The 144179-nt window shown below is 44.2% G+C and overlaps 1 protein-coding gene and 1 long non-coding RNA gene across 4 annotated transcripts; one reads left to right on the top strand and one right to left on the bottom strand.

Moving 5' to 3' along the window:
• Positions 1-24974: 24974 nt before the first annotated feature.
• Positions 24975-57164, bottom strand: LOC103238069 (uncharacterized). 2 transcript variants are annotated; one of them, XR_012093902.1, is made up of 6 exons: positions 55936-57164; positions 43256-43364; positions 37287-37408; positions 28106-28428; positions 26881-26997; positions 24975-25777 (listed from the first exon to the last, which is right to left on the bottom strand). It is a non-coding gene; the product is annotated as an uncharacterized lncRNA (long non-coding RNA). The 2 variants fall into 2 exon arrangements; XR_005235184.2 differs by lacking the exon at positions 26881-26997.
• On the top strand, positions 55388-101906 carry JCAD (junctional cadherin 5 associated). 2 transcript variants are annotated; one of them, XM_073018838.1, is made up of 5 exons: positions 55419-55483; positions 61469-61585; positions 67202-67541; positions 84932-88689; positions 96750-101906. In XM_073018838.1, exons 3-5 carry the CDS (start codon positions 67261-67263, stop codon positions 96782-96784), a joined length of 4074 nt encoding a protein of 1357 aa, XP_072874939.1. In that variant the 5' UTR covers positions 55419-55483; positions 61469-61585; positions 67202-67260; the 3' UTR covers positions 96785-101906. The 2 variants fall into 2 exon arrangements, with proteins under 2 accessions (XP_008000865.3, XP_072874939.1); XM_008002674.3 differs by lacking the exon at positions 61469-61585 and having other exon boundaries at positions 55388-55483.
• Positions 101907-144179: the final 42273 nt, after the last annotated feature.

Below are 144179 nucleotides of genomic sequence, written 5' to 3'. Positions count from 1 at the left end.
TGTTAACATTTTCTTCCAATACCAGTAACTATGGTCTCCTGAACTAAAAGAACAGTTCATTTGCAGAATGAGTCATTTTTTTGAAAAACCTGCCACCACACCTCCTGGTCTTTCTTTTTTTATTGTGCTGTTTTGTGTTTTTGGTAAACATCTGTGCCTATGAAAGCTTTCAATATATCTCATTGTGGCTGGACCAGGTATTTTCTAGTTTGCCAATCTATAACTCTCCTGAGACATTATCATTTTTCCTTCACACTTGCATTTGAAGAAAATGTCCTACCTACTTGATGATAAAGCCAAATAATCAATCAATCAGTTGTCAGTCAAACATTTATTCACATGCATGCATTATATATGCTCTGCATCGAAATAGTTACCAGGGTTGGGGGAAGGCAGTTTCAAAGAAATAAATAACACCCTTGGTGTTTATCCTGTATCTCCCATCTACATTTATCAAATAGTTACAAAACATTATCAGATAGCACAAAATCAAGTGCCAAATTTCAAACTTCAGATTACAGGTGAGGTTGAAGTGGCCATACAGCTACCATTCAGGAGAGCCCACTGTGCACAGGGAACTAAGTCAACCACTTTGCAATCATCTTATTTTATTCTCTCAATAGCCCTTATTTTACATATGAGGAAAGAGAAACTTACAGAGGGGGCTAAGTGCCCAGTGTCATACTGCTGACGAGTCGTAAACACAATGCTCAAATCTTTAATGCACCCAACCTTTACGAGGTCGAGACTGGAGAATCATTTGAGGACAGGAGTTCAAGACCATCCTGGGCAACATAGCAAGATCCCATCTCTAAAAGAAATATATTTAAAAGCAAATGCACCTAAGCAGAAGTGGTCCCTGGGTGGGGTGCCAAAGGGTGTTCAAGTATTCAAAGGGCCAGAAGGAGCAGTGTGCAGATGAGGAACAGGTTGGAAGGGTCCATGGTGTCTGGGGGACAGTGCAACAGTGCATGCCCTGATCAGAGGTAAAAAGGGAAGTACTAAGAAAGAGAGGTGGAGGGGGGTGGGCCCAGAAGGCACCCTGTGAGGAGGGTGGAGCCAGGTTCTGATGAATGCTGCTCTGAGCCATCTGTCTGTTTTGTGCTTCCTTCCTCTCTGCTAGGAAGTTTCTTCTTTTTTTTTTGAGACAGAGTCTCGCTCTGTCGCCGAGACTGGAGTGCAGTAGCACGATCTTGGCTCACTGCAACCTCCACCTACTGGGTTCAAGCAATTCTCCTCCCTCAGCCTCCCAAGTAGTTGGGATTACAGATGCCCGCCACCATGCCCGGCTGACTTTTGTATTTTTAGTAGAGATGGGGTTTTACCATGTTGGCCAGACTAGTCTTGAACTCCTGACCTCAGGTGATCTGCTGCCTTCGGCCTCCCAGAGTGCTGGGATTACAGGCGTGAGCCACCACACCTGGCCCTGGGAGGCTTTTTGCCTACCTCACTGAGGTTTCATATCGTATCCTCCTGCCTCAGGTCTTTGCCCAAATCTCCGCTCATTTGTGAGGCTTTCTTTGATCCTGCTATTCAAAGAGAACCCCATGACCACCTTCATTGACTCTCCTTAAAAATTGTGACAAAATACACATAATATAGAATTTACCATTTTAACCATTTGTAAAGTGTACAGAGCAGTGATATTTCGTACTGTACATTCACGATGTCATGCAACCGTTGCCACTATCTAGTTCTAGAGCATTTCATCACCCAAAAAGGAAACCCTCTGCCCATCAAGCAGTCATGCCCCATTATCCTCTTTCCCAAGCTCCAGGGAACTCCTGAGCTGCATTTCATCTCTATGGATTTTTTATTTGTTTGTTTGTTTTTGAGATGGAGTCTCACTCTGTCACCCAGGCTGGAGTACAGTGGCACAATCTTAGCTCATTGCAACCTCTGCCTCCCAGGTTCAAGTGATTCTCCTGCCTCAGCTTCCTGAGTAGCTGGGATTACAGGCATGTGCCACCATGTCCAGGTAATTTTTTGTATTTTTAGTAGAGATGGGGTTTCATCATGTTGGCCAGGCTGGTCTCGAACTCCTGACTGCAGGTGATCCACCCATCTCGGCCTCCCAGAGTGCTGGGATTACAGGCATGAGCCACCGTGCCCAGGCTGGATATTTCATGTAAATGAAATCATACATTACGTGACTTTTTGTGTCTGGCTTATTTCACTTAGCATAATAATTTTTTTTGTCTGTCTAAATTTAATTTTTCTAAAGAGACAGGGTCTCACTGTGTTGCCGAAGCTGGAGTGCAGTGGCACAATCATAGCTCCCTGCAGGCAGCTTTGAACTCCTAGGCTCAATCGATCTTCCTGTCTCAGGCTCCTGAGTAGCTTGGATGATAGGTGCATGCTGTTGTGCCCAGCTAATTTTTTAAACATTTTTTGTAGAGACAGTGTCTTGTTTTGTTGCCCAGGCTGGTCTTGAACTCCTGGCTTCAAATGATCCTCCCACCTCAGCCTCCCAAAATGCTGGGATTATAGGTGTGAGCCACTGCACCCAGCCCAGCATCATATTCTTAATGTTCGTCCATGGGGTAGCCTGCATCAGTCCTCCATTCTGTCCTATGGCTGAATGATAGTACATTGTGTGTATGTATCACATTTTGTTTATGCTTTATCAGTTCACGGTGATTTGAGTTGTTTCCACTTTTCAGTTATTATGAATAGTGCTGCCATGAGCATGGGTGGACAAGTTTTCACTTGAACCCATATTTTCAGCTCTATGGGGGCATCTACCTGGGAGTGGAATTGCTGGATCATATGGTGAGTCTATGTTTAACTTTTTGAGGAACTGCCAAACTATTTTCCACAGCAGCTGCACTATTTCACATTCCCACCAGCACTGTAGGAAGGTTCCAATTTCTCCACATTCTTGCCAAAAGTTATTTTCCGGTTATTTTTATGATCGTCATCCTACTGGGTGTGAAGTGTGAGCTCACTGTGGATTTGAATCGCATTTCCCTCATGACTAATGACATAGAGCCTCTTTTCATTTGCTTGTTGGCCATTTGTCCAGTCATTCACTTTGTATTTCCTTTATCTGGCTTTATTTTTCTTTATACATGGCTTTATGATTTATCATGTCATGTCACATCACATTTTTACTTATTTAAATGAATAAATGAAATGTTACCTATCTCCTCCTAGGACTATGAAAGCCTCATGAAGACAGGGATTCTGTCTATTATTGTATCTCAGGACTTAAGACTGTGTTCATCACTGTGGGAACTCAGTATGTATTTGCAGAATAATTGAAGAGCAACTTATGGTTATTCCCCAGCCCTGGGCCTAAGGTCTCTCCCATCTTCAGATGGGTCAATGGTGGGACAGGATTGCTTGAGGCCAGGAGTTAGAGACCAGCCTGGACAACATAGCAAGACCCCATCTCTACAAAAAAATTTTTTTTGAAGAAAATGCACCCAAGAAGAAGTAATCCCTGGGCTGGGTCCTGAAGGGTTGTCAGGCACTCAAATGGCCAGGAGGAGCAGTGTGCAGGTGAGGAACAGGGTGGAAGGTCCAGAGTGAGTGGAGAGCCACAGCTGGTCCAAACATCAGCAGGGCATACATGAGGGGGTCCACACACCAACCAGTCCATGTATCAGGTCGGGGGCAGAGGCATACATCAGGATGTTCACCCATCAGCTGGTCTATACATCTGCTGGCCCATACATCAGTTAGTCCATATCTCAGTGGGTGCATACATCAGCTGGTCCATACATCAGTGGGTGCATACATAAGCTGGTCCATATATTGGTGGGTCACACATCAGGAGGTTCACACATCGGTGGTCCATATACCAGGGATCCATACATCGGCTGCTCCATACATCGGGGGTCCATACATCACCTGGCCCATACATCAGCTTGTTCCTATATCAGAGGGCATACATCAGGAGGTTCACACATCAGCTGGTTCATACATCAGTGCATCCATATGTCAACTGACCCATACATCAGCGGGTCCATACATCATCTGTCCTATACATCAGGGAGTCCATACATCAGCTACTCCATATATCGGGGGGCACACATCTGGAGGTTTACACATCAGCTGGTCCATACATCAGGGGTCCATACATCAACAGGTCTATACATCAGCTGGTCCATACGCCAGCTGGTCCACACATCAGCTGGTCTATACATCACCTGGCCCCTACATCAGGGAGTCTATACATCACCTAGTCCATACATCAGGGATCCTATACATCATCTGGCCCACACATCAGCTGGTCTATACATCACCTGGCCCCTACATCAGGGAGTCTATACATCATCTGGTCCATACATAAGTGAGTGCATACATCCATGGGTTTATACATCAATTGGTCCATATATTGGGGGGTCATATATCGGGAGCTTCACACATCAGTTGTCCATACATCAGGGGTCCATACATCAGCTGACCCATATATCAGGGGGTCCATACGTCAGCTGGTCCATACATGGGGGGGTGCACATATCAGCTGGTCTATATATCAACTGACCCATACATCAACTGGTCTACAGATCAGCTAGTTCATACATCAGAGGGTCCACACATCAGCTGGTCCATACATCAGGTGCTTCATACATCAGCAGGTACATACATCAAGGAGTCCATATATTAAGGAGCCCATATATCAGGGAGTCCATACCTCAGGGGGTCTATACCATATTATCTATCCTCCCCACCCCCAGCTGATGCTGCCGTGGCATAGTATCCTTCCGCCTTCTACCCACTCCTTGGATTATGGGGACAGAGGCTGGAGCAGCAAAGCAATTATTTGGATAATCAAGGTTTGAGATAGTGAGAGCCAGAACTCAGGAAGCCACAAGGAGAGCAGAGTGACAGGGACAGACAGGAGGGAGACACTGAAGGAAATAAAAAAACAAGATTAGGTGACTGGTTGGTTGAAACAACAGGGGCTTGAGCTGGAGACAGAGGGCCAAAGTTATCAGAGATAACTTCAAGTTTTGAACTTGGAAGTTTGGGGAAATGGTGGAACCATTAACTAGATAGGGACACTGGGAGTAGGAAAAAGAGAAGGTTTGCTTTGTATTTGAGAAGACAACAAGAGATCGGAGTTTACTCCCCCAGAGAGTGGGGGCAAATATGACCCTGCAGCTGACAGTGGGCTAGGACTTAGGGAGACCAGAATGGAGACCCTGGTTAGAAAGTCAAAAGTGAAGGGTCAAGGGTATCAGTGAAGTTCAGAGAACGGGCAGGGTTTCCAAAACAAAGATGAGAGGATGAGAGAGACAGAGAGAGAGAGAGAGACAGAGAGACAGAGAGATTTGGCAACTAACTTGCCAGTCCACCTTCTCTCTCTGCTCTTTCCCTCCCTGCAGTCTCCTAAACCACCATGAAACTAGTCCTACCCCAACTACCTGCTGTTCATGATGCTCTGAGTGAAAGGTCCTTAATGAACCAAGCCTAGACGTGCATTTCAGAGGGTCTGTGATGATGCCCCGGTACAGGCAGCCTCAGAAATCCACTGTGGCTTCTTTATCCCATCAAGGCCGATTGCGCTCTGCCAACCGTAGTCTCCCCGCTTGGTGGAGGAGTGTACAGAATGGCCTCAATGCACACAGACAGATTATCAAGATAACCGAGCGTGGGGGCTGGGGAGGGGCAGCCTGAGGACGAGGGGAGATGCTGGGTGCCAGGGCATGCAGTGGAGAGCAGCTCTGTGGCCCTCTGTCTCCAGCTTAAGCCCTTGTTGTTTCAACCAGCAAGTTGGGCCAAGGACTCCAAGCTCTGCCTCCTCAAGATTCAGGACAGAGAAAAGTTTACTCTTAAAATGTTCACTGTGAAACATACTTACAAAAACTTGCCAAAAGCATGTGAGAGCTACTTTTTCCTTTTTTTTTTTTTTTTTTTTTTTAATGTTGAGCACATAGAAGGGGCCCTTATACTTCAGGAGGATTTCCCTTCCATAGATGTGTAGACTGAAATGCGAGTTTACGAAGAAGGCATTTGTTACCCAGGCTGGAGAATCCTGACTTAAGGAAGAAGCATGTAGTGGCTGAAATCTCCTCCCATGGACTTAGTGAAAACTCTAGTGAGGGGATGATCACTGCCATCATTTCTTTCTGGCTTTGGACACCACGAGGGTGCTCATATGTGAGAACTAGATGTTGGGATATCTTCAATGAATGAACGATGAATGATGGGATATCTTCGCCTTATAAGCCCCTTACTTTGAGTGTGTACTATGGTTCTGTGCCTGCAGTCTTTCTGGTAAAATTCTCATCACCCCATTGCAAAGCAGTGTTCCCAAACTCAAGGCTATGCGGTATCCCTCTCCAATTCTGAGCTTGAATAAAGAGAAACCCTCGGGGAGCCAAGTACGCTTTCCTGACACCGTGACAGCCACCCCTGATAACACCGTCACTCTTTTTTTTTTTCTTAAGATGGAGTTTTGCTCTTGTCACCCAGGTTGGAGTGTAATGGCGTGATCTCAGCTCACTGCAACCTCCACCTCCCAGGTTCAAGTGATTCTCCTGCCTCAGCCTCCCAAGTAGCTGGGACTACAGGTGTGCACCACCACGCCCAGCTAATTTTGTATTTTTAGTAGAGATGGGGGTTTCACCATGTTGGCCAGGCTGGTCTCAAACTCATGACCTCAAATGATCCACCTGCTTTGGCCTCCCAAAGTCCTGGGATTACAGGAGTGAGCCACTGCACCCGGCTGCCATCATTCTTAAGATAGGGCTCCTGAACATATTTCTGGAACATAACCTACTGATTAAGGTATCCTAGACAGAAAAAGGGCATTCCAGGATAGGGGTGCATATTTTATTAGACATTACGGTCATGTTTTTAAAGTTTTCAGGTCGTTGTTCTTTAGGCAATTGAAAAGGAAATAAGTTTCATCTTCATTCTGAAATGGTGAGACTTCAGAATTGACTTCCTTGGATAATGTGTTTTCTGATTTCATTCAATCATGTGTTAATTTAGATACCTCATCATGTTACTTGAAAGGGGTCCCAATTCAGACCCCAAGAGAGGGTTCTTGGACCTCACGCAAGGAAGACTTCGGGCGATTCCATAGAGTAAAGTGAAAGCAAGTTTATTAAAGAAGTAAAGAAACAAAAGAATGGCTACTTCATAGGCAGAGCAGTGGTGTGGGCTGCTCAACTGATTGTACTTATCGTTACTTCTTGATTATTTGCTAAACAAAGGGTGGATTATTCATGAGTTTTCCAGGAAAGGGCTGGGCAGTTTCCAGAACTGAAGTTTCCTCCCCTTGTTAAACCATATAGGGCAACTTCTGGACACTGCCATTGCATCTGAAAACCGTCATGGCGCTGGTGGGAGTGTTTTCTAGCATGCTAATGCAGTATAATCAGCATATAATGAACAGCAAGGATGATGAGAGATCACTTTCATCACCATCTTGGTTTGGATGGGTTCTGGCTAGCTTCTTTACCACATGCTGTTTTATCAGCAAGGTCTTTGCGACCTGTATCATGTGACCTCCTATCTCATCCTGTGACTTAGAATGCCTAACCTACTGGAAATGCAGCCCAGTAGGTCCCAGCCTTATTTTACCCAGCCCCTATTCAAGATGGAGTCGCTGTGGTTTAAACACCTCTGACAATTAAGTGAGAATTTGTGTAAGCCCACTGAAAACTCATCAACAGTCCCATGCGGAAGGATGTGCAAGGCTCTGCCCCAATTCTCTAGTGTTAATAAAGAATCAGGTCTGCCAGGGGACAGTAAGTGACAACAGAAGAGAAATGCATAGAAAGCAGTGCTGTGAGGCCAGGCATGCAGGGCTGCCTGCACCCAGTCGTGGTCTCCCTACATTTGAGCTGGCGGCCTTCTTAGCATGCCCAGTCAGGAGGAGGATAATTGAGAAATCAAATGGGGAAATGGGCAATTTCCAAGACATTTAAGCTCAAAGAGCTACAATGGGCCAGGCATAGTGGCTCACTCCTGTAATTCCAGCACTTCAGGAGGCCGAGGTGGGCAGATCACCTGAGGTTAGGAGTTCGAGACCAGCCTGGCCAACATGGTGAAACCCTGTCTTTACTGAAAATACAAAAATTAGCTGGGCACATTAGCACGTACCTGTAATCCCAGCTACTCAGGAGGCTGAGGCAGGAGAATCACTTGAACCCAGGAGGCAGAGGTTGTGGTAAGCCAAGAGAGTGCCACTGCACTCCAGCCTGGGTGACAAAGCACTATAACATTCATCCAAATTAATCTTCTGTGCTACTGTAGGCTTCACAGTGACGAAGTTCTACAGAGACACATCTGCCTTTTTGCGTTGTCCTTTTTTTTTTTTTTTTTTTTTTTTTAAGAGACAAGGTATTGCTCTGTTGTCCCGTGCAGTCTGCAACTCCTGGGCTCAAGCAATCCTCCTGTCTTAGCCTCCCAAGTAGCAGGGACTACAGGCACACACCATCATGCCCAGATAATTTTTCATGGTTTTATTTTTTGTAGAGATGGGTTCTCGCTGTGTTGCCCAGACTGATCTTGAACTCCTGGCGTCAAGTGATCCTCCCATCTCAGCATCCCAAAGTGCTGGGATTACAGGGGTGAGCCAACGCGCCCAGCCTGCATCTCTTTAAAATGATAAATGAAGCATAATCTATAATCGTGGTTCTATTGCTCTGGAATTGTGAAGGAACAAAAATATTGGTTGGGGTCTTAGTACTGGAAGATATTTTATCCTGAAGGGAGTGCTGTATTCCTGCCTAGATGTGATCACTAGGAAATAAATGCTTGGAAGAGTTAGCAGAGTTACATTAATGCTGAGTCTTAACCAATTCAGAATATAGGATGCAAAATCACTATTTTAGATCTTCACACATAAATTGTAAAATCAGCTTTTGATGTTTTATACTTATCAAAAGCAGTCATGTCAATTAGTGTCAATGCTAATTTCTCATAGCAGGTGATAAAAAAATAACACTTTGGCATTAGGCTTTGACAAACATTATGTGAATTATTTTACAATAGCCTTATTTTTCTGATTCTTAATTTTCTGAAACTAATGTGAAAATTATGTTGCATTATTTCAGTACATGCAAACAAAAACTGAGGATTTGGACTAGAAAATAGGCAGAAAGGGCTGGGTTTGGTGGTTTACACCTGTAATCCCAGCACTTTGGGAGGCCAAGGCAGATGAATCGTCTGTGGTCAGGAGTTTGAGACCAGGCTCTCTAAAAATACAAAAATTAGCCAGGTGTGGTGGCAGGTGCCTATAATCCCAGCTAATTGGGAGGCTGAGGCAGGAGGATCACTTGAACCCAGGAAGCAGAGGTTGCAGTGAGCAAGAGAACAATACTGCATTTCAAAAAAAAAGAAAAAAAAAAAAAGAAGAAAACAGGCAGAGAGAAAGAAGCCCCTTAGGGGTTGAATGTCACAGTTGCAGGGCTGGTGACAGCACAGTCAATCTCTGCCTTTGTCTTCTTATCATCTTTTCAGATATCTGCCATTATAGGGATGTTGAAAAATTATTTTCACCTCTCTCAATGCATACCTGTCTCAAAGAAATCATTGCCAACTGGATTTAGCAATACAGGGCAGGACAGCAGTTCAGTGAAGAGGGTGCATTTAGGAATTAAAGTGACCTAGATGTTCCTACAACCTGCCTCTTTCTAGCAAGTAACTCAAGCTCTCAAACTGATTTCCTGATCTGTAAAGTAAAAATAATAAAAGCTCCTAGCCTGCAGGAATGTTGTGACAATTAAGTGAGCTAATGTATGCAAAGCTCTTAGCACATTCAATCAATGCTAACTATTATTATCACAGGTAACATGCGAACAACAGAATTGAGCTGCCGTTTTTTTCAGCCAACCCCCAAGGAGCCAACCCTCCGTTCTTCTCTCTTCTCTGAGTTTAATCATAAAACACAGTTCATTAAACAAAACAAAACAAAACAAAACTTTTGACAAGCATATATTTTTAATTTTAAAATAATTTCAACTTTCATTTCAGATTCGGGGGTACATGCACAGGTTGGTTACATGGGTATATTGTGGGATGCTGAGGTTTGGGGTATGGATGGTCCCATCACCCAAGTAGTGAGCACAGTACCCCACAGGTAGTTGTTTAACATTTGCCCTCCTCCCTCCACGCTCTAGTGGTCCCCAGTGTGTCTCTTGTTCCTATGTGTATGTCCATGAGCACTCCATGTTTAGCTCCCACTTATAAGTGAGAACATATGGTATTTGGTTTTCTGTTCTGGCATTAATTTGTTTAGGACAATGACCTTCAGCTGCATTCATGCGGTTGCAAAGGACTTGATTTCATTCCTTCTTATGGCTGCATAGTATTCCATGGTGTATATGTACCACATTTTCTTTATCAATCCACTGTTGATGGGCACCTAGGTTGATTCCATGTATAAAGTGCAGCTCTAATAAAGTTACTCTTCTGCTCAAAAACCTGCTACTGAATCAAATCCAAACTCCCTTAACACAGCATGTAAAGCACCTTGCAAAATTGCTTCACTCTTCCTCCCACCTGCAACAAACTCAGGCCTTACATTCCTGGACCTCTGAAATCATTTTCCTTTTCCTGAATGAGCCACATGCCCCCAGGCCTCTGTAAGTTAACTTCTCAGTTTCCTCTTTCTAATACCCTTTTTCCTCCCTCTCTGCCTGCAGGCTAGTTCCAAAAGGAACTATTCAAACTAGAGTTCATTTCATTTCTATGAAACGATAAGAAGGAAGTTCATTTCTATGATACTTCCTCTGTGCCTTTGCCATAGCACTTACCACTCTCCCACTGAATTGCATTTCCTGTGTTATATGGCAAACTTCTTGAAAATTTAAACTAGGTCTTGTTCATTTGGGGGCCTCGTGCAGTACTTTGCAAGCTATTTTGCACATAACCATACAGCAGAAAATGTTGGTTGAATTTAATTGAAAAATTGACTCCCTACATCCGGGCGCGGTGGCTCATGCCTGTAATCCTAGCACTTTGGGAGGCCGAGGCGGGTGGACCACCTGAGGTTAGGACTTCCAGACCAGCCTCGCTAACTGGTGAAACCCAGTTTCTACTAAAAATACAAAAAACTAGCCAGGCGTGGTGGTGCATGCCTGTAATCCCAGCTACTCAGGAGGCTGAGGCAGGAGAATCGCTTGAACCCAGGAGGCGGACGTTGCAGTGAGCCGAGATTGCATCATTGCACTCCAGCTTGGGCAACAAGAGCAAAACTCTGTCAAAAAAAAAAAAAAAAAAGAAAGACAGAAAAAGAAAAATTGACTCCCTAAATGTTTATTATCAGTAGGTTATTACAGTAGCAATAGAGAAAGGGCTTATTTGGGATCAAAAGAACTGGCTGTGAGTGTGTGTGTGTGTGTGTGTCTGTACATGTGTATTTATACAGAAATATACAGGCATTTCCTCATCTACTTTAACATTTGAACAGGTATTTTAACATTTGAACAGGTATTTTTTTTTATCTATTTTAACATTTATTTTAACATCAGTTTTAACATTAACATTTATTTTAACATTTGACATATAACATTTGAAGTTCCTTCTAACTCTACTCTAAGTGTATAATCTGCCTTTATCTCCTTACATACACCTTTAAATATTATGGGAAAAGAATAACCAGGATTGTTAGATCATATCATAATTCTACTTTCAATTTTTGAGGAACAACCATACTGTTTTTTGGTAATCCTATTTTTGGGTATATAGCTCAAAGAATTGAAGTCAAGATCTTGAAGTGATAGCTTTACTCCCATGTTCACTGAAGCTCTATTCACAATAGCTAAGATACAGAAACAACCTAAATATCCATCGGGAGATGAATGGGTAAGGAAAATGTGGTCTATGCACACAGTGGAATATTATCCAGCATTAAAAAAGGAGAAAATCTTGCCATATGCAACAATATGAACTGGGAGGATGTTATGCTAAATGAAATAAGTGATATGGTTTGGCTGTGTCCCCACCCAAATCTCGTCTGGAATTGTAGGTCCCATGATTCCCACGTGTCATGGAAGGGACCCAGTGGGAGGTAATTGAATCATGGGGGTGGGTCTTTTCCATGCTGTTCTCATGGTAGTGAATAAGTCTCATGAGATCGAATGGTTTTATAAAGGGGAGTTCCCCTGCATATGCCCTCTTGCCTGCTGCCATGTAAGACGTGACTTTGCTCTTCATTTGCCTTCTGCCATGATTATGAGGCCTCCCCAACCTTGTGGAACTGTGAGTCCATTAAACCTCTTTCCTTTATAAATTATCCAGTCTTGGGTATGTGTTTATTAGCAGTGTGAGAACAAACTAATACAATAAGCCAAGCACCAAAGGGCAAATACTGTATGATTCTGCTTACATAAGGAATCTAAAAGAGTCAGACTCATAGAAGCAGAGAGTAGAATGGTGGTTGCCAGGGTTTGGGGTAGAAAGTGGGAGGTATTGTTTAATAGGTATAAATGTTCAGTTTTGCAAGATGAGTAAGTTCTAGAGATCTGCTGTGCAACATTATGCCTAAAAGTTAATATTGTAATGTGCACTTAAAAATTTAAGAGGAGAGGCTGGGTGCAGTGGCTCACGCCTGTAATCCCAGCACTTTGGGAGGCTGAGGCAGATGAATCATCTGAGGTCAGGAGTTCAAGACCAGGCTGGCCAACATGGTGAAACCCTGTCTCTACTAAAAATACAAAAATTAGCTGGCCATGGTGGTGGTAAGCACCCACTGCGATCCCAGCTAATCGGGAGGCTGAGGCAGGAGAATTGCTTGAACCCAGGAGGTAGAGGTTGCAGTAAGCCAAGATCATGCCACTGCAATCTAGCCTGGGCGACAGAGCAAGAGTTTGTCTCAAAAAAAGAAAAAAATGTAAGAGGGTATGTTAAGATCTTATGTAAAGTGTTCTTACCATGATAAAATAATAATAAAAATCATAACCAGGATTCTTTCATCTAGAGCCACAGAAAATTGACTAGGTGGGAGGTGAGTTGTGGAGTGGTCTGAAGGGTAGAGTACCAGCTTACCTCTGGCCCTCACTGGCCTTTCTTAGACAGAGGACACACTGGCATCTGCTCATTTCTTCAGTCCCACTCCTGAGGTCAGAAGGTTGAAGCGTTCCTGTTCTTCATTGCAACACTGTACATGTATGTTAGAACCTTACCCACAGTAGACACCATGCAAATGTCTCTTGAGTGAATGAGTGGAAAATCTCCCCTTTCACTGGAACACAATAAAGTGAAGTTAAGATTTCTTAAGATGTTTCTGACAGGACTTTATACTTGAAAGACTATGAACCAAAAATAAAATTCCAAGCCCCACAACCATCTCAATGGACCCCTCCTCTCAGCCACAGGCATTCTAAAGTTAGCCTGGGCTGGGCACAGTGGCTCAGGCCTGTCATCCCAGCACTTTGGGAAGCCGAGGCAGGAGAATTGCTTGAGTCCAGGAGTTTGAGACCAGCCTGGGCAACATAGTGAGACCCTGTCTCTAAAAAAAATTAATAATAATAAAATAAATAAATAAGTTAGCCTGAAAAACTAGTTTAATGCCATGATAGGAAGGGTGAGTTGGACTTGCCTCATGATACCCTCCTCCCTTTTGGAATTACTGATAAAACAGACTCTTTTTTTGAGACCGAGTATCGCTCTGTCACCCAGGCTGGGGTGCAGTGGCGTGATCCCGGCTCACTGCAACCTCCACCTCCCAGTTTCAAGCAATTCTCCTGCTTCAGCCTCCCGAGTAGCTGGGATTACAGGTGGGCACCACCACGCCCAGCTAATTTTTTTTTGCATTTTTAGTAGAGACAGGGTTTCACCATATTGGCCAGGCTGGTCTTGAACTCCTGACCCTGTGATCCACCTGCCTTGACCTCCCAAAGTGCTGGGATTACAGGCGTGAGCCACCACACCAGGCAGAACAGAGTCTTTAAATCTGATAAGAAACATTTATAATCTATTCTCTCTGAAGCTTGCTACCTGAAGGCTTCCTCTGCGTGATAAAACCTTGATCTTCACAACTCGTTAACTTAACCCAGACATTTCTTTTAATTGATAATAACTCTTTCAACCAATCGCCAGTTAGAAAAATCTTTGAATCTGCCTATGACTTGGAAGCCCCCACTCCCAGTTATCTCACGTTTCTGACTGAACCAATGCACATCTTTACATGTGTTGACTGATGTCTCATGTCTCCCTAATGGGTATAAAACCAAGCTGCACCCTGACTACCTTGGGCACATGTTCTCAGGATCTCCCCAGGGCTGTGTCAGGGGCCACTGGTCACTCATATTAGTCCTAATTACTCTCCCTAAATCCAATCAAGTCATTATGCCTCAGGCTTTGTTTAAGAAAAATTAGCCGGACCTGGTGGTGGGTGCCTGTAATACCAGCTACTTGGGAGGCAGAGACAGGAGAATTGCTTGAACCTGGGACGCGGAGGTTGCAGTGAACCAAGATCGTGCCACTATACTCCAGCCTGGGCGACAGAGCGAGATCTGTCTCAAACAACAACTACAACAAAAACCCCAAACAAAACAAGAACAACAAAAATAATAAATCAGAATAAATAAATCATTTCAAATATTTTAGATTTTGACTCATTGTTAACAAAACAAAGTCATAATTTCCACCAAGAATTATCAACCCTTCTCTATGTTATAAATAAAGTTTTGGTGCCGCAAAATAAATAGCACTTGAATATTAAATTTTCTTTTTAATTCTCAGCAAGGCAAGCTACTTCTATAGAAGGGTGCGCCCTTACAGATAGAGCAATGGTGAGCGCACATTTGGACAGGGGAGGGGAAGGGGTTCTTATCCCTGAGCACGTGGCCCCTGCTGCTATGTCGTTCCCCTATTGGCTATGGTCAGACCGCACAGGCTAAACTAATTCCAATTGGCTAATTTAAGGAGAGTTACGGGGTGAATGGTTTGGCAGGAAAAATGGTTATGCAGGGTGGAGAATGAGTCAGGGCAGAGCAGGTAGCAGGTAATCGGAATGAGTCAGGGTGGAGCAGATAATTGAAAAAGGTTGCTTTATGAGGAAGTTAAGTTTAAAAGTAGAAGGCAAAGAATTGAACATATTGACATATTGATTCTTTGAAAAGAAATTTAGAACTCATATCTAACATCTATTTTAGTATAAATTCAGATTTTTTTCATTGTATATGGCATTTGGCATATAGATTATTTGTAGATCCTATTACTTAAAATTATATTATATATATTCATATGTTTATTATACCCCTTCCCATTAAACATAATCTCCATGAGGACAGGAATTTTTTTTTTTTCCATCTTATTATTCATTGCTATTTCCCTAGCACAGTGCCTGGGACAGAGTAAGTGCTTAATAAACACTTACTACAGAGAAGTGTTATTTATATCAAGAATTTGGTACTAAATAAAGTCTATTAGAAAGAGAAAATTATTTAACTAAGGAAGAAACTCATTCTAAAGAAAACAAAGCCTGAGGCATAATGACTTGATTGGATTTAGGGAGGGTAATTAGGACGAATGAGAGTTTTAACCCTGATTCTTTAAGAATGAGACAGAAAATGAGAATTTAGGAATAAATCCCCTGAAGGCTTTGGAAATAATTAACTGAGTTTTTTTTTGTTTGTTTGTTTTGTTTTGTTTGTTTGTTTGTTTGTTTGTTTGTTTTGAGATGGAGTCTCGCTCTGTCGCCCAGGCTGGAGTTCAGTGGCGCAATCTCAGCTCACTGCAAGCTCTGCCTCCCGGGTTCATGCCATTCTTCTGCCTCAGCCTCCTGAGTAGCTGGGACTACAGGCGCCCGCCACCACGCCCGGCTAATTTTTTGTGTTTTTAGTAGAGACAGGGTTCACCGTGTTAGCCAGGATGGAAATCTTTCTTTTGCAATGATGTTTTATGTTTCAAAGATGAGGTGTAAGATGAATTGGGATTAGGTTTACGTTTCGTTATCCCCATTTTAAAATAATTTTCTTTAAAAGAGAAAGAACAAGAAATAGAAAGATTCACAGTTTAGAGAAAGTCTATGGAAAAAATAATAGAAAAATTCTGGGTGAAGGATGAACTACAAATCTCAAAAGATAATGCAGCTATCTAAGTAATAGATACCTAAGTAATTAGTAGCAAGTATAAGGAGCTCAGAGGTTATCAGATAAACCAAGTGAAGGAAACCGAAAAAATCAAGGCAAGCACATTGCTAAGAAAAGAACCACAGATGTGATTCAGCTTGCAACATGAGCTCCAAAGGTTTAAAAAAAATCAGGAAGTTTTGGGGGGACGATATAGTAAGTGGAGCAAACAAAGGAGAAGTAGGTGGAATTTTAAGGTTGAAGATTTCATGATAATAAGTTATTGGACAGTAAGAACTTTGGAGTGGCACTCAAAGAGAATATGAGTCATCCTAGAGCTTAAAGAGATTTTTTAGGAAGATGTGAAAGTGTTAGGGATTGGAGGACACTTGTCATGTCGAAAATCTTAGAAATAAACTGGAGTTCATTCATTCTTTCATTTTGCATTTATTGAGCATGATCCAGGAACTGAGGACACAAAAGCGAATGAATCAGGCCAAACACAATCCCAGCTTTCTTGGAGTTTACAGATGAATAAACGAGTTCATCTCATAGATGCGTGTGTATATTCAAGTAGGTGTTTGTGGAGAGGAAATGCAGGGGGAAGAGTGACTAACAAAGAAACCAGGTCTAGATGTGGTGGGGATGGGTTGGGGATTCAGGGGGCCTTCCAAGGAGCACACTTGAGCTGAGATCTGAGAGTACCTAGGAACCAGCTGGGGGAGAAATGGGGGTAGCATGGAAGAAACCTTCTAGATAGAAGTCTTGCGGAGGAAGGATCACGGCACTTTCAGGAAGCAGAAGGAAGATCAGCCTAGCTAGAGAACAAAGAGTCAGGAGAAGTCATATACACTGAGGCAGGCTCTGTGGGCAAAGCTACTTTAGGCAGACCTGAGGGTCGCAGTAGTTATTTCTCCCAAGAGCAATAGGACATCACAAGGTGCTATCACGGAGGGACTGAGATGTGACTAGCAGCTGGACTCTCCAGATCACCAAAACTCACCCATTGGTGCACCAATACCGTCCATATTTTACCACCTTTGATGTTCAGAAGTGTGGATTCGGGTTGCTCTTTTCCCCCATCCCTTCCTGGAGCATCTGTTGTTGAACTCTTAACATTTCCTTGACGACTTTGAGGTAAAGGCTGCTTGTCCTTGGGCTCAGGAATCCCAGGCTGTTTTTCTCCTTTGAGTCTTGTTCCCCTTTCAAACTTTTTCACTTCTTGGGGAGGGGTGCTGCCATTGTACCTGCATCTGCGTCTCTTTTCTTTCTTTCTTTCTTTTTTTTTTTTGAGATGGAGTTTCCGTCTGTCACCCATGCTGGAGTGCAGTGGGGCGGTCTCGGCTCACTGCCACCTCCACCTCCTGGGTTCAAGCAATTCTCCTGTCTTAGCCTCTTGAGTAGCTGGGACTACAGGCCCACTACAGTGCACCACTACACCCAGCTGATTTTGTATTTTTAGTGGAGGTGGGGTTTCACCATGTTGGTCAGGCTAGTCTCGAACTCCTGACTCAGGTGATCTGCCCGCCTCAGCCTCTCAAAGTGCTGGGATTATAGGCATGAGCCACCGCACCTGGCCCTGCATCTCTTTTCTAATTGGACGCGTCTGATATGTTGTAGGATGAAAAATAGAGAACTCAGCAAATTGGATTCCTTTGAGCTTTAGGGTATGGGCTTTATGGTGCCTTGGGGGCCTTTGACATTTCCTCCTTTGTCCCACTAATACACCAGACTGCAGGGGGCTTAGAGTAAGCATCACTAGTATCTGTGCTGCTCCATACGGTGGTCACCAGCCACATGTGACTATTTAATTTTAATTATTTAAAATTAAATAAAGTTAAAATTCAGTCCTTATTTATGCTAGCTGCATGTGGCCAGTGTCCACCATATTAGACAGTGAAGATTTGGTTTGAGCATTTCTATTACTGTAGGAAGTGCCACGGCCAGTACAGTCTTAGAGTACTGTGGATAGGATGGTCTACATTATTGTCATTGATGCTCTTGAGCATCATTTGACAGCAACTCCAGGCATGCTCCAAATACAGAACTGGATGTGGCCTTTCTTATTCTGCTAAGCTTACAAAAATACATCCTGTAACTTATTCCTTTCAGAATTGTTATAATTACTGTAATGCTATTGAAGAAATGCTCAGAGATCTATTTCCAGCAGAGAAATGGACTTGAAGCTAATTAAAATTCTACATTTGCTCACTGGAAAATCTGAGCTCTTGCTGGATTCACCTTCCCACACTGTCTCCAAATAGAATACAAGTCACACACGTGTCGTGCAGCCTTAATCTATTTGAGACATTCCATGACACCACTTGAGCCTTCATCAATTTATACCTCAACCTCAGGAGAACAGGTACATTCAGGGACCTGAGATGTTGGCACAAACAGATGCTCATTAAAAAAAAAAAAAAAAAAAATCCCAGCTCATTGAACTGATGAGCTAGTTATCCTATGTTCTGAGCTCAGAATAGCAAATAAGAAGACACAGATCGAAGACACTTCAGCTGAATGTTACATAAAAGTCATGTCAAGGTGTGATGAATAATGCATTAGTGATTCCTTGATTTTCATTATGTGCTAGCTTGAGAATGTGATTCCTGCCTAGAGATTTCCATAATAATAACAATACTAATAGCATTTTTGCATTACCACTGATCCCTGTAGCAACTCTGCAAGATAGGTGGCATTTTCCACATCTTACAGATGTGGAAACTGAGGCTCAGGGAGGTGGGGTTGGTGGTGCAGCAGGAGTTGAGCTCCAAGCTGATTTGGTGGGACTGCCCATCATCAATGCTGGTCTGGAATACACGTGCCTCTGTCCCCAGCACCTGGGGCAGTGGGGCAGGTGAATCAGGAAGACACAGAGAGGCAGGGTTACAGAGAAGACCTCAATGGCCCAGGCTGATGGCATCTTTCCTGGCACCTTCTCCATACACTGGCCCCTCTGATGGCTGTGTGGATCCTGTGGACTGAACCTTGACTTTTACTGACAATAAAACAAAAAAAAGCGAAACACTGCATTTTTTTCCCAACTTGTGGTCAGTGGACTTAACATGCCACAAGATTCAAAGAGAAGTTCCCCCTTACTGAAAGACAAATGAGCAAATAGAAATGCACAAAAAACCCCTGCAAAAAGTCTCTGGGATGAATAGGAACAGCCTATCACTTACTAATGTGGTCATTTTTTTATTACCACTGCTCCAGGAGTGAAGTACTGTCTGGGCTTATAGGAGACTGTAAGGCTTCTCCTCTGGGGAATTCAGCTGCTAACCTCATCAATATCTCCTGAGCATCTCTCATGAGTCAGGCACTCAGGATTCTAAGATGAGTGAGATATAGTCCTTGACAATAAGGAGCTTGTGATCCGGCCTGGGAGATCCACAGGTGAGCAAATAATTAAAACACAGCGGGATAAATGCTCCAGTACTCAGATATATGAAATGCAAATGAGAAAAGAACAAAATGCACAATTCCAGCCCCAAATTCAAAGTCAGAGCAGGTCAAATGGGGAGGCAAGCTCAGCAATGGGATGAGATGAAAAGTGGGCTATGGGTTGTTGGGTGGAGCTGAGAAAATACCTCCAAGGCACCTGGGACACTGGTGCCCATTGTTGAGGCCATAGGGTCATTGCAAGCCTGGCCCAGGAATTAATTTAGAATAATAGGTTAAAAAGCCATGACTCATTCCCCCAGGGGTAGAATCAATTTTAATGATCAGTAAATATCTATCAACAAAACTGACAGAGAAGTGAAGAAATGGGTCAGGGATCAGAAAATAACGTCAAGAGACGAGAGCCATGAACTTGTCCATCATGGGCAAAATGGAAACTGCAAGTTCTATGCAGGAAAGAAAAATAGAGGCATGAACCAGGGAAGGACCCAGAGTTCTAGGGCACAGAGAATAAACATAAAGTTCGTCCAAGGGCCAGAGGGATGCTAAGGAAAAGGATGAGGTGACCAAAGGGACTCAGAACTACACCCTAGCTGGAGGTGCACCGGCCAAGATCCATCCTGGGCTGAAATTTGAATCACTGGGTCCAACGACCAACTCAGACAATTAATGAAACTAATTTCTGGTGAGAACTAGATGTCCTCCTTTGCACTCCCAAATGGAGGACTTGGTGTGCTTGTTTCAGAGAGAGTGTAGGAGGAGGAAAAGAAGGGAAACGACTCCACATCTCAGCAAGATCAGGGAGACAGAAATTCGGGAGGAGGTGGGGGAATGAAAATGACGGGGAACAGGTGGGCTAAATCGGTGAGGTGTGTGGGGAAGAAACTAAGTTAGGAGTGGGTGGCTGGTTTTTCCAAAGGCAAGGATGGTGTCTTAGTTGGGAGCAGTAAGAGAACTGATTTCTTTCCATAAGGCTGCCATGCAGTCCCCTCCAGACTGCATAAGGGAAAATGCAGGTAGAAGTAGCTCTTCTGCTTTCAACAAAAGGTGAATATTGTATGCACAGTGGCAGCAGCCCTATGGCACCTGGGAGGCTTTGTTCCTTTGTATTTCCCATATTTCATAATAGCCCTCTGTAAGCAGTTTTTTGTTGTTTTGTTTTTGTTGTAGTTTTTGTCTTTGTTTTGTGATGGAGTCTCTCTCTGTCACCCAGGCTGGAGTGCAATGGCATGATCTTGGTTCACCGCAACCTCCGCCTCCCGGGATCATGCAATTTTCCTGCCTCAGCCTCTGAGTAGCTGGAATGACAGGCACCCACCACTGTGCCTGGCTAATTTTTGTATTTTTTTAAGTGGAGACAGGGTTTCACCACGTTGGCCAGGTTGGTCTCGAACTCCTGACCTCAAGTGATCTGCCTGTCTTGGCCTCCCAAAGTGCTGGGATTACAGGCATGAGCAACTGTGCCGAGTCTGCAGTTGATGAACTTTCATCTTCACTTAACAAAGCAATGACAATGCAGGGAGGCAAGTTCCTAATGATTTTCCTTTATCAACCCCAAAAGAGAATCACACTCTTTTCCTTCCTGTGGCATCAACCATCTCATTGTAAGTCTTCATGAGCCGAGCAAAGTATTATGTGACAAAGACAGAATCCCATGAAGGCCCCAACCTCTTTAGAACAAGATGTGCAAGCTCTCAGGAGAGGACCCAATTAGTCCGGGCAATAGTCAGTCAGCCAATATTCTATACAAGCAAGAAGTTTAGCGTTTATTTTGAAGACTCTTGCAAAAGGACTTGGGTCTGCAAATACTTGCTGATTCTCTGAGCTAGACTCTATCCCCGGGATTCCCATGGCTTTAGTGGTGCCAACCAGAATTAAGTCCTGAGGATCAGAGTGAGGCTCTGATAATAAAAGAGAGCCACATGCAGGGGGCTAGAGCTCAGGACATGATTTGGCAGGAGCTCAGGAACAGAAGGCACCAAGCAATCCTGTAAGAGACTCATCATTGATGCAGCAAGTCAGCCAGACTCTTTCTCGGTTTGTTCTGCAGTCCTACAGGGGGCCAGCTGTGAGTCTTATGTCTGTCTCACACCCCTCCACAGGCAGCTTATGTGCCCTGAAATGCCAGTTTCAAATTATCCAAACTGATGTGGGTGCCCAGATGTGAATGCTATCTTGTAAGCAACACGAATACGTGGACACAAAAAGTTATCATAGAATGAGTATGCCATTGGGATCTACATGGAAAAACTAGGAGACTGTGGGTTTTATCAACATTTAAACCACACCCAGTGTGAATCAATTCCCTTGCTTATAGCTAGAGGTAGATTCCTTCCCTGGCATGGTCTCAGTATCTACCTCAAGAACACAGCTCTTGCCCATCTCAAAGTTGGAAAACACAGTGGTAGACTCAATATCTAGAACCTTAGTGTATCTGCAAAGTTTGAATTCTTTCCATAGTCTATTCTATTCTTTTTTTCCAATTGCTTATTGTGGTAAATCCATTATTTTAAAATTTATCCCAAAGCTCTATTTTCTGGCTAAAACTCATGGCCTACTTAGAGCATTCTGCCGTCTTTTCACTTTCAGAATAAGCATAATTTATTTAGGGATCTCTACTGCCACAGAATATTCTATTTTTCCATAAAACCCCTCCAGAGGTACCAAGCAGAAAAATAGTGAATCCTGAGTTGAAGTGGAGATGCTAAGCAGTAAGCGAGGTTCCTTCACTAGCGAAATGACTCACTCTCACCCTCAAACATTGCTCTTGTACCATTCTAGTCCATGCTCTGGTGAAAGTACAAATTATTACATGTCACAGGTTTGGGGGGCTGTTCAAAGATAGACAAAGCTGGGAACGTTAAAGCTCCTGATGCCAAGCATCCAACGTGCTGGCTGGGTGCTGTTATTCATCCTGCCCACAGGAAGGAGAAAGCTTCTTTGTGGAGGACTCTCAAGCCACTCATCGTGGGGACTTCCTGACATAAAACGCTGGGCTGGTGCTCCGTGGTGAGATTCTCTCTTGCCCACTGTTTCCTAGGTTTGGTCAACTAAGAACAACGCATTGGCCTGCCAGCTTCTGTTTGGAGGGCTTGGGAACTAGATGGGAGAGTGGGAGTGGTTGTGATGGTTTTGACAACTATAGAATTTCCCAGTTACTTTGCTTTGTCTACCAGCATAAGCCAGGAGGAGCTGGAGTTCCACGCCAACATGAGAATATTTGTCCTCAGTCCTTCCTGCCACTTTGTCACCTTCCTTGGGTCCCCATGCACAGCGACTCACCAGACAAACCCCTCCCCTTCTTCTGCTTCCTTGGCCATTCTCCTTTCTCCTTCCAGAGGAGCCCTAGTGTCGTCGATAATCTACTCTTTGCTTTTAGACCTAAAGTAGATAAACTTTAAAGAACTTGCAAAGAGTTTAAAAGTTACTTTAACTTTATATATGAATATATGGGTGTATATATATGTGTGTGTATATATATGTGTATATATGTGTGTGTGTGTATGTGTGTGTGTGTATATATATATGTATATATACACTTTTTTTTTTTTTTGCGGCGGGGGATTGAGCTCACTGCAACCTCTGCCTCCTGGATTTAAGAGATTCTCCTGCCTCAGTCTCCCAAGTAGCTGGGATTATAAGCACGTGCCACCAGGCCCACCTAATTTTTGTATTTTTAGTAGAGACGGGGTGTAACCATTTGCTCTTGAACTCCTGGCCTCAGGTGATCCACCCACCTTGGCCTCCCAAAGTGCTAGGATTACAGGAGTGAGCCACTGCACCTGGCCTAAAAAATATATATTTTAAAAACTTAGTCCAAAGTAGAAAAAATATTATAAACCACCATAAATGAAGAATTTCAACTGTTTTTAGTATTTTGCCTGTCTTATTTAAAACAATTCTCTGGCATCCAATTATTATGTCCATAGATAATTACGTAGGTATCTCTAAATAGCCAAGGACTTAAATAATTATAAAACTATTTAAAATATAGTTATTGAGGTTAAGGTGGGAGGATTGCTTAAGCCCAGGAGTTCAAGACCAGCCTGGCCAACATAGTAAGACTCTGTTAAAAACTAAAAACAAAAAACAAAGAACAGTTATTGCTATTATGAGGAAATTCAAGTCGTTGATAAAGTTATGTTTTCACATCTTCCCACCTTCCTACCTCCTACGCCCCTCCAAGAAAAATCTGACGCCAGTTCTCATGTGTTGTTATAACCTATCTTTATCCTCTCAGCCTTGTTTCTGACAAGAGCTTCCTTTAAAGACAAATTTAGGAAGAGATTCCATTATGTTATTAGAATCTCGTCCAGAATCACATCTATTTTCGAAAAATTTTTTCTTAGCTCTGTTTAGTGATCTCTTAATGATGCCAAACAACTGTCAGAAATCATATTGCAAAGCCTGTCATAAACGTACCAGTCAGTTGTCTTTAAGCTACCATGTTGCTACTCCTCCAGAGTTTTGATGATTTTATTTGGCCATGAAGATGACGACCAGCGTGTGCACCTGTGGTCTGAATAAGTCAGTGGGCCTGGAAGATTAATGAGCTTGGCCCAGGCTGGCTATGGGAGGCCCAGCCACGCACCCTGTTGTTTTCCAAGGCTTTGCCTGCATCCGGCTGGCATTTCTAATCCTGCCGTGGGGTTTGGCTCCAGTTCCCTCCCTCGCCCTCCATCTTATTTATCAATAACATGTGAATTAGAGCAGAAGCTAACGGACAGATAATGAGCTGGAAGCGACCAATCCTTCCACCTTGGGAGGACAGCTGTGTCCCAGAGGGCTGGAGGCGCCACATTCCCTACAGTCACTTGATTTTCAGTTTTTAGGGTCCTGCGTGTCGTGGTCTGATAGGACTTTTGACTGAATATGGAAAGGGATTTAGGAGTAGACAAGAATAAGAAGTAGAATGTTCACATTCTCCCCTCCTCTCCTCTCCTCTCCTCTCCTCTCCTTTCCTGAGACAGAGTCTCACTCTGTCACTAAGGCTGGAGTGCAGTGGCACAATCTCAGCTCATTGCAACCTCTGGCTCTGGGTTGATGCAATTCTCCTGCCGCAGTATTCCAAGCAGCTGGGATTACAGGCACCCGCCACCTCGCCTGGCTAATTTTTGCTTTTTTAGTAGAGACAGGGTTTCACTGTGTTGGCCATGCTGGTCTCGAACTCCTGACCTCAAGCGATCCACCCACCTCAGCCTCCCAAAGTGTTGGGATTACAGGCATGAGCCACCGCAACTGGCCTGTGCAAATAAGTTCTTCTCAAAAGTTCTGGAAGCAATCTGCAAGTAACTAAATAGTTCTCATGATGGTTTGGGAGCTTGATGTCCTCTTAGGGTATTTTTTGTGTCATTAGCTTCAGAAACAAAGGAATACAAAGAACACTATTTATCATATTGCTGGGCCCAGCAGTTGTTTGGGTAATAACCTCTAAACAGAAGATGATGGCACTTAGCTAAATAAGCACCCATCAGGTGGAGAAGAAAAATGACCACATATTCTCTAGCTGTTCATGAAGTTAATAGGGAATGTATGGACACACACATTCTTTTTGACCATTCTCACCAACATAATTGAGAACAAAACAAATCAGTCATTTTGAATTTATTTTGAAACAATCATGATTTCATGTATTGTGAATCACTTTTATACAGCAGAGCTGATGTGTATGTGTGTGTGTGTACTTTAAAAACCTTAAAATACAGAAAAGCCTTGCTGTTCATTAGATATCTGGCATCTGCTGCTCTATTCCAAGTGATTAATTCATCTGCAATGACTTCTTACCCCTTTGGATAAATCAGACAGTGTCACTGGCTACAAGAATGGTGGTGGTAACCCTGTATTCTATGAAGCAATTATCTAATGAACTCTAGATATTTTTATGTATTTCAGAAGGGACTTTTGAAAAGGTCTTCCAACACTTCCATCCCTGACAGCCATTAGTGGGGAAAAAAAAAAAAAAAAAAAAAACACGGAAGAAGCATCCACACTTCACACCCTCTATCCCTGATGTTCTGCTGGGATTTGACAGATGGAAACACAGCAGTAGTTTGCAAGTGACTGCCAAATGGGGCAGCCAGACTGAGCAGGGCGAGAAGAGGTGTTATTCAATTGCTGGAAGACAGATGCTTTTCTCCGAGCCTCTGCCTTCTCTCCAGTAGCCATTCGCTGACACTACTGTGGTGCAGTCACACTCGCCAGGTAGAAGGAGCTGGAGCCAGAGCCCCACCCTCACCACCAAGGGAAGAAAGCTCTCAGCTTCTTCATTTTGCAGAGGACGAAATCTTGATGCATAGTGGGAAAATGACTTTACTAAGGACATGGTACAGCCTCCACCTCCAGCACAGTGCTCAATCCGTCATATTTCCAATGATTCATTGCCACCATAGAACCTAAGAGGGATTTAGGATCTGTAAGTCCTTCTGTCATCAATGGTTTCTACAATTTGCACTGAAGAGGGAAAATAAAGCTCCATTTTGGTTAATGAGCATTATTTATTTGTTTTTTGAGATGGAGTCTCGCTCTGTCGCCCAGGCTGGACTGCACTGGTGCTATCTTGCCTTACTGCAACCTTCACCTCCTGGGTTCAAGGGATTCTCCTGCCTCAGCCTCCCAAGTAGCTGGGATTACAAGCATGTGCCACTACCACACCTGGCTAATTTTCGTATTTTTTTAGTAGAGATAGGGTCTCACCAAGTTGGCCAGGCTGGTCTCGAACTCCTGACCTCAGGTGATCCACCTGCCTCAGTCGCCCAAAGTGCTGGGATTACAGGTGTGAGCCACCGCGCCCCGCCAATGAGCATTATTTTTGGACTCTGCTTCTCTCCTTGGGATACAGATAAATTATCTGTCCGTTGTTTTCTTTTCTTGCCATGGACCTTATCCAGTTCCTGCCTTTGGGTTATTGTATTTCAGTATCTTATTATTTTTAAAAGAGAAAGAAACTGAAATTGAATCAGGGCCTTTATCTTGCTATCTCCGAAACTATTTGATTTAAAACCTGAACACTAAGCTGACCGATCTCTCTGCTTGCTCTAAGTAAACAAATGAATCAGGAGGCCTGCAGTGAGAACTCCTCCAGCTTTGGCTGAGACCGTCAGGCTCTGGAACAGGGGTGTGTTCTGGAACTCTTAGGGTGACTGTTTTAGCTTGAACTTCCCATGGGGAAAATGACTGCCCTGTTTTCTATTCTAATGCTAATGACCTGTCTTTGGGAGTTCGAAGCTGGATCAACCATCAAAGTAACTTCCTATTTCTAATTTTCACACTCAGCCTACTTTGCTTTTTCACCAGACCCACTCTCCACCTTCACTAATTTTAGGTAAAAATTTACAGAAGTCGGTTGGGCATGGTGACTCACGCCTGTAATCCCAGCACTTTGGGAGGCCAAGGCAGGTGGATCACGAGGTCAAGAGATCAAGACCATTCTGGCCAACATGGTGAAACCTCGTCTCTACTAAAAATACAAAAATTAGCTGGGCGTGGTGGTACGCACCTGTAGTCCCAGCTACTCTGGAGGCTGAGGAAGGAGAATGGCTTCAATCTGGGAGGCGGAGGTTGAAGTGAGCTGAGATCACGCCACTGCACTCCAGCCTGGTGACAGAGTGAGACTCTGGTTCAAAAAAAAGAATAAAAAAATTACAGAAATCCAGTAAGGTTTCAGATACCATGCTAGACCTTTTCCAATAGGAATGAAAAAGTAATACCCACCTCCCCGCCCCGCTTGTTCTCTTCCCACATTCAGAATTAGTTAAGTTGGGCAATTGTATTACAGAAAAAATGGAGAATTTTTTCTGGAGAATGATGCTTCAGTCTACTGGCCAAGTGGGCTTGTTAATACCATGCCCCTAAATGAGATATACTTTCCGTGCCATGGACAGTGTTACTGCTAAACAACCACAGGCCACCCTCCTTGAGAACCGGCCAAGAGTATGTACTAACTGGTACATTCTAAGAGATGGAGGAGTAAAGTGCTAGACGGTATTCAGCTCCTTCTCCCAGACTTTTTTAATTTTTATTTTTACTTTTATTTTTATTTTTGAGACGGAGTCTCTCTCTGTCACCCAGGCTGGAGTGCAATGGTGTGATCTCGGCTCACTATAACCTCCACCTCCCAGGTTCAAGCGATTCTCCCTCCTCAGCCTCCTGAGTAGCTGGGATTACAGGCACCCACCATCATGCCCAGCTAATTTTTGTATTTTTGTAGAGACAGCGTTTCACCACGTTGGCCACGCTAGTCTTGAACTGACCTCAGGTGATCCACCCACCTTGGCCTCCCAAAGTCCTGGGATTACAGGCGTGAGCCACTGTGCCTGGCCTCCTCCCAGACTTGACAATCAGATGCCGCTTAGCCTCTTTGCCTGGGGTAGAGTTTATAAAAAACGTGGAGAGGAGTTTGGAGCAAGACTCTATCTCACTAGCAGGAATAAGGGTTCCCCTACCACACTGTGTGCTTATTTGGGAAGAGTCAGGACTCTCCTCACCCCAAGTCTCTGGACCCTGAGTCTAGGGTTCGGTATACTATATTTATTCCACTGTAACAGGTGACAGCAGGAGCTCTTTAGCAATAAATAAAAATCTACCAACACTAAGACATCTGCTCTTCCTTTTTAAAAAAGAGAAAAATATCAGTAACCCTTTTAGAAAACTACTTCTGACTTCTCAGACTGATCTAACTTCTTTACTTATAAAAGGTAAAGGAGCATTTTCAAATCACATACCTCAGACTGGAAAGAGTTTGAATCCACAGTTTGAAAAGGCTTGGTGGACACCCCACCATTGTTTCATCCAGTGTATGTGCCCTGGGAAGTATTGCAGTTAAAAAAGCAAGGATGACTTTTGTTTGTTGGAACAAAGTATTGAACAACTTTTTTCATTAGTAGGATTGGATTTCCACCCAGGGTGGGTGGTAATTAATGATCAGGATTTGTGACATGGCTTTCAGCCTGCTGAATTCACTGCTGAAAATCCAAAGCTGAAGAAACTGGTGCACTCAAACACAGAACTTTCCATCTTCTGTCAACTGACATCATCCTGTAGGCAGCTGCAAACCAAAGGAAGTAAGCTCTCAGCTGGGTTGTCTAATGCAGCTCATTTCAAACTCAGTAGCAGTTTCTATCTTCTGCCCTGTCAGTGAATGCTCCCTTGGGGATAATGCCCTATATCGCTGACATGCTGGTTACATGAATTTGTCCACTAAGGGTGTGGAGGGGAAAAGTTCAATGTACAAAAGAGGCAGACAATGAGCAGACTTTGCTTCTAGATTTTTTTTTTAAGATAGTTAATCAATAGTGTACTCTTTGTACATGTTCCTTTTTTGAGGAAAATCCTTTCTTTAAAAAAATAAATTTTTAATGTAATTGTTTTACATTTAATTTAAAAAATTAAAATTAATTTTAATTTTTGGTGATAGTTTAATGCTGACAAAAGTCTTAATTTCCCATTTTCCAATGAGTTAACAGACATATACAGAGTTTTACAAATTTTGCCTACAACTCACCCAATTTGTCACGTAATTTTGAATTTTAACATTTCAAAAGACTTCATTAAACAAATAGACTTTCTTGGGGAAGGACTGGATTGGTGTTTGACATTGGCTAAACAAACACTCAGGGATGTCATAGATTCCCACTACGCAGATGTGTAGGGCATCATGCAGTTCATGGATTGGACATCACCTTAAACCCATGGGCACTATTACATAGAATAGGTAACTGAGTCATGGTGGATGCTAGAGATCAGGACTCTCTGCTCACTTGCAAAGTGGTTGGAGGGCCACTATTTTAGGCTCAACTCATTGCTCCCCGTCTCCACTGCCCACCCCCACACATGATTCCCAGCATACATCGTTGGTCTTGAAACCAGTTCCCACTTTTTTGGCTCTCAACTCACATTGCCCCTCTCTGGGAAGCTCTTTCTTCATCCCATCATGTAAGGGCATCTCATCCTTGTCAAGGAGCTTTTCTTGATCACACAACTTTCCTCCATCTCTGTCTTCTCAAAGCCTCTGCAAAACCTTTGCCTGTACTGCAATCTAGAATATCTTCTCTCTAGCTCGATGACAAATTTATTGGAAGCAGAAACCACGTATTTTATTTGTTACAGAATCTTTGAGCTAGAAGGAATCTTATGGTAAGAACGAACTTACCATAAGATGAATAAAAGATAAATGTAGAAATACTAGAGAAATGTAAAGACCAATTCAAGGTCACAAAATCATTTTACCTAAGCCTGCTTTTCCCCTGATGTCCCAATTTGAATCATACTGACACCCGGTGTATAAATCACACCAAAAGACAATCAAGTTACTCCTTTGAAATAGGGAAAAATATAACACCAAACCTGAGTTCATAAAGAAACCAAAAGATTAAAACAAGAAAGGTTATATAACTGAAAGAAAAGAAACTGATGAATATCAGGATACCTACTGCTCTCATATCAGGATTGTTTCTTTATTTTATTAATGTGATGGCAAACCAGTTTGAAAACAGTGACTCTATAAACAAGATGAACTTAGATCGAGTGACTATGATTATTTCCGGAGTGCAAATAATTGCCAAATGTATTCATCAGCATGTTCCAGAGAAGCAGAACCAACAGGATGTGTGTGCGTGGGTGGATGGATGGATAGATAGATAGACAGATAGACAGATAGATAGACAGAGATTTGATTTATTATAAGAAACTGCTCATGCCATTATGGAGGCTGACAAGTTGCAAGATTTTCGGGGAGAGTTGAGAATTCTAAGACCCAGGAGAGTCAATGGTATACATTCCAATCTGATGGCCAGCAGGGTTGAGACCTAGAAGAGCCAGTGTTTCACTTTGAGTCTGAAGGTGGGAAAAAGTCAACATCCCCGTTCAAAGGCAGTCAGGCAGGAGGAATTCTCCCTTATTTAGGACAAGGTCAGTCTTTTTGTTCTATTGATTCCTCCAACAGATCGACTGAGGCCCCCACCCACATTAGGGAGGGTGATTTGCTGTACTCAAGTCTATCAATTTAAATGTTCAGCTCATCGAAAAAACAGCCTCACAGGAACACACAGAAGAATGTTTGACCAAATACCTGGGCTACCCCTTGATTTAGTAAGCTGACACATAAAATTAATCATCACACTATATTTTATATCAAGTCAAATTTCTCTTTCTCACTTCTGAATAATAGTGAAGTTTTCAGATTCTATAAAATTTCTTTGCCTATTTGCATGTTTTCCTTCCTTCCTTTCTTCCTTCCTTTCTTCCTTTCCTTCCTTCTCTTTCTTTCTTTCCCTCCCTTCTTCCTTCCTCTCTTCCTTCCTTCCTTCCTTCCTTCCTTCCTTCCTCTCTCTCTTCTTTCTCCTTCCTTCCTTCCTTCCTTCCTTCTCTTCCTTCCTTCCTTCCTTCCTTTCTTCCTTTCTTTCCTTTCTTTCTCTTTCTTTCTTTTCTTTCTTTCTTTTCTTTCTCTTTCTTTCTTTCTTTCTTCTTCTTTCTTTCTTTCTTTTCTCTTTCTTTCTTCTTTTCTCTCTTCTCCCTTTCTTTCTCTCCTCTCTTTCTCTTTCTTCTTTTTTCATTCACTGTGTCACCCAGGCTGGAGTGAAGTGACAAGATCATACCTCACTGCAGCCTTGAATTCCTGGGCTCAAGGTATCCTCCCACCTCAACCTCCTCAGTTGGGACTACAGGTGTGTACCACTATGCCCAGCTATTTGTATGTTTTTGTAGAGATGGGGTCTCACTATGTTGCCCAGGCTGGTCTGCAACTCATGGGCTTAAGTGATCCTTCTGTCTTGGCCTCTCAAACTTTTGGGATTACAAGCGTAAGTATCATGCCCAGCCACCTTTTCTTTCTTATGGCTTAAACACCTATGTTTCTGACTCGTGCCTGACTTGTGCTAGTGCTGATGGACAGAAGTTTCATTTCATTTCCATGTAAAACCATGAATTGCGTTACTTAAATACAGATTTGCTTATAGGCATTTTAGCTTAAATTTAGCTGTCTCTAGACCCTGTATACTGTGGTATACAAAGAACTCTGCTGTCTCTATTGAGTAGAACAGGACATCCGCAAATATATTTGTTTGCCCTGAGAACTGTTTGTGGTCATGCAACATGTTGTTTAAAGATCTTTTATCAAAACATTTTACTTAGTAGAGCCACAAGAACAAACACATACAGAAAATCTGACACGAGTGACTATTTATAGAACCATTCCTTTAGAAAAGGACTGCTGAGCATTTGACGGAGGTGGTAGAAAGGATAAAGGAGAGGAGACTTGACTCCAGCTTCTGCTCTGACTCTAAATAGTTGTCTGACCTTGGACAAATCATTGTGTCATCTCTAGTGATTTCTCTGGCTCTAGAAAACACTACTTCTAAAAATTAGAGATTATTTTTTCCTTCTTCTCATGGTTAAGAAAAAAATGAAAGATTACACAAATGGAGATAGGAAAACTATGTGTATTTGGAAAACTCTGGAAATTTGCACCATTTAATTCCACATTTCAATTGTATCACCTTTTTTTGTTTTTGTATTTTTGTTTGTTTGTTTTTTGAGATGGAATCTTGCTCTGTCGCCAGGCTGGAGTGCAGTGGTGCAATCTCGGCTCATTGCAACCTCTGCCTCCCAGGTTCAAGTGATTCTCCTGTTCTCCTGCCTCAGCCTCTTGAGTAGCTGGGAGTACAGGCACCTGTCACCACTCTTAGCCTTTTTTTTTTTTTTTTTTTTTTTTTTTTTTTTTTTAGACAGAGTTTCGCTCTTGTTGCCCAAACTGAAGTACAATGGCGTGATCTTGGCTCACCACAACCTCCACCTCCCGGGTTCAAGCGATTCTCCTGCCTCAGCCTCCCAAGTACCTGAGATTACAGGCATGCACCACCACACCAGGCTAATTTTGTGTTTTTAGTAGAGACGGGGTTTCTCCATGTTGGTCAGGCTGGTCTCAAACTCCTGACCTCAGGTGATCCACCCACCTCAGCCTCCCAAAGTGCTGGGATGACAGGCATGAGCCACCATGCCTGGCCTAATTTTTGTATTTTTAGTAGAGAGGGGTTTCACCATGTTGGCCAGCATGGTCTTGATCTTTTGACCTAGTGATCTGCTTGCCTCGGCCTCTCAAAGTGCTGGGATTACAGGCGTGAGCCACTGTGCCCAGCCCATATCATCTTTTAAAATATACTTTCAATTAGGTTTTGTGTTGTTTGCTTACAGAATAATATGCATTTTTATTTTATTTTTTGCACTTTGTGAGTTGTCACAGTTTTCCCATGCCAATTTTTTTTTCAAAATAATCCATAACCTAAGGTATGAGATTAAGTGAGAGCTTTTCTCAGTGCTACCTGAGAACTAACTCTATTTTTCATCCTACGGGAAGCCGGATTTGACAGCTAATGGATCTGTTTTGTTCTAAAACTACCACCTGTTCCAAGGCACTTTTTAAGGTTTTAATCATCACCATTATGTGTGAGATATAAATATATATTCATAATAATTCATTTCAAAGAAAAAGGTAAAAGCACAATTACACTTAGACGTAAAAGATATATTTAAACAAATGTAACTCAGTTTAGATATCAGCAAATGAGGAAATTTAATGTACCCACTGACCCTCTAGCTATAAACACATTTGATATCTCTAAACACTAAAAGACTTCTTAGTGCAACAGAATTGTAGGCAATACTGGAGGTTATAATACTACACACAGCTTCCAAACAAGTGTCTACTAATTTCAGGAGCGCTACGCAGCAGACATGAGTGATCCCTTTAGGGGCAGCTCTCAGGTACACAGATTTCTTTTCTAGGCAGCGACATGTCGGTACTGCTGCTGGTACCTGCTAGCATTTAAATCTTGGGCTCAGGAGGCCAGGTGCAGTGGTTCAACCTGTAATCCCAGCACTTTGGGAGGCTGAGGTGAGTGGATCACTTAAGGCCAAGAGTTCGAGACCAGCCTGGCCAACATGGCGAAACCCCATCTCTACTAAAAATACAAAAATTAGCCAGGTGTGGTGGCATGTGCCTGTAGACCCAGCTACTCAGGAGATTAAGGCAAGAGAATCGCTTGAACCAGGGAGGCGGAGATTGCAGTGAGCATAGATCGTGCCACTGCACTCCAGCCTGGGTGACAGAGCAAGCCTGTCTCAAAAATAAAATGAAAATAAAATAAAAAACAAATGTTGGGCTCAGATTCAGCTCTATGCCTTCACTTACCCAACTTATTCATTCAACCCTTCCTCCAATTCTGTCATTCAATTAAGTCTTCCAAGATAAATTGACCAAAATAGTTCAAACCCGGTTTTTGCCCTTTGTAACCAAAGAAATTCCAGACTGATGTATAACATATCAAAACATAGCTGCCCTTTGTTCTACTCCTTTACCTTTCATGCTCTAGCCAATCTGTTAAAATAATCCATAGTACAAATTCACTAGGTATCAATAATGTCTTATCCCTTCCAGGTAACACAGATGCCTTTTAAGCTTAACTTCAGGAGGCATTTGCCTTCATCTGGGAAACCCCAGGTGGTCAGTAGTAAGGAGATTTGGGGCAGAGAAAAGGTATGTTCCATTGCTCTTTAGAGATTTTGGTATAAGTACACCTGATGCGAGTCTAAAATAGAGCTGCTTTGGTGAGAAGAGAGAATCTGTTTTCCTCTTTCCCTAAACTGAGAACAAGTCATGAAAGAGGCTTCGGGGGCCATCTGGGTAGCAAACATCATGGACAAGAAGATGCTGTTTGACCATAAGAGGGCAGTTCCTGGAAAGCGTGCAGTATGTGCAGGCCCGTGGTTTAATGCTGGGGGATAGCTCCCGGACTTGGGTTGAATAGGGGCACAGGAGTGGGTAATAAGGGGATCATTCCAGAGGGGAAATGGCTGGTAGAAAGACTGATGGGGCAGGGGGCCTGGCTCAGTGGCCTGCAGAGTGGTGAGGTTGGGGGCTGTCCTACTGACTGGGGGTGAGTTAATGAATCATAAGATTGGGAACTTAAATGTAGGAAGCATGTGATACAGGCATTTGAATTCGACAGTGGCTTGAACATAGATTCGTCAATGGAGAAATGTCATGATTGAAATGGGATTTATGTCAGATTGCTCTCTAGGCTGTGTAGGAAATCTAACTCTGTAGAGTAAGGCCAATGGAAGAGCCCCAGACATAAGACTAGTGCCAAAATTGCAGGAATATATTGGAAGGGATGGGTCAAGAGGATACAAATACAGGACTCAGAGATGACTCACTATTGGGGAAAGAGAGAGAAGGGCGGGATAGAAGTTGACTCAAAGTCATAAGCCTCAGGAACTGAGAGGCAAGTTCTCTCAGTGTTGCTGTTTGAATATGGGAAGGAGGGAACAGGGATTAAGAGAACTCAACACTAAATATTTAAGAAAAAAGATTCAAGTGGTGCTTTGAAACTTGGTAGTTCTTCTAAGATGAGAATTCCAAAAGGGAAAAGGAACTTTTAATTTTTTTTCCCTCACTCACTGACTATTCAACAAAACCACTGGGCAGGAAGAGAATTGGGTCTCCCTGGCCTTCCTCTAGGAAATATCTAAACTACTCAACTCAGGTAGCTCAGTAAGGAAAGTATTTTACAGGAGATTTTTTCTGCCAAGAGACTTATGTAGGTATTCTTTATCATTCTTGCTCTCTCTGTGGGAAGAGGGGTTGTTTGAAAAATTAAGTAAATGATGAATAATGATGATTAGGAACAATTGTAAAAGCAAGTAAGGCCTGACCTAAATTATTTTTATAACATATTCTCATGATCTGCAGAAACCATTCTAAGTTTTAGGCAAGGGAGAAAAATGTGAAGTCCAATTGTCTGGTTTTCCTAAGTGTGGAGTTAGGTATGAATGTATCAGACCCATCAATTATAGTTGTGATACACAGCCTCTGAAAGAAAATAAATTATCTTTCCCACTGCCCTCTATTCTTTCAGTAGGAGTAGCCATGTTGTGTGTCATGTGACCAAGCCCCCTCAGCTGATCAGAGCCTGGTGAATCAGCTGACCCAAGGGCAACCAATCCATGACCAGGAACCAGGAAGAGGTTTGCAAAGAAGGTCTGCCTAGACAGGGGCAATGGTGATTAAGTAGACCAATCAAATTATTTCTCTTGGAAATTTTTATTCTTAAAACTCAATAGAGACCATCTGAAAAAGTAACATCTCCATCACTTCAAAGTTCACTTCTACCTTTTTGATCTCTGTTGCCAATTCACCAGAAGCCCCTGTGATGATTACTATTCTTGATCTACTAACAAGTTCCCCCAGATTTCTAGGCTGGCATTACCAGCAGAGGTGGGTTTCCCTGCTGTTGGCTGGAATAGTCTCACTAAAGTCTGAGCACTAGAGCCTAGAGCCAGATTTGTGGGACACTTACCTACCTACCTTCACTACTGTTATTCCCTCCATGTCCACAAATCAAATGAAGCTCCCAGCTTCAAGGGCACACAAAGAAGACCAGTGTGGCATGTGACCTTCTTTTAGCAGCATGTACTTGGGAAGGCCAGTCACAACCTTTCTCTCCTGAATGTTGCCAGCATCAGTCCCAGAATCAGGGGCACCAACCTCCTAACTGTCATCAGAGAGATGCCTGCTGCAGCTCAGATACATCTACTTCAAAAAAGGAATGTACGATTGTCCTGTGACTTTTTATGTCAGTAGTGTAAAGGGGACCTGTTACCGTTAGCTGATCATTAGAGGAGCGACTCGTTCAAGATGCAGCTCTTTCTATCACAGGTATAATTTCATGGTCTTGTTGTCAGATCAGAACAATCATTGTTATCCTCAAAAGCAGTGAGCCCCACAATGGACGCTTTTGTCCAGCCATTCAGCCATTAGAGCAGCTACTTCAACTACCTTCACAGGCTTGATGGGTGAATTGCCTGCTTTACACTAAATGGCAGTTCTCTGATGCTGGTGTATTAAAGAAAAAGAAAGGAAGAAAGAAAAGGAAAGAAACGCTTCATCCTGCCCCAGAGAGAGTGCAAAGTGCCTTTCTTGATTCAGCCGTTTGCCTTCCTTCAATTCCAATCATTCTGTGCTGTGTGGTATGACAGTGACAAGGTGAAATCCCTGCTGAGCAGCTCTGAAATCTGTGAAGAAATAGGCTTCACACACACATTGTTTGGTTGACCAAGAGAAGCTACTGGAATTTCAGAGGAAAAGCCATACCTATCTTTAGTGACTAAATTAGAAAAAGTATGGAACGCAAATAAAAACTACAATGAGATACCACTTCATACCCATTAGGATGGCTGAGTAAAAAACAAAACAACCACAAATGTTGGCAGGGATGTGGAGAAACTGGAACCCTCCCTTCACTGCTGGTGGGAATGTGAAATGATACAGTCCTTATGGAAAACAGTTTGCCAGTTCCTCAAAAAGTTAAACGTAGAATTGGCATATGATCCAGCCATTCTACTTCTAGGTATATAGCCCAAAGAACTGAAAATAGTGACTCAAACAGATATTTGTGCACCAGTGTTCATAGCAGCATTATTCACAATGGCCAAAGGTGGAAAAAACTTTTGTCCAACAATAGATAAATGGATAAATGTCATATATGTACCATTGAAGATCATTCAGCCTTACAAAGGAGTGAATTCTGTGTGTTGCAACATCAATGAACCTTGAAAACATGCTAAGTGAAATAAGCCAGACATAAAATGAGAAATATTATATGATACCACTTGTCTGAGGTATCCAGAAGAGGTATGTTTGTAAATGGAAAATGGAGTAGAGGTTATCAGGAGCTGAAGGGAATGGGGAGTTATTATTTAATGAATACAGTTTCTGTTTGGGATGATACAAAGTTTCTGGAAATGAATAGTGGTGATGGTTGTACACCATTAATGTACTTACTGCCACTGAAATGTATACTTTAAATGGTTAAACAAAAGTACAGAAAGGTCAGGCATGGTGGTACGCACCTGTAGTCCCAGCTACTCGGGAGGCTGAGGCAGGAGAATCACTTGAACCCAGGAGGAGGAGGCTGCAGTAAGCTGAGATTGCACCAGTGAACTCCAGCCTGGGCAACAGCACGAGACTCCATCTCAAAAAGCAAACAACAAAAAAGGATAGAAAGGTCAATTCTATTTGATTCTATTTGCTCAATTCCTTGCCAAGAGCTTAGGCATCTCTGTTCCCAATACCGTCTTCTGGCCAGGGGTTTGTAAATACATTACCTTGCACCCAAGAAGACTAGACACTCGGACTCTGTGAAGCTGTTTTCGCTGATGCGGTGACCCCTGGGAGGCAGGTTTCAGTGGCCCACCCAGGCTGCCTTGCAGAGGCATTAATATACTCTACAATACCAAATGTCTTCATACGTGTTTCCAAGTTCAATCAAATATGTGTCCATTTTTCTGCCTTCCCTTCTGGGCAAGTGAGTTCTGCTGGGGAATGTGCCTTCTCCACTTGCCGAGAATTCCTTTTAAAATGAGTGAAACGTGGGCCTGAGCAATTCAGCCCTCCTGGCTGGTTTGTACCAGCTTAGAGTACGTCTTTTGTTTCTTTCTACCCTTGACAAGCATGATGGCTTTGCTTTCATGCTGACTTTCATTCCTGTGAAGTTGAAGGTAACAGGCTGTCTGCTGGTGCCATCACAGCCGAGTTTTATTTTAAACTCTAATGGATAGCAATACCATATACCCACATGTGTCCTTACATATTGTTCTAGTTGCATATAGATAATCCTTCCTAATTTCACTTACAATTTAAAAAGGGGTAGCCAAACAGCCCTGGGACACTGCCCCTTTCTGAAAAGGGAAGCCCTGTTTCTCTGTCTGGCTGAGTGTGACCCCCAGTCTTGGGGGATTAAGATACTGAAAATCTTGAGGGATAATCCTAGTTCAAAGAAACATAAAATAAGAAAAAAAAAAGACAATGAAAATCAGTTTCACCTGTGGTTTCTACAATCAGCAAACACCTGTACATTGTAACTATTTTGATCAAATAAAAACTTTGATGTTCTAAAATAACTGTCAGATTTCTGTATAGGTACTAAATGCTCAAAAAGTCCCTGTTGGCTGGGCACAGTGGCTCACGCCTGTAATCCCAGCACTTTGGAAGGCCGAGGCAGGTGGATCACCTGAGGTCAGGAGTTTGAGACCAGCCTGGCCAACATGATGAAACTCTGTCTCTACTAAAAATACAAAAACAATTAGCTGGGTGTGGTAGTGGGCGCCTGTAATCCCAGCTACTCAGGAGGCTGAGGCAGGAGAATCGCTTGAACCCAGGAGGTGGAGGTTGCAGTGAGCCTAGATCATGCCTTTGCACTCCAGCCTGGGTGACAGAGTGAGACTCTGTCTCAAAACAACAACAACAAAAAAGTCCTTGTTTGAACCATATTTGCAAGTTGGAAGTAAAACCACATATGCCTCAGGAAGCATCAGGCTAACTCCGTTTGTCATTTTAGTCTAGATGATTCAGAACAAATGACAATGCTTGGAAATAGTGCTACAATACGGTGAGGATACAGCTGTGTCAAGCAAATGGAGTAGACCCCAATGCATGGGAGCTCCTTTGCTTTTGCCCTCATTCTTCCGAGGGACTTCTTCCTCCCTTTCATGGATATCAGCAAAACAAGAACAACCCTCCCTCATTTCAAATGCATTTTTCCCCTTCCTGCTCACATCACATTTTTCTAGTGCATTGCTTCAGAATCTGACAGCGTGAATTCTGACAGGTTGGCATCTGTTGGTGTTTGATGTTTGGCATTTCTGATGTGATACTGGCTTCATTTTATACAAGAATTTGTATTCAGCGTGGATGTAGCTTCCCAGGGTGGGTTAAAAAAGGGTAGGGCTTTGGACTGAAATCTAACAGTGGGAGGAAACCTTGGGTACACTAGCTCTTTAGCTGACTGTTAGCCCATTTATTAAATAGCAATTATCCTGTATCATTGGTACCAATGTGAATATTAAATCAATTGGGCCATTCCACAGAGTTGGACTAAAGCTACATGAAATGTCACCAGACCTACAGGTTTAATGAGAAGAGCATGTTGTTCCTAAATAACCCAACTAAACACATGTTGGAAGCAACTTGTAAGCTTATATGGGATGAGCTTCCTCATAATGTCAAAGGGGAACTAGGATTGTATTGGATCCTCCATTCCTAAAGCTCATTTATTCCCTTCAGAAAGTAGGACAACTCCATACTCTTTCATTTAGATTCCAAGGCCTTTTTCTTCATAGAAGAATAAGACGTTTCCTAGAATTCTACGTATATTTCTAGATTGTGCAATCATAATTTAAACAAAATAATTAAACCCTTCAAAAACAAGTCTGGCCTGGCCTAGTGGCTCACAACTGTAATCCCAACACTTTGGGAGGCTGAGACCGGAGGATCACTTGAAACCAGGGTTGAAGATCAGCCTGGGCAACATAGTGAGACCCTGCCTATACAAAAATTTAAAAATTAGCCATATGTGGCAGCATGTGCCTGTAGTCCTAGCAACTCTGGAGGCTGAGACAAGAGGATCGCTTGAGCCCAGGAGGTTGAGGCTGTAGTGAGCTAAGATGGTGCCACCACAGTCCAGCCTGGGTAACAGAGGGAGACCTTGTCTCTTATAAAAACAAAAAACAGTAGTATAACATGGGGGATGGAAAGGAGGTATTCCTTCCTATGTCAGAAAGCAGTCCTGTGTGGGATGGTGGCCATGCCATGGGAAACACAGGCCTCATGGTCTCCTCTACCACTACCTACCTCTGAGGAGTATAACCACATCTTCCCGACCCTTTTTGAATTCTCCTTTCATCTACAGCCCTACCACACTGAAAGCACTCAATCTCCTCTGAATTCTCCTCCCATGAGGGGATCGCTGGCAGCTGGAGGTGAGCACAGCTGCAGGTCCTGTTGTCTCTGCCTAGAAGTCGTCATTGTGTGTTTAGGTGGGTGCAGAGCTGTGCACATTAGCACCAACCCTCATGACTCCCGATCTGTGAGGGGGATATTATCAGCTTGGCAACATATGGAAGCCAGGCCCGGATAGCTAGGTTGGCTGAGGATTTGAAATCACTGAATCTTTCAGTGAGTTTATAATATGGTCCCATTCCTCTCTGCTTGGCCAGTTGCCTGCTTGGCATCCTCCAATTAAACTTGGAAGAAGTGGTGAAAGGAAGTGAAGTAATGTCTTAGCCACAGGTACAATGTGTGTCAATATCCAATGGAGGAGATGTAAATGTATCCTATATGCCTCAAAGAATACTCCGAATTTACCATCAGAGGGATATTTTGTCCATAGCATTTTTGCCAAGATTTCCAACACCAAGACTACTCTTCTAAACTGTAAAAGCCAGCTTTTACTGCCCTCTTCACACACAGGTGTCACACACACATGCACATATGCACGCACATGCACTCACAGCCATATGCTCAGATTAAGCTCACATTTCCCGTTACATAAGAATCTTCTCATTAAAGTGTTATCTTGCAGTCTTGTGCTAACTGGGTTCCCTGGCAGAATGGAAGTAGCTCTAAATATCCTGCCTTTTAGGAAATCTTGACCAAACACTTTATGTATTTCAATAGTTTTAAGAAGTCTAAATGCTTTGTTTTAACCTGAAAATGCACATACTATTTGCAGTACTATTACAGAACGAAGGGAGGGAAAGAGGGAGGGGGGGAGGGAAGGAAGGAAGGAAGGAAGGAAGGAAGGAAGGAAGGAAGGAAGGAAGGGAGGGAGGGAGGGAGGGAGGGAGGGAGGGACAATCTTGCTATCCTGTCCATTGCAAATGCTAAATGGAATGGTCCTTCTAAAATTTCTTAATCACCTTCCATCTCTGTAATATTTTTCCCACAAAAAGTAAATGAATATAGAAATAGTAACCCTCCATGTTCTCAGTAAATGAGGGAACTGCTCATTAGTTCTATTTAGTCCCCAGTAATGGAAGCCACCTCCCGTTTGTAGAGTGCCATGATGTTCCAGGTGCTTTGTGTTTCTCTCATTCATTCTCACACAAACTTCATGGAGGGGGCAGCATAAGAACAGCTAATGCTTATAGAATGTTGGCTCTGTACTAAATGGTTTCACCAAATATCTAATTCTCATAACCAGACTGTGGATCATTATCATGTAAGGAACTGAGGCTGAGACATGAGGTCATTTGCTTGAAGACACACAATGAATGGCAGCATTGAGATCCAACCCAAATCTGTCTGACCCCAAAGCCTGCGTACTTCTTCCTTTTCCAGGTTATGTTACCTCCTGATAAACAGGGAAATTGGGAAGCACTTTATTGTGAATACATTCAGCTCCCCAAATGGGGCCATCAATCACTTTGTAGTTCTTGAGATCTACATGGCGAGTGACCAGGTGTTCCCAAGAGAACCTGTCCCTGTAAAGTGAATGTTAGTTAGTACTGGTCATGCCCCATGGCTCTCAAACTTTGGTGCACATTAGAATCAAAGAAATTGTGGCTGGGTGCGGTGGTTCACGCCTGTAATCCCAGCACTTCAGGAGACCGAGGTGGACACAGGAGTTCGAAATCAGCCTGGTCAATATAGGGAAACCCTGTCTCTACTAAAAATACAAAAACTAGCCAGGTGTGGTGGCAGGCACCTGTAATCTCATCTACTCGGAGGCTGAGGCAGGAGAATCTCTTGGAGGCGAAGGTTGCAGTGAGCTGAGATCGCGCCATTGCACTCCAGCCTGGTTGGCAGAGTGAGACTCTGTCTCAAAAAAAAAAACAAAACAGAAATTGTTTAAGATTTGTGGGCCCTACCTCTAGCTTCCTAACCAATAATAACAGCCAACCAGTACTTCTTTTTCTTTTCAAATGATCCATAAATTTACTGATTTATAATTTCATAGATTTAGACTATGATATTTCCAGTCTTAGTTTATTTTGTGAGTAACCATTGTCATCAGATGTCTTCTATTAAAAACTTGCAATCAGGTGTGATGAATGAGATCTTTATGGATATACAAATGCTGCAGGAAGGCATAGACTTATATTGAGATACAGTAGACGTCGTGTCTAATATAGCATAGAACATAAGATAAATCATGTAATCTGGAAAATGGGGATGTTACGTAAATACACATTACTGAAGAACAGAGAGTGTTAATTATGAACTAAAGGAATTTCATGGCCTCTCATCTTTTTCTTTCATTTCTTAGCTTCAGATGGCTTCTAATTTACATGCCTCTAATTTATATCCCTCTCCCCTCCTCCCTTCTTCCCGGCCCTGCCCTGCCCTTCCTTCTTTCCTTCCTTCCAGAATAGTATTACGAACAGCACGTGCCTTTTCAGGTTTTCTAAAAAAGCATTTAGACTTAAAACTATTGAAATACCATAAAGTGTTCCGTCAAGATTTCCTGAGGTTAGGATTATAATCTCAGGTGAACAGAGTATTGAGTGAATGGAGCTTATAATATTAACCTCTGTTCACCCGCCTTTATGAGGAAGAGGAGCATATTTTGTTTTCCGAAAGCGATAATGTATTAGTGTCAGAATTCCTTTTTATTGTGTCATATCAATGTAGTTAGTGTTTCAGATCTACACGTAACAAACTTGTCTTTTAACTTTACTTACTTATTTATTTATTTATTTATTTTTGAGACAGAACCTCACTCTGTCTCCCAGGCTGGAGTTCAGCGGCGTGATCTCGGCTCACTGCAACCTCTGCCCCCCAGGTTCAAGCAATTCTCCTGCCTCAGCCTCCAGAGTAGCTGGACTAATTTTTGTATTTTTAGTAGAGACTGGATTTCACCATGTTGTCTAGGCTGGTCGCTAACTCCTGACCTTAGCTGATCTGCCCACCTCGGCCTCCCAAAGTGCTGGGAATACAGCTGTGAGCCATGGCACCTGGCCTTAACTTTTAAGTATATTTTCTTAAACATAGTCATTAAGCCCTTAAAATTGTACATCACGTGGCTTGAAATCAGATTTACCATCCTGCAATGACTTCAGCATTAGAAGATGTTTGTCCTCACAGTCCGCAGTCTGTCACAATTTCCAGAGGTTTCCCGCGTGCTAGTGCCTCGCTGATACTACACTTCACTGGGAAGGGAGCCGGGAAAAGTAAAAACAACAATAATGATAATATTAGGACAATTTGTCATGTGAGGTCACAGCAAACAATTAGAAGAACTAGGAAATGTTCTTCTACATTTTTATTAATACTTTAGGTCGGGGCGTGGTGGTTCATGCCTGTAATTCCAGCACTTTGGGAGGCCGAGGCAAATGGATCACTTGAGGCCAGGAGTTCAAGACGAGCCTGGCCAATTACGGTGAAACCTGATCCCTACTAAAAACACAAAAATTAGCCAGACGTGGTGGCGCATGCCTGTAATCCCAGCTACTCGGGAGGCTGAGGCAGGATAATTGCGTGAACTTGGGAGGGGGAGGTTGCAGTGATCCCAGATCATGCCACTGCACTTCAGCCTGGGCGATTTTTTTGAGACTCTGTCTCAAAAAAAAAAAAAAAAAAAAAAAAAAAACTGTATTGATACTTTAATATATAAAATCCACCATAACCCCATATTTAGATGTGCCTACTGATAAACAGGCCCCCGGAAAATAAATAGGTAGTCCCTGACCCCAAATAAGGTAGTACTGCTTTAAAAAGGTATTGGTTTTGTTTCTGAATAGCGTTTGTTCCAAGATGTATAAAACTATGCCTCCGGCATATGCTGTAGCTGCAGGGAAAAAAGGTTGGGGTGGATTTAATGCTACATCTGTGACCAGTTAGTTATAGCAACCTACAGGTATTTGGTGGTTTCAACAAAAGTTCTAATACACATTCCAGGCATCCAGAACTATCTGGAAGACTGTAAAAAGATGCGGACAAATAATTCATACATCCACTAATTTGAGAAAACTAAAAAGTGCACGTAGTTCCCTGCTGACTTGAAAGTAGTGCTCAATTCATTCTTTTACAAGGAAGTTGCTGTGGGTACCCACGCAAGAATGGAGCCTCTAGGGATGGCAAGTGCAGATGACACAGGACATCCTGCTGGACCTTATCAGCACCGACTGGGAAAAATGCATTAAATTAGCAGGGCAGGGCGGGAGGGGGTCGGAGAAAGGAAACATTGCAACTGTTACCAGGGCCTCAGAGACACTGACCAATTGTTCCAGCTAGATAAGACACTGGCTTTGGACTTTCACAGTTATTTTTCAACTGTGGCTGATAAGCTGACTTTAATTTGATTTATTTTCTTTTCTCGGACTTGTATTTCATATTTATGGGTGGCCTTCCTACAAACCACTAATTATCCTCTGTAGTCGCTCTTATTTGCACGGTTTGATTGATTTGCTTTAGAAGTTTTGATTTTTGTGGGATTAAACAAAACACACAAATAGCATGCCATCTGCTTGATATACATGTCATTCAGGTCCATAAGAGGCTAACCAATGAGTTTTGGGATGGTTAGCTGGGTTTAAGTTAGAACACAGAAAAAGCAGAAATAAAACTCCCAACAGATTTAAAACAAATTGACAAAGAATTCAAGAGAGCCTAGACATTTTCTAACATTTTCTGGCCATTTTCTTTTTCTTCAGACAGGGTCTCACTCTGTTGCCCAGGTTGGAGTGCATTGGTGTAATCACAGCTCACTGCAACCTTGACATCCCAGGCTCAAGCGATCCTCCTTCCTTGGCCTCTTGAGTAGCTGGGACTACAGGTGCATGCTACCATGCCTATAGGCACATCTAAATATGGGGTTGTGGTGGATTTTATATATTAAAGAATTAATGCAGTGTTTTTGGGGGGTTTTTCTAGTTGTTGTTTATTTGAGACAGAGTCGCGCTCTGTCGCCCAGGCTGGAGTGCAGTGGTGTGATCTCAGCTCATGGCAACCTCTGACTCCCGGGTTGAAGCCATTCTCCTGCCTCAGAATTAACAGTGGCTAATTTTTTTTTTTTTTTTTTTTTTTTTTTTGTAAATTTTCTGTAGAGATGAGGGTTTTTCTATGTTGCCCAGACTGGTCTCGAACTCCTGGGCTCAAGCAATCCTCCTGCTTCATCCTCCCAAAGTGTTGGGATTACACGTATGAGCCACTGCGCCTGGCTGTTCTGGTCATTTTGCCTCATTCCTTTGGTCACTCCCAGTTCTCAGCTAATGCTTTGGCCCTCACTCTTATGGTGAAGAGTCCCCACTCAGGATTTCCACAATGTGAGCTGAAGGGACCATTTCTACTTCAGAGGTATTCAAAAATTCTATTCAACAACATGTTTCATCTACCTGTCCAAAGGTATGGTGCTAGGCTGTGGTCAACGGAGAAGTTGATTTGTGCCTGGGTCGTAGTTTATAAAAGTGACTAAGTGACATCTGAGAGGCCGATGCTATTGAAAGCAAAGATTAAAGTTACTCACAGTTGACCTATAAACAAGAGGCATCTCAGGCCATGCAAAGCCTGGGGTAAGCACCAGTACTGGTCAGGAGGCAGAAAGGAGTCAGAAGGCCTTGGCCACAGCCATTACTGGGATTTTCACAGGAAAGGCAAGGAGAGACAAGGGAAAGAGCCAGTAAATGGCCGGTTGGAATAATTCCAGTGGCTTTGGGACACTGTTATCCCTAGTTGTCTGGGACCTGGCCCTGGGTTGATTCAGGGCTGGGAAAATATTGGCTTGCGTGAAAGAGTCAGATAAGGAGGTGGTTGAGAGAGCAGGCTCTGGATCACAGGGGAGGTGTGAGTAACCTTGGCTGTTAGTTTGGTCCTATGATTAATGAAGGCCAAATAAACAAACTAAGTCTAAACTAAGAAAACACAGTTAGGGCAGGGATGAACAGTGTCTTCTAACAGGTATTCGGAATCCAGTAGCTGAACCGAGTATCATGTAAGCAAATCCAAGATATACCCTGATAAATGCAGTACTGCACCAGCAGCTTCAATGTGTAATGGGAGTTTGAGGGAGGCAGGTGACTAATGAAATGGAAAGTTTTCTTTCATGGGAGATTTACATCTTTTTTTTTCCGAGACAGAGTTTTGCTCTTTCATCTAGGCTGGAGTGAAGTGGCACAGCCTTGGCTCACTGCAACCTCTGCTTCCTGGGTTCAAGAGATTCTCCTGCCTCAGTCTCCCAAGTAGCTGGGATTATAGACACCCACCACCATGCCCGGCTAATGTTTTGTATTTTTAGTAGAGATGGGGTTTTGCCATGTTGGCCAGGCTGGTCTCGAACTCCTGACCTCAAGTGATCCACCTGCCTCAGCCTCCCAAAGTGCTAGGATTACAGGCGTGAGCCATCGTGCCCAGCCGTACATCCTCTTTTACACTTAACTAGAAGAACTACCACCATGCACTGCATAATACTTCAGCCAACCATGGACCACATCTACGGTGGTGGTCTCATAAGATTATAATAGTGTATTTTTATTGTACCTTTTCTATGTTTAGGTACACAAATAACACTGTGTTACAACTGCCTGCAATATTGAGTAGAATCACTTGCTGCATGGTTTGCAGCCTAGGAGCGTGTAGCCTAGGTATGTAGTAGGCTACACCACCTAGGTTTGTGTAAGTGCACTCTAGGATGTTTGCACAACAATAAAATCATCTACCGCCACAATTCTCAGAATGTATTCTCATCATTAAGTGTGCAGGACTGTACTTCAAAACCATATAACCCTGCTAATAAGTGCTACCCTTTTGTACATGGAAGGACGTAAGTCAAGGCCTAGCCCAGTGGCTGGTACATAAGAAACATTAAAACAAAGGTAGTTCTCAGCCAGTTGCGGTGGCTCAGGTCTGTAATCCCAGCACTTTGGGAGGCCAAAGTGGGAGGATCACCTGAGGTCAGGAGTTTGAGACCAGCCTGGCCAATATGGTGAAGCCCTGTCTCTACTGAAAATACAAAAAATTAGCTGGGTGTGGTGGCACACGCCTGTAAACCCAGCTACTAGGGAGGCTGAGGCAGGAGGATCGTGTGATCCTGGGAGGTGGAGGTTGCAGTGAGCCAAGATTGTGCCACTGCACTCCAGCCTGGGCAACAGAGCAAGACCTTGTCTCAAAAAAAAAAAAAAAAAAGTAGTTCTCATCTCTCCTTCCCACCTTGATGTCATTTTTGTATTGCTAGACATCACTGACTTAATAAAAGCCTGATACACCATTCTCTCCCCAAATGGAAGCATTCTTTTCACAATTAATGTAGTTCATAGTTATTCGCATAGTTCTTTTTTTTTTTTTTTTTTTTTTTTGAGACAGAGTCTTGCTGTTTTGCCCAGGTTGGAGTGCAGTGGCATGATCATGGCTCACTGCAGCCTTGAACTCTTAGGCCTAAGCAATCTTCCCACCTCAGCCTCCTGAGTAACCAAAACCATAGGCATGTACCACTATACCTGGCTATTTATTTTTATTTTTTAGTTTTTTGGAAACAGGGTCTCACTCCGTTGCCCAGGCTGGAGTGCAGTGATGCCATCTTGGCTCACTGCAACCTCTGCCCCCTGGATTCAAGTGATTCTTGTGCCTCAACCTCCCGAGTAGCTGGGACTACAAGCATGTATTTTTTAGTAGAGAAGGGATTTCACCATGTTGGCCAGGCTGGTCTCAGACTCCTGACCACAAGTGATCTGCCTGCCTCGGTCTCTCAAAGTGCTGCAATTACAGGTGTGAGCCACGGAGCCCAGCCTATTTCCCATTTTAAAAACAAAAAGTCATATGGGGTTAAAAAAATGCTTGGGTTAATTTTGATTCATTCTTGATTAGCAGGTGTGGAATGGTGGGAGAGGCAGCTCAGGGGGTGCCCACGTCTGGACCACTCCGGTGCTGGCCATACGCCTGTCTGCTTGAAGTCACATTGGCATCCCCCCGGTACCAGCGGGATCCCTGACAGCCACTGCCATTCCTTGGAGGGCACAATGAAATCACCTAACAACACAATCCTCAGAACATATTCTCATCATTAAGTGTGCATGCTTGTGCTTCAAAACCATACAACCCTGCTAATAAGTGCTACCCTTTTGTACATGGACGGACATAAGTCAAGGCCCACTCAAGGGGTTTCCTTACGAATTTGGCAAAAAAATTTATAAACTGCAGGCAGGGGGAAGGTTGGAATGTCTGTCTACCCTAGTAAGTAGCAGCTCTTTGCTACGGTGAGCATGACAGAGAAGTTGTTTTCCATTCATATGTGGCTTTATGTGAGAACAAGCTGACATGAGGAGAGCAATCAATTAGAAATGATTTTTCTCATGCAGTAACTATGCAGATTCAATCTCCTCACCGTGGAGGTATAGGATTGAAAAACTGTCACTCTCCTCTTGGTCCCCAGCGTTGTAGGTTTTGTTTCAGTTAGTGTCAAATCTTCTAAGCCAACAGTAAACATCGAAGGCACTTGATTCGTGAAGGACGTTGTTATGTGACTCCCCATCATCATACAATGATGTCGACGGCTGCTGTCTTTGCACTGTATACTATGTGTCAATCAATCCATTCCTCTCTTGACACACATCATTTCTATTTATTGTGCTCCATCCCTGCTTCGCACACTGTACTGTATGTGAGAATCACCTGGGCATTTCCTTAAAGTACACATTCCAGGATCTCAATGGTAGAACTTAGAAATTCTGATTGCATTGGTTTGATGAGGTCCAGGAATTTGGCCTTTAGTCAACTCTCCCTCCCCCAGTCGGTCCTGGTGTAGGTGGTCCATGGAGCAGACTTTGAGAAACAGATTTCTAGTTCTTGGTTACAAATAATTATGCAGGGCTGGGCATGGTAGCTCTTGCCTCTAATCCCACTACTTTGGGAGGCCAAGGTGGTAACTTTGCTTGAGCCCAGGAGTTCAAGACCAGACTGGGCAACACAGGGAGAGCCCATCTCTACAGAAGATACAAAAATTATCTGGGCATGGTGGTGTGTGTCTATAGTCCCAGTTACTTAGGAGGCTGAGGGAGGAAGATGGCTTGAGCCCAGGAGGTCAAGGCTGCAGTGAGCTGTGATCATACCACTTCCCTCCAGCCTCAATGACAACGTGAGAGCTCATGTCAAAAAAAATATATATATGTAGTTTAGTCTGTGAATTAATATAAAGCATAGCAATAACTACAAACAAGTTTTATTAGCACTTGTTGACATAAAATCTTTTCTAGATTTTTTTCAATTTGACATCTTTTTATTTATTTATTTCATACACATTAGATGTAGATATTTTCAGGATCCATGTAATAATTTGACAAATTCATATAATCAAATCAGGGTAATAGGGACATCCATCACTTTAAATATTTATCTTTTCTTTATGCTAAGGACATTCAAAGTATTCTCTTCCAGCTATTTTGAAATGAACAATTGGTTAATGTTAACATAGATACCTACTGATGTATCAAATGCCAGGTCTTAATTCTTCTAAGTGTGTATTTGTACCCATTAATCAGTTTCTCTTTATCCAAACCCTTCTCGGCCTCTGGTACCCAACAATCTACTCTCTATCCTCACGAGATCCTTGACAGTTTCCATGTAACCACCATTGCCCGACTTTCTAAAACAAGCCAACAAAAGAGACCTCAAGGTTTTATCGGGAATGTGGGGCTTTGGCTGGGCACGGTGGCTCACGCCTGTGATCCCAGCACCTTGGGAGGACGAGGTGGGTGGATCACGAGGTCAGGAGTTCGAGACCAGCCTGACCAATATGGTGAAACCCCATCTCTACTAAAAATACAAAAATTATCCGGGCGCGGTGGTGCGTGCCTGTAATTCCAGCTATTCAGGAGGCCGAGGCAGGAGAACTGCTTGAACCTGGGAGGTGGAGGTTGCAGTGAGCCGAAATTGCGCCACTGCACTCCAGAAGAGAATGTGGGGTTTTTTTGGTCAATGGGTACAAAGTTTCATTTAGGAGGAATAAGTTCTGGTGTTCTATCACACAGAAGGGTAACTGCAGCTAAGAAGTGTATCGTATATTTCAAAATTGCTAGAAAAGAGGATTTCGAATTTTCTCAACACAAAGAAATGGTAAATGTATAAGGTGATGGTGTATTAGTCCTTCCATTGCTTATAACAGAATACCTGCAGGTGGGTCATTTATAGAGAAAAGAAATTTCTTGCAGTTACAGAAATTTATTTCTTACAGCTGAGAAGTCCAAGGTCAAGGGGCTGCCTCAGGTAAGAGCTTTCTTGCAGGTGGGGGCTCTGCAGAGTCAACCTAACCTATAGGGCATCACATGGTGAGGGGCTGAGCGTGCTCACGTGCTAGCTCATGTTTCTCTTCTTCTTATAAAGCCATCAGTTCCCCGCCATGATAACCCATTAATCCATTAATCTATTAATCCATGAATAGATTAATCCATTCATGAAGGCAGAACCTTCATGATCCAATGATCTCTTAAAGATCCCATTTCTTGGGCCAGGTGCAGTGGCTCATGCCTGTAATCCCAGCACTTTGGGAGGCTGAGGCAGGCAGATCACGAGGTCAGGAGTTCGAGACCAGCCTGGCCAACATGGTGAAAATCCATCTCTACTAAAAATGCAAAACCTCTCTGGGCGCGATGGCGCTTGTCTGTAATCCCAGCTATTCAGGAGGCTGAGGCAGGAGAATTGTTTGAACCCTGGGCACAGAGGTTGTAGTGAGCCGAGATGGCAACACTGCACTCCAGGCTGGGCGATAGAGCAAGATTCTGTCTTGAAAAAAAAAAAAATCCCATCTCTCGACACTGCCACATTGGGGATTAAGTTTCAACATGAGTTTTGGAGGAAACAAATATTCAAACTATAGAAGATGGATATGCTAAACACCCTGATTTAACTATTACACAATGTATATAAGTATCAAAACATCACACTGTACCCCATAAATATGTACAATTATTATATGTCAATGAAGACAACAAATTAATTTTTTTAAAAAAAGAGCATTAATCTTTTAAAAAATGAGAACTGGTAGTGTCTTTACAGACTAAGAAAAACAAAATCAATATCTAAATCAGTTAAAGGAAACCTTACAGAGAAGGGCCCTAAAGTAGGGAGGGAGGAGGGTTGCTCTAGGTCCTTGAACAGGCAGTAAGTTAGAGAAACAAGATCTTGGCTTTTATTTTTTTTTCTTTCTTTAAGCAGGCTGTTAAGCATTATTTCTCTGGTTACTGCACATCTGCCCAATGACTCAATAATCCAAGTTCCTTCCTGAGTCTGTGAAATCCCTTCTCCAGGACTCAAGAAAGGCGGGGACATTGGGCATCCGGGGCTGGCTCCTGGCACATGCTCCCAGGACTGTGCCAGACTTGTAACAGTTTCATGTTAAATGCTGTTTTCAATCAGAGTTTATATTTTACATCACATAAGCGATAGGTATTTTTTTTCCTGTGTTTATATCTCCCAAGATCAAGTAGGCAGAAGCAAGAGACCCAAAATTGCAGGAAAGTGGGAGTGGGTAGGGATAACGGGCAGGAGGTTACGCTCACGTCTTGCCCACCATCCCTTGTCCATGTACTGGCGACTGGTGTGGAAACTGGTCCAGTGGATTTTCCTCACTACCTTTTATCTTTATTTTCTTCCTACATTTATAATTAATCACCTGTTCATACTTATGCATCTTTTCAACCTTACTCTCTGATATGGTTTGACTCTGTGTCCCCACCCAAATCTCACCTTGGGTTGTAATAGTCCTTATGTGTTGTGGGAGGGACCCAGTGGGAGGTAATTGAATCATGGGGGCAGGTTTTTCCCATGCTGTTCTCGTGATAGTGAATAAGTCTCATGAGATCTGATGGTTTTATAAAGGGGAGTTCTCCTGCACATGCCCTCTTGCCTGCTGCCATGTAAGACGTGTGTTTGCTTCTCTTTTGCCTTCCACCATGACTGTGATGCTCCCACCATGATTGTGATGCCTCCCCAGCCATGTGAAACTGTGAGTCCATTAAAGCTCTTTCCTTAATAAATTACCCAGTCTTGGGTATGTCTTTATTAGCAGCATGGGAACAGACGAAAACACCCTCTTTCCTGTTTGTTAATTCTATTCCCAGATCTTTAGAAAAACTTTCCACCTTTCTACTTGCCCCTCTCCCCACATCCCCAGCCTCACCACCATCTTCTCTTCCCATCTTTTCATTCTATTTCTTCATTTGAAATGGTTTTAGTCATGCCAGGAAAACATTAGAGCAGGGCTAGGGATACATCAGTACTGAGGAAAGACGGAAGCCAAACATTTTGAAATGAGGATGTTAGGATAAAGAGCAGGGTCAAGAAACCACAAGCATCTTGAAATTGTGAAGTCATCTTCTCTAGAATCTCCAGTATTTCAATCCCATTACATTCCCCTAATCGAATCTGCCTTTGCCAGCCTTTCTGCTGAAATACAATTTCTTATTAAACTTGATTTGGTTTGGTTTAGCTTAGTTCCTAGCATTGAATCAGCATTGTTTTCTGATTTACTGCAACTCTTCTCTGCTTTTTTTGCAACTCTGCGGCACTTAGGTACATTATAAAACTTCCATGGGGTTGACCCAGAAACCCAACAATATGACATTGTTCTATGGGAAAACACATCCTAATATCAATTCACTGGCTGATAAATGTTCTAGCAGGAATACTTGGCTCCCTAGGTGTCTGCACCATGCTGGGCACATAGAGGTGCTCCACCCCAGCACAAAGTTATCTCATTGAGTTGGCAAATTGAATAAGTCACTGAAGCAATCCATCACTGAATGATGCTTTTTTGACAAGAATATCACTGCTGTTAATAACTGTGACTCCCCAGAAAAAAAAAAAAAAAAGAAAAAAAAAACTTCTGCATTTCCTTTTTTATCTTTTAAATTTTGGTGAATCCTATTTCCCCAGCCTTTGTGTCTCCCTCTAGCCACAACCCACTTGTCCTTCAAAGTCTTCCCTGGTGGCTCCAACCCAAATAGCAGTAGCAGTGCAAGTGCTAATGGTAGTAGCTACTCTTTTCTCTTTCTCTCTCTTTCTTTCTTTCTTTCTTTCTTTCTTTCTTTCTTTCTTTCTTTCTTTCTTTCTTTCTTTCTTTCTTTCTTTCTTTATTCCTTCTTTCCTTCCTTCCTTCCTTCCTTCCTTCCTTCCTTCCTTCCTTCCTTCCTTCCTTCCTTCCTTCCTTCCTTCCTTTCTTGTCTTTCTCTCTTTCTTTCTTTCCTTTTTTTTTCTTGAGACAATCTCACTCTATTGCCCAGGCTGGAGTGCAGTGGTACAATCCTGGCTCACTGCAACCTCCACCTCCCAGGTTCATGTGATTCTCCTGCCTCAGCATCCCCAGTAGCTGGGATTACAGGCACCTGCCACCACTCCCAGCTAATTCTGTATTTTTAGTAGAGGTGGGGTTTCACCATCTTACCCAGGCTGGTCTTGAACTCCTGACCTCAGGTGATCTGCCTGCCTTGGCCTCCCAAAGTGCTGGGATTACAGGCGTGAGCCACCATGCCTGGCCACCATTTTCTTCACTGTTACATGTACCTGAACTAAGTGATAAGAAGGCATCATCTCATTGAATTCTCATGACTCTCCTATGAGATGCAAACCATCATTACCCCACTTTGTTAGAGAGGAAAGTGAGGCTAACAGAAGTAAAGTATCACATCTAGAAAGTAGCAGAGAAGCCAAGCCCAGGACCCGAGCTACCTGGCTCTCGAGTCCCTGATCACGCTGCCTGCTCCCATCACCACCATCTGGTTTCCTCCCATGCACTCCTCATAATGCACAATACAACACTCAATTACATTGTTCGTTATTTTCCAGCAGTAGTGTGTTTAGCTTTTATGCTCTGTTAGATTATATGTTGCTACTAACCATGAGGAACATACGATTCAAGAGAACAAAGAAACGACCTTGCTCTGGTGGTTCAGAGCAAAGGTCTTGGGCTAGATTCTGCAGCTTGCCATCTGTGCCCTTCCCTGAGCCCGTTCCTCATCTGTAAAGTGGTGCCCACATCATCAAACTGTGATGAGGATTAAAAGAAAGAATGCATAGGAAGGGCTGAGACATGGTGATAGAGCAAAAAACATTAGTTATTGGTGTTTTGACAGCAAATACAGTCCTAAAATCATGATGTGGCTAAGCAGTTTTCTGAAAACTCATTTGGCAAGGTCACCAGTCCGCTGTGCCATCATGTTTTGTCTAGGTGGACTTAACTAATATTCCCCGTCTCTCCCCAATGCATCGGCAATATTTCACATTTTTTTCTTCTGTCTGCCTTCCAAAATTATGAAAACGTTTGCCCTGAGCACACCCAGGCAGCAGTCTAATCTTTCTGCCCCTTCCCGCTGTAACAGAAACATGGAGTGGGTTTGGTGTCAGGAAATGTTCATTCTGGTCTGAACTCTCCCACTGACCTCCTCCTATCTCCCCTCGTACCCCTGCCCTGTCGGCAAATCCTACTCCTGGCATCGGTTTCCTCCTCTGCCACAGGAGAGGATGGGCCAGCTGATCTGAAGGTGGCTTCCAGCGCATTAGTTGACTCGAAGACTTTTTTTTTTAAGAAGTATATCTCAAGCTGTTGTCACCATCACTGTTTCCTTCTCTTCATAATATCAGTGTGTTATGTGGGTGCGTTTGTGTGTGTGTGTGTGTATAGCTGTACTGTGTTCCTGCGTATGTATGTATATGTGCCAGTGTGTTTGGCTGCATCTGTGTGTGACTGTGTATGGGTGTGTTTGTGTGCACCTGCGTCTGACTGTATATGAGTGTGTCTGTGTGCACTTCTCTGTGACTGTGTGTGTGTGTGCATCTGTGTGTCCTGTATCTGTGTTTGTGTGTGCCTGTTTCCTGTGAGTGTGTTTGTGTGCATCTGTGTGTGGGTGTATTTGAGTGTGTTTGCATACATCTTTGTGCGTTTGTGTGTAACTGTGAGTGTATATGAATGTTTGCTTTGTGTGTATCTGTGAGAGCGTGTGTGTCTTTGGACATTTGCACAGGGTTGACGTGGCCCAAACCCAAGTGACAAGAAAAGAGGGAAGGGTGGTCAGCCTACTTGTGCCTTCCGCGGGACCCACGCGGGCGGACCCCCGAAAGCCTAGGAAGATCCTGGCCTGGATACCGCCCTCAGCGCAGAGGAGGCAGCCCCAGGCGGTGGGCGGGGCGGACCCGGGCGGTGGGCGGGGCGGGCCCGGGCGGTGGGCGGGGCGGACGGCGGTGCTCCGGGCATGCTCGGCCTCGGCGGCTGCAGGCGGGGCGGGTCGCGCTGGTCCCCGGCCGGCCGGAGCGGCGGCGGCGGCGCGAGGCGGCATGAGGGAGCCGCTCGGTAAGTCCCAGCGTCTAACCCTCCTGGCTCCCACCGTCCATTAGGGCCGCTCCCACGGCGCTTCGCTGACCTCACCCACAGCCTCCCGTACTCCCCCCAACTTCTCAAGCTGGGACGTCGCTCCGGTCCCAGCCACCCCGGCGGTGGGGGGTGTCCGCACCCCTAGTCGCAGCCCCGCCTGGGCCCCCCGCGCGGTGCCTGGCCCCGCAGCCTCGGGGTGGAGGGCGCCTGCCAGCCCGGGAGGGGTGTCCCCTCCCCTCAGGTGCCCTGCTCTGGGCGCGGGGGTCCCGGGGCGAGCACCGCGGGCCGCGGCTGGCGTTAGCGCTGGCGTCGCCCCTCGGCGCGCGGAAGGCCTGGGGGGCCGGGGTCACTCACTTCCCTCTCGAAGTCGCCCTCCCCAGCCTGTGTCCAACCCCTCCCGCGCCCTCGCGCCCCGACCTCGCGGACCTCACCCCGGAGCTGACAGCCGCCGCGTTGGGTCCCCGAGGTCCCAGTTCCCACGCTGCCTGGGCAGTCTGGATTGCCCGGGACGGTGGGGGCTCCTGCGGCGGCCCCGCTCCCGCTCCCGCTCCGGTCTCTGCGCGGTCTGCGCTGGGGATTAGGGCGCTAATCGCGGCTGCCTCCCAGCGAGTGCGACTCCGGGCTGCGCGTGGGGTGGGAGAAGGGCAGGAGCCCTGCCTAGGAGTGCTGTAAATCCCGTTAATCAGCTCATTTATGGGATCTGGAGCCCGCCCACCCAGGGTCTCTGCGCTCAGATCTCCGCGGGCACCCTCTGCTTCCCCCATCTCCAGTCGGGGTCCGTTCACCCCCAAAACGCCAGGGTTTACCTCGATGCCCTGGCCACAGTGGGGCCCAGCACTAGCAGCTAAAAGGGCCCCTCTCGCTTCCTATCAAGAAGCGGAGCGCCTGGGATTCTTCTGGGCGTTTGTAAAGAAGCTGTGATTTCACTACTGAAGAAAAAAATAAAAATGAGAACTTTAGGCCAGCACTACCTGGGCATGCCCTGGTGTTTGGTCATCCACGCGCTTCAGGAGTGAAGGCCTTGGTGGAATTAGCTTGGGCACATCACCTCCCCACACCCACACCCACTCTCCCACCCCCGCACCCACTCCACCCGCCTCACGTGTCCTCATTCCTTCCCCAAATCCAGTAGCTTGGTCTTAGTCTTGGGGAGAGGGGTGGGGCGGTGCAGACCACACAACTCCCAGGGTTTCCTGTCCTGACAGTTTAATGTGATGTTTCTCCCACAACTTGTTTTCCTTCTCCAGCCTTTTGTCTTTTCAGATTTACAAGGAATAGACATCCCAGAGATTGAGGGCTAGGGTTGCAAAATACAGAGATTTGGGGGAAGGGGCCTGACGGGTAGGATTCAGGCAGCCAGAAATGCTCTGGCAAAAAAAGGCAGTCTGCATGGTGTAAACTGAGGGTCATGGGCTGTACAGGTAAAACTTTGGGAATGTCAGTTCATTTTAGAATTTTAAGACCACCCAGCAAAGCAAGAATGCATACAGGCTTTTTTGGAAATCATATGCAGATTCTATTTCATGGGACTTGTGTTGGTTTTCGTGTGAAATTGGGAGTTTGGTAAAGTCGTTTGGTTTTCCATAAGGTTCTGTGGATTGGGACTTAATTATTTACCTTGACATTAGGTGTCTGATTCTTAGTCACCAGCTTAACAAGCTTCCTAAAGTCTCTAAGTGTCACTCTGGGCATGCAGCATGTAGCAAACTGTTAGTCCGCCTGGAGTGGGCGAGCAAATATTTGTTGAACAGAGGCCTTTAATCTGCTGGGCCTTCCTCCTGTAAAACTTCACCCTTTGCTGCAGAGACTGGAAGGTCAGGCCCTTGGCAGGCCCAGGAGAATTAGGGGATTTGGGTGGGTGGAGAAAGCCTGTTTCAGGAAAAAAGAAGTTTGGCTTGAGCGTCCACATGCTCTGGACGACTTGACAAAGTCATCAGGGTTATCTAATAACTCATCTGAGTGGTCACAGATTCCAGAAGCCTGTGGTCTATTGTTCGGCAGCTATAAAATGTAGCAGGGTTGGAGGTATACAAGGAAAATAAATAAGGACCAGTTTTTTCACTTAAAAAAAGTAAATATGAAAAGATTCTTGTAGTCTAATTTTTAACATGCAATTTAAAAATAAATCCTAGAAATGTTATCAGTACAGAAAGCCCAGAAGTCTGTGGCTCCCCCAGGTTCTCACTGGCCAGTTTGGGAGGACAGTAAACACCAGTCATCCTTAGGAGTCCGGAGTTTTTCTTTTAATGAGCTTGGCGAAACTCCATGCTAATAAATCTGGAGAGAGTTTAGAACACAGAGCGTTGGAGTGAAACAATTGTTCTATTGTGGTTTTTATTTTGATAAGCAAAGACTCTGTCTCTGAAGTCCTCTGGGCCTGTGTCTGGACCCATTACTGCAGTTTACTTGGGTTTTTAACAGATGTTGTTTTTACCCCTTTGGATGAGAAGGGTTATCTCTCTCATTAAAACCTTGCTCTTGTACTTTGTTTCAAGGGCCTGCTGATTGAAGGAATGTTGAGGTCCACTGACTTACAAATGCCAGCAGCCCAGGGAGGGGAGAGGTTGGGCTTTGATATATTCTTTAAACACTAAATGGTGTTTAGAAAAATACAGGAACCCCTCCCCCAGATACTAAAACCTCAATTATCTTGATTTGAATTGAAGGTGTCTTGTTAAAAATTTGGATTATCTAGAACTAAATATCTTTCCCAACAACTTTCTATACATAATGCTTGGGAATAGCCTGGCTAAATAGCCTGGCAGATTTATTATCAGATCGTGAAGTATCCTTAGAGTTTTGTGCTTATTGGTTATCTTTATAGTTGACCTGTAAAGCTTGTTTTTTCTGTATGTAAATGAAAGAATTTAGATACTGTTAGGAAGAAGCACCAAGATATATTCCAAAGAAGGAAAGGGAAAAAAAAAAAAAAAAAAAAAAAAGCAACTTGTCTGTGTAGGAAGAATAGTTGGAGAAACAGAAACCAGATTGTTGCTACTGGTTATCTCTTGGCACAGTGGGGTTACTAAGAACTTTTCCTTTTTACTTAAGCACTGAATTTTGCAGTGTTTACTTTTGAAATCACTTTACATGGCTTTTGTACATAGAAAATAAATAAAAATGTAAAGATGATATGAAATAATTTAAGTCGAACATTTTGATAAAGACTTGGCTTTTTTTTTTATTTTGAAGATATTTAAAAACAAAACCAAAAGCAGGGTAAGTTTAATGGAATATTTAAGGTATCTTTACATGTGGAGCTTGACATCTATGATGATAAGGGAATAAAATTCTATCCTATGATAATGTTTTACAGCTATTTTTGCAAACAACCAAAAATTCCAAAAGATTTAAAAATCTTATCCAGTTTGAGTCCTTTCTTAATGACTTCTAATCTTTCAGAAATATTCATGAGGTACTTAGGGTCTCATAAAAAATATTGCTAGCCAAAGCAATAATTGTGTGACACAGAATTTAGAGATGAAAGAGAAGACAGGAGAGTGTATGTGTGTAAGTGCATGTGTGTGTATTCACATTAGTTGTGGAAAGAAAAGAGGAGTCAGAAGAGATAATAGGAAAAAAATTCAGTGTATAATGTTGGGGACTTTTTTCTTTTTTTTTCTCTTTTTCTGAACAAATGCCTTAATACCAATCCACCCCAGTGAGATTAACGTTCCGAGATCCTTTTGATCTTAGACCCAAGTTTTCCAACTCATTTGTTTTTTTGTCACCTTAAAGAAAGCTAAGGTTGTCCTCCTAAAATGATTACTTCACAGATTAAATATGAGTTTTTACATCTTGTGAGATTTTAACAACTTGAGTGCCTTGGCAGAGTTGGTCATCACACGTGTGGCATGGTAACAGCAGTCTGTGAGAACTTGGTGTCCCAGGACTTCAACTGGAACTGTTGCGTTATTTAATAATTAAGACTGGAAAGGGAAATAGCAATTCTATTGTTCATAGGAAAATACACAATTCTACCCTTAGGAAAAAATCTGTGGAAAGCATTAAAAACCTACGTGTCAGTTAGCAACATACTCCACTCTGGTTTGTTTTATGTCTTGGTGATTTACCTCTTGTTTAAAGAAAGTACTTTGTTATATATTAATCATAGCATTAGACCTAAAGGTTGTCAGTTGAAAAGATATTTACACTGAACTGCCAACAATTTGAAGGACCAATTACATCTTAAGTGTGGAATGTCAGTGAGTACAACTGAAAAGTTTTAGGTCTTTTAGAGGAGTAACAATGTCTAATTAAGACCTTTTTACAATGCTGGTTGTAACCTTGTATTAGATTTCTTCAGCAGCACATGTGATTTTGGCTTCCTGAAAACAGGTTAAGAGTCTCTCTGGCAGATAAGGCACATGTACCATATACTAGAGCCTTATGCAATTTACTATTCATTTATTCTTTTCTTTTCTTCAATGTTTCTTTTATTGCCATTGAGTCTTCCAATTACGTAACATATTTTTAAAGATGCATTTTCCTAATCTAGCCTAAGCAGCATTTCATTTATGAAAGTGTTTTTCTGATGATGAAATAGTTATATATAACTTAATTAAGTTATGTAATATGTTAGTAATATATTAAGTTATGAATAATGATGATTGGTGATGAAACAATATTGTTATATTAACATTATATAATAATGTATATATTATGTATGTTATATATACTTAAGTTAATATTAAGTATATGAAGTTAATATTAAGTATAGTAAGTATATGAAATTGCCAATATTTGACTATTTTTGACATGCAAAATGACAGTTTCATATGATTGGACCTAATACATTTCATGACAGAATATCATAAGATTCAGTAAAGTATAAATCAAGAAATTTTTTTAAAACTCAGAGTCCAGCCGGGCGCAGTGGCTCAGGCCTGTAATCCCAGCACTTCGGGAGGCCGAGGTGGGCAGATCACGAGGTCAGGAGATTGAGACCATCCTGGCTAACACGGTGAAACCCCGTCTCTAATAAAAATACAAAAAAATTAGCTGGGCGTGGTGGTGGGCGCCTGTAGTCCCAGCTACTTGGGAGGCTGAGGTAGGAGAGTGGCGGGAACCCAGGAGGCGGAGCTTGCAGTGAGCCGAGATCGCGTCACTGCACTCCAGCCTGGGCGACAAAGCAAGACTCCATCTCAAAAAAAAACAAAAAACAAAAACAAAAACAAACAAACTCAGAGTCCAATACCTCTGCTGATATTTGGTATGTTTCCTTTCAGTGTTTTTTCCCCTTTCAAGTACATATGTATATAAACAAATTTGGTATGACATTGAATATAGGGTTCTGTATCCTGTCTTTATTATTTAGTATGGTATCACAAGCATTTCCCTGTGCTGTTGTATACCTGAAAACTTAATTTTATGCGTGTGTATACATATTATAGTCCACCATATGGATGCACCAGAATTTTTTTTTTTTTTCCCTGAGATGGAGTCTGATTGTCACCCAGGGTGAGGTGCAATGGCACGATCTCCGCTCACTGCAAGGTCCACCTCCCAAGTTCAAGCGATTCTCCCACCTTAGCTTCCGAGTAGCTGGGACTACAGGTGCATGCCACCACAACTGACTAAGTTTTCTTGTCTTTTTAGTAGAGAAGGAGTTTAACTGCATTGACCAGGCTGGTCTCGAACTCCTGACCTTGGGTGATCTGCCCACCTCAGCCTCCCAAAGTGGTGGGATTACAAGTGTGAGCCACTGCACCTGGCCCAGAAGTTTTTTTTCTTTTTTTTTCTTTTTCTTTTTTTTTTTTTTTTTTACTAAATTAGATATGTAGTCTAATTTTGTTATTATAATTAAAACTTGGATAAACATCCTTATATAAAACTATGTGTATCTCTGATTATTTCATTAAGATGAATCCTAAGAAGTGAGATTATTTCATAGGGTTTCAGATGTTTAAAGATTTTGTTACATATTAATAATTTTTATTTCTTTTTCTTTTTTTTTTGAGACAGAGTATCTGCTCTGTCACCCAGGCTGGAGAGTAGTGGCACAATCTCCGCTCACTGCAATTTCTGCCTCAGTTTCAAAGGATCCTGCCACCTCAGCCTGCTAGGTACCTAGGACCACAGGTGAGCGCCACTATGCATGGCTAATTTTTTGTATTTTAGTAGAGATAGGGTTTCACCACGTTGGCCAGGCTGGTCTCGAACTCCTGACCTCAAGTGATACGCCTGCCTCAGCCTCCCAAAGTGCTGGGATCAAAGGTGTGGGCCAGCAAATCTGGCTAATCACTTTTAAGAAGGGAAAGACTCATTTTCATTTACATATAGCCTGCACCCACCCGCCCCCCATTTATACACACACAAACAGGAGAACCCTTGTAGCTCCTCATGCCCTTACTAACAACAAGCATTGCTTTTTAAAAGCTTTAATCTGATAAGTGAATAATGGCATTTTGGTTTAATTTGCATTTCTTTGATTACAGGTGAGGATGACCATGCTTTTCATCTTTTTAATAGTATATTTGTCTCTCTTTTTCAAGTTAATTTTTAGTGTATGTTCTAGGCCAATTTTAAAAAGGAAAAAAAGCTCTGGTTGATTTAATGAGTTCCTTAATGTTTTGTTTCCTTTCACTGTCTTGAGCGTTGTTACTGTAAATATGAGAATTAAAATGTTTATTTTTATAAATGGAAAGGAAGAAGATGGTACCTGTTAAATGGCATTCATTCGCCAGTCTCAACCTTTAGTGATGAGAGGATCCATAATTGAAATAATACCGTGTAGACCACAGCATTGCAAGGGAGGGTGCTGATGGGGTCTTATTTGTCTTTATATTCTTCAGCCCAGTGCCTGGCACTTCCAATGTAAAACAAGTGCCCTGATGAATTTACATTGGCGTAAGTGTGAAGCACCTGCACTCTGGGATGGAGAATTGCTCGATGTTTCGCTCCTGGCCTGCCTACCCCAACCCACTCCTTTCCTCAGTGGGTGGCCATTTATCTCTGCTCTTTTGGGTGGCCTCTGCATAGGTGCTAATAAGGCCAAGGTCAGAGGTTCTGTCTTCAGATGACCTATTTAGCCCTGCCTGTGTCATGGCCACAAGCTGTACTCTTTTTTCCTGGGGCAGCTGACTTTGATGCCTGCTGCTCATCACAGGCAAGAATAGGCTAGAGAAAGGGGGCTGCTCCCTAGAGCTAGAAGGACTCCAAAGAACCTCTAGTTCAGCCTTCTCATTTTACTCTTTCAGGAGAAGACTGAGACCCAAAGGGTTCTCTCCTTTCCTCCTGTGCAGTGACTCAGGCTTGATTCAGCTCACAGATAAATACCATGCACCATAGAGAAACAGACACTCATCCCAACAGCAAAGCGGGAGGTAACCCAGCCCCATGCTCAATGTCAGTGGATGGTTAACAGCAACTTCCTAATTTTATAACCCCTTCCATTTGAATAGACACCATAGAGCTAATATTTAAAGAACTTTGTAAAGGTGCCATGCAATAAGATCGCTGCACAAGTGGTCTTATTCAGGTTCTTTGGAAGGACACATAATTAATCTTTGATGAAAATCCATTTGATGATGATTTGGGGAAAAGAGAATTTTGTGAGACTAGGTTGGTTAAATCAAAATCAAATGAGCTGTCATCTTCTCAAACCAACAATTATTTCCAGTTTCTATATTTCTATTAATGGAATGATCATTATCCTCGTCACTGAGGCTAAAATCCATTGTACTTCTTCTCCTGAAAATTACTCTTATTATTCCTTTTTTTTCTTATCCCCTCTGCCAGCCCCCTGTGCATGTTACAATAGAAAGGACTTGTAACTACAGGTCCCCCATCTGTTCTCGCTCTATCCACTTTAGTCCTCTGCTTTCCTGCCAGATTTCCCTTGCCCAAACCCATGTGTGGTTTGCTGTTGTCTACTCAAATTAAGTCCAAATTCTATTAATGTTGTAGATAAGAATGGCTATTTCTATATAGGACTTTTTTTTTCTTTAAGAATTTATTTTTTTAAAGTTACTCATCTCCCACTTATTATATATGCATTTCAGTTTCATACAGCATGCTTTATGATAGCCCCATGTTATTTATGAAAAGCTCAAAACCCCAAATGATGAAAGAGGTCTGTTAGGGTCACAAGGCAATTGCATGGTGTATTCGAGAACGAATCATATTACTGAGCATTTAAACATTAACACCAGCGTTGCCATCAAGACGTTATAGTCAAGTGAGGCATCAATTCGTGTGTGTGTGTGTGCATGTGTGTGCGTGCGTGTGTATGTGCGTGTGTGTGTGGTGTGTGAGAAGAGTCATCTAGAAGAGTCATCCTGCTCCTAGAGAATAAAGGATAATTTTTTTCCTTTTAAATACATAGTTTTTAATTTTAATGCCACTATGCCTTCTATCTTTCCTTATTTATGTTTGTGGATTATTTGGTAAATTAGGAAACTTTTTTGATGTTAAGGAAGAAAATATAGATGGGTGAACCTAAATTAGTAGCCTGAACTTTGAAGCTAGACAGATCTCGTTCAAACCTTGGATCTAACACAAGCTGTGTAACCTTGGACTGTCAGCCTCAGTTTTCTTGTGAAAACGGAGAAGTTTCTGTCCACATCGAGAAGTTTGCTGGAAGCATAGAATGAATGAAAGTGTGCCAGTACAGAATCTAGCACATTACAGATGGTCATTAATAGTTGATGTTATTAGATTTCATGTGTGCTGCAATCCTGGGTTTATAGTTCAGGTTTTTCCTTGGAGTTTGTAAAGGAAGAGTTTATTGGGCTGCGGGGGAGGGAAGAATCAATTAACTACGATTGAAAGATATTCTTACTAAATATAATTACCATGCAAACACATAGCCATATTGGACCAACCTATCCAGCCCCAGGAAGAAAACGCCCCACATCTGTGTTTTGTGAGGGGTTATGTCTTCTCTGCCATTCTGACAAATGGACTGTAGCACAACCAGCTGTGTGCTGCACATGCCTGTTCCGCAGTGTGTTTGGTGGCCACTTGGAGTACAGTGCAATTTGCTTTTATTTTAAAGAGCCCAGCATAGTAAGAGAGAGAAACTGAGTGTCGTGAGACCTAATGCTAACTTTAACTGTGATGCTGACCCTGTGTGTGATGTTGAACCAGTGAGGCTGGGGACTTTGTTCTAGGCTGCCAGGATTCTGTTACTAAGCCATTAATTTCTTTCTTTCTTCCTCTCTCTCTCTTTCTTTCTTTCTTTCTTTCTTTCTTTCTTTCTTTCTTTCTTTCTTTCTTTCTTTCTTTCTTTCTTTCGACAGCATCTTGCTTTGTCACTCAAGCTGGAGTACAGTGGCATGATCTCGGCTCATGGCCATCTCCGCCTTCCAGGTTCAAGTGATTGTCTTCCTTCAGGCTCTTGAGTAACTGGGATTACTGGTGTTTGCCATCATGCCTGGCTAATTTTTGTATTTTTAGTAGAGACAGGGTCTCACCATGTTGTCCAGGCTTGTCTCAAACTCCTGGCCTCAAGTGATTCACCCACCTAGCCTCCTAAAGTGCTGGGATTATAGGCGTGAACCACTGTGCCCAGCCTCATTTCTTTACCCTTGGGATAATTCTACTCATAATGTATTTTAAATGCCAGTTCCCCTTCTCATACATATACACATGCTCTTTGCCTAATCAACTCCTAACCATTCTTCAAAACCTAGCTCAAACAGTTCCGTCTCTCATTTGTGCATTTTCTCAACAAGTATTTATTGAGCACATACTGTGTGCAAGTTGCTGGAGATAAAGTGTCAAATAAACCAAAGACCCTGCCCTAAAGCCTGACTCTGTGTTCCTGAAGCCCTTTGCTTGTGATGGGATCTCATTCCTCTATAATCCCTCACATGGTGGAACTTGCTCTGTTGAGTCGAAGAACAAACTCTTGCTTCTCGGGTCCTTCCTTGTCTGTTGAAGCAAATGACCCAAGTTGTACAACTCCCCGAAAGACATGCAGTAGGAGTGTCAGGAGTGGCAGAGTTGCTATGGAGATTTTTCTACTAGTACAGTAGCTGCCAGAGCTTGTCAGCTTCCATAAAATATAGGGACATAATGGAAAATTATCAACTTCCAAAGTTTGATACTCTCCATGCTGACAGGCGAGACTTTCCCTACTGTAATCTAGCAGGTGATGAAGAGTGAGGACAGGCACAGCAGAATTGTGCAACGGACCCAAGTAAGAGCTCCCAGTGACAGGAAGCACATGCTGCAGGCATCTTCCTTTCACCTGCACATGGACCAGCAGGCGTTTCCTGGCCATTGTTCGCCATGGCTGCAGCAACTCTATTTCCGTCCACCAGCAAAGTGGGGCTGGAGCTGGCTGAGCTTTCTGGTGGGGCTGGCTTTTGTGGCTTTTGTGTGCCTCTCACCCAGGCCAGCATTACCATCAGCCCTCGTGGAAGCAGTGGTGGGTGGATCCGGCTGACCAATCTGTCTTACGCCTTATCAAAGGGAAGACTTAGGAAGAAGGATGTTCTTATGTAGGAATAAACAGAGCGGCTCTACCTCTTTTGCTTTCAGGTAGGTTTCTGCCCATTTTCATTCTTTGTGGGCACTCTCGTTTTGTGCAGCTTACACTGGAGGAAGTTGCTGCTGTTGATTCAGGTACTATAGCAGGATTTGGGTGTGGACATCCTTGGCTGAGAGATGCAAAAACTTTTCCCCAAGATCTACTAGAAAGAAATTTGATTCATAAAAGTTTAATAAGGAGGCCGGGTGTGGTGGCTCATGCCTGTAATCCCAGCACTTTGGAAGGCAGAGGCGGGTGGATTACCTGAGTTCAGGAGTTCGAGACCAGCCTGGCCAACAGGGTGAAACCCTGTCTCTACAAAAAATACAAAAAATTAGCCAGGCGTGGTGGTGCATGCCTGTATTCCCAGCTACTTGAGAGACTGAGGCAGGAGAATTGCTTGAACCCAGGAGACAGAGGTTGCAGGGTGTCGAGATCATGCCACTGCACTCCAGCCTGGGCAACAAGAGTGAAACTCTATCTCAAAAAAAAAAACAACAACAACAACAACAACAAAAAACTTTCATAAGGAAAAGAGAACTTTGGTATTGTGTAGTGAGTTGGGTGTGTATGATTGATCAGTGTGTTGTTTGTTTTCTCATCATGAACCCCCAAAGAGTTAAAATCTATTTTTGGTTGCTAGTTAACTGCTATGGAGGGACTGCCCTGGCAGTTGCTGCTTCAATCGCTTCCGCTGAAGCGTATCATGACTGTGTTGATTAAAGATCTCACTCTCTCGTAGAGCAAAGGTATGTCTACAGGATGAAAGCAGGGGCATATCCTGAGATTAAGCTGCATATTGGTAGTTTCTCTTTTTAGAAACATGAAGAAGTCATTGCAGCTCCCAGATCTGTATTTTTTTTGTCCACACTCCTTCCGCCTGCTCTTTGTAGGTGAGTGGGACGAGGGGAAGGTGGACAGTGTTGATGTCACTGCTTAAGCACCGTGCCACATGCTCTTCTACCAGAGGCAGCCATCGAAGGGTGAGGTCCTCAGGGTTCCACGACATCCTCTAGAGCCAGAGCCACACCCACTTTCTACGTGAATAGAATGGAGAGCAGTTTCAGGCAGAGCCATCCCTGTGTCTCCTCTTTCTGTGCAGGTTCTGTGTTGTGTCCATCACCGTGGTCTGGTTTGGTGGGGGGACCACGGGATGAGGAGGTGTAAGACTGACCCCCAGGGAGACCTGGTCACAAATAGAGCTCTCTGTTGTTCTGCAGTGCTGGGTCCTGCCACCACCATGGTTCCAGCGGTTGAGCTCTGCTGAAGCCTGGGCATCATGTACAGTGTAGAAGACCTCCTGATCTCTCATGGATACAAACCGTCGAGAGACCTCCCGGCACCGCGCGAGGATAACCCCAAGGGGCGCCAGGCAGCGAGGACTGGGACACGAGCAGGCCAGGGCCTGCAGAATGGGCATGAGGATGGCCCTGCAGCCCTCGCACATCGTAAGACGTCTGCGGGGAAAGGACACGTGAGTGACTCCGAAAGCCGCCACAGCACACCGAGAGGCCCTGGGGAGCCCCAGAGCACTTCTGCTTCCAGAACCTCAGAGGCGGGGTAAGTTTCACTATGAACCCACCATTCTCTTTTGACTCAGGAGTTAGCAGTGGGTGATGTGTAGACAAACTCTTTCAACTCTATGTTTGGCCGGGGCCAATGAGGGATAAATGGTATTAGACACAAGAACACTTTTTTTTTGTTTTTTGTTTTGTTTTGTTTTGTTTTTGAGATGGAGTCTTGCTCTGTTGCCCAGGTTGGAGTGCAGTGGCACAATCTCGGCTCACTGCAACCACCTCCAGGGTTCGGGTGATTCTCCTACCTCAGCCTTCTGAGTAGCTGGGATTATAGGCATGCGCCACCACGCCTGGCTAATTTTTCTATTTTTAGTAGAGACAGGGTTTCACCATGTTAGTCAGGCTGGTCTCGAACTCCTGACCTCGTGATCTGCCCGCCTCGGCCTCCCAAAGTGCTGGGATTAGTGAGCCACCGTGCCTGGCCACTTTTTGTTTTTTTTAGAGACAAGGTCTCACTGTGTTGCCCAGGCTGGAGTGCAGTGGTGCAGTCATAACTCACTGTAGCCTTGGCCTCCTGGGCTCAAATGATTCTCCCACCTCAGCCTCTCGAATAGCTGGGCCAGGTGCACACAACCACACCTGGCTAATTTTTATGTTTTGTAGAGACAGAGTCTCACTGCGTTGCCCAGGCTCATCTCTAACTCCTGGCCTCATGCAATCCTCCCACCTCAGTCTCCCAGAGCACTGGGATTAGAGGCATGAGCCACCACGCCCAGCCCAAGATCACTTGTTTCCACTGAGATATTCAGGGTGTTCCAGCAGTACTTAGCACAGGGCTTTGCCATAATGGGCCTTCAATAAATAGCAGTGAGTAAACATGTTCTATCATGCTAAATGCCATGTGTTAGGACTCTGCTTCTTGGTTCCCTTGTAATCTCTTCATCTTGCCTCAGTTAGGAGTCATTTTAAAACTTTATAAAAGCTAGTTCACAACCATGCACCCATTCATAGTATATTTGGCTTTCTTATTGACACAATTCAACATTTTGCAGGTTACAGAGAGTTGAAAAGGGGTCTGTATTCCCCTCAGTTTGTAAGACAAAACCTTTCTTCTGGTATATGCATATCATTCCATTGGCTTCTGACCTATCTTTTCCTTGCACACACACTGGCCCTAATGTGGGATCCCATCTGAATACAGCTGCATCTGTGGGTGTTTCCTTACAACAAAAAGAGAGGGCGGGTTGGCTAGGGGAACAGGATGGTAAAAAAAAAAAAAGGAATTTCGGCAGCTTGCCACAGAGCCAGGCTGGGAGAGGAGCCCTGAAGCCCCTCCCAGGCAGTTTCCACCTGGAGGAAACCTTTGTCATCCCTTCCTAACATTGCATTTGCCTTTAGTGCTGCACTGGGACCAGGCACCGATTGGGGAGGAAGAGCTGTGAGTCTACAGAGTGTGTTATGTAACTGCATGTCAGCAGTTAGATATGGATGAAGGACATAGACAGAACCAAGGACCTTTCTTTAAGAGAAACAAACACACAAAATGGGCAAGTCTGATGGGAATGAACTCGCCTCCCATGGTTAGAGGTCACCCTTGCAGAGAAAGGACCTTCCTTGTTGGTTGACAGTTTTCAGGCAAAAATCGGAAGGATTTTGTTTTTAGAGTCAGAGCACTTAACACATTATTGGAGAAAAGCAAAGGTGAGAGCCCTCATTTTTGCCCAGCGTAGTGAAAGCAGGATTAAGTTGCCAAGTCAGATTGCGTCTCCAGCGAGGGGCCAGAGGAGTTAGCACTGATGGAGCCAGGCTCAGGGGGAAAAGTCACAATGAAGAAGGGGCTGGAAGCTGTTTCTGTTTCACCTTGCGCTTTAGAACTCACACTTCAGTCGACTACAGTCAAGGCCTTCACTTTCTTGACCACCATTTTCCAGCATGGAGCTGGAAGAGGGAGCTTATGGGTGAGTTGGCTGAGGGTTCAGATAACCTTAATGACTACCACACAAACTAGTGCTTGTTTTTTGTTTGTTTGTTTGTTTGTTTTTCATTTAGTTTTGTGCTGAGTATATCTGTATCTTCCAACCTGGATTTCAAGGTACTGAGATTGTACCTTGTCTCCTATTTCTTTTGTTTCTTGTACAGAGTCTTACAGTACTGGGCATATATGGTTATTTAATACACGCTCATGAGTTCAATTTATTCTTTCCCCCATTGTAGCAACTGTTGAAAAGCAGAACGGTCGGTTTCTAGTGAAGTAAAGACAGGGCTGTGGAATCCCCGCAGATGGACCATGTAGGTTATGTGGGGTCTCCCTCAAATTTGAGGGGCTGGATCAGAGTTGAGTCCCACGGTGGGAGGCAGGAGAACCCCTTTAGAATTCTGTGTGGGCAGTGTGGCTGCCAACCTCATCCACAACTCGCTTAGGACTTTCTAGCCCCTTGTGTGGTAACAGGTTCCTGAGGACTATGGCATAATCAGATCTGCAAGCTGCCTTTCTTTCCATCCTGAGTGAAGGGCTCAGATAAGTGGCTTTGTGTAGCCCTGGGATGTTTTCATACAGATGACAGAGTTCTCGACAGATCTGGCCTCTTGTCCATGTTGCTGAGACTGGCCGATTCACTTAGGTGATGTAGAGTAGCTTTTGGATTGAACGTTGGTCCTAGGGTAGAAACAGCAAATGCATACCTGTTTGGAAACATCCCTCCCAGTGCCCCAAGCCTCAGAGACTGGCTGCGAGGTTCCCTGGGTTGAAATGAAAGACTTTATTTTTTAGGTGCCCAATAGAGAACTGAAAATTGAAGGGAAACAGAAAGGTAGGCATGAAGGAGAATTGTTTTTCCCCATCAGAAGCAAAGTGCTTTGGAAAGAAGTAAATAGGTGTCAATAGTAAACAGCTTAAATTAAAATAATAATAATAATAAGAGAAGCCAATACTACCATGGCTTATGTGAATTCTGAATCTGATGGATAAGTGGTGCTGTCAGATCCCAGTCTTTGGTTACTCAAAAGCACAGCTGTGGTCTTGCTGCCTCCTCCATCCCACACAGTGACCTCTGCTGGGCTGGCCTCCCGGTCTAGGGGGTGCCTGGAGCCCAGGATAGCCCTGTCCAACTTGAAACCATCAGTGTGGTTGGGAAGGGTCACGAGGATTCCTCTTCTGCAGTTTCTTGGTTGAGGGCTGCCTTAAAGTGTGTCCCCACACTTTGGGCCAGTCCTCAGCACCCCACTGATGTCCTGGGAAAGATGGAGGTCAAGGTCGTTTGGAAGGCCACAGGGGCTGATTGAAAATTTGTTTTATTCTGACAGGATAGTGGCGACTAGGCATTTTGGCAAGGTTATTGTCTTATAACTGAAGAACATTGCGTTCATCCAATGTGTGCTGCTGTTAACAGGCCAGGTAATTTATGACGAATGGAAATTTATCAGTTCACTGTTCTAGAGACTGGGAAGTCCAAGGTCAAGGTGCTGGTATCTCATGAGGACCTTCTTGCTGTGTCATCTCATGGTGGAAGGTGAGAGAGTGAGAGTGAGATCAAACAAGAGAGGGCTGAACTCATCCTTTTATAAGGGCACCAGTCCCACCCAGGAGGGTGGAACTCTCATGACTTCATCTCCTCTTAAAGGCCCCGCCTCTTAATACTGTTACAATGGCAATTAAATTTCAACAGGAGTTTTAGATGGAATAAACATTTAAACCATAACAAACACAAAGTCCAGAGGATGTCACTAGCCATCGATGGCCACTCAGTGCAGCAGTGGAGGGAGCCCAGCTTGGGCCACAACTCCCTCACCCACCCCGGGCTGCCAGAAGCCTTGGGGCTGCCTCCCTGCAGCAGCGCTGGGCCTGGCTGAGCTCTCCCCAGGTAAGGCCTGTTTTCGTTTGAAAGGAGCACTTGATTCTGTGAGCTCCTGGGGTTACCATCACTGGATGGTCTTTTCTCAGTCCCTTGTCCTCCACCCTCTCCCTGGCATGCATGGACATGTGACAGCTCCCAGAGCCCAGCTGTGTCCCTTTCCTGTCTGGAGAGGCCTATAAAGACTGCATCCTGACCTGTCTACACGAGATAATGCACATAACACTGCTCTTCTGTGGACATTGTAAAGGGAGCATACATGGAAGGCAGGATTATCCATCATCTGGGGCTTAGCTGGTATATCAGCATTGTCTGGTGAGAATAGTCAGGACTGTTCCTTACCCTCTAATGATTAGTATTAGTTTAGAACAGAGTTTCTGATTTAAGGACCAGCTCTATCTAGTAAAACTTTTTTTTTGTCTTTTTCCCTTTCTACTCGAGGGACATCTAGTAAAACTTAAAAAAAAAAAAGAAAAAGAAAAAAACACAAATATGAAGCTTTGATGAGCTTTTCGAGCATTTAGGATACTTGTTTCCTAATGTGCTGAGGTGGCTGTTGCTTTGAGCTTTCACTATTAGCAGATCAAGTAGTAGTGAGCATCTAGGACAGGAGAAGAATGACAATTGTGTTGTGAAGGAAGGCAAAGGAGCATGTGAACTTGCTAAAAATCTCTTAGGTGTAAGTAGTGGAGAAGGACCAAGAGTTGGTTCTCCTTGTACATAGTTTATCTAAATTGATGAGTAGACAGTAATTGTTTTTGGAAGCTACATGTTAATGTGTTGGGCCATCGTTCGTATGACTGGTAACTTTACCAGCGTTTAAAGCACAGCAGATGGACTGTGAAGCCTGACTGTGGGACTCCTGGCTCAGGGGCCTTCCTTGCCCCTGGGCTGAAGACTTCCTAGCAGTAGAGTTTCCCTCCTTGGTAGATCCTTTGGAAGGTAGGAAGTGGAACCTACCTGAAAGGAAAGGGAGGGGTCGTTGTAAGGATTCATGGAGAGATTCAGGACCATTGACAGGAAATGGAGAAAGACTGGCTGGCCTCATTAGACGTGGAATGAGAAGGCGTCCCCCTGGACTGTGGGTTGTTCCCCTGGGGACTCATTCATCTCTGTCCCCCATTGCCACCCATCTCTGCGTCTCCAGGTACTTGTTTATGCTCCTCTTCCCTTCCCTGACAGCTTCTGCTTCCCCCTACCTCTGGCTGGCGGAGACTTAGACTCCACCCTTGCTCCTCTTGACAGCTTAGCTTCAGAACCCACTGCTGACAACTGCCCACATCTCTTAGTTGAAACTTTTGAAAAAATTGAGTTTTAGACAGCCAGTGGATGCTTGAGTCTGGGTTAGGGTGTCTGCCCGCTCCGATCAGTGGGGAGGGGCTGGACAAGGGAGTGGGAGGTCGGATGGGGAGGAGGGAATGACCAGGCATGGATGCCTGAGCTTTCCCCGCTGCAGGGGCTGTGGGTGAGGACAGTTTGCAGGCCACAGGGACTGCCTGTGTACCCCAAAACATGTTCTCTTCACAGACCATTTGACAAGTAACACTAAAGACTTTTTAAAGTCATTGACTTTTTAAGTCATTGACTCCACGGAGAGCTCATCTAGATGCTAGCCCACTCCTAAATGGTCTCAGTTAACAGAATGTAGTGATGAAACTGGCTGTAGGCTTTGCATGAAAGTCACTTACGTGGTCCAGGAAAAGACCCACAGGCCACGTCCAAAGCTTGCCTGCTGACACACACACACACACACACACACACACACACAGATTAAGAGGAAGTGGGCAAAGAGGAAAAGCTGTGTTATCTGCACATGGAGGAAACTGCATGCTTAAAATACAAGTAGCCAAAACTAAATAATACTTAACGATCATTAAAATATGTAAAAGGCTGTTATCAGGCACTCAGGGTTTCCTTAATGTGTTTCCTTTGAAATATTATAATCAGAGGAAGCTGTAAAATACTCTTAACATAGCAGAGGTTTGAAGCTGAAAGTTATACCATAATTGGCTCTTCTCTGCATAGCCCCAGGAATTCGGGTAAGATTTTTTTGTTAGTTACCCATGAGAATAACTTGTAATTATCTCCTGTCATCAGCGGCAGTCGTAACTAATGAGAGACTTAGCAACCTAGGGAGAGTCTCTGATGTGGTAGTCTGGGGCCCTCATCTTGGGAGGTTTCTATTTGATCAGTAAACATCCATTCTAGATAGTGCTACTGGATATGGTAAACAGTTCATTTTCAGGGTCTTTTAAAGCTTCTCTTAAATCATATCCTGCTTATAAGGGTTTTCCAAAAACAGAGAATGCTTCAAGTTTAACATCTGTTTCTATGTTCCTCTTTCTTTTACAAACTTATAAATCCACAAACACGATTTGCCTTTTCACCGCTTGTTTCCTATCCTAAGCATTAGCCGTTGGTATTTTGACCTTGTTATGGGGCAAAGCCTGTCTTTCTTGAGGGCTGGCATGCTCATGAACAGCAGGAAGAGGCAGGCCGCCTCTTCCCCCGCTGTCTTCTGTATGCCCTTCTCCTTGGTCTCGTTCGTAAGTGTGGAAACTTCCAGAAGGGCCTGGAAACTGGTCCTCTCCCCCGCGTGTGCCCCATGTGGCTTTTACCAGCACCAGTTTCCCCACTAAAAAGCAGGTTGTGTCCCTTGAACATGAGGCTTCTGGAAGTGCAGTGGTGTGGAGGCACAGGCTTCTGGAATGACAAGGAAGATCCAGCGGCAGCACCGCCGAGGGCCTCATGTGTCTTGGTGGTTATGCCATCCCCAAGAGGAGAGTTGTTCATGTGGAATTCTGCCTTCAGCTAGAGAACTGGATGAGTCCGAGAGCTAGGAAATGCCCCACGGAGAGACACTGAGGGTGGGAATGTGAGACGGGGTCCAAAAGAGACCCGAGTGGGTCTTCCAGTCCAGCCCCTTTGCCTCAGAGATGACTGTGCCTCTGCGTTCTTGATAAAGGACAGGGTGTGGACTGGGGGTGTCACTGGCGGGCCGCTGTGCACCAGCTGTGGGGCCTGGGGGCCTTTAGGCAGCCTCCCTAGGGTGTCATCACCAGAGACCCAGCTGCAGGGTCCTTCAGGCTCTCAGGAACCCACGCATAGTGACTGCCTTTTCTGCCTCTCATAGCCCTCATCTTGGCTTCTGAAGAACCGTGGGTCAGAGGCACCGCAAATACTCCATAAATATTTGTTGAATAAACGAATAAATAAATGAAAGCGAGAGTGGTGCTAGAAAAAGGCAAATGAGAAGCGAGGCTGGTCTTTCTCTGTGTCAGTGATGGCACTGTGGGGTTCACACTGGTGTACGTGGTAAAAATCTGACATGCCCTTTTAAAGAGAAAACATGGAAATACTGAAATAATCTGCCTTACCTATTAGATACGCATGAGAGAGAATGGATTAGAGCTTCTCTTCCTGCCTTGTTTTAATAAATGAAATACTGGTTTGTTTTACATCCATATTGTGGAAATGGGTGTAGCTTCTTCGTCAGAGACCAGCCATCCCGAGGGGGAACAGCGTCTCGTGATGACAGTCGGCTCTGTCACTCTTTCCTGGCATTGTGAAGGCCTGTTGATTACAACTTAGACAAAGACAATGCCAATCTGAAATAATCATCACCTTCAGACAGACACTTGGTTCTTCACCCTTTCCTGTGTGCCATCCGCACCCCCTTCCCCAGGAGATCAAGCGAACAGAGCTTCAAGATAAGCTGCTCCATTGAGAATGTATTTTAATTGAGTTAATACTAAATGAAACAAGGGCTTCTTACGTGTCAGGCACTGTACTAAACACTCTGAATGTATCATCTCATTTAATTCCTCCCAGAATACAAAAAGGAAGGCTTAGTCCGTCCCTGCAGTACAGATGAGACATCAGAGGCAGGGGCAGTTAAGGACGCTGCCGACAGCGTTCCGCTGGACAGCCGTGGTATTGGCCTTTAAACCCACACTGCCCCTCCAGCGCCCAGGGCAGCTGCTCACACTCTCCTGGCAATGTTCCAACACTGCTCCCTGATGGTGTGGTGAGAAGCCAGAAACCACCCCTCTGCAGGTACCCTAAGCCTGGACTATTCCATTGACCCCGGGCAGCTGTCTTTGGGTGTCAACTGCAGGTTCATCGGGCTCCCCAAGGCTGGGCCACAGACATTGTCTTCTCAGCCTGCTTTTCTCCATCTGTACCTTTTCTTCCTCAAGTTAGGGAATCCACAAGAAAGTGATGAATAACACTTTGAAGGTATTATCTCATTTCATCCCTCCCAGAAAACTCAAAAGGAAGGCTTCTGTCCCTGCAGTACAGATGAGGCATCAGAAGCCGAGGCCAGTCTGGCTACCCAGCCATCAGGTGGGAAGGGCCTCACGTTGTGGGAGGGAACAGTGTCTGCGCTGCGTGCAGTCACCGGGACTTCTCCTAGTCACTCGGGTGGGGAACCGTATCTCTAGTGCTTCCTGTCCCTGCCTGTGAAGACACCCTCAGGGGTGGCTTCCAGTAGGCCCTGGGATGGTCCAGGGTGATCACTGATGTGGAGGGACAGGGTCCTCTATCAGTGGGACCCTAGCGTGGGAGGAGCGTCAGCGTATGGCCCTGTAGGGAGTCTGCCGCTGACTAAGGGCCACCCAGTGTGGCTTCTTGCCTTTACGTTGATTAGAAGGCGTCAGTGTGTCCTTGCCATGTTAATCAGTAAAAGGAGTGGGCTCATTTGAATAGCTGGCGTGAGTCAGAGGTTAGGGGTTTGTGACCCAGCTTTTTTCCCTCAGAAGTGCAGTTGCAGGAAGGATGTTGTTCAGAGATGCCCTGACTTACAGTGAGAGGTTCTAGCACCTTCGTCAGGGACATGTTACTGCACACAGCTGGCGGCTGCCCCAGGAACCCTCACCAGCTCCACCCACCTTTTCTCCAGGGTATTGTTTTCCTTCTTCCACGTGGACCTATGCCCTTCTTCCTTCATTTGTATCCCTTTGCTCCACCCTGCTTCTCTCTTCTCTCTTTTCTTCTCTCTTTCTCTTTTCTTTTTTTTCTTTTCTTTTCTTTTTTTTTTTTTTTTTTTTTGAAGCAGGATCTCTCTCTGTCACCAGGCTGGAGTGCAGTGGTGCCATCTCAGCTCACTGTAGCCTTGACCTCCCAGGCTCAAGCAGTCCTCCACCTCATCTTGAGTAGCTAGGACTACAGGCATTCACCATCACATCTAGCTAATTTTTCTTTTTAAATTTTTTTGTAGAGACGGGGTCTCCTTATGTTTCCCAGGCTGGTCTCTAACTCCTGGGCTCAAGCGATCCTCCTACCTCAACCCCTCAAAGTGCTGGGATTATAGGCATGAACCTCCATGCCGGGTCTCTCTTTGTCTCCTCTACCTGTAGGTTGGTCAGTGGTCCACATCAACGAGGTGTCCCCTTCCATGAGCGATCTCCCAGCCCCTGATTTTGTTACGTGCATTAAAAAGATATACTACTAGAATTACCATGACAGTTTCCAAGCTGGCTCCATCCTTCACATCAGCACCAGCTGTGAATTTACTAATTTATGCAAAGGAAGCAACTACCCAAACCCCAGTCCCAGGGGCGGGGCCCGTGAACCGTGGTCTCTGACTTACCTTGCGTGTATAAAAGTTCTTGACTAGACCTTGCAAAATCAAAAGTCTGCTGAAGCCCTAACCCAAAGATGATTCAGAAACCTGCTGGCAACCACAGAAGAGCAATTTGTGTCCATTTCTAGCTATCAGAGTTTAAAAAATATTATGGTCTTGTGGCTGGCCAGGTTGGCACTGTAGTGGCGATGGCTTCCAACTTCTTTTTTTTTTTTTTTTTTTTTTTAATTTTTCCATTCTGAGCTCATCTTTGTGGAAGCCAGACCCAAGCACAGGAGTTCAAAGCCCGTGCTGTGGAGGAACTGTGACTTCAAGGGCTTCCATCCAGGTCGATATCAGTGGGTGCCTTTCCAAAATGCCTCCTACTTAATTTCCTCTGTGCACGTTGATAACTCAAGTGCCTTTGAATTGCTTTCCTGTGCCCCTTCTTCAAATGTCCAAATTTAGCATCACTTCTAAGTCCTCAAATTTATCATGCTTCCTCTTCCAGACCCATTATTTGTGTATTTTATTTTATTTTATTTTATTTTAAATAACAAAACTGTAACCTCCGGAAATAGTCTGCCAGGTACTTTATGTTTTAACTGAATCTGCACTGTCTGTCATCTGGAGTCATTCATTGTGACATCATAAAAAGCAGGCCTGACAATGCATTAGCAGTCCGACTGGGCATTTGTGGATTTTCTAGTTACAATTCTGCCAGTGCAACCTACAATTCTTGTTCAAATTGAACTTTGCTGAAGACTGATATTTATCCATTATATTTTCAGAGCAGTTTTCTCTTTTCGGACTGACCTTTAATTTTATGCTAACCTCTATACTTCAGTCTTCATCTTCTCTGGACCCCAGATTTCCCCTTTCCAAAATTAGCCCATTCGTTACCCTGTGTCAGAGGGACATTTGCGCAGGGTGGTACTGAATAGACCAAGGCATGCCGACAAATGAAATTGCAGGCCTCCAGACCCAGAGAGCTTTCAGAGCAAATTCTGGAATGGAACATGGCTGAGGCCATCACAGAAGCATGTTAGGCACCTGACACTGGGGTTGGTGAATATGAGCCACTCTAAAGAGATGCCCAAAGCCCCTTCTGCCACCCAGAAGAGAATGCTGCTCCTGGCTCTTTCAGTGAGACCTACAGCCTTGGTGCTCAGTTTCTGCATCTAGATACCAATGGCTAGATACAGATGCCTGTGGAAGGGGAGTGGGTTTTGAAGGAACAGGCTAGGCCAACATGCCATGACCAGCCACTGGTCCAGAACATGACACTAGGGTTGGAAAGCAATGGAAAGCAGTAGGCATCTGCTAGACTGCAGATTTGGGAACCAGGAAGGGATCGCTGGATAAAGGCATGGCTTTAGTGGGGCCTCCCCAGCCCCACCCCAATGACCACAGCAAAGCACGGCTGACTGGACTTTGAGGGCCCCCATGGGAGGACAAGGCTAGGATTTTGTTCATGCAGGAGGGAAGGGTAACTGTCTGTCTCACTTCCCACAGAACCCCCGGTTCATCAGGCGGGCAGCAAGCCTCTAGCTGATTTTTTAAGTTAATCCACACATCTATCCCGTGCTGCTGGGTATCAGGCCCAGTGCCAGGCTGTAGCTGCCCCAGTGATAACAAGTCAGTGTGGCTCTTGAGGACCTTGGAGGCCACTGAGAAGATGGAGAATGTAAGCCAATGGTTACAGGCATTCCAAATGTTGCTATTTTTTCTTTTCTTTTCTTTTTTTGTTTGAGACGGAGTCTTGCTCTCTACTGCCCAGGCTGGAGTGCAGTGGCACGATCTCAGCTCACTGCAACCTCTACTTCCTGGGTTCAAGCCATTCTTCTGCCTCAGTCTCCCAAGTAGCTGGGATTACAGGCGCCTGCTACCGCGCCTGACTAATTTTTTGTATTTTTAGTAGAGACAGGGTTTCATTCACCATGTTGGTCAGGCTGCTCTCGAACTGCTGACCTCAGGTGATCCGCCCACCTTAGCCTCCCAGAGTGCTGGGATTACAGGCGTGAGCCACTGTGCCTGGCGCAAATGTTGCTATTCTAAGGAGACTTTCACTTTTTAAAAGAAGGGTATCATTTTCCATTGTGGTTGAGAAGGAGTCATGTGAACGAACAGAACTGTCTCCTAATTTTTCTCATAATTAGCTGCTGCATATGCAGTGAGTAGATTTGCTCATTTTCCGTTAAACATGTTGTTTTCCACATGCTCATATTTCAGATATTTCCCAAGCAGTTGCTAGCGGTTGTTTCGTTGGCCTCGTCTCTCCTGAGATGAGAGATGGGGCTGTTGGCAAGCGTAACTTCTGTTTCACCTCTGTCCTGTTCACCCGGGAATTCTGTGTAAAGACCCTGCTTGTCCCATTGAACTCGTGGACACAATTTGTCTGGGCGATCACATTCCACTTTGCTTTCCTTATCTTTTTCCCACCCTGTGTTAATGTGTTCAGCATGTTTTCTTAAAAGTGCCATTGTTAATGTCTTTTAAAATGTAAGATAATTAGTTTCATTTTTCTAAAAAGAAAAATTTGATCTCGTTTCCTTCAACATATCAGAAAATATATTTTTGGCTTTGAAACCATATGCAGCAGTGCACATTTTAACTGGTAATGGGCGTCCTATAGCGAAGTTACTAGAAGAGCCATTCTTGCTAACTTGTCTGAAGGAGAAATCTACCAGAGCAATTCCCATGGCGAGTGCGCTTGCACCTGTCAGAGCCTGGCCCTTGCTAGGTACAAAATAGATGTTTATTAATTAAATGGTTTATAGTTTTCTATGATATGTGGACTGTGTTGTAAAGTGGATAATTTAAAATTTCCCAGATGACCTGGGTTTTTATTAAATTGGAATTTTGGCACCTTGTGCAAACAGAAGGAAGTTTAACCCAAAATTCTTAGTTATTTTGGTTTGTTATATATGGCAGTTTTGCCAAGTTAAAGTGATAATGTAACATTTTTGAGTGGAGAAGAAAACCAACCACGCTCCCTCTGTAGGAAGTGACGGGCTGTTTGTATTCTTGTCCTATTTCTGTCATTTTTTATCTGTCTTCTGATTATGCTCGTGGCGTGTACTTGCACAAGTAGCACCTTAGGATTTTAGCCCCTTCTCTAAGCACACTGTGAAACCCGAATATCAATTGAGAAAATGCATCAAAGCCACATGGTATCATTTCCTCCCTAAAGTCAGGCAATCCAGGAAAGCGCTCACAGGACTGTCAGGAATGAGAACGGTGCTTAATAAAAGCCCACTCACCATCAGCCTAAGAGCAGAGGTAAGAGGGTAGATTGTTTCTGGTGCAAAGCACCAACCACATACTTCCTAATGATTTCTTTTAGCCTTTCGCAGTGGAGTGTAACAATTGTAATGCCTTCTTACATTGTAGTTTTTAAGTCTTGACCTTGGATTTTCTATAGAGTCTGAGAGCCTAGAGACAGTAGGTGCTGAAGACTTTTCAGTGGTTCATGTTCTACAGCATTTCTCAGGCTACTGATGGGCGGTCACACGGGAGTCCCCAAGGGCGGACTCTGCAGCTTCTGGAGCTGCAAGCCTGGCTCAGCTAAAGTGGGGAGACAGGGAGGAAAGGGATGTGGAGGGGGGCCAGTGGCATTGGCTTTCAAAATGAATAATCTGCATAGAACCTGACCAGGAAGCCCCCTTCTCAGCACTCAAAACTCAAATGCTCAAAACATAATTTCAATGACAACAAAAGAAAATGACCTCCTACTATTGTGCCCGGTGTTAAGATAGCTTATACCACGTATAGGTTGTTAACACAGAAGCATTGAGGCTGTTCAGTGGCAAATGCCTTACCTCAGATTGATTTTGGATATTTTCTGGTTTTCCAGCCCATAATTAAGCTTTGCTGTAAGTGGCTGCCTAACAAGTTATCAGGGGGTAGAAGCAGATACAGAATTATTATTATTGTTATTATTATTATTTTTGAGGTACAGTCTTGCTCTGTCGCATAGGCTGGAGTGCAATGGCATAGTCTCAGCTCACTGCAACCTCCGCCTCCCAGGTTCAAGCGATTCTCCCACCTCAGCCTCCTGGGTAGCTGGTAGCTAGGATTACAGGCGCCCACCACCACACCCGGCTGATTTTTATATTTTTAGTAGAGACGGGGTTTCACTATGTTGGCCAGGCTGGTCTCGAACTTCTGACCTCAGGTGATCCACCCACCTCAGCCTCCCAGAGTGCTGGGATTACAGGCATGAGCCATTGCACCCGGCGTTGGATAGAGTTTGAGGGTCTATCTTTACCTTTTAAGGCAAAGAGGTAATTCCAAAATAAGAATAGTAGCAATAAAAATAGAAGTTTTTACCAGGGCTCCTGCCCACAGCCTTCTGCTTCTGTGATTGGAAGGGCTCTCCTGCAGCCCAGTCCCCAGCAGGGACTCTTCCCTGGCGTCATGCACTGTTGCTGCATAGAACTGGTGGCCTTGCACCTCCCGGTTTCATGTTGTGTTCACTCGCTGTGCCACCAGCTGAAAAGCAGACTGTGTCACCAGAATCATTTGAAACCACAAAATGTATAACAACACCTAAGTACATGGGGAGAAAGAAATTGAGCTCACTAGTAATCAAAGAAATGCAAATTAAAGTAGTGAGAAGTTATGGGGAAAAATAGTTGTAATAACTGGGGATGAAAAGGTTCAAGAAGACCGGCTGTCCTCTGCACGACAGGAGGGCCTATAAATTGGATAGTTTATCTAAGGTCATTTTGACAATATGTGTCACACAACACCCCATGATCTACTCACTTCTTTTCTAAGGACTTACTCTAAATGATCTGAGATCTGCATCCCGTGTTTGTGAACAATGGTGTGTCTCAAAGTGTTTTAGAATAGAATCCATATCAATGTCCAACATTGGTGAAGGGTTAAGTAAATCCTGTGTGTGTGAGGGAATACAACTCATCCACGAACATTAAGCATCTGAGGGGGTTTGCATGACACTGGAAGAAGTAAAACGTGGGGTTAATTGAGCGCCTTAGGTTCCCATTTCTTGGCTTAGAACTCTTTCCCAAATCCTTGCAAGCTGTGCAACTTGGGGAAATCATTTAACCTACCTATGCCTGTTTTCTTATCTGTAAAAGTGGGAAATAGTGGTAATTATAACGTTGAAATGAAATAATTTACTTGGCATGCTTAGCACCATGCATTGAGTGCCCAGTAAATGTTAGGACTAAGCAAGTTACTGAACACTTGTGCCTCAGTTTCCTCCTCTGTAAAATGGTAATGACCGTAGCTCCTACCTCAGAAGGATGTTGGTGAAGCTTAAATGAGTAGGCAGAAAGCATGTGGCATGGACCTAGCACACAGCAACCGCTGTGTAAGTGGCTGCTGTTACTTGTGCTACAAGTGTCAGGAAATGTTGAAATGTTCACATAATACCAGATACCTAGTAGAATACTCAGGCTGTTCAAAAATTCACATCCTCACACACACAGGCGAGAAGATACGTATCAAAGTAACCATCTCTGAATAGAAAGAGTATAAGCAATTTTTGTTTTTTGTACTTTTTTATATTCTTCTAACATTCATTTTCAATAATGAATCCATTACTGTAATAATTTAAAAAGCAAACAGCTATCTTAGACTTGAAACATTTTTCAGTGTCAGCCCAGCCCATGGTTAATCAAAACTATTGAGTCCCCTGAACTTCCCTCCAGTTAATGGTTTTTCCCTATTATATGGCCCTACTCTCTGATCATTCATGGGTAAGTAGCTTAATATTTCTGCACATGATGTTCTTCAGATACTTTCCTTTGGTTGCGTTAGAACTGTGATTCTGAACTCTCCAGGCGTGCTAGAGTCAGTTGGGAGATTTTGAAATATACTGGCTTCTCATTAGACCAATGAAATCCAAATATTTGGAGACCGGCCCTGAGCACTGGTATTTTTTAAAGGCTCACAAGGAAATCCTAATGTGTGGCCCGGTAGTGAACAACACCCTGCATTTGATACTACCATTTCCTGCCTTGCAGAGAGTTTCAACCCATGAACAGGGCTCCCCTCTTCCTCTAGTCAATCTCAATGTGAGCCCTAGCAGTGTTTCCCAAAATTTAGGATAAGAATCCTCTGAAGTGCTTGTTAAAAATACAGATGGGGCCGGGCGCAGTGGCTCACTCCTGTAATCCCAGCACCTTGGGAGGCTGAGGTGGGCAGAAGACTTGAGGTCAGGATTTGGAGACCAGCCTGGCCAACATGGTGAAACCTCGTCTCTACTAAAAATACAAAAATTAGCCGGGTGTGGTGGTAGGCGCCTGTAATCCCAGCTACTCGGGAGGCTGAGGCACAAGAATTGCTTGCCCCCAGGAGGGGGAGGTTGCAGTGAGCTGAGATTGTGCCACTGCACTCTAGCCTGGGCGAAAGAGCGAGACTCAGTCTCAACAAAACAAAACAAAACAAAACAAAAAACAAACAAACAGATGGACCAGGCATGGTGCTTCATGTCTGTAATCCCAACGCATGAAGAGGCTGAGGTGGGAGGATTTCTTGAGGCCAGGAGATCAAGGCCAGACTGGACAGCACAGCAAAACCCCATGTCTACAAAAACATCTTAAAAATTAGCAAGGCATGGTGAAGTACCTGTAGTCAGTCCCAGCTACTTGGGAGGCTGAAGTGGAAGGATTGCTTGAGCCCAGGAGTTTGAGGCTGCAGTGAGCCATGATTACACCACTGCACCCAGCCTGGGTGATAGAGTAAGACCCTGTCTCAAAAATAAATATATAAATAAAAATATAAATACAAATGCCTGGGCCCTAACCCAGACCTACCAAGTCTGAACTTTCAGAGGGAGAGACTTGGTAATGTGTATATTTTACAAGCCCACTGGGTGATGCTTACCATCAGAGAGATGAGGGGACTCTGCTAGAGACATCTTTCTTAGTCTTGGCTGCACACTGGGAATCCCTGGGGACACTTGGAGAATCTCGGATGCCTGGTTGCCTCCCCCTGCATTTACCACCCATGTCTTAAGATTGTAATGTAATGTGTCTAGGATACAGCCTGGCATCTGGATTTTTGAAGTCCTCCTGGATTCTAATGTGCAGTCAGAGTGAACAACCACCAGCAATGATGGTTCTCAAAGTAAGGCCCTGGGACCAGCAGCATCAGCATCAGCATCACCTGGGAACCTGTAGATTATAGAGCCCCTCTCCAGCCCCTCTCCAGATGACGAGCTGGGGATGGGACCCAGCAATCTGTGTGTTAGCAATCCCAGGACTCAGTGATTCTGATTCTCACTAAAGTTTCAGAACCCCTGCTAAAAAGCAGTGTTTTTAAAAGCAGGTTCCCAGATTCCCTCCCAGAGATTGCACAGAATGTCTGGACTGAGCCAGGAATATGCTGCAAGTGGTCCAAGACCACACCTTGAAAAATGCTGCTGTATGGTTAACCCTTATTCCCTTGGGCATTTTTTCAGTCTTCTTATGAGGCAGGGTCTCACTGTTGCCCAGGCTGGAGTGCAGTGATGCCATCACAGCTCACTACAGTCTCCAACTCCTGGGCTCAAGCAATTCTTCTACCTCATCCTCTGGAGTTGCTGAGATAGGTGGGCGCTACCATACCTGGCTGATTTTTAAATTTTGTGTAGAGACAGGGTCTTACTATGTTGCACAGGCTGGTCTTGAACTCCTGGCCTCAAGAGATTCTCCCACCTTGGCCTCCCAAAATGTTGGGATTACAGGCATGCACCATGGTGCCCAGCCTCCCACCGAACATTTTAATGTTTATAAGGACCTTGACATCTCTGGAGTATGCCCAACATCCCTGTATTCTTGTGGGCTGCCCACTCCTGCCCCTTCTTGGCCCTTGATGCCAAAACATGTGGCTGTCTTCCAACCATAATTAATAGGATATGTTTTCTTTCAAGCTGGCAAGTACTGTGGCTGGGAACCAAGTTTTCCAAGTTGCTGACCTGAGTTTGACTTCGAATGCCAGTCACAGAAGCAGATGAAGACATGTTTCTTCTGTACCTAATGTCTGTGACTCTTTGTTTTGTAGGTTTTATAATCAACCCACCTCGGCATGGTCCTCTCATCCCCCGACTGGTAATGACCAAGCCTACCGGAGAAGAGGACGGCAAGAAGCCAGGAGCCAGAAGCCGAGGGAGCATGAAAACCTGGAGGCCAGAGGAATGGCCCAAGCCCACAGCCTGCCTGTCCACGTGAGGGAGGGTCCATGGGAAGTTGGAGGAAGGTCAGAGCATGTGATGAAGAAGCCAGTTTGGGAAGAAGAATTGAGAATGTCGGGTCCTGCCAAGTGGCAGAATGTCAGCCTGGAAAGCTGGAACCAGCCAAGGAAATTAGGGAGGCAGATGTCTGATGGGGATAGGGAGAGACTGTTTCAAGACCTGTACCCATTCATTCAAGGAGAACATGTGTTGAATTCTCAAAACAAAGGGAAATCCCGCTCACTGCCTAGAGTTCTTTCCCCCGAGAGTCTGAGTTGCACCGAAATTCCCATTCCATTCAATGAAAGACATTCACCTAAAATGCCACCGTATCCTCCCACTTGCACACCGAATTTGGACTCCACGAGGAATTCTGAGAAGGGTGGCTGCTCAGCCCCATTTCCCCGGCCTAAGTTTGGGAGGCCCCTCAAGCCCCCATCTTACAGCTCGCACCAGCAGTCTAGGGGAGGAGCGGACAGCAGTGACTCTCAGGACAGCCAGCAGATGGACGCCTATGTCCCCAGGCATGAGCTCTGCCTGTCCGACCCTGGATTGGAACCTCCAGTGTACGTGCCTCCGCCCTCATACAGATCGCCCCCACAGAACATCCCAAACCCCTACCTGGAAGACACAGCGCCCATAAATGTGTGTGGCGATCACAGTCAACAGCAGTCTCCGACCGAGAAGGCTGGGGCCAGCAGTCAGCCTCCTTCGGGCCCCCCTGGAACTGGGAATGAGTATGGTGCGAGTGCCCGCTCGCCTCAGGGGCTCCCTGCACACCCCCGACCCGTCACTGCCTACGACGGCTTCGTTCAGTACATTCCCTTTGATGATCCACGGTTACGACATTTTAAACTAGCTCAGCCCCAGGGTTTCTGTGAAGATATAAAGCTTGACGATAAATCATATAACTCCAGTCCTGTCACTGCCCAAGAGCCGACTCATGGAGGAATGCAGCCTGATGGTGCCATTTGGAATCCACAGAGCTTAATAACCCTGTCGGGGGATCAGAGAGGCCCCATCTTGGCCAGTCCCAGCCCCCGGTGGCTGTGGGGCCAGCTCCCGGGGGATGGGGAAAACAGCGGCGTCCCTGACCAGAGAGGCCGCTGTGTGGCGAGGGGACAGTGGCCTGATGTGAGAGGCAGCCAGCATGGGCACACTGGGAGACAAGTTTCCTCCCCATACTCACAGGGCGAGAGCACCTGCGAAACTCAAACCAAGCTCAAAAAGTTCCAAACTGGGACTCGGACCAAGAAAAGTTCAAAGACAAAAATGAATGAGACTATATTTTGTTTGGTTTCTATCCCAGTGAAATCAGAATCACATCTGCCAGATAGAGATATGGACAACAATGACTTAAAGCCCAGTGCTGATCAAAAGAATGGGTCTGATAAGAGCCCGGCTCTGCAAGAACAGAGTCTGCTGAGCATGTCTTCCACCGACCTGGAGTTGCAGGCCCTCACAGGAAGCATGGGTGGGAGAACGGAGTTCCAAAAACAAGATCTAGGGGAACCAGAAGAAGACAGACAAACAAATGACCTCAGTTTCATCCACCTTACAAAGCACAGAGAACTCAAGCATTCTGGCTCTTGGCCAGGGCACCGGTACAGAGATCAGCAAACACAAACCAGTTTCTCCGAGGAACCCCAAAGTTCACAGCTGCTCCCTGGTGCAAAGCTGGGAGGGCCGAGTGGTGCAGCTTTGAGTCCAAAACGTTCGGATCCTGCGGCCCCCGAAGCTCAGACGCACACAGCATTCCCTTCTGGCGATCACAAACAGAGGCCAAGTGCCCGTCACCTGAAAGGTCACAGATCCCTCAGCCCATCCAGCAACAGTGCTTTCTCAAGGACTTCCTTGTCCGTAGATCAGGCACCGATGCCAAAAGCAGGCCGAAGTCAGCCCTGCGTGGATGTCCACGGGCTTGGAGCCCACCCTGGGCCTAAGCGGGAGGTGGTGAAGGGGGAGCCCACAGGCCCGTGCAACAGTAAACAACTCTTTGGGCAGTTTCTCCTGAAACCGGTCAGCCGTCGTCCCTGGGATTTGATCAGTCAGTTAGAAAGTTTTAACAAGGAGCTCCAGGAAGAGGAAGAAAGCAGCAGTAGCAGCAGCAGTAGCAGCAGTGAGGAAAGTGAGGCAGAGCCGCAGCAGGAGAACCGTGCTCACTGCAGGCAGGAGGATGTGGGCTTCCGCAGAAACAGCCTGGAAATGAGGGTTGAGCCACAGCCGAGGGTGTGGGTGCCGGAGAGCCCTGTGTGCAGGTCAGGAAGAGGTAAGAGTAAGTCTGAGAGCTGGAGTGAGGAGCTGCAGCCTGGCCACCCACGTGCCTGGCCTCCATCCCCAGGCCGCTTTTGCATGGAAGACGGTGGCAGTGCACCTTTGTGGTCAGCAGATGGAAGCATGAGTGCAGAGAAGAGACACCTGGAGGTTAGCAATGGAATGGACGAGCTGGCAGGTAGCCCATTTCCTGTGACAAGAATGTCGTCAAGATCAAGTGATGCAAAACCACTGCCCCCATCCTATCCAGCTGAACCTAAGGAGCCCCAGGAAAGTGAGAAAATCACCAGTGCTTTCAGCTCTGTGAAACCAAGTGAAGCGGTCCCTCAGAAGGGTGACAGTGGTGGAGATAGGAGCACAGGGCTCCCGCTGTCCCTGTCTAACAAGAACCGAGGGCTCTCAGCTCCAGACTTACGGTCTGTGGGGCTCACCCCTGGGCAAGAGCAGGGTGCCAGCGAGCTAGAGGGGTCTTTGGGTGAAGCGAGCACAATAGAAATCCCCCCAGGTGAGTCCTTGCAAGCCAGGGCTGCAAGGATCCTGGGCATTGAGGTGGCAGTGGAGTCCCTCCTGCCGGGTACCCGGAGAGTGGCACAGAACCAGTCTGCTGAGCCTGATGCAAGTGCCTACACCCCAGAGTCCCCCCAGGAAGAGTTGCCATCTCGCCCAGCACCGGCAGATGTCCCCAGGGTGTCCACTGATGCCTTTTATGGCAGGAGGAAGTGTGGCTGGACCAAGAGCCCTCTCTTTGTAGGGGACAGGGACAGTGCCAGGCGGGCTCCTCAGGCTTTCGAGCACTCAGATGTGGACGGGGTTGTCACCAGCACAGACCCCGTCCCTGAGCCTGAGCCCAGCCCCTTGGAGTCCAAGTTCTTCGAACGAAAGGATGTGGAGACAAAACCACCCTTCAGGTCCACTTTGTTCCATTTTGTAGAAAGAACCCCAAGTGTGGCAGGCTCAGAAAAGAGACTCAGAAGCCCTTCCAAAGTGATTGAAAGTTTACAAGAGAAACTGGCCTCCCCGCCTAGGAGAGCAGACCCTGACCGCCTGATGAGAATGAAAGAGGTGAGCTCAGTGTCACGGATGAGATTCCTGAGCTTCAGGAATGCCGACTCCCAGGAGGAGACCGAGGAATTGAAGGCCACCACGAGGGGCCAGGCTGGGCTCCCGGGAGGCCTTGTGTCTCCTGGCAGTGGGGACCGGGCTCAGAGAGTGGGCCACTCACTCTCCGTCTCCAAGGGCAGCATCTCCAGGGAAGAGAAGGAGCATCCGGCAGCACAAAAGGAGAAGAGCGTGGATCAAGACTTCTGGTGCCCAGGTGAGGAATCAGGCAGGCAGGCAGGTGCTCGGTACGCATTTGGAGTTTTTAGTCAGTGCAGAATACCAGGTTGGTGGATAATGTAAATCTGCATATTCAGAAAAGATCAAGTTGACCCTGGGAATTGTTTTATCAAAAGATTCCTCATTTTCGAAGAATTATCCAGAAGCCATCTTTAAACTTCAAGATCTTGCAGCATATTTATTTTATTTTTTTGAGATAGCATCTCACTTTGTCGCCTGGCTGGAGGGCAGTTGTGCAATCTCTGCTCACTGCAACCTCCGCTGCTTCCTGGGCTCATGCGATCCTCCCACCTCAGTCTCCCGAGTAGCTGGGGCCACAGGCGTGCGCCACCATTTCCAGCTAATTTTTTAACTTTTTTGTAGAGACGGGATCCCACTATGTTACTCAGGCTTGTCTCAAACTCTTGAGCTCAGGTGATCAGAAGAAGAGTTGAGATAAATGTCAAAAGATCCACATCATAAACCATGGACTGGATGGGACCTTCTGTCATTTAGTCCAAGCCTGCTCCCCCTCCCCTCCCCTCCCCTCCCCTTTTCCTCCCCTTCCCCTCCCCACCTCTCCTTTCCCCTTCTCTCCCTTTCCCTCCCCTCCCCCCTTCCCCTCTTCTTCCCCTCCTCTCCTCCTCCCCTCCCCCCTCCACCTCCCCTACCCTTCCCCTTCCCCTCTCCTTCCCCTTCCCCTTCCCTTCCCCTCCCCTCTCCTCCCCTTGTCTCCCCTTCCCTTTTTTTTCCTTTTTGAGACAGGGTCTCACTCTGTTGCCCAGGCTGGAAAGCAGTGGCACGATCTTGGCTCACTGCAACCTCAGCCTCCTGGGTGCAAGTGATTCTCCTACCTCAGCCTCCTGAGTAGCTGGGACTACAGGCGTGTGTCACCACGCCCAGTTTATTTTTGTATTTTTAGTAGAGACAGGGTTTTGCCATATTGGCCAAGCTGGTCTTAAACTCCTGACCTCAGGTAATCTGCCCTCCTTGGCCTCCCAAAGTGCCAGGATTATGGCATAAGCCACTGAGCCTGGCCCAGTCCAAGCCTTTTTACAGTTAGGGAAAAAGAAAAACTTGGCCCCCACGAGTTGAGTTAGAGGAATGCTCTCTCCTGAGCCGGGCTCTTCCCTCTTCCTACCCAGTCTTCAACAGGTGGTTCCACTCCTCCTACCCCTTTCTATTTTCTGTTTTGAAACCCAAGAATATTGAAGCAGATAGAAAAGAGCCATTGTTTCCGTTGGAAGTAGTCAGAGATTTCTATTGAACAAAAAAATGTACATGGGCACTCTCAAGTTTCCCCCAAATACAGTGGGATTCTTAGGGGTGCTAGCCAGTGTTGCTCCTCTGCTCCCTATGCAAAATACATGATTGAAATAATCCTTCGTCGGGGCTCCTTGGATCCTCTCGTTGGACAAGTTGGGGCTTTGCAGTGGTAGAGAATACTGAGAATGTGAAGGCTTTGCCATTATGGTGGAAAAGAGTTACCTGCCCATTTTTTGAGCTGTCAGGATTTATTGTAGCCTTCAGTGTAATTCCTCCGCAGTCCCCCTTCCTCCTCAAAACATCTGCCCATTAGACTTTAAGGCTAGTTAAAACTTGTCATAGACTTCTAAAGCAAATTTCTTCATCTGTAAAATCAGGATGATTTTCTCAGTCCTACGTCTTCCTGAAAATTGTAAGGAGTTTAAAATAAGACAAATAAATCCTGTTATAATAAAATACCAGTTGGTAAATATTTCTGTGTCTCAGTTCATGGACACCTATTTCAGGGAGGTTTTTGATTGTTTTGAGATAGAGTCTCAATTTGTTGCCCACGCTGGAGTGCCGTGGCATGATCGTAGCTCGCTATAGCCTTGAACTCCTAGGCTCAAGCGATTGTCCTGCCTCAGCCTCCCAAGTAGCTGGGACTACAGGCATGCACCATCACACTCAGCTATTTTTTTAGTTATTTGTAGAGATGAGGTCTTGCTGCATTGCTCAGGCTGGTCTTGAATTCTTGGCCTCAGGCAATCCTCCTGCCTCAGTTATGGTGCCCAGTCCAGGGAGTATTTGATAACACAAAATTGCCAGTGCAGAAAAGCACTCCCTCATTTTTAGCTTGACTGTTTAGCATAAGAAGGTCCAGTAGGTATCTAAAAACACCCAGGTAATGCAGACTTTCATTTTAGCCAGTTATTAACAACACCTCCCTCATGACCTTTTTGGGTTTTTTTTAACCATCGCTACTAACAAGCAGAACATTTAATTATTTTTTCCTCTTCTCCATCTGATGCATTTGCTAATACACAATAAAATGGCCAAAACTCTGCAGCTAGAGAGCTACTCATGTTGACAGCTTCCTCGGGCATTTTCAAATACAGTCATGTGTTGCTTAATGCGGCTGCACTCTGAGAAATGCATCATTAGTAGTTTCGTCATTGTGTGTACGCCATAGAGAGTGCACTTCCACAAACCTAGATGGTAGAATCTACTAAACACCTAGTCTTCGTGGTAGAGCCTATTGGTCCCATGCTGCAAATCTGTACAGCCTGTTACTGTGTAAAATACTGCAGGCAATTTTAACGCAATGGTAAGCATTTGTGTATCTAAATGTATCTATAGAAAAGGTACAGGCCGAGCGTGGTGGCTCATGCCTGTAATCCCAGCATTTTGGGAGGCCGAGGCGGGTGGATCACTTGAGGTCAGGAGTTCGAGACTGGCGTGGCCAACATGGTGAAAACCCGTCGCTAACTAAAAACACAAAAGTTAGCCAGGTGTAGTGGCAGTCACCTGTAATCCCAATTACTTGGGAGGCTGAGGCAGGAGAATTGCTTAAAACTGCGAGGCAGAGGTTACAGTGAGCTGAGATTGCACCATTGCACTCCAGCCTCAGCAACAAGAGTGAAACTCCATCTCAAAAAAAAATGCACAGTAAAAATATGGTATAAAATATTAAAAAAAAGAAAGGACCACTTTTATAGGGCACTCACCATGCATGGAGCTTGCAGAACTGGAAGTTCTATGTGGCCCGCCATCTATGTGGCCCGTCATTGACCAAAACGTTGTTCTGTGGTGCATGACCATAATTGGAGGGGAGAGCACTATTAGGGACGATTTCTCACATTTGTTTTGCTCAGGTGGCCCTCTGTGGGCCTTTCACGTGATGGTCACCAGGCCTCAATATTCAAAATCACTTGTTTTGAGAACAACTGAGGTCATATGATGGAGGTAGTAATACTTTTGACATATGTCCACTTTTCCACTCACTGTTGCTTCACAAGTTAGAGTAAAGCCTTGTTGTTATGTCACTGATAAGCGCTTGGACTTTGCTTTCCTTTTGATGTATTTAACCGTTTTAAACATAAGAATCCTAATCTTTTCCCCACCCCACTGCTGCCCCCATGACCCCAGCATGCTAGAACTGCTTCATTGCTCCTAAATTTGTAGCCCACTTAAATTCAAACATCTGTTCTGAAACTGTAACACAAGGCCATGCCATATCTATTCGCACCACCCCACCCTACACACACACCCTTGTGTCATGCCTGTCGTATCATCAAGTGTCTTTATTTTAGGTTAAAGTTGATTGTTTCAGCTCACATGTCTTTAGTGGTCTTTCATGCTTCTGGCTAAGAAATCAGCAGCCCAAAACCAATTTGGGTCACAGACTCCCATCTTTGCTGGATGACTGATGCTCCAATTCGGAAGTGTCATCCCAGGCATTGATCATACACAGAACCTCCTGGTTCCATCATCCTCTGTTGCAAACCCTGTTAATATGAGTCCAGGGGAAGCATGAGAAGAGATATCTGTGTGAGGCCCGAAATGAGATAAATCGGGGAAGGCTTCATGATGACAGATCACGCCATGAGAAGGCTGGACATTAGCACCTCTCCGAGGGCATTAATATGTGAAATGCCCACCAGGGCAGTCCTCCGTGAGTTGTCCTCAGCTGAAATGGAACCCACAGGAAACAGGATTCTAAATTCTCCAGGTAACCACCCTACCCTCTAGACCTGTGTTTTCCAATATCGTTGCCCCTCGTCACATACAGCTACTGGGCACTTGAAATATGGCTCATGCAAATTGAGATGTGCTGTAAGTCTAAGATACATGACAGATTCCAAAGATTTAGTGCAAAAAAAGAATCTAAAATGTCTCAATCATTTTTATATTGGTTACATATTGAAACGATATTTTGAATATATTTGGTGAAATATAGTATTTAAATTAATTTTACCTGTTTATTTTTATTTGTTTTAACATAGCTACTAGAAAATTTAAAATAATGATGGTTGGGTGTGGCGGTTCGTGATTGTAATCCCAGTACTTTGGGAGGCAGAGGTGGGAGGATCATTTGAGCCCAAAACCAGCCTGGGCAACCTAGCGAGACCCCCATCTCTACACAAAATGAAAAACAAAATTAGGCATGGTAGTGCATGTCTGTAGTCCCAACTACTAGGGAGGCTGAGGCAGGAGGATCGCTTGAGTCCAGGAGTTTGAGGCTGCAGTGAGCTGTGATCGTGCCCCTGCACTCTAACCCGGGTGACAGAGTGAGACCCTGTCTCTAAAAAATAAAGTAATGTTTTGTGGCCCACATTATAATTTTATTGGACCTGGACAGTCCATGAGCTGAAGAAAGAGCCCAGGGGACTGTGGGCAGCAGGCATGTCCTGTGGAGGTGTCTCTAGGGTGCCTGGCACAGAAGACCACGAAAAAGATGTGAGCTGAAATGACCATCTGTAATCTAAAGACACTTGATGGTGGGTACAACACAGCACAGATAATAAGGGTCTTGAAGGGTGTGTGTGTTGGGTAGGGTGGTACAGACAGACATGGCATGGCCTGTTCAGTGCCTAGTGTTATGTAATGTGAGGCTTAGCTGGGAAGAAACTAAGCATCTTAATAACAGATGCTCCCACTAGCTGGAAGTGTGACTTCCACACATTCTCATAATTTCGTGACCGCACACCTTATTATCAATGGAGAAAAAGACACCTTTGCTCACAGGCGGACCCTGTCAGAATGTGAGCACTCTGAGGCTGATTGAGCACAGAAATGAAGCACCCAGCTATTAATGTCTTATATTGTCTCATGGATGTTGTTAAGCATCAACAGTCAGGAAGAACTTACGTGAACTCCCCTTCCTTTTAGCCAGATTACCCCTGCGTGCAGCTGATGATGTTTGAGCAGGCGCAAACTTCTTTTCCTAAATGCAGAGACTGTCCCATCTGGTTAGTAATATAGGGCTGAAAGTACTCTGAACGCTGTCTCAGTCATCACAGTCGTGATACCTGACGTATCACACGTCTGTCTCAGCCAGGTTATATCAGCCACCACAGTCGTGATACCTGTTGTATCGCACGTCTGTCTCAGCCAGGTTGTATCAGCCACCACAGTCGTGATACCTGTCGTATCGCACGTCTGTCTCAGCCAGGTTGTATCAGTCATCACAGTCGTGATACCTGTCGTATCGCACGTCTGTCTCAGCCAGGTTGTAAAGGAGTGAGGAGGATGTGTAAGACGCTTTGCTGCTGGAGAAATTGGAATGTCTGTGGCCTTTTTAATGCATGGTTGTCCAGATGGATTTCAGAAAAGATTGTTTTTCGTTTTTCTGGTTTTTTTTTCGAGACCGAGTCTCACTCTGTTGCCCAAGCTGGAGTGCAGTGGTGCGATCTCAGCTCACTGCCACCTCCACCTCCCAGGTTCAAGTGATTCTCGTGCCTCAGCCTCCCGAATAGCTGGAACTACAGGCATGTACCACCACACCTGGCTAATTTTTGTATATTTAGTATTTTAGTAGAGATGGGGTTTCGCCACATCGGCCAGGCTGGTCTCCAACGTGACCTCAGGTGATTCACCTGTTGCAGCCTCCCAAGGTGTTGGGATTACAGGTGTGAGCCACCTCGTTTGGCCAAAAGGTTGTTTTTCTAACTTTTCAGATACTTCCAGGTTTCCTTTTTTTTTCTTTGTTAAGTGAATCACCTTTCTTGACCATGCTGAGCCTTGCTGTTTTTTTCCTTTTTCTTTTTTTCCCAGCTTTATTGAGGCATGATTGACAAAAATTGCATATATTTAAGGTGTAGAACACGGTGTTTTGATTCATCTATAGATTGTGAAATGAGTACCCCAGTCAAGGCAGTTAACATAGTCATCTCCTCTCATAGTTACCAGTTTTTCAAGTGTGTTGAGAACATTTGAGATGTACTCTGTTAGCAAATTCCAAGTGTACATGATGGCATTAGTATCCTATGCACCATCCTATGCACTCAGTCTCCGGTACTTATTCATCGCTTAGGGTTTGTAGCCTTTGGCCAGTATTTCCCCTTTTCCTTTACCCCAGCCCCTGGGCAACCACCCTTCTAATCTCTATTACTGTGATTTCAGCTTTTTTTTCAAAAAGAAAAAAAAAAAGATTCCACATATAGGTGAGATCATTCAGTATTTGTCTTTCTGTGTCTGGCTTTTTTGACTTACCATAATGGCCTTAAGTTTCATCCATGTTGTTGTAAAATGGCAGGATTAGCCTATCTTTTAGGGCTGAATAATATCCCATTGTGTGTGTATATACAATTTCTTTTTTTCTTTTCTTCTTTTTTTTTTTTTTTTTTTTTTTGAGACGGAGTTTCGCTCTTGTTGCCCAGGCTGGAGTGCAATGGCACGATCTCGGCTCACAGCAACCTCTGCCTCCTGGATTCAAGCAATTCTCTTGTCTCATCCTCCCGAGTAGCTGGGATTACAGGCATGCGCCACCATGCCCGGCTAATTTTTTGTATTTTTAGTAGAGATGGGGTTTCTGCATGTTGGTCAGGCTGGTCTCGAACTCCCAACCTCAGGTTATCTGCCTGTCTCAGCCTCCCAAAGTGCTGGGATTACAGGCGTGAGCCACCGTACCCAGCTATACAATTTCTTTATCCGTATATCCAGTGATGAAAACCTCGATGATTAGGTAGTTTCCTATCTTGGCCATTGTAAATAATGCTGCAGTGAACTTGGCTATTGTAAATAATGCTGTAGTGCAGATATCTCTTCCATACTGATGTCCTTTCCTTTGGATACATACCCAGTCATGGGATTGCTGGATCATACGGTAGTTCTATTTTTAATTTTTTTTGAGGAACTTCCATAATGTTTCCATAATGGCTATACTCCTTCCAGATTGCTTAAACATTTTTTCTTTAAAAATTAAGAAGCCTTTGAGCTGCTATGGCAGGAAAATCTTACCACAGGAGGCGCACGCATGAGCCTTAGGTTTGTCTGGATTCCAGACAGACATCTGTGAATTGGAGGTTGTGGGACTTGGCAGCGCCCAGCAGCAGCAGTAGTGGCAGTTTAGGATGATTGCTCTTTTGTATGGTGTCCCGTTTTAGAAATCCAGGTCATCTGGGCACAGATTGGGATTTTTCCATTGCCGGCAGTAGAATGGATCAGTGTGAGGGTCCAGACTCGTACACACCTGTGTTAGAAGGCTCTGGAAGCCTTCCACTGACAGGTGAGCATCCAGCCCTGGGGCTGCCTGCTGGTCAGTGGTGATGAGAGACAGAAAACCTCTCTTTGCCAGCCAGGCAGTTAGGATTTGAGGATCCTCACGCCTTCAAGGGACAGCGTTTGATCACAAAGATGCATATTCTAAAGCAAGCTTTCTTTTGAGCTGTAATTTACCAAAAAAAAAAAAAGAAGAAGAAGAAGAAAGAAAGATAAGACTTCTACCTTAATATCAGCCAGATAAGATGTCTATCTTAATATCAGCCAAACACATCACTGCCAGTTTGGAAACATTGCGTTTAAAGTGACGTATATTCCATGGCGAACAGGAAGGAGCCGCCGAAGTATTAAGCAGTTCATATTTTCCCATCTGTGTTTGGGTAATGACTATGCACATTCCTTGAAAATAGGCCTTTTTGACAAATATTTTTTTACTCCTTAGTGAAAACATTATTGTTAAAATGTCCAAAAATTAACCTTTATACATTTGTAGCTTTTGTTTCCTAGACAAATTTGTGATCTAAGGATTAAACAGAAAATAGAGCAGTTGAATATACCGCTGATTTTCTTTTCTTTTCTTTTTTTTTACAGATTCCTATGACCCTAGCAGAGTGGAGAGGGTGTGAGGAAATGCTAGTGGAGCTTGCATTCCGTTGCTAATTGAGTATTCTCAAGGAGCTGAGAGATTTAGTCTGTCAGCCCACTTCCCCATGTAGAAGCTGGAAGCGGCTGGGTTTTTAGCATCCTGATAACATTCTTTACCACTGCCACTAGGAAACTTGCCATCCTCTCAGAATTGCTTTGTGGCGATAAAGCGATCGTCCGTTGAAACCATCTGTTTTTATAGCATGAAGATTTAATGCCTATAATTAGGAAGGAGTTTTCACAGAAACCCTCCCTCATGACAGATTTGACCAAGCTGGTAAATAGTTGGTGTTGCTCTCGTTCTGGGTGAAGATTTCAACATGGAAGATCCAGCAAACGCTTTGGAAAGGCCAGTGAATGGTGTGCTCCCCTCTGTGTCTCCATGGCCTGCAGTACATGCTCTTGTGAAGGAGTTTGGGACACAGGCTGTTGCCTGGTGTTTCAGCACTTCCAGTTTAGGGGAAATGTGAATCAATAGGTATGATCCATTTCTAGTCAATTTGACCTTCTGCTGCTGGAAGTAACTTTACTTGTAAGTAACTTGCCAACAGAGAATAAAAGCAATATCTTCTAAGTTCCTGAAAAATTAAAACTTGTACTGTAATATACTAAGAGTATTATTTATCTGGCAGTGAAATATTTTGATCAGTTGCAAACATGCCATTGTCTGCTTTGCACTCAGTATTATCTATTTTTATTTTCTGTATGGGTATTTAGAAATTCTTTATATGAAAAATAATTGCTGGTTTAAAATAGACCATTTTAACAAAGTGACTATTTCTTTTTACGAAAATGCTATTTTTCTATGATGTAAACAATTGTTAGGCGGCAGATTTTTAAGGAAGTATTATTTTATTTAAGAGTCTGTATCCCTTTGTGTGAGAGGAACCCAAAGAGGGTTCACTTTTGCTTTAAAGCTCTGTCCCTTACCCATTGACAGCTCTGCTACTTTTATTTTATCTTAGAAAATGTCAATATAGACATATCACAGGGTTAATAAAATAAACTTTTCACAAAGATTTTTGTACAAATGTAGCTATCAGGTTATATTTGAAAATAACCCTCTCAAAACCAGCCAACATTGTTATGACAATTTTTGCTGCCATATCAACTAGAATTACCAAAAAACATAGTTTTATCTTTGTATGTGTGTGGGGATCTGCCCTGAAACCATACTTTTCTCCCCACCCCGCCATGCCACCCCTTTAAAGAAATATGTATTTTTATCTAGAATGATCTTGAATTAGTCTCTGCATATTTTTAGAAAGTGCTTGGGGACGTTATATATATGACATTACAAAAGTATTATGAGGCCTATGTATTCTACTGTGTTTAATACTGCATTAACCTGCACAAAGTTTATGCATTTTTTCCTTCTTTCTAAGTAAGGTATTCTTGATAGCTAACATTCCCTAAATCACTGCGCTTCCCTCCCTCCCTCCCTCCCTACCTACCTTCCTTCCTCCCTCCCTCCCTACCTACCTTCCTTCCTTCCTTCCTTCCTCCCTCCCTCCCTCCCTCCCTCCCTTCCTCCTTCCCTTACTACCTCTTACCCTCCTTCCTTACCCCTGTCCTCCTTTTCCCTTTTATTTTTTCCCCTTCTCTTTCATTTTATTTTCTTTTAGAGAAACCACCTTATCTATTTTTAGACATTTCAAATTCCTAAAATGTGAACCGTTGGGTGATCTGTCCTTTGGCCCTAAAACGACTGGCCTGGCTCTCCCGGCCTGTTCTCATCTGCACCGTATGATTTTATTTCATAACAACTTTATGTATTTGGACTGTAACAAACAAAACAGAATCTAAGTCGCCCCGAAAAATCTTTCCAAATCTTTTCAAAACACTTATCTGCAGTCCAGAATTCAGCTCTTACGAAAAGTTAGAGTGCACTCCAGCTTTCACAGCAGCAGTATGCGGAGGAAACAAAAAGTTCCTCTTCCCAGGAAAAATTGAGTGGGGAAGAGTTCAGACACTGTTGTCGTTGGTGAATCATTCAAGTCACCTGGTAGTACCAAATGAGGGCTGAGGCGCCTGGAGGTCTTTGTGGGGTCTTACTTCCCTCTTTAAATGCAAACATAAGAAGGTATATGTGTATATACATTTATGTACGTGCACATGTATACATGTACGTGTACGCATACATACCCATACATGTATATGAACTCCGTTCTGATTTCCTCTAAAATTTTGTTGATACCATCTAAATACCTCTTTGAATCAAAATAACTGAATTTTAGTTCATTCCTCAAGAGAAAGAGAAGGATCCCCAAGGAAGAAAAACTGTTGTACCTTCTGTGATTCTCAAACCAAAATGAGATGCCCTTCTGTTTTGTTATCTTAAATTGTTATGTCTTTCTGAAACCATTCTGAATTAAGTTGAAATTATCAACATTTATACTTTAACTGTTCTAAACTTAAGCCTACATATAAATCTTTTTTTGGGGGAAGGTAACTTTAAATGTTTAACTTGAAAATTTGACCTTTAAACTTTCATATTCTAAGGTAAATAATAGCCTATAACCAACAACAGCTTTCCCAGAGGTCTTGAATTTAACACTAATTATTCAGTTGTTTCTATTTCTCATACATACATAACTTGGTTATTTTTTTGTGGCTGGAAGAAAAAGTTTCTATATTTTGTATTTGTCTTTGTTGTTCTCATGCACACAGTTAACTGTTGGTGTTTAATAATTTGGAGCTCATAAAATTAAAAGTTGTAATTTTGACCATTTGGACTAAACATTATATGAGGGATTACATGTGCAATGGATTAGTATTTCTTGATTTGCAAAAGAAGGGATAAATGATGGTAATTTAGCTCAAATTGCCTTTCTTTGAAGAAAATTTCTGAATGACTGAAAACCAAATATCTATATTATCACTTTCAACCTCATGTTTCTGCAGACTACAGAAAAACTCCTCACTGACAATGCACCCAGCCCCGATTGGGTTTTCAGGATTATGTCCATGTGCATAACTGCTTGGATTTCTTCTTTTAAAGTCCCTAAAACATGAATCTGTTCTTCGAGATCCTGGTTTCCTTAGCAGAGTTCCTTGCTGGTTTCATTCATGTGGAAATTCTAAGTAGAACTTTTGCTGCCCCATTTTACTGTTGGTGAAGGGCCATTGTTAATGGAAGTTTATGTTTTAAAACTCAAATGACTCTGAAACCAGACCCTGATAATTTTTTTTTGCAGTAGCAAAATGACTTACTCTGACAGCATCTCAGTAGGGCTTCTGAAGAAAAAGGATGAAGCTGATCAGTTGAAACAACTACTTTCCCAACTCAGAGGCAGAAGGGGCTGATGGAAGATAACATTCACCTACCATTTCATCCTGTGACTCCCAAAGATCATGTTTGTGTGTTCTGGCTGAATTTTGTATTATCGTTTGTTTTAAATGATTAAATAATACACAGTTAAATGTCAGGATAGCATCTCTTGCAAAGGGACCAGTACAGCAGAATTGTCTCTCTATCCGTATTTGAGCTTAGGGAAACATTTCCCATGTCGTAAGTTCTTAGAAGCAATTAGTTTAGCATTTGGGAGCATTGTTCTACCAGACCCATTTGTGCAGGGAGATGAAGCTTAAAAGATGGGATGTGGGGTGGGAGTGTGTTTCTTAAGCCAAAGCTGTTGCAGGCCTGGGGGAGTTTTGCATTTTTTGTTTTGTTTTGTTTTTGACTGCAGATTCTGTACATCTGTCTGTGGGAGGAGAGTTGCTACTCAGGACAGGATTTAAGAGACACATTCCAGTGACCTTTAAGAATCTGCATGGCGGGAGGTCCTTCTCCAGGAGTGTGGGTTGGTCCACTCTGGGACCCACCACACTAAGAAGGGGGAGATGATAAAATAACATTAAAGGAAGAATGGCCTCCAGCCTGCAGGTTTTGTTGGAAAGAAATAAAAAGGGAGTCATTAAGACCATAAATTCAGATTGAGGCCTCTTGAAAAGGTTGATGTAGGCTAGCAACCTGCCCGTCGAAACAGTCCTTGGTTCATCAGCCGTGTGAGGAGGCAGCCAAGGCTCCTGCAGATTCCTGACTTTGACCTTGGAAAGGCTCCGTGATACTTGTGTGTACAAATACAGCAGAGGACCGGGAGGTCCTTGTTCTGTGGTCTCTGCTTAGTGACTGAAACTTATACCCAAAGGCAAGTCCAGATTGTCTGGCCGTTCATCCCCATGCCTTGAAGCAAGTGAGGAGGAACCTTTCCGTATGAAAGGCAGGCCCTGCTAGGGCTTACAACCAAGCCAAAGGACCATCTCTTCTTTCTTCCACCTCCCTTCACCCCAGCCCTGCAGCAGAGCCGAGATGTGAGACATTCATTGTCATGGAGCAAGGAGACAAAGGCAAGTTCAAGTGGACAAGCATATGGCAGCAAACAGAAATGAAAACAATATGTCCCAGCCGGGGGGAAAAGCGGTCATTTCCAGATTATAAAAATCAATGAAGTACTCTCCACCTGGGTCAGCTGAAATTCGAGCCCTCACAGGCCTGTAAGAGAAGTTAAGCAGAAACATCTCAGGGGGACTTCTAAAATTTGGTGAAAACAAGGCCTTGCAACCCCAAAGAAACTTTTTTTTTTCCCCCTTGAAACAAGGTCTTGCTCTGTTGCCCAGCCTGGAGTGCAGTGATGCGGTCATGGCTCACTGCAGCCTCAAGCTCCTGGGCTCAAGCACTATCCCCACCTCAGCCTCCTTAGTAGCTGGGACTACAGGTGTGCACCACCGTGCCCAGCTAACCACAGAAACTTTCATCTGTTTATTCTTTCTTTGGGCACCATTAATACCTAAGACAGGTAGAAAGGTTCCCAGAAAGACACAATTGGTAATGGCCGATTGCTGGCTGCAGTCACCGCCCCCAGATCAGGCTGGTACAGGATGCCTTAAGGTGATGAGAGGTGAGGGTGCATGAAGAATAATGAGCACAGGGAAGAGAGAAACAGGACAAAGCAACAGATAAAATGCCGGCAAAGCACAGATGAATGTCTTCAAGAAGCTCTTGTATTTCTCTGCACAATGTAAATATCCTTGCTATTTCAGGATGGTGGCTGGCCTGCTCAGTAACATACATGTTCCAAATAAAGATTTTGCATGGAAGTACCTATATCTGTTGTCTTTTACTGTGGGTGCAAGAGCTGCCCTAGAGGCTGCTTCCTAAAGGGCAGCAGCTCAGATGGTGTGGGTAATGCAGGGACAGGTAGCCCACAGGGTTCCAGCACCTTTGGTTTCCACTGGGATTTCCTGGGAGTTAAAGCTCCTGTTTACATCTCCCTCAAGGCTTACTGACATTGTGGAACGAGGCCAAGAGTTAATTTGGGGACTGGGTGTGAATATTGACTCTCAGTAACCATGTGGCCTTGTACATATCACATCCCTGGCTTCTGTGTCCTCCCTAGCCTCTCCTACCAAAAGAACATCAGAATCCAATATACAGAGAACCTCCAGCACACTGTGGGTGTCGAGTGCATGGAAAATGAAGCTAGAGCAGTGCCTTCTGGGGAAAATACTTGCCTGGCAGTGTTGTAGGTTTTACCCTCCAGGCTTCTGTCTTCTTGTAGGGCAGTTCTGGAAGGGAGGGAGACTCGGTGCAACATCATACTCTCCAATCGTTTCTATCGTCAGACCAATAAACCTCTAAGCTGTTGCTTCTGAGTTTTTAAAAACATGGTCCTTCTTTTCCAGTGTAGGCTTCCTCTCTCTCCCGTAAGCTTTTGTAAGCTGTTTTCCTCATTTCTTCCTTGGCTCCACGTGTGCAGAGCCCCAAAGCTTGAGGATCCCAGGGCCTTCTAGGTAGTCTGAAATTTCAAATCACATTGAGATGTGGGTTTTAAAGTAAGGACTGTCGCCTAGTTGGTTGATAATTGAATCCACATATTAAAATATAACTGAAAAAATCCCTAGACCACATTAATGCTAGAAGATGAAACACACAACCCAGGAATTGGGGGACTCATCCTGGGCCTGGCTCTGCCATTAACTAGCTGTGACATTGACACCCTTTCCCTGGAACACTTCATCCTGTAAGTGGAGAGGGGGATTGAGCTAAATTAGCTGGTTTCTTCCAACTCTAAGCTTATATAACTATTTTCTGGCAAACCTGAAAGTCCATAGGGTCTTTTGTCCTGCCAGAAGGGTTCAAGAGTAAAACAATTGGAAAACTACATCTGTACGTGACTGCGGACTGGGTCATGGCCAGGGTGGGAGTCCTGCCATTTCTCTCACCAGGGTGGTCCACTTCCCCCATTCCAGTAACTTACCATGCGTCTCCCCATCACCGTCGCTATGGCCCAGCCAAGGGACTGACAATATTGAATTCTCCCGACATATTTTTCTTACGTTAGGGCAGAGCACTGGGGTGTTTATAAACTGGGCAGTCAGCCCAAGGCATTAATCTGCAGTCACCCACATAGACTGCTTTTCTCACTATTTGGCTGCTGGGGTCCTTTTAAATGTACTTAGTTTTGGAGATATTTGTGTCTCACCAGCTAAATCGCCTTTCTGCTTCTACCCCACACACCAGTGTTTCCCCAAGTGGTCAGCTTGCAATTGACTGGCTGGAAAAGCTGCCAGTCCTACATTCTCAGGGTTTTGGGGACCAAAACTCCATGGGAAACTGAGTGCTGACCCATATGAGCTCCAGGGGGCCCCTGGTTTGGTTTCTGCTGGAAAGCCCAGCTTTTCTTGAAGTTAGAGGAGATTTATTCTGGAGACCCTGGTCACTGTTTCTTCTCTTGACTTCCCCACTCTGTCCTGTACGTTAACCGTGGTTGTTTGTTTGTTTTAATTTTTTTTAATTTTAGAGATGGAGTTTTGCCATCTTTCCCAGGCTATTCTCAAACTCCTGGGCTCAGGGGATCTGCCTGCCTCAGCCTCCCAAAGTGCTGAAATTGCAGGTGCGAGCCACCACACCGGGGCCAACCATGGAACCATGGGTATTTCTACCTAATCTAACTCCACTGGTATATATATATATATATATATATATACACACACACACACACACATATATATACACACATACAAATATATATATATATATATATATTTTTTGAGACAAACCTTTACTCTGTCACAAAGGCTGTAGTGCCATGGCGCAATCTCAGCTCACTGCAACCTCCACCTCCTGCATTCAAGTGATTCTCCTGCCTCAGCCTCCCAAGTAGCTGGGATTACAGGTGTGCGCCACCACACCCAGCTGATTTTGTATTTTTAGTAGAAACAGGGTTTCACCATGTTGGTCAGGCTAGTCTCGAACTCCTGACCTCAAGTGGTCCATCTGCCTCGGCCTCCCAAAGTGCTGGGATTAGAGGCATGACCACCATGCCCGGCCCCACTGGTATATTTCTAAGATCATGATAACAGGGTCAGCTTGTGTGGAAATAAACCCAAATCTGCATTTACGGGTTGAGCACCCCTAATCCAATACGCTCCATAATCCAAAACTTATTTTTTTTCGAGACGGAATCTCGCTCTGTCGCCCAGGATGGAGTGCAGTGGTGCCATCTCGGCTCACTGCAAGCTCCACATCCCGGGTTCATGCCATTCTCCTGCCTCAGCCTCCCGAGTAGCTGGGACTACAGGCACTTGCCACCTCGCCTGGCTAATTTTTTGTATATTTAGTAGAGACGGGGTTTCACCGTGTTAGCCAGGATGGTCTCAATCTCCTGACCTCGTGATCCGCCTGCCTCGGCCTCCCAAAGTGCTGGGATTACAGGTGTGAGCCACCGTGCCCAGCCAATCCCAAACTTTTTGAATGCCATGATGCCACAAGCGGAAAATTTCACACCTGACCACATGTGATGAGTACACAAAATTATTTAAGATGTTATATTAAGTTCCCTTTAGGCTACATGCCTAAGGTGTGTATGAAACATAAATGAATTTCGTGTTTTGGCCAGTCGCAGCAACTCATGCCTGTAATCCCAGCACTTTGGGAGGCCAAGGTGGGCAGATCACTTGAGATCAGGAGTTTGATACCAGCCTGTCCAGCATGGTGAAACCCCGTCTCTACTAAAAATACAATTAGCTGGGTGTGGTGGCGTACACCTGTAATTCCAGCTATTCAGGAGCCTGAGGCAGGAGAATTGCTTGAACATGGGAGGCAGAGGTTGCAGTGAGCTGAGATTACGCCACTGCACTCCAGTCTGCATGACAGAGTGAGACATCAAAAGAAAAAAAAAAAAATTGTTCAGACTTACGTTCCATGATATCTCATTATGTATATGCAGATATAACAAAGTCCAAAAAATTCTAAAATCCAAAACTCTTCTCTTCCCAAACATTTTGGATAAGGGATCCTCAATCTATACCTAGAATTTTTTAAGTATTTAAAATAAAATGCACAACATGTTGGTTCCTTACTGTGGGCATCGCATATTATATGCATTAGTTAATTTAACGCATGCCATTTTGTGGGAGACAAAACAGGTACAGAGAGGCTGAATTACTGCCTGCAGCACACAGCTAGCAGCCAAGCAGGGATTCAGACCTATTCACATTAACCTCAACATCCATGCTGTTCCTTTTAGCTTGTTGCATCCTAGGAGGATGACAGAATGATCCTCTATTTAGTCGTGAAATTCAAAGGTAATATTCTTACAATACGAAATACATTTGTTAGGATTGGGTTAAGCTGCCTATGCCAGAAAATTGAAAATAGCAACGGTTTAAGTGAAGTGAAAGCTTATTTGTCTCACACTTCAAAGGAGCCCAGAGACAGGCAGTCCAGGGCCAGCACAGAAGCTCCTTGGCAATCAGGGATCTGGGCTCCTTGTATCTTTCTTTTCCAGCATCCTTGCAATGGCTTCCATCCTGAAGGTAAGTAACCTCATGGTCCAAGATGACTGCTATCGTGCCGGCTATCTTGGACACTTTCTAGGCAGCTGACAAGAGGAAGAATTATCCTCCTAGATGAGTTAGCTTCCTTTAAAGAGATTTCAGGAAGTCCTACACTCTTCTGCATATACGGTCAGCCCTCTATATTCACAGGTTCTGCATCCACAAATTCAACCAACTGCAGATCAAAAATATCAAGAAAAAGAAACAAAATAACAATACAACAACTTAAGAATACAACTGTTACAGTATAATAACTACATAGCATTTACATTGTATTAACTATCATAAGTTATCTAGAGATGACTTAAAGTTTACAGAAGGACATATAAATGTTATATGCAAATACTGCATCATTTTATATAAGGGACTTAAACATCCATGGATTTTGGTGTCCTTTGGGGACCTGGAACCAATCCCCTGCATACCCCAGAAGGACTGTATTCCGTTTGCAAGAATTCAGTCACATGATCAAGCTGCAAGGGAGTCCTGGAAATGTAGTCCACTTAACTGGGCACCACTGTGGTTCTAAATAAAATCAAAGTTCTGTTGCTAATAAAGAGAGTTACAATAGTTATTCATTGGCAACTGGCAGGCCCTGACACAGTTAAACCACCAATGAGCTGAGCATTAGCCCCAGGGCAGATGGAAACTCACTAGATGGCAATACCAAGCAGCTAGTGTGTGTCCTGTGTCTCTGTGACTAGGTGATGTGACCAGAACCTCAAAGGCAGCAGGATGATTTTGTCTCACCAAAAAACGAAACATGCTACCACGAAGAAAGAGGTGGTTCATACTTTTAATCCCCCCACTTTGGGATGCCCAGGAAGGAGGATCGCTCGAGGCCAAGGGTTTGAGGCTGCAGTGAGCCAATATCATGCCACTGCACTCCAGCCTAGGCAACAGGGAGACTTTGTCTCAAAAAAAAAAAAAAAAAAAAAAAGGTTGGGGGCAGGTTAGTAGTGCCTTCAGTTTAATAAGGGAGCAACCACAAGGCCAAGAGGGTTATCTGTAAGCAGTTGCCTGTGTAATTTAGTTCCAGGGTCTGTCAAGCACAAACTCTCACATTCCTGGGAGAGGCCCCTTCCATAGAGGAGATGACTTTGCCCAGACAGTGGCCCTTGCTGTTTATAACAGGGATACATGAGGAGAGGTGAATGGAAAACACAGGGGTCTAGATGCCAAGTTTCTGGGTTCTAGGAACAGCAGACCTCATCCATCCTTGTGTGCTCTACAGAGGAGACCCTTCCTATTTTCTGCAGAGGCAGAGGCTGTACATGAGGGTCCTAACATCTTCAGGAGAAAACCATCAGGGCAGCTGGGGCAGGCGCAGCTGGTGGGTGAGACTGGGGCCGGGGAAGAGGAAAGATTAGGACTAGATGACACAGAGAAGGATGGAACGACACAGCCCCCTGCATCCTACTAGAAAGTCCCCAGGAAGGGCCTTTGTCGCTGCCTTCCTGCCTGAGATGGAGCCCAGAGCCTTGGAAACCCCAGAACAGACCTCTCTGTTCAGATATTAAGTTTTACTGCTGAATGCTCTGCCTTTCTGTTTCATTCTTTCAGCTGGTCTCAGTTGCAGAGGAAGCGTTCTGAACTCACTTTCCTGGTTATTGAGATTTTTATTTATAGAGATACCTCTATAAATCCAGAGGATACACCCAGAACAGATTTCAATTTTTTTTTTTTTTAAATCAGACTCTGTGACTAAAGGCAAAAATGAAACGGGTGCCATAAGAAAGTGATGAAAGATATCAGGGGCAAAATTGTGTCCAGGGAGAAAGTTCATGCAATACAAATTAACATGGCAGCAAATATTCCAAAGGGTATAGACTATCCCCTCAGGTGGGTCTTCTAGATGAAGGAGGAGAGGCTGGGGGACAATGGGAGAAGACAACTGCTGTATTTCAACACGTGCAGAAGACACGCCATTTTATTTGCTTCATTCCAAAAAAGGAAGAAAAGGCTATTGATGAAATTACTACTTGCCATTGATTATAAGTGCATCCCAATTTCAGAGAAATTAAAATGTGAAAAAAGTGCCCGTGCAGTTGATGAAATACGGTAACTAACCTTCATTCATTTGCTTTTTATGATTCAGCAAATATGCCTATCCCCCATGCCTCCTGTGGAGTCCCTTGCTGAGCTGGTTCTGGAAGACCCTGTAAGACTTGCACTGCAAGAGCTCCCTGGCCATCACACACAAGCCATGGGGACTCTAGGGCTTTGGCTATCAAACTTCAATGTGTATCCCAGTGCCTGGAATGTGTTAAAAGAGAAGAAGATGCTGATTTAGTGCATCCGGCCTGGGGGCCAGAACACTTCAATTTTAACTAGTACATATGTGATTTTAATGCTAACCGTCCCATAGCCACTTGAGGTGTCTTCAGACACAATACAATAGACCATTCACCAGCTCTTCTCTGGGTCCTTTATCTTGGCACCTGTGTATGCCACTCATTTGTGCTGGTTGGCCTTCGCCTTCTCTTCTGTCAATTTCCATTCACCCACCATGTCTGTTTGAGCCTCGTGGTCCGCAGCAGCTCCCGTGACCTGGCCAGGTGAGGTTAGGCGGTTCTGGTTTAGGCTTCCCCTTCATACCATTGTAAAGACTGTAATGGAGACCGCTGAAAGTATCGAATGTCACTGTCCCCTCCTCCTAGGCGACAGTGTCATGAGGGTTTGGACTGTGTCTGTCTCACAAATCCACAGGGGCTGACAAAATTCCTGGCACGTATCGATAACGTGAGTTATCAGTAAATATTTATTTTGAAGCAAAGTTGTGTCTAGATATTAGACAAAACAGGGAGGCAGAGTACACCAGGTCCGCTATTTTATTTTGGTAGAGCAGGAAGTCAATACCATAGTACAACAAAAGTTTAGAACAAACCTGGACGTGTTTTCACCAAAATGTTGACAATAATGACTTCTGGAATTGGGGTTATGGGTATGTAGGTATGAATGGATTGCTTATCTGTATTTACTATAAAAAACAAGTACTGCATGAAAAAAATTGGACTCGTGGGATCACAGCAAGTTAAAAAGCCTCTGCATAACAAAGGAAACAATCAACAAAGTGGAGGCAACCCACCGAATGGGAGAAAATATTTGCGAACTAACCAACTGACAAGGGATTAATAGCCAGAATATATAAGGAGCTCAAACAACTCTATAGGAAAAATCTAATGAGCTGATTTCAAAATGGGCAAAAGATCTGAATAGACATTTCTCAAAAGAAGGCATAGAAATGTCAAACAAGTATATGAAAAAGTGCTCAATGTCACTGACCATTAGAGATATGCAAATCAAAACTACAGTGAGATATCATCTCATCTCAGTTAAAATAGCTTTTATCCAAAAGACAGGCAGTAACAAATGCTGGCAAGGATGTGCAGAAACAGAATCCACATACACTGTTGGTGGGAATATAAATTAGCACAACCATTATGGAGAACAGTTTGGGGGTTCCTCAAAAAACTAAAAATAAAGCTACCACTTGATCCAGCAATCCCACTACTGGGTATATATCTGAAAGAAAGGAAATCAGTGTATCAAAGAGATATCTGCACTCCCATGTTTATTGCAGCACTATTCACACTAGCCAAGATCTGGAAACAATCTAAGTATTCATCAGCGGACAAATGGATAAAGAAAATATGGTACATGTACACAATGGAATACTATTCAGCCATAAAAAATAATGAGATCTTTTAATTTGCAATAACGTGGACGGAACTGGAGGTCACTATGTTAAGTGAAATAAGTCAGGCACAGAAAGAGAAACTTGGCATGCTGTCACACATTTCTGAGAGCTAAAAATAAAAATTGAACTCATGGAGATGGAGAGCAGAAGGATGGTTAAAGGCTGGGGAGGACAGAAGGGAGCAGGAAGTGAGGATGGTTAATGGGTACAAAACATAGAAAGTATGAATAAGAGCTAGTATTTCATGGCAGAACCAGGTGACTATAGTCAACAATAATTTAATTGTGCAATTAAAAATAACTAAAAGAGTATAATTGGATCACTTGTAACACAAAGGATAAAAGTGGGCCAGGCAAGGTGGCTAATATCTGTAATCCAAGCACTTTGGGAGGCCACAGTGGGTGGTTCACTTCAGGTCAGGAGTTCGAGACCAGCCTGGCCAACACGGTGAAACGCCATTTCTACTAAACATACAACAACAAAAAGATAGCCAGGCATAGTGGCTCATGCCTATAGTCCCAGCTACTTGGGAGGCTGAGGTGGGAGGATGGTTTGAGCCCAGGTGGCAGAGGTTGCAGTGAGCTGAGATGGTGCCACTGTACTCCAGCCTGGGTGACAGAGCCAGGCTCTGTCTCAAAAAAAAAAGAAAAAAGAAAAGAAAAGAAAAAGAAAAACCCAAAAGAAAACCTGCTGAGTGTAGAAGCAATTGTTTTGCAGAAATAGAAAACGTATTAGGAGGTTTGACCTTGAACCTGAGAAGGTCAGAAAACAAAAGAAAAACTTGTAATTGCTGTAGAGAAAAGAAGAAGTACGAAGTGTGGGGCTTGGAGCATTGATTTTGATGGCCTCATAATGTTGCCATAGAACCTGTCTTCTTTGTCTTCAATTATGGAAGTACAAAAAAAAGCCATTGAAAGAGTTATTTCTGCCTACAGGAAATGCCACATGCATGAACTTAGATGGCATGCTATGCTTGAGTTATGCCAACCTTGTACTGCACGATTATACGAAATTTTTTAAATGGCTGTCTTTATTATAAAGATAAGATCTGTTACTCTGAGGAGATTTCCTGCAGAGTTATAACTGTACCCATATTATAGCTGGTTCAAATCCACCCCACATATATAAGGCTGTACCATGAAGGAAAATAAGCTAAACCCAGCAGAAAATGTATTGCATTCACAATAGGTCATCTTTATTAAGTTTGAGTGCTCCCAATGAATGATGCCTACAAAGAGTTTCATTTTTCTCTTGATCCAGAGAAGTTTCAAGTTACAGAACCATTGCATAGACCCTGGAATCACATATTTTACAATGGAGAGAAGATGCCTTCTGGTGAAAATAAAACGTGGTTGTCAAAGGGCAGGTTTCTTTGATATGCCTTGCTCATGGCAGCTCTAGGAATCTCAGGGCGACGGAGGCACCGACTTCACAGATTGAGCTCTGCAATCGGGTGAATCTCTTTTGATGTAGTTTTGATTTCTAAAGGAATATTGACATGGGAGAGAATAGAAAATATATGTGAGGTTTGTGAAATCCAAGTTGAAAATCCTGTCAAGTATCAATACTTATCATCAGCCATTGAAATAAATGGCTTCATAGATGACAGATCATAATAAATGGTGTACAGAAGTCACTTTCAGAGGAAAAAGCTGCTTGTAGAGTGAAGCCTGCTGAAAGTGGCCAGCTGCCCCAGGCAGCACAAAAATGCTCGGGACATTTTCATGCGGGGTTCCTTGCCCTTTGTGTAGAAGAGGCCACTCAGTGGGAAGTGGTCCATTCTTCAGAGTGGGAAATGCGGGGCTCTGTTCTGCTACCCATGGGAAGGCGAGAGGCTGACCTCTTGTGCAAGTTGAGCAGAGGTAGCGGCCTGCTGGCGCTTCAACGCTAGAGGGCAGTGTACGTGCACGCCAACGAAGGACGTGTTCACTGAGCCCCACGTCCAGGCGGGTTGTGCTAATTGCTTGCTGTTTTTCCTACAAGCAGAACCTGCAGACCTGTCTACCTAAAGATCTAGTTGGAAGTACTTTGCTGCGACAGGCTGGCACAAAAGAGAGAGGCTTTCAGGGGCTCTGCTCCCTGGACCCCAACTTTATTTCTAAAAATGTGAAGATAACTCACAAGTCCTTTGTTGGAAGCATATCTGGGCCTCAGAGCCAGATAAGATCTGCAACGAGTTGGAGCTTTGTCACTTACCATGTGATGCAAGCATGTCACCCATAGAAAGGATTGTTGTGAGGATTAAATAAGATGATGTGTGCGAGGGGCTTGGCATAGCACAGCGCCTGGCACTTGCTAAGTGTTCAGTGAGTGTCGATCAGCAGTCATACTGTGCACCAGGAAAGAGGTCCAAGCCAAGCTGGAGCCCCGTAGGAGACAGTGTAGGAACTGGGGATCCTACATGTCCCACTCCCACAGGAGCTCAGTGAGAGCCCCTCCAGGGCCAGAGACCCTTGCTGACATTTGCTGAACAACAGGGAGACCTCAAGCCCCAGGCCACAGAACCTTTGAGCCTGTCTCTCTTTCTGGCACAGAAAGAATGGGTATGAACCCTCTTATGCAAAGCAGAAGAGCAGCAACGTCAGTGCGGGTGTGAGGGTCAGCGACTTCCCACTCCTGTACGCCTCAGTCCTGCTCACCACTCTGCAGCTCACGGGGTCTCAATTGCTTCCGAGTGCCCGCAAACTCCCTCGTAACCCCTCGACACCCACATTGGCATGTTGGAGCAGACTGTGGGAGAATTTTGATAACCTGGAACAAAGCCTGGTTATTTAACACATATCGCCTGCTTTCAAATGAACTCAGCCTTGGAAGCTGCAGAGGTTTCTAATGGTGCTGACTGCTCACTGTCGATGGCCTGTCACAATTTGTAGATTCTAGTGGGAATGAGTGAGACTTGAGGGGCATTAAAGATGATCTTGCCAGTGGTGTAGTAGAAATAGCAGAGGGCCTAGAGCCTAGATTTCTCAGTGCTAGATATGGTGATTCACCAAATAGCTGGGTGGTTTTGGACACGTGCTGAACCTCTCATGCCTGACTCTCTTTCCACATAAGCATCAGGATAGGGTCATTTTTACCCCCTGCCACCTCACAAGGCAATTGTCAGGGTAAATGAGGTTAAAGTACCTTACACGTACATAGCACTGGCACTTTCTCAATAGTGCTTTGGTGGGGAGAAAATTCTCCGTGGGTCTCTTGCCTGGAAAGGCAGAAGCCTGTTTTGCCAAGAGAGGCACAGACTGCTTTTGTTCTAGACTAGCTTTCCAAGGGTGTTTGTGCAGAGAGCAGACTGGGAAGATAGAGTCAGTGTCTCTCTGTCCAGAGGAAAGGGTAGGTTTGTTTACTGCCCAGAATAAAGATAATGTCTCTCTCAGGGACAAAGGTGAGGCAGGCTTCCTACCCATTCTAAAAATAAGTGACTTTCTAAACTCAGGGTTCCTGCCTGGTGTGACCGTCTCACCGGGCCTCTTCACGTCGCGCTCTGGGTATTGGAGTCTACAGATCCCACCCAAGAAAATGCCGAGACTCTGGCTACTGCTGTTGCAGTGAGTAATAAATTCCCTTAGCTCTGACCCAGGAGTCTTGTGTCTTCTATCCCCATTCATGTAACTGGCAGGCCCACTTGTAACCTGACAAATGGGGTAAAAACCTCAGCCCTGTCACAGTCCTTGACAATGCTCAGTTGCTGTTTTCTTTCCGTTTCCACAACAACCCTGAGAGCCAGGCACATCAGGTATTCCTATTTTGCAGATGAGGTAACAGAGGCTTGGGAAGGTTAGGGACGCTTCCAAGGACAGCTAATACCATGGCAGAGTAGACGCTTAGGTCTAGAAAATAAATGCTACATAACTAGAGACACTAGTGTCTCCAAACTTCTCTTCCCCAATATAGATGGGGTAACTAGGAGTTACTTTGCTCATTTGCTTTTTTCTTTACCATTAATCTGCAGCTCCCTACAGAGAAAAAGTGATGTCAGTGGGATTTTGCACAATTATCCTCTTGTCCTGGGGTCCCAAAGTACATGGGGTTTTCCCTCAGCCCTTCATCCTGCATGGAATTTCCCCAGAAAGGTGGTGACTGCTGGAACTGAAGCAGCCACACACCTGGGCACCTGTGTGTGGAGGCAGCTGGTGGCCTCCAGACATCCCCCTCAGGAAAGCTGTCAGCCCATGCCAATCGGCAGCGCCTGCCAACCAAGAGGATTGCAGGCAAGGATCCCGGAGGGTCCTTGTCCCAGGCCTGTGAATGGAAGGTGACAAGGAGGAGCAGAGAGAGGGAGGGCAGAGGCTGAGCTCCGTGTTCCGCCCAGAGAGGAAAGGGCCACTGCTCCCGGGATCACAGCTTCCTCACTAACAAAGGAACTGGCTCTGCCAGGCCTGGAGGGACAGTGACAAGAGGAGGGGCCCTTCCGAGACTTGGCATCTGCTGGCAGCAGGAGGACAAAGTGAAGGAGCTTCTCTGAGGGATGTCAGCAAAGGTTGTGGGATGTACAAGGTCCAGCAACCAAGAAATACAGAAGAGCGCGACTGTATCTTCTCTTTATCCTCTGTTTTATGTTGTGGTTTGGATTTTTTTTTTTTTTTTTTTTTTGAGACAGAGTCTCGCTCTGTTGCCCAGGCTGGAGTGCAGTGGTGTGATCTTGACTCACTGCAACCTCTGTCTCCCGGGCTCAAGTGATCCTCCTAATTTCAGACCTCAAACTCTGTGTGTGTGTCTGTGTGTGTGTGTGTGTGATGTGAAGGAAGGAGGTACACACTGGAACGGGAAAATAAATGGGCTAGGCTGGCATTTGGTATTTGGATGACAGCCTCAGGCTTTCAGACAGACTAGAATTAATATAGTAGGGCCTGATCACTGTATTTGTTTGTTGTTTTGTTGTTTTGGGCACAAGAAATTTTTTAATAGCCACTCCCCCACCACCCAGGTGATTCTAACACCCTGCAAGGCCTGAAAACTCTAGTTGGATGACTGTTCAATACGGCCAGCCCCGGCCACAGGTGGCAACTGAGTGCATAGAGTGCAGGCGGTCCGAATTGAGACATGCTGTGAGTATAGAATACACCCTGGATTTGCAGCCTTCGTACAAAAAGTGAATGTCAATTAGCTCAATCTTTTTATATTACACATTGACTCTATATATCACTATTTTGTTTTGTTTTGTTTAGTTTTTTGAGATGGAGTCTTGCCCTGTCGCCCAGGCGGGAGTGCAGGTGGAGCAATCTCTGTTCACTGCAACCTCTGCCTCCCAGGTTCAAGCAATTCTTCTGCCTCAGCCTCCCAAGTAGCTGGAACTACAGGTGCCCGCCACCATGCCTGGCTAATTTTTTTTTTTGTATGTTTAGTAGATTTGTATTTTTAGTAGAGACGGGGTTTCACCATGTTGGCCAGGCTGGTCTTGAACTCCCGACCTCAGATGATTCTTCCACCTCGGCCTCCCAAAGTGCTGGGATTACAGGCGTGAGACACCATACCTGGCCCTATGTATTACTATTTTTGATATGCCGGGTTACATAAAACATATGACTACAATTAATTTCACCTGCTTCTTTCTCCTGTTTCTAATCACATGATTAGAGAATTTAGTTTGGATTGCATGTGCAGCTCACACTGTATTTCTGCAAGACACTGCTGCTGTAGCAGCCACTTCATGTTACAGAAAAGGGGCAGAGACTAAGTGGCAGAGCTAGATCCAGGCAGCGACTTTACTACCCAAGCCCAGCCTCGGAGCCAGGCGGCCACGTGATGGTTCTCAGTCGCAACCCCTTACGCCCACACCATCTTCCACCTCTCGAGTTTTTGAAGGAAGTTTAGTCTTGAAGGAAGAGACATTTCCGTTTTTATCATGGCTGGAAGCACCTAGCAAAATGCCTGGTACATAATAGGCAACTGGATGTAGGTTGTAAAGTTGATGAATCTTTGACACTTGTTGCCTCCTGAGGGAGAATGCCTGTCCTGCAAAGCCTTTGCAATGCTGTCCCCTGCTGGCTAATTATTGAAAGTGCTCAGTGAAGTCCCCAAGAAGCTGGATTGGGTGTGTGCTGCATACACATGTACCGTGTTGTTTGTGCTGCATGTATGTATGGTGTATATGCATGTGTGTTGTGAGCTTGCAATGAATGCACACGTACTGTGTGTCCTGTGTTGTGTGTGTGTGTGTGAAGTATATGCATGTGCTACGTGTGTTGTGTGAACTTGTGTTGTGTGCACATGTATGGTGTGTCCTGTGTGTTGTATGTGTGTGGTGTGTGTTGAGTGAACATGTATTGTGAATTCTGTGTGTTGCATGTGTGTGTGGTGTGCATGCGTCATGCATGTTGTGCGCTTGCATTGAGTGCACATTGGGTGTTGTGTGTGCTACATGTGTGTTGTGTATACAGGAGTTGTGTGAACTTGAATTATGTGCACATGCACTGTGAATTTTGTGTGTTGCATGTGTGTGTTGTGTAGGCAGGTGTTGTGTGAGCGTGTGTGGAGTGCACATGCTCTGGGTGTCATGTGTGCTGCAGGTGTGTATACTATATGTGCTGTACGTGAGGGGAATCATGCGTGTACACAACAGTTACACTTCCATTACCACACCAAAGGCAACAGTGTGCCTTAGCTTAACTCTTTCTCCCATCCTGGGAGTCATGGATGCCCGCCCCAAACATCCTCAGGCAGCTGTGAGAAGAGCACCCTGTTTATAAGTCAGGATCCCCAAACCTCTTGAGGGTCTTGTTGCAGCATTACGAAATTATTCTTCAATACAAAATTATTCTTGTATTAGTTCTCTGCAGGCCTCAAGACGTCTCGAGCCAGAAATTCTAGTTCAAGCCTGTCTTTGCGATTCAGACGTTCCAGGCTCTGCACTAAACAGCTTGCTTTCAGGCCCTGGGGTGATATTTTCTTGAGGAAGGTGGCAGTGACTGATCGAGGGTAGCTATGGGAAAGTAGAATTCTCCAACGTGGAGGGAGCCCTTGTGTTGCGCCCGACAAAGAAAAAAAAAAAAAAAGAGAGACATGAATATCTGATGGCTGAGTTTCCTGGTGAGCCCAAAAACATGTGGAACAAATGTTCCTGCATTGGAAACACATGTCAACCACTGGCTGAATGTTCCTTACTCTCCCGCATCTGAGTATGGCACATGGAGAATGCAGGGGGGACCCCAGGTACTCAGATGGCTTTCCTTCCTTCACTTTGTGAGAGTCAAATAAAATCACAGTATCTGTGGACACCACAAAACCTATGAATCCACTTTAAAAGACATTATTTTTTTCCTCTAAGGGACAATTACATTGTGGTTTCTGGACAAGAAAATCTAATGACTTGTCTGCAGATAATCTTAAGCAAATCATCTCATTTGCTGAGACTGTTTTCTTATCCATGAAACGTCCCCCTTTTCTCAGTGGGGTAACTGGAAGATCACTTGAGCTCCCACATGTCAGTGGGTCTTAGTCCTGGAGGCACGTTCAGAAAGACTGCTGTCTGTGTTCCTCCAGACCAACGAAATCAGAATTTCTTGGTGTTTGGATTAGGCCACGGTGATTTGATAAAAATCTACCGTGCAGCCACATCTGCTACCCGAAAAAACCCCTCTAAGAACAGAGAACCATGGCAAACTCTACAGGCATGAGAAATTCTGCATATCATTTGTGCGTGGTAACCAGACACTCTCCCCAGATAGAGGATCCAGGGGTGTTCTGGCTGTGCCAGGCTTTCTGTGGTTAATCCACCCTTTCTCCACACCCTGGGCTTGTGACAAGTGTCGCATGACCAGCAGAGCTCCCATGCAACTGTCCCCTTGGGTACTTCCAACAGCAGATGACCAGGGAGTCGGGCTGGCTTTGTGTACATGTTAAATAGGCTGCCTGGCATCTTACTTCACCTGCGTTCAGGGAATCTTGGCAGTGGATTGAACTGGGATGAAATTTCCCCATAGGAAAAACAAGCATCAGGGGCAGGGCATGCATCCCTCAGTTACCCCTCCCTCCCCCTCACCTCTGACCTGTCCTCTGTCCGCTCCCAGTCTCCTTCCTTTGGTTAGCCCTTCCTGATGTTGTCTAGGAGGTGGGAAAGGAAGGGGCTCATTTCTGTTCCCTTCCTAGTCCTGTCCAGACACGGGTCCCAGGGCTCTGCTCAGGAATCTGGACCAAAAACCAAGGGCAAGTGGAGGCTCTTTTGTTCCTTTTCGATTAGTGTTTTTTTTGTTTTGTTTTGTTTTGTTTTTTGTTTTTTGGGTTTTTTTTGAAGGAGTTTCACTCTGCTGCCCAGGCTTGAGTGCAGTGGCGTGATCTCGGCTCACCGCAGCCTCCGCCTCCTGGATTCAAGCGATTCTCCAGCCTTACCCTCCCAAGTAGCTGGGACTGCAGGTGCCTGCCACCATATCTGCCTAATTTTTTGTGTTTTTAATAGAGACGGGGTTTCACCATTTGACCAGGCTGGTCTCGAACTCCTGACCTCAGATGATCCGCCCGTCTCGGCCTCCCAAAGTGAGCTTTTTTTTTTTTTTTTTTTTTTTGAGACAGAGTCTCACTCTGTCACCCAGGAATGACATGGTCATTCCAGGAATGACTGGAATACAGTGGCACAATCTTGTCTCACTGCAACCTCCGACTCCCAGCTCAAGTGATTCTCCTGCCTCAGCCTCCTGAGTAGCTAGGATTACAGGTGTACACCACCCCACCCAGCTACTGTGTAATTTTAATAGAGATGAGATTTCGCTACATCAGCCAAGCTGGTCTTGAACTCCTAACCTCAAGTGATCCGTCTGCCTTTCCCCTCCAAAGTGCTGGGATTATAGGCGTGAACTACCCTGCCTGGCCCCTTTTGTTCTTTTTCTACTATTTTCCATTTGCCCTTTGGTTATGCACAGTTAGTTTCTCCCCCAGGCTGGGAGGGTAATTCCTCCAGCACAGAAATTCTTCAGGGAAGTAGGAACATGTGGGTCTGCCCATTGCTGACAACCCCCAAAAGCCATAAGGCGATTTTGGCCACATCCCAGCATTGCAAGGAAGGCCCCTGAAGACCTACCAAAAATTCGGACCATCCCCCATCTGCTCTCAAGCAACCCCTGTCCTGGGATGGCTGAACTATCTCTCCCTCAGGAGTTTGTTTTGGGAGTGACAGGATGCCTGTCTTTGAACAGCCTTTGGCCCCAAATCCAGGGACATGCAGGGAGTTTGAGGAGATCAAATACAATCTAGAGAGATTGTGAAAAATGGATTAGTCCTTTTCTGAAGGGTGCTTTACTTTAGGATTCAAACTTGAATTCCTTGTTTGGTAGACATTGCTTTCCTTCTCTGGCCTGTTCTCCCCTACTTCCCGAGTACTTGACCACACAGCTAAAGTCCACCCTCCCCAGCCTTCCATGTGACTGGGTGTGGCCATATAACCAAGTTCTTTTCAGAGAGACAGGTGCCACTTCTGCCTCACTTGCTCAAGAGGAATTTGCTGTCCCAGACTCTTTTTTTCCCTTCAGTGACATCTCACGACCTGGCCCTAGCCTTGCAGCCAAGGGCAACACCCTAGGAGATGGTGAAATCACAAGACAGACAGCTGGGTCCTTGCCAGTGAGGGTCAATGCTCTGATTTATTTAGCAGAAACAGTCCTCCAACGTGGAGACCATTACATGAGAGAGAAATAAACATCTATCTTCCTTCAGGCACCGTGTTTTTGGTCTCTTGGCTACAGCAGCTGAGCCTTTATCTCAAAACATTCATTATCCACGTGAGTTTCAGGGATCATAACCTCTATGCCACGCTACCACTCTTAGCACGACTGTTAACTCCCCTCTTCTCAAGAACAGCAATTTGCCTGCCTCTATTTTCCAAATACTTTGAAATCCATCAGTCTTTCTTATGATCCCAGGAGTGGCCAAAGGTTATGATGATGGAGAGCACCCTACTTACAAATCAGGCCCTATAGTTGGAGGGTAAGATGAAAATCATACAGTCAAAGAGATCCTTGAAAAATGCTCTGGGGTGGGGGGGGCGTGCAGTGGCTCACGCCTGTAATCCCAGCACTTAGGGAGGTCTGGGTGGGAAGATCACTTGGGCCAGGAGTTCAAGACCAGCCTGGGCAATGTAGCCAGACTCCATCTCCTAAACAAACAAACAAAAAAAAGTGTTCTGGAAGTCTCCATGTAAGATCATCTCTCAATAAGCCCAACATGGGGTAGCTTTTTCTTCACCCCATGATGTGTGGATTATATCCACAAGCTGTGTGGTAGAAGAAATATCTCTGAAACACGTTCACTATGGCAAGATGCTCACAACACGTCAAAGTGTTGAGTTTCGAGACAGAACAGAGAGCAGATTCTCATGCTCAGCTCACCCGGGGCAGTGGTTCTCAACCAGAGGTGATTTTGCCCCCAAGGGGGACCTGTGGCAATGTCTGGAGATATTTTTATTATGACTGGTGTAGAAGGTTCCTGGCATCTGGTGGGTAAAGGCAGAGATGCCGCAAAATATCCTCCAATGCACGGGACAACCACCATAACAAAGAGTGATCTGGCCCAAAATGTCAAGAGCTCTGAGGCTGAAAAACCTTTCTCTAAGGCATTGGTTTATTGAGAGGCAAGGCCTGGCAGATCGCTATGTGTAAACACTCCAGAACTCTCCCCAGCCCTTTCCCTGACTTGTCCATGTTTATTTTCACTTCAGCAAGTTAAGTATGCTCCCCTGGCTGCTCTTGAGCCCAACAGGATGAGGATGACAAGATCATGGATCCTTGGCAATGTCTTGAGTGTCCTAGAGACTAAAGGTATCCTATCCAGGCTGGTTCAGGGAGTTTCATCAATCACAGTTCACCGTGCTGGATCTTGTCTAATCTGTTGCTTTCTAAATAGTAGCCTCCCACTCTCCTATGGAAAGAATGTTCTGCTGATGTGAGGCTTTTCTTGTCAGGGACACCTCCCGCCACAACCAGTCTCAAAGCTTCTCTCCTTCGTTTCATCCTGGAATGTTTCAAGAAACACCCACCCCACGCCAGCCGCACACATCTCATAGTTGCACTCCCAGGGTGTCTTCTGCTCTCGTGATTCCCCCCTCCAGCCTTGCCTCGTAAATCAGCCCGCGAGCTCGCCTCCCTGGGGCTGCTGCGCTTCTCTGAACTCGATCCAGTGGGTCCACATCTTTCTGGTAATGAGGTGCCAGACAGGAGCGGAGAGGCCTGCTGCAATCCATGGGAGCCTTCCAGCCCCGTCCTGCGGAGAGCTGAGGGTGAAGGCTGGTGTCATGGTAGGGAAGGGGCCCTCTGGAAGTTTCAGTGCCTGAAGGGCTCACATAAGGCACCTCACTTCTCTATTCTTGCAGAGGCCCTTGATGGTGGACAGACCCCAGCACGGCCCTGGACAGATTGTGAGGCACAGAGAAGTCACCTACCACCTCCCCACCATCAGAACAATGATGGCAGACATCACCAGGTCCTGAGGCTCTCCTGGCCTTTGGGCACTGTACTTGCTGCCTTACAGACGTGATCTCATTGAACACTCACAACATCATAAGCTTCACTCGGGCATCTATGCTAGACACTGAGGGGACAGCAGAGAGCCAAGCAGACAAAAACCCGACTGTCAGAGAAAGAGATTGAGTTCTAGTGGGGGAAACAGACAAAATAAGGAACACACATGTTCAGTCATAGGTCACTTAATGGTGGGGATATGTTATGAGAAATGTGAAGGCAATTTCATCATTGCGTGAATATCATAGTGTTACAGGAGCTACTAAGAAATTATTTTAGGCAGATAGAGAGGAAAAGGGGATCTTGGAAAGTTTTTGTTTCTTTTAAAGCAGCTAAAGAAACGTTTCTTGTCTAGCAGGAAAGCTCCAGCTCTTAGAGCTAGGCCGGCAACCTCTGATACAAATGCTGGCCATTAGAAACTGGATGCACCCAAATATGTCCTTGCTCTCACAGGTGCCTGGCAACATGGCTGCGCCCCCATATCCCACGTGTAGAGAACATCATGGCGCCCCACATTTGCATATTAAAAGCTAAGGTGGGAGGGCCAGTTTGTTTTCCAGGGCCATGTGAGTGACATGCCTGGTCAAACCAATCCCCTAAGCCCCATGCAATCAGACACCGCCTCCTCCCACCTCCTCAAATAACTGGCTGGTTTCCACCACACTGGGGTTTCCCTTTGTTGGAATCCCCCCTCCCTGTGTCTCTGTAGAAGGGAGCTGTTTTCCTCTTCCTTCCTCCTTTCTTCTTTATTAAACCCTTTGCTCCTTAAAACCATTCCACTTGCGTCCGTATGGTTTTTTCCAGTTCGACTCCAGAGGAAGAACCTGGTGTTCCTCTACTTGTTGGAGCCGTATCATCAGAGTTCACTGATGCAAACCTAGCTGGTACAGCCAGTTACACACTCACGCTATTGCCTCTAGGCTGAAAACCTGTACAGCACACGACTGTCCTGAATACTGTAGGCAATTGGAACACAACAGTAAGCATCTGTGTATCTAAACATGCCTAAACATGGAAAAGGTACAGTAAAAATAAGGTATAAAAGGTAAAAAATGGTCCACCTGTACAGGGCATTTACCATGCGTGGAGGTGGCAGGATGGGAAGTTGCTCTGGGTGAGTCAGTGAGTGAGTGGTGAGTGAATGTGAAGTCCTAGGGCATGACTGTACACGTATATTGCAGACTTTATAAACACTGGGCACTTGGGCTACACTAAATTTATTAATAATATTTTTTTCTCCAATAATAAGTTAACCCTAACTTACTTTTTTGCTTTATGCAATTTTAAGGTTTTTTTTATTTTTTGACTCTTTGTGATAACACTTAGCTTAAAACATAAACATGTTGTACAGCTGTACAACAATATTTTTTTATATTCTTATTCTATACGCTTTTTTTCTATTTCTAATTGGGTTGGTGGTGGTGTTGTTAAGAACTAGGACACAGGTTGGGCACAGTGGCTCACGTCTGTCGTCCCAACACTTTGGGAAGCCGAGGTGGAGGATCACTTGAGGTCAGGAGTTTGAGATCAGCCTGGCCAACATGGAGAAACTCCATCTCTACTAAAAATACAAAAATTAGCCAGGCATGATGGCATGTGCACTTTTAATCCCAACTACTCGGGAGGCTGAGGCAGAAGAATTGCTTGAACCTGGGAGGAGGAGGTTGCAGTGAGCCAAGATGGTGCCACTGTACTCCAGCCTGGGTAACAGAAAGAGACTTTGTCTTCAGGAAAAAAAAAAAAAAAAAAAGAAGAAGAAGAACTAGGATGCATTAGCCTAAGTCTGTACAGGGTCAGGACCATCAATATCACTGTCTTCCATCTCCACATCTTGTCCCACTGAAAGGTCTTAGGGGCAGTAACACACTTGGAGCTGTCATCTCTTATGATAACAATGCCTTCTTCTGGATACTTCCTGAAGGGCCTGCCTGAGGCTATTTCACAGTTAACTCTTTTTTCTCTTAATAAGCAGGAGAACATTCTAAAATAATGATGCGAAGTATAGGATGGTAAAAATATAAACCAGTAATAGTTGTTTAATTATTATCATTATCAAGTATTATGTACTGTACATAATTGTATGTGCTATTTTTTTTTATTTTTTACTTTTATTTTTTTGAGACAGAGTCTTGCTCTGTCGCCCAGTCTGAAGTGCAGGGGCGTGATCTCGGCTCACTGCAACCTCTGCCTCCTGGGTTCAAGTGATTCTCCTGCCTCAGCCTCCCGAGTAACTGGGATTACAGGCGCCCAGCACCATACCTGGCTAATTTTTGTATTTTTAGTAGAGACGGGGTTTCTTCATGTTGGCCAGGCTAGTCTCAAACTCCTGACCTCAGGTGATCCACTCACCTCGGCTCCCCAAAGTGCTGGAATTACAGGCATGAGCTACCGTGCCCGGACTGGCCCCTTGATTTATGACAATGCAATGGGAAAGATGTTCTTTTCGATCAATGGTGCCTTGGAGTATTCCACATTGCATGTGAAGGAGACATTAATTTTTACCCCTATTAATCCTATTAATAATTTTACTATTATTAATTTAGTTAATAACTATTATTAGTTAACTAATTATTATTATTTAATAACTATTATTAATTAATTTAGTTAATAACTATTATTAGTTAATAACTATTATTAATTTAGTTACTTAAAATTTAATTTTTACTATTAATAAAATCAATTCCAGTTGAATTGTAGATCTGAATGTGATAGGTAAATCATAAATTTCTAAAAGCTAGTACAGGAGAATACATGGCTTTGGATTGGCAGAGTATTCTTATACACATATACACAAACTGACTTAAACATAAGTAAGTTGGGCTACATTAAAACATATAACTTCTGGTCAGGCATGGTGGCTCACGCCTGTAATCCCAGCACTTTGGGAGGCCAAGGCAGGCGGATCACGAGGTCAGGAGATCAAGACCATCCTGGCTAACACGGTGAAACCTCGTCTCTACTAAAAATACAAAAAATTAGCCGGGCATGGTGGCGGGCACCTGTAGTCCCAGCTACTCGGGAGGCTGAGGCAGGAGAATGGCGTGAACCCGGGAGGCAGAGGTGGCAGTGAGCCGAGATCACACCACTACACTCCAGCCTGGGCAACAGAGCGAGACTCCGTCTCAAAAAAACAAAAAAAACAAACAAAATCTTCTGTTAATCAAAAGATGCAACTAAGAAAATAAAAGTGCAAGCCACAAAGTAGGAGAAGATACTTGCAATACGTTTCCTAACAAAGGATTCAGATCTAAAATATATAAAGAATTCCTACAAATTAATAAGGAAAAGGTAGATTACCCCAAGGAAACTTTACGAAGTCTTGAATAGACACAAAAGACAATATCCAAATGGCCGTTAACATAGGAAAACGTATTCAACCCCATCAGTCATCAAGGAAATGCAAATAAAAACCACAATGAGGCTGGGTGTGGTGGCCCAAGCCTGTAATCCCAGCACTTTGAGAGGCCGAGGCAGGCAGATCAGGAGGTCAGGAGATTGAGACCACCCTGGCTAACATGGTGAAACCCCGTCACTACTAAAAAAATACAAAAAGTCAGCCAGGTATGGTGCGGGGGCAAGCATAGTCCCAGCTACTTGGGAGGCTGAGGCAGGAGAATCACTTGAACCTGGGAGGCATAGGTTGCCGTGAGCCGAGATCATGCCACTGCACTCCAGCCTGGGCAACAGAGCAAGACTCCGTTTCAAAAAAAACAAAACAAAAAAACACCACAATGAAGTGTCTGTACTCACACACCAAATGGTTCAAAATTTTTAAAAGATTGACAGCATAAAGCATTGGTGTGATGGTTAGTTTTAGGTGTCATCTAAACTGTGCCACAAGGTGCCCACATTAAGCAATATTTCTGGATGTGACTGCAAGGGTTTCTGGATGAGATTAGCATTTGAAGGAATGGACTCAGTGAGGCAGGTTTTCCTCCCCAATGTGGGTAGGTATCATCCAATCCTTTGAGGGCCTGAATGGAACAAAAAAAGCAGAGGAAGAGTGAGTTTGCACAATTTTGCTTCCAGCCTGCCTGTTTGAGCTGGGACATCAGTCCTCTGCTGCGCTTGGACTGGGATTCGCGTGATTGGCTCAGGCTCTTGGACTTGGACTTAGACTGGAATCACAGCACTGGTTTTCCTGGGTCTCCAGCTTGCAGATGGCAGATCACAGGATTTCTCAGCCTCTATATTCATGTTAAACCAATTCGTTATAATGAATCTCTTCCTATATATGGCCTATTTGTTCAGTTTATCTGGAGAATCCTGACTAATACAACTGGTGGGGTGTGGGGCAATGGGAACAACTTCCACTGCCTATTCAAGACTTTTGAATGATTCTTTCGGGTTGCCTACCTTTTTCTTATTGATACAAATCAATAAGGAATTCTTTGGAATTGTAGGAATTCTTTACATATTTTAGATATGAATCCTTCGTTAGGAAATGTATTGCAAGGATCTTCTCCCACTTTATGGCTTACCTCTTCATTTTCTTAGTTGTGGTTGTAGTTGTATAAATTGGTACAATCACTTTGGAAAACTGGTTCCAAGTATCTATTAAAACTGAACCTATGTGAATCCTAGGACCCAGTAATTCTGTTCTTCAGTATATACGCAATGTGTTCACCAAAAGACATAAGCAAGAATAGCCCCAAACTGGAAACAGTGCAAATGGATACCTAAATGGTGGGCTTTCCATGCAGTGAAATATACACAATAATGAAATATACACAACAATGAAAATGAATAAGTTACTGTGTCCTACAACAGCAAGGATAAATTCCAAAAATAATATTGAGTGAAAAAAAACAACAACAACAGACACCAAAAGAATAACATAGTTTACCATTCCACTTATACAAAATTCAAAAACAGGCAAAGTGAATCTATAATAATATAAGTTGAGGTGGTGGTCACATTTGGAGAGGCAGTGGTGAGTGTGGAGGGCTTCTGAGATGCTGGGAATGCCCCGTGTGGAGATGTGGTGTTATGGAGGATGGACATAGCAAAACCCATCAAGCCGTATGCTTAAGCAGAGGGCACTTTATGTAGTTTGCTGTATGTTGTACCTCAATTTAAAGAATTGATCCATTAAGTAGATTCATGGGGTAAAAAAAATGTTCTACCAAATTATTCTCCATGCAAGTGGCGTGCAGTGGGGTGACGCACGGTGCAGAAGCAAGGGGTGCAGGGTGTGTATCTACAAGTTGAAGCACAGGGTCTTTTGTAACTTCTGTAACTCCTCACAACCACCTCCTCCACTCCTTCCCAGTGGGAAGCGGGAAACGCCTACTGATCATTTAAACTCGTTCGGCTCACCAAAAGTTGTACACTTTTTCATATCCAGAGTTATTTCTGGGGGAGATGGACACTTTCATACACAGTTGGTGAGAATGAAAATTGGAGGACAATTTGGCACTTATCAGTCACAGTTTTTCAGGTGCACATCTCATTCTGCAATTACGGTTCTCGGCGTCTCTATGTGTGCACAGAGACCCTTATACGAGCATGGAGGAGGCTTACTGCAGCACTGAGGGCAACAATAACAAAAAAGCCAACAATCTAAACATCAATAGGAAATGATTAAATAAAACAGAAGCCGGGCACAGTGGCTCACGCTTGTAATCCCAGCACTTTGGGAGGCTGAGGTGGGTGGATCACTAGGTCAGGAGTTCAAGACCAGCCTGGCCAACACAGTGAAACCCTGTCTCTACTAAAAATACAAAAATTAACTGGGCATGTTGGTGTGTGCCTGTAGTCCCAGCTACTGGGGAGGCTGAGGCAGAAGAATCAGTTGAACCCGGGAGGCAGAGGTTGCAGTGAGCCAAGATCATGCCACTGCACTCCAGCCTGGGCAATAGAGCGAGACTCCATCTCAAAAAAAAAACAAAAATAAATAAATAAAACATAGAGCATAACAGAATGAAATTATATGCATTATGCAGGCACTAAAAAGATAAGATGAACTGACATGGAAATACATTCAGAAAGTACATCTTTTAATGAAAAATAAAGGTATAGAGTCAACATGAGAAAGAGTCTGATTTAGTGGTTACAAGCAAGAGTTTATCACCGGACCGCTGGGGCTCAAATCTTAGCTCTGCCACCTCCCAGCTATGTGAAATTGGACAAGCCAATTAACCTGTGCCTCAGTTTCCTATCTGTAAAATGGGGATACAAATAGTGCTTAGTAGGGTTATTATGAGACTAAAATGAGATACTGCATGTAAAGGACTTATAACAGTGCTATAATTTTAAGCACTCCTCAAAATATTAGCCACTACCATACACATAGTATCATCCCAGTACTCAAGCTATCCTCCCACCTCAGCCTCTCAAGTAGCTGGGACTACAGGAGTGCACCATCACACCTTACTAATTTTTTTTTTTTTTTTTTTTTTTTTTTTTTTTTTTTTTGAGATGGAGTCTTGCTCTGTCGCTCAGGCTGGAGTGCAGTGGCACTACCTCGGCTCACTGCAAGCTCTGCCTCCCGAGTTCACGCCATTCTCCTGCCTCAGCCTCCTGAGTAGCTGGGACTACAGGTGCCCACCACCACGCCCAGCTAATTTTTTTGTATTTTTAGTGGAGATGGGGTTTCACTGTGTTAGCCAGGATGGTCTTGATCTCCTGACCTTGTGATCCATCTGCCTCAGCCTCCCAAAGTGCTAGGATTACAGGTGTCAGCCACCGCACCTGGCCCACTAATTTTTTATTTTTTGTAGAGATGGGTCTTGCTGTGTTGCCCAGGCTGGCTCAAACTCCTGGGCTCAAGTGATCCTCCCACCTCGGCCTCCCAAAGTGCTGGGATTACAGACATGAGCCACTGCACTTGGCCCTAAACCACAGTTTTATACTGAAGTAGCAAATATCCATGGAAGGTTTCCAAACAAGTGACTGAGTAGATCAAAATAAATTTAAAATATATGAGTCAAGCCGGGCATGGTGGCTCATGCCTCTAATCCCAGCACTTAGGGAGGCCAAGTGGGGTAGATCGTTTGAGGTCAGGAGTTCAAAATCAACCTGGCCAACATGATGAAATACCATCTCTACTAAATATACAAAAATTAACCAGGCATGGTGGTAGGCACCTGTAATCCCAGCTACTCAGGAGGCTGAGACAGGAGAATTGCTTCAGCCCAGGAGGCGGACGTTGCAGTGAGCTGAGATTGTGCCATTAGACTCCAGCCTGGGCGACAGAGCAAGACTCCATCTCAATAAATAAAATGAAATAAAATAAAATAAAATGTCAAGCAATAGGACCTCTTAATTGCTGGTGGAAAAATACAATAGTGCAGCCTCTTTGGAAAACAATTCAGTGGTTTCTTACAAAACTAAACATACTTTTACCATAAAATCTGGCAATTTCTTTCCTTGGTATTTATCTAGATGAGTTGAAAACTCATGTCCTCACAAAAGTATGCACATGAATTCCTAATTGTCAAAACACGGAAGCAACCAAGATGCCCTTTGACAGGTGAATGGATGAGCAAACTGCAGTACATCCAGACAATGGGTTATTCAGCAGTAAAAATAAACGAGTTATCAAACCATGCAAAGACATGGAGGAACCTTAAAAGCATATTGCTAAGTGAAAGCAGATCTGAAAAACACTTTAATATGAATGTACTGGACGACTCTAACTATATGACATTCTGAAGAAGACAAAACCGTGGAGACAGTAAAAATACCAGTGGGTTGCCAGGAGTTGGATTTGGAAGCTGGAGGAAAGATGGAGATGGAAGTGGAGCACAAAAAATTGGGGGGGAGGGGGACAGTAAAACTACTCTATATGATACCATAATGGTGGACACATGTCATTATGCATTTGTCAAAACCCATAGAATGTGCTACACAAAGAGTGAGCACTGATGTAAACTATGGGGCTTTAATAATCATGTATCAATATTGGTTCGTTTAAAAAGTTAACTAAAAATACATATGTATATGAGTCAGACTGGGTGGAAGAGAGCAACAGGGAGAGTCAGGAGGTGAGAGGACAGTGAAGCCGGTACTGCTGATGCCTGGGAGTGAGGTTGAGAAGCCTTGAAATACCGTGTTGAAATAGGGCCTAAAGTAGAGAAATGGGTATAAGAGTAATCTGGTGAACGTTTAAAAAAAATTTTTTTTTTTTTTTGGTAGAGATGGGGTTCTTGCTATATTGCCCAGGCTGGTCTCGAACTTCTGGTCTCAAGTGATCTTCCTGCCTTGGCCTCTCAAAGTGCTGGGACTATAGGCTTGAGCCACTTTTATGACTAAATATAGATTTATAGACTAGTAAATTAATCTATATTAATAAATAAAGATTCTCTGGGGATTAGGCCTTGGGACTTGTATTTTTATTAAATTATTCCGAATGATTCAAATGACCAGCCCAGGTAGGAATTCCTGGTCTTGGGGTTCTTAAGATGCTCCTGACTTAGGATTCTTTGACCTTGCTTCTCAGCCCTAAGAGTAGTGGAGAAGTCACTTCAAAGGCAAGAATTCTTTGCTTGGACTTTTAAAGTCCTTGCAAGCATGAGCCCATTTCAAGCAGATTTCTCCAATTTTTCAATAAGGAAATTGAGTAAATAAAGATTTGCCTAAAATCACTCTGTGAGTTAATTGTGAGTTGATGGGATCTACCCTCTTTTCTCACTCAAGCTTCTGCCTCTGGGTGGATTAACTTACTGTTCACAAGACCTTTTCTCCCCTAGGTTTGGGAACCCCCATGCTCTGTGATGTGTGGAGTACATGAGGTCTCCGGGCTGAGGATGGCAATGACTGTTTCCAAGTCTCTTGCTACAGATATACTGTGTTTAATGCCAAGACCTCTCACCTGTGGCCTCTAGACCCTTGTTACTCCAAGTGTGGTCTGCTGACCAACAGCATCAATGGCACCTGGGAGCTTGTTATGAGTTCTAACTCTCACACCCCACCCCAGCCCTAATGGGTCTGCATTTTCATAAGATACCTAGACAATTCATTTGCATTCTGGAGCTCTGAGGTCTCCCCTCCACCTGTTGGTTCACCTGCCTTTCTTTTTCAGCTTTGTTTTCACTGCCCACCCCACCTGTGAGCTCTGTTGCCATCACAGAGATTTGGCATGGGTCTCTGAATGTCCATCTCTGAGCCACCAACCCCACACCAGCAGCATTTTTCTCATCATCTGCCTATGGAGACCCCATGGTTAGTGAGCAAAAAAACAAGAATCATCACAGGAAAAAAGGGGTCTACTATTTGATACATCTGGGGCTGTTTGAACTCCCTTCCTTCCTTCCTTCCTTCCTTCCTTCCTTCCTTCCTTCCTCCCTCCCTCCCTCCCTCCCTCCCTCCCTTCCTTCTTCCCTTCCTTCCTTCCTTCCTTCCTTCCTTCCTTTTTTCCTTCCTTCCTTCCAAAACCATCCCTATAAACTTTACAAAATTAATCAGGGAAGAAGGGAGGGAGAGAAACAAAAATAAACCATGCTTGCACACACTCAGCATTAGTCCTGGGGTCAGCTGCTCTCTGACCCTTCCTCATAGTGCTTTGCTGTCTATTGCCCCAGAATCACACAGAACCTGTTACATTTCCCCTTAACTGCTCTACATGTAACAACTTGAACATTACAAAATGTTGCATTTTCCATTTGAGATATTCTTTCAGGTCCTGGGCACCAGTGAAGCTACTGAGGTCAGCTGGTCTGAAGGAACCTACCAGCAGCTGACTCACTGAAGTACATAGTTTCACATCCTGATGATTTCACCTTCTCCTACCTTGACCAATCAACAACTCCAGTTCTCCAGCCTCACTCTCCATGATCTCCTTTAAAAACCAGCCCAGAACTCCTGGGGGAGACAGATTTGAGGGTCTCTTCCCATCTCATCAATCGGTGTGAGCATTAAACTTTTTCTCTGTTGCAAACCTTGCTGTCTCAGCATAATGGTCTGTGACTGCACAGCAGGCATACAAGGCTGTTGGTTCTATAACACTTACTTCTTTCCTTCCTTTTCTCCCTTCCTCCCTCTGTCCCTCCCTCCATCCCTCCTTTTGTTTCTTCCTTCCTTCCTTCTCTCCCTCTTTCCCTTCCTCTCTCCTTCTCTCCCTCTCTCCCTCCTTTATTTCTTCCTTCTTTTATCCCTCCCTTTTTCCCTTCTTCCTTCCTTCCTCCCTCCCTGTTTGCCTCCCTGCCCCCTTCCTCTGTCCCTTCCTCTCTCCTTCTTTCTTTCCTTCTCTCTGCTTTTCTTCATCAGTATTTCTCAAAGTGTTGACTTAGACCAGCAGTATCCACATCACCTGGGAGCTTGTGAGAAATGCAGATTCTCAGGCCCCAGCCCAGTCCCACTGAATCAGAAGCTCTGGGAGGGGAGGCCCAGTGGCCTGTGTTTAACAAGCAAATTCTTCTTTCTTGATCTTCAGGAGCGGCTTTGTATTCAGGCCTCTCATTGAGCAAGGCAGGCCATTTCAAGTGAGGCCACTAGTTTTCTTAAAGTGTCGTAATTGGTATATTGACTCCAATCTGTTCCCATGTGTTTATTGATTCGGAAAACAAAATAAAAGATATGCGACTGACTATTGAACTAGCAAATCATAATCTCTCCAGTAGGCTGTTGTTTCTTTGGTACAACAAAAGGCATTTCCGACATCTGACCATTGATCTGAGAAGCTAAGGAGCAATTTCATCCCATTGTGTAGGTCCAGCTCCCTTTGCCTATATAGGAGGCAATTCTGTCTTCCAGATAATTACAGACCCTCCTCCCCACGCACCCCTTACCCCACGTGATGAAAAAATGATCTTTTGGCTGAATATTTTAAGGAAAAGGAATATCAGATTCAGAAGCATTTTTTCTGTGCAAAAGATTTCAGTTTCAAAGGTGCATTTTCTTCTAATAACTACAGGCATCATTTTTGAAAGTCAGAGATGTGTGGCGAGTGAGGATTTTAAAAGCAGCACAGGAACAGTTTAATGATGTAATGTATTTCTGAAATTACTTTCCACCTTGATAACGCAGTCTAAGTTCATTGTCATAAGTAACAGGGAGAGATTGCTGGGCCCCTGAAATGAAACCCAGCCTTCTGGGATAATTAAGGCCTCTTTTTGCAGACAAAAAAGGTCCTAGAGGAAACAAATGACAAAGACATTAACAGAGGAAAGGAGTGGATGAGGCTCTTTTCTCTGAAACCAGGGCACCCCATGGCTCTTCCTGCCTCATGCCCTATGGCCATTTAATCACCATGTCCTGTCTCTAGACTCCCAGCCTGATTCGCCCCAATATATCTTCCTCCATCCTGTGGCTAATTCTTACTCATCCTTCAAGTCTTAGTTTATTTTTTCTTTTTTATTTTATTTTTTTAGAGACAAGATCTGGCTCTGTTGCCTAGGCTGGAGTGCAGTGGGATGATCTCACCTCACTGCAGCCTTGAACTCCCGGGCTCAAGCCATCCTCTCACCCCAGCCTCCCAAGTATCTGGGACTAAAGGTGTGCACCACCATGACCTGCTAATTTTTATTTATTTATTTATTTTTGTAGAGATGAGGGTCTCACTGTGTTGCGCAGGCTGGTCTCAAACTCCTGTCCTCAAGCAGTCTTTCTGCCTGGGCCTCCCAAAGTGTTGGGATTATAGGCATGAGACACTGCACCTGGCCTCAGGTCTTAGTTTAAACGTCACTTCAAAGAGGAATTCTCAAGGGCTCAAGTGATCCACCTGCCTCCGCCTCCCAAAGTGCTGGGTGTGAGCCACTGCACCTGGCCCAGAGAGGAATTCTGTTACTGTCTTGATTAGGTTCTATCCCTTTGCTCAGCTTCCCCATAGGACCCTATCCTCCTATTCCTAATATAGGACCCTGTCTGTAGTCTACTTTAGACTCCTTCAACAGATACAGCGTAAAATTACTAATTCCTTTTTTTTTTTTTTTTTTTTTTTTTTTGAGGTGAAGTCTCGCTGTGATGCCCAGGCTGGAGTGCAATGGTGTGATCTCGGCTCACCCCTACCTCCGTTTCCTGGGTTCAAGCGCTTTTTCTGCCTCAGCCTCCCAAGTAGCTGGGATACAAGCACACACCACCAAGCCTGGCTGAGTTTTGTATTTTTAGTAGAGACAGGGTTTCACCATATTGGTCAGGCTGGTCTTGAACTCCTAACCACAAGTGATCCACTGGCCTCGGTCTCCCAAAGTGCTGGGATTACAGGCATAAGCCACTGCACCTGGCCCAGAAATTACTAATTCCTATTAGTTTAAGTGTTGCCACCAAGGCCATGTTGCCATCAGCAAACAGAAGAAAGCCAAGCCCCAAGGCAGCCATGGTAAGTGTTCCTATTATCTATTCTTGATCAACTCTCCACCCTTTCAGTTAGCTTAGAAATACCTGAAATAGGGTTTTTAGGTTGAAAACAGTGGGTTGTTGATCTATATGTTGAATGCCAGCGATAAACCCTCATTAGTGAGATTAGAGGAAGTCAAGATGTACAGACAGGAGAAAATATTTTAGAAACACTTCTCACCCTTGTACAGTAAGTTATCACTTAACAGTGTCCATAGATTTCCGGAAACTGTGACTTTAAGTGAAACAAGTTATAATAAAACCAATTTCACTACAGGCTAATTGATATAGATGAGCGTTAAGTTCCTACAGTGTGTTTGTGTTCACAAAAACATCACCAAACTTCTAAATAAAAACCAAAACACTTCTAATAGTAAACATTGAAATAAATGTAAACACTGAAATAAATAAATGTAAACATGGAAATAAATGTGAGCTATATAGACATTTACTAGAGACAAATAACAACAATAAGATAATTATTTACCTACTTATTCCAGTTGAAGGTTGCTGATGGCTGGAACCTGTCCTAGCAACTTAGGGAGCCAGATAAGACCCAGCCCTGGGCAGGACGCCATCCCACTGCAGGGGTCACTCACAGCCATACCCACGCTCACTTAGATTGGACCAGTTGACACATCAGTTTGCCTAACCTGCACATCTTTGGGATTTGGGAAGAAATTTCAGTATCTGGCGAGATTGCACATGGACAAGGAGAGAAACTGCAGAATCCACATAGACAGTGACCTTGACCAAGAATTGATTTTTTTTCTCATCAATGTTATAACCTAAGGACATTGAACAAACTGTGTTATTCAGGGACTGGCTGTATGAGAGGGCCTGTAACCTTTCTTCTTAGACGTGGTCCTGATGCTTGAACCCACTGGTGTTGTTTCTGACATTTGTTTAAGGTGGTTTTTTTGTTTTTTTGAGGCGGAGTCTTGCTCTGTCACCAAGGCTGGAGTGTAATGGCTCAATCTCGGCTACTGCAGTCTTCGCCTGCTGGGTTCAAGCAATTCTCCTGCCTCAGCTGCCCAAGTAGCTGGGACTACATGCGCCCACCACCATGCCTGGCTAATCTTTGTATTTTTAGTAGAGACAGCGTTTCACCATATTGGTCAGGCTGGTCTCGAACTCCTGACCTCAGGTGATCCACCCGCCTCAGCCTCCCAAAGTGCTGGGATCATAGGCATGAGCCACTGTGCCTGGCCTCAAGGTGGATTTTTGTTGCCTGAGGCCAGTAGAATTCAAGCCATGGAATGTGCTCTTATCTGGAGTAGTCTTTTCATGCAAGGACACACTTGGACACCTAAACAGACAGAAAACTGGGCCTTTGTCAAACTTTCAAATTAATTATCTAAACTTTTGGCCTATAAGCTAATAAATATTTGTTTAACAAATGTCTCTGTTTGGGACAAATTTTAGTCTACAGTTCGCTTTTATTATAATTTGGTAGAGAAATGCAGGGAGCAGCCAACTCTCAGTCACCTTGAATTTTTTCCAGGTTGCAGTGGTCTAGCAAAATGAGCCCAACCGCTTTGCAAGACCTAACTGTGATGGGTTGCCTTAAGTCTGCTTGTTCCTGGTCAGTTGTCAGCTCCAAAGAGACAGGAACTGCTTATTCAACAAATCAGAGGAACAAAATCCATTCTGTAACCTATGGCCAAAGTGTTCTTGCCCAAATAGCTACACAAAGATAGCCCAGGAGCACGCCAAATCAAATATAAACAGACATGTGAAGCGTAAGTATGAGAACACATTTTCCAAAAAAATACGTTTTATGAAATTTCACGGAAAAAAAAAGGATGGTGAGAAAGCAAAAATATTTATACCTTGGCCTTTTTTTTTTTTTTTTGAGATGGAGTCTGGCTCTGTCGCCCAGGCTGGAGTCCAGTGGCATGATCTCAGCTCCTTGCAACCTCTACCTCCTGAATTCAAGCAATTCTCCTGCCTCAGCTGCCCCAGTAGCTGGGATTACAGGCATGTGCCACCACACCCAGATAATTTTTGTATTTTTAGTAGAGACAACATTTTGCCATGTTGGCCAGGCTGATCTCGAACTCCTGACCTTAGGTGATCCAAGTGCTGGGATTACAGGTGTGTGCCACCACGCCTGGCCAGTACACTGCTTTTTTATTGAAATTTTTCTTTGGACTTTTTAATCCTTATTTTCTGTAACTCAGAATTCTCTGTTTCCCTAATAATTGGAGATTATGAGATTATGTACTAATATGGGGTGGGGCATGGTAATTTTTTTTGTTTTTGTTTTTGTTTTGAGATGGAGTCTCACTCTATTGCCCAGACTGGAGTGCAGTGGTAAAATCTTGGCTCACTGCAACCTCCACCTCTCGAGTTTAAGCAATTCTCATGCCTCAGCCTCCAGAGTAGCTGGGACTACAGGTGCCTGCCACCATGCCCAGCTAATTTTTTTTTTTTTCCTATTTTCAGTAGAGATGGGGTTTCACCATGTTGGCCGGGCTGGTCTCGAACTCCTGACCTCAAGTGATCCACCCACCTCAGCCTCCCAAAGTGCTAGGATTACAGGCATGAGCCACCATGCCCGGCTGGCTTTTTAATATTTTAATGTTACTGAATAAATCATAAAATTTTCCACATCTCGGTCAGTTCCTGTCAATTTTTTATGCTTATATGTCCACAGGGTATAAAATACAGCATGTGTGAGGAAAAAACATTTTTAAAAACCAAACAAACATGAGAAGAGGCTCCAGATACAGATGTGCACTAATTTTGTGTTAGATTGAACTGAGAGAAGACGAGAAATTCTTCTTCTGGTGTTTCTTGTCTTCATCTGTCATCAGGAAAGAGATTGTAAAAGCCAAGAGCTCACTACTCTCTGACTACTGATTATTCTAGGATGGTTGACTTGTTCTATCCCGTGGCTCACTTTCTTTTGACTAAAAAGGAGTTGAAGGTTAATCAATGTTGCTAGAGATTCAGATTGAAAGCTCCCCTGGGCGGGCGCGGTGGCTCACGCCTGTAATCCCAGCACTTTGGGAGGCTGAGGCGGGCGGATCACGAGGTCAGGAGATCGAGACCATCCTGGCGAACACGGTGAAACCCCGTCTCTACTAAAAATACAAAAAAATTAGCAGGGCGTGGTGGCGGGCGCCTGTAGTCCCAGCTTCTAGGGAGGCTGAGGCAGGAGAATGGCGTGAACCCGGGAGGTGGCGGAGCTTGTAGTGAGTGGAGATTGCACCACTGCACTCCAGCCTGGGCAACAGAGCGAGACTCCATCCCAAAAAAAAAAAAAAGAAAGAAAGCTCTCTTTACGATGTGGCAGCCACTGGCCACATGTGGCTGTTGAGGTGTTGAAATGTGGCTAGTCTGAATTGAGATGTGCTCTAAGTAAAAATAACCACTGAGCTTCAAAGATTTAATAGAAAAAAGAATGTAAATGATCTATTACAATGTTGATATTGATCATGAGCAAAGATAATATTTCGATATTGATCACGTTAAGATAATTTTTTATGTCAAATAATAACGTTTCACATCAAATAAAATACATTTAAAATTAAGTTCATTCACTTCTTTTTACTGTTTTAATGTAGATATTAAGGAACAGTATCTATATTAGGAATGGTATCTACAATGACCTCACTTATTTCTTTTTACTTTTTTAATGTAGATACTAAGGAATTTTAAATTACATGTGAGGTTTGCATTTGTGGCTTGCATCGTATTTCTGTTGGACAGCCTTCCTCTTAAAAAAAACGGTTCCATTGGAAACACAGCTGATTAGATGAAATGAGATTGTCCATGCTCTGGCACAGGTTGCTGGTACTTGGCCCTGGCCATCCAGGGCTCCTGCTAAGTTGAGCCCTCTGGACCTGTCTAACTGAGGCCAGAACTAATGTCCCTCCCTTCTGCTTAATTTCTGCTTAAGGCCTCTGCTCTCTACCAGGTGACCACCAGCTAAACTGATAAATCAATCCTCATGAGTGAGTGGGAGATACTGGTGCATTAGTGAGTTATCCCAATTCTGCAGTTCCGCATAGTCCTTCTGGATATCTATGATGATTTCTGTTCGTTCATTCAACAAGTATCTACTGACTACCTACCAATGGCCAAATACTTCATTCATCCCTAGACCAGAGACACACACTATCTTCTGGTCTTCAGAGAGAGAAAAGAGAGCAATATAATTTGAGCTCAGTGAGCAAGTTTCCAGTGTAGCAGAGTAGAGGTGGATAGAATGGATTTGGAATCTCTGACTTCATACTGGGAGAGGTCCCAGAAGCCTTCACAGAGCAGCTACTCAAAATGGAAAAGCATTTTGAATAGCAAATAAATGATCTCTAGGGGGAGAAGTTAGAAAGAACCTCCTACACAAGGGAACAGCATGGACAAAAGCACAGAGCATGGAATGTCTTGACTCATTGATGGAGGGAAACATCAAGTATCCCAAAGCCTTCCTCAGTGATGGGCTTGTGTAAAGAATCTCTTCTAACTCTTGCTTCTGGGGATTAAAGAGATAGAGGCAGCATCACTGATAACTGATAAAGGGGTCATTTCTGCCTCAGCCTTAGAATTGGGGGTGAATCATTGCTGAACAAAGCTTCAAGGACTTCTTAATTTCCATGCTAATTAAATCAGGGAACTCCAGGAGAGAGTGATGACTAACTTCAAATGAGGTACTTAAAGCGCCTGAATTAGAATTATCCTCTATTTCTGATTAAAATAGAGAGAATGAGAAAGAAAGAACCCCATTACTCATATTGGACAAGTGCTATATTAAGCAGCAGTCTCTTCGTCCATAGTGAGTCAGTTATATCCTGGCAGTTTGACCCTGTGGTTGTGTTTGGGGGCCCGTGTATTTTCATCTTGAGGTCAGGACTTGTTGGCAGCTGCAACCAGTGGGTTGGTAGTTGGCACTCATGCCCAGGGAAGCATGAGCTCTGTGCTCTTTCCCTCTGTGGACCGAGGGACAAGCGCTCACCAGGTGTCCTCTGCTCCTTCCCTTCTACTGGTGATCTCTTTGTGGGATTATTATTCCTTGGGATCCTACAGACTTGCCTGGCCATAGTGTCAGCTTTATAAATAAAAAATGTCTTAGGAAAGAATATAATTTCTACCTTTCAACTTTTCATTTGGAAAAATTTTAATCTTATAGAAAAGTTGAAAGAATTGTATAATGAATACCAGGATATCCTTTTATCAATTGTTAACATTTTGCACATATGATCTCTTTTTCTCTTTCCCATTTAAAAATCAGAAACAACACAATACTTCACTGCTAGGTCTGACAGGTATTCTAGGTATCTCCTAAGAACAAGAACATTCTCCTACATAATCAAAATCACATGGTCACACCCAAGAAATTCAATGTCAACATTATTTAATACAGAATCCATATTCAAAGTAGTCTAAATAATATCCTTTATATCCCCAGTAGTCTAAATAATGTCCTTTATAGTGGTTTAATCAAAGTTTCTCATTTTGTTTCTTCTAATACAGAGCAATCCCTTGCCCTTTTTTTTTTTTTTTTTTTTTTTTTTGGTTTGTTGTTGTAATTGCTGTTGTTTTGTTTGTGTGTTTGCTTGTTTTGAAGGGGATCAGAACATGCCACCCTGAAAACTAGCCACTTTGGCATATTGATTATTTTGAGCTGAAGGGAACTAAGAAAGAGCAGGTGCAACAAGGGCTCTCCACTCTCTTCCTTTCTATCTGAAATAGGACATAAAATTTCCATAAGAAGGCTGAGTGTGGTGGCTCACACCTGTAATCCCAGCACCTTGGGAGGCTGAGGTGGGCAGATCACCCGAGGTCAGGAGTTCAAGACTAGACTGGTCAACTTGGTGAAACCCCATCTCTACTAAAAATACAAAAATTAGCCAGGTGTAGTGGTGCATGCCTGTAATCTCAGCTACTTGGGAGGCTGAGGCATGAGAATTGCTTGAACCCAGGAGGTAGAGGTTGCAGTGAGGCAAAGTCATGCCACTGCATTCCAGCCTGGGCAACAAAGTGACACCCTGTCTCAGAAAAAAAGAAAAAATTCCTTAAAAAATGTGCCCTTCCTGTATCATGAAGACGAGAACATTTAATCACCAGAGATGGGGAGCTGATACTAAGATGAGTCTGTTCAAATCTTGCTAAAAAACCTTACGCAAATAATCCTTACCTTCCATCAGTTCCCTCCATATATTTCCTCATCACTTTTCCCACAACTTTCCATCTCAACCCAAACTCCTTTTTTCTTTGTCTTGCAACATCATCACAATTTACCATTCTTTGTTAAAATGGTATATAAGCCCTCATATCTAACTGCTTCTTTGGGGGTCTTTACTCCTTTCCACAAAGCCCCTGTGCCATGTAAAGGCATTAATACCAAATAAAAATTGTTTCCTTTTTTCTCCTGTTAATCTGTCTTTTGTAAATTCAATTCATAGGTCCCAACCACAAAACCTAAAGAGTGAAGGAAAAGTCTTTCATCTCCTACAGTTTATTTTGGCCTCTTGTGACACTGAATGTCAGAACATGACATTTCTTTATAGAACCCAGTCCAGTTTTTTGGGGGAAGTGTCTACATTCTGGGTTTTTCTGATGTTTTCTGATTTTGAGTCCAGGTTACACCATTTTGGCAAGAATATGATATAAGTTCTGTGTGTTCTCCCACTACATCTCATCAGGATATCCATGATGTCAGTTTATGAAGAGATTTTTATAAGTTATGGGCTCGAAATTTTCCCAGATGAGAGATAACCCTAAATAGCTTCACCTGCATGGTCCAGATGTAGTGAATAAGCCACCTGAGAAATTTGCATTTGTCCAGTTATTTATTAATAAAACAGTACTTAGATGCCCAAAGAAAAATGAAAATAAAAGTTCTTCTGGGGATCCTGTCAGTGATAGAAAGAGGTTCACCCCTCTCTGTCTCTGTCCCCTTGGGCTGCTAATTTGATGTGAATATTATGTTAATTACCATCTTGCTGCCTCTCTAGCTTGTATTTATGAAATATTCCACCTAGCACACAGCTCTGCCTGCACAACTCTGGCCAGGGCTTTCTCTCTCCCCCAGGGAGCCATTGGCTTCCTCTGCACATGTGGAGTTGAACTTTTCCTCTCCTCTTTCATTCTGCTTAGTAAGCAGACCCTGACTAACTCCACACCTGCATCCCATTCACTGTTCAAACCGAGCCAAAGGGTAAGGAAACAGGCCTGCAAGCACTGAGGGGCTGGGCGTGGCATGGAGCTCAGAAGATCCCTCAAGCCTTCCTTTCTCGTCATCAAGCAACACAACTGGAAGGTTCCATCGAGGTTAGCCTTGCATACCAATCGACAATGATGTTTATTGTTTATTGATGTGTACATTCATTCCAGCCAATGCCCACTGAGGGTCAGTCTGCTTCCTTGTTACTTGCCTTTTAGTTGAACAAAAATCTAACCCAGGCTGGAGTGCAGTGGTGCCCTCTCAGCTCACTAGGGCCCTAGTAAGGTAGACTTTGGATCAAAGGAGTAAACAAAAACACAGATTATTTCCTTCCCAAATTTAATATTTTGAAGATTTACATTCTAAAATAATTTGAAGATTTACATCTAAGTGAAATAAAATCTAGAAGATTTACATTCTAAATATTCTAATATTTTGAAGATTTACATTCTAATATCAGCTACACCTCTGATAAAGACAGTAGCTATAGTGTAAATAAAGTGGCAGTTTGAGGATAGAATCATCAACATAAACACCAAATGTCTGTGCCCTTTTACTATCAGTGGACACAGGCTCAGCATGTATCCATGTAAACATTTGTCAGGTAAGTGTACGCCACAATGTCATTATCTCTGGTATCTCAAAATGCTGTCACCAGGGAGCATATTAACATAAGCATTAACATTACCAAATGCATGGCCTTGATTATATTTGTTTTGCTATAAATTAACATTTAGGCTACATTTTCCATCCCTTTCTCAAGCTGGGGGTGAACAATGACATTTCTTTTTTTTTTTTTTTTTTTGAGACAGAGTTTCGCTCTATCACCCAGGCTGGAATGCAATGGCACCATCTCAGCTCACTGCAACCTCCACCTCCTGGGTTCAAGTGATTCTCCTACCTCAGCCTCCTGAGTAGCTGGGATTACAGGTGTGCACCATCACACCTGGCAAATTTTTTGTATTTTTAGTAGAGACGGGGTTTCACCATGTTGGCCAGGCTGGTCTTGAACCCCTGACCTCAGGCAATCCACCCGCCTTGGCCTCCCAAAGTGCTGGGATTACAGGCGTGAGCCACCATGCCCGGCCAACAATGACATTTCTGATCAGGGCACCTGCTGACTAACAGGCTGAATAGTGATGTCCTACCTAGCAGCTGAGCAGTTAGGTTGGGGTTACACGTCCATATGTGAACATGCATTTTCTTACTCAAGAGATAATGAATAATGCTAATATTTATCTACTGAGCACACATCGCATTCTGAGCACTGTGCTATGTGTTTTTGTTTTGTTTGTTTGTTTGTTTGAGATGGAGTCTTGCTCTGTCACCCAGGCTGAAGTGCAGTGGTGCTATCGCGGCTCACTGCAACCTCTGCCTCTCAGGTTCAAGAGATTCTCCTGCCTCAGCCTCCCAGGTGGATTACAGGTGCCCACCACCAAGCCCTGCTAATTTTTGTATTTTTGGTAGAGATGGGGTTTCACCATGTTGGCCAGGTTGGTCTCGAACTCCTGACCGCGGGCGACCACAAGCCTCAGCCTCCCAAAGTGCTAGGATTGCAGGCATGAACCACTGTGCCTGGCCTGTGCTATGCGTTTTACAGATATCACCTTTTGAGGTAGGTAATACATAGGAAACAGAAAGTAAAAATACCGTCCATTGACAGACAAATGAATACATAAAAAATGGTATACATATACAATGGAATATTTTTCAGCCTTAAAAAGGAAGGACATTCTGACTCATGCAACAACATGGATGAACCTTGAAGACCTTATGCTAAGTGAAATAAGCAAGTCGCAAAAGCATGTATTGTATAATTCCTTTTATATGAGGTCTCTAGAGTGGTCAAATTCATACAGACAGAAACTGGAATGGTGGTTTCCAGGGGCTGAGAGATAGGGAAATGGGAGCTTAGTGTTTATTGGGTACAGATTTCAGTTGGGGAAGATGGCAAAATTGTGGAGATGGATGGTGGCGATGGCCTTACAACAATGTGAATATACATTTAAAAATGGTTACAATGGCCGGGCATGGTGGCTCATGCCTGTAATCCTAGCACTTTGGGAGGCTGAGTGGGGTAGATCACCTGAGCTCAGGAGTTCGACACCAGCTTGGTCAACAAGGTGAAACCTCGTCTCTACAAAAATACAAAAATTAGCCTGGTGTGATGGGCATACACCTGTAATCCCAGCCACTTGGGAGGCTGAGGCAGGAGAATCGCTTGAACCCAGGAGGCGGAGGTAGCAGTAAGCTGAGATCGTGCCACTGCACTCCAGCCTGGGTGACAGAGCGAGACTCTGTCACAAATAATAATAATAATAATAATAATAATAATAATAATAATAAATAAAGATTACAATGGTGACTTCTATGTTGTGTATATTTTACCACAGTAAAAAAGTAAAAATATTGTCCTGTGAGACACTGACATTACCAAGTGACTTTTTTACTTGATAAGCTTGGGAATTTCTATCATAAAACTTTGTTTTTGATAGCTGATATAATGTGGATCTGTGTCCCCGCTAAATCTTATGTGGATTTGTCGTCCCCGGCACCGGATGTAGGGCCTGGCAGAAGGTGACTGGATCGTGGAGCAAATTTCTCGTGAATGGTTTAGCACCATCCTCTTGGTGGTGTCCTCGCAATAGCAGGTTCTTGTGAGATCTAGTCATGATCGGATCTAGTCATGATCGGCCCCGTCTCTCTCGTGCCCCTGCTTTCACCATGCGATGTGCCTGCTCCCACTTCCCCTTCCTCCGTGATTGGAAGCTTCCTGAGACCTCCCTGGAAGCAGATGCCAACACCGTGCTTCCTGCACAGCCGCACAGCCATGAGCCAATTCAACCTCTTTTCTTATAAACTACCCAGTCTCAGATATTTCTTTATAGCAACTCAAGAACAACTTAACACAATAGCCCATTATCTGTGAATTTAACTTAAAAAATTGTTTTTATCATACTTTAAGTTCTGGGATACACATGTATCTGCACATGCAGAATGTGCAGGTTTGTTACATAGGTACACATGCGTCATGGTGGTTTGCTGCACCCATCAACCTATCATCTACATTACGTATCTCTATTACTACCCCTTTCCTAGCCCTCCATCCCCCAACAGGCCCTCATGTGTGATGTTCCCCTCCCTGTGTCCATGTGTTCTCATTGTTCATCTCCCACTTATGAGTGGGAGTTTTTTTTTTAATGGTAGAGATGGTTTTCTCTGAACTATTTATGTAACCTTTATCCCAATGTCTTCAATAAAGGAAGTTTCTCCTCCTCTTCACCACTGTATATTTGATTTGCCTCTGAAGTGATGGGGAATGCTGTTCTCTCTCCTGAATGTTTATCTCCTGATTTGACTTCCACTCCCTGTGAAGAAAAAGGTTCCAAGTGGTCTGGCCTGAAGTCGCCTGGCCTGATGCCCATGCGGGCTGGGCCCTTGCCTCTGAAGATATGAATGCTTTCCACTAAAGATGCCACAGATGCTGGCTCACAGAATCCACTGTGAGGACAAGTGAGGTTTTCATCATGGTGTGGGAATTGAAAACATGGTCTTGAGTGGAAGGTGCTTCTTGGACATTTCCCTGAAGGAGACAATCCCTGAAATCCTTGCAAATCATTGCCAAGAGCTTGCTGATCTCCTTCAGGAATGTTTTGTGCTTCACACTGGTGATACTTTATTGTTATTAATTGATTATTTGTTATTGTTCTTTACTATTCCTTGAGCGCATTGAATTCCCCATTTGATCTCCACAGTTTAACGGAGTGAACTATAGCATATGATTTTTTCAATTTTGCAGGGAGTGAGGAACATAAGACCAAAGAGATGAAGGGATTTGCTAAGACCATGGCTCTTAAATTTGAGCATGTTTCAGAATCCCCTGGAGGGCTGGTAAAACTCAGACTGCTGGGCCCCACTCCCACAGCTTCTGATTCAGCTGGTCTGGG

Source organism: Chlorocebus sabaeus, chromosome 9, assembly GCF_047675955.1.
Source record: "Chlorocebus sabaeus isolate Y175 chromosome 9, mChlSab1.0.hap1, whole genome shotgun sequence".
Taxonomy (NCBI): domain Eukaryota; kingdom Metazoa; phylum Chordata; class Mammalia; order Primates; family Cercopithecidae; genus Chlorocebus; species Chlorocebus sabaeus.
This window is presented reverse-complemented; position numbering and strand designations above follow the sequence as displayed.

Excerpts from the sequence above, each read along its gene's own strand:
- JCAD (XM_008002674.3), top strand. The coding sequence starts at position 67,261 with ATGTACAGTGTAGAAGACCTCCTGATCTCTCATGGATACAAACCGTCG. Across the intron at positions 67,542-84,931 it reads TCCAGAACCTCAGAGGCGGG|GTTTTATAATCAACCCACCT; the intron begins GTAAGTTTCACT and ends TTTGTTTTGTAG. Across the intron at positions 88,690-96,749 it reads TCAAGACTTCTGGTGCCCAG|ATTCCTATGACCCTAGCAGA; the intron begins GTGAGGAATCAG and ends TTTTTTTTACAG.